The sequence below is a fragment of the Protopterus annectens genome, chromosome 12.part0 (genome assembly GCF_019279795.1).
Source record: "Protopterus annectens isolate FY-2018-M chromosome 12.part0, PAN1.0, whole genome shotgun sequence".
NCBI lineage: Eukaryota > Metazoa > Chordata > Ceratodontiformes > Protopteridae > Protopterus > Protopterus annectens.
Window position 1 is genome coordinate 794,593,454 of NC_056746.1, and position 144,179 is coordinate 794,737,632.

Genomic DNA, 144,179 nt, shown 5'->3' on the forward strand with positions numbered 1-144,179 from the left:
GACCCATGGTAGAATATTCAGAGCTGAGAACCCTGCTCCAAAGATATGTTAGGAGAAGCAGAAGACATCTTGAATCCGGAAAGCTTCAGATCCAGTCTAGATTTTTTCAAGGAGGCTCCAAAGATGATAAAGCAGAAGAACCCAACTTCTCTGGAGACTTTTTAGGATCATCCTTGGAAGATGTTTGGGGGGTGAGCCCCAGATATGGCTTCTGAACAGGAAGTTGCAAGCAATCCTTTTAAAATAAGCTTATTTCTCCTATCCACTAGCTCACGCAGATTGAAACTTTTACAAATGTCAGTCAGTATTAAGGTGATCAGGGCCCAAGCAATATGCGCAAAGGTCATGGGCATCAGAATAAGGCAGCTTATGGATGCATTTTTTACATTTTTTAAAAACCTTTTTCTGACATTTTGTAAATTAAATTGAAATGTATAAGAAAATAAAAATATTACATGTCTATTATTTTTTTTTATTTTTATTAGGGTAAGAAGGGAAAGGAAGAAATAGGAAAGGGAGTACCAACAATGGTACTAAGGAATACACAAATGTGTAAAGGAGTTAGAAAAACTTTAGATTAAGAAAGAAAAAACAAGTGTGCCATGCATTTTAGCATGCACAATCTTTCTTTTATGTTAACTCAAGTCTGTGAGTGTGGCTGTCAGTTTGGGACTTTTGTTCCTATTAGGTATAAAACTTCAGTATTTGAAGGTGTACATAGTTTTGTCTGTTAGTATTAAGTTAATAGGTTTGGGGGTATTGGGGTGGTGTTTGTTTTTTGTTTCAGGGCTTTCAATAAAACAAAAAATTTTGTAAGATGTGATATAGGCTTAAATGGATATGACAAGAAAGAACTGTTTAAAAGTTCAACCTGCCAGTTTATGCATGTAACATAAAAGCTGGAACTAGACATTTAACAAAAAAAGTGTGATACATGAAAGGTGAGAATAGAAACTTTTTAATGCAATGATGCTTTCTGTAATGTCTTTAAATGTCAACGGTCTCACAGATAAATACAAAAAAGAAAAAGTAGTGAACTATATTAAAAAATCTAAAGTGCAACTAGCTATGCTACGGGAGACACACAGAAAAAACTGAATATGTGAATTTGATAAAGAAAGATTTTCAGAATGGTTATTCAGTGGAATACCTGGGACAAAGGAAAAGAGGAGTACTTATATTAATTGCAAGAGGAGCTCCAATAGTGATAGAAGAGGATGAAAAAGATAATAATGGCAGATATGTAGTGATAAGGGGCCACTGGCAAGGGAGGAGGAATACACTGGCATATATTTATATTCCACCTAAAACTGCTATAGTGGAGCTAAAGAAAATTGTGGGAGAAATAATCTGTTTTCAGCAAGGAATAATACTGTCATGATATGAGGTAGTGCCATCTGTGCCAGGGGAGTAGGGCAGTGCATGTGTAACATATGCCAGCATAGCTAGCTGGAGTTTTTTTTTTTTCAATAATTTTTATTTTTCTTTTTACATTAATAAATGTTACAATTAAAAGCCATCTTACAACATGACTGTGTATAAATATAAATATATATATAGGGGTTCCTATCTATTCATCGAACTGTCATTACAGCGACACGCACTTCATCGACACGAAAACATCGACTCTTCAGATCATCGAAACTTCAGGTAAGCGATCCTCCCCCTCGCAGGACCCATGGTAGCACTTGTTTTTCTGGTACAACGCGTATGGTTCACATCACTACCTACAATTTCCCTACACAACGTTGTTATTTACTTCGCAATATAGCCACAAGTGCTACCATGGGTCCTGCGAGGGGGAGGATCGCTTACCTGAAATTTCGATGATCTGAAGAGTCGATGTTTTCGTGTCGATGAAGTGCGTGTCGCTGTAATGACAGTTCGATGAATAGATAGGAACCCATATATAGATATATAAATATATATATATATATATAAATATATATATATATATATATATATATATATATATATATATATATATATATATATGTGTTATACGTTGAAGTCAGTCGTACAACATATCTATTTACACTATGTACATATATGCTTTCACTGTTAATTCCAAAGGTATACAGACAGTATATACATTCGTAATATCCAATTTATTTAATATCTGAACTTGTATGTGTTCTTCGGTTCCATTAGAGTGTATTTCTAAGTTGCTGTGTGATGAATTATGCTAATATGATATTAAAGGTTTGTTCCCAAATTTCTCTGAATTTCATATTTTTGTTTCTTTTATATATTACTATTTTATGAGCTAAAAGGTGTTGTATAGCTACTTGTTTAAAACCCTCCCAAGAGATATTTATTGTATCTAGCCATTTAGAAGCTATATACAGTTTCATTAGTAGGAAGATTGTTAAAAGTGTATTTGCTTGTTTTCTTGGTATGTTGGGTGGGAGAATGTGTAATAGAGTGAATTCCCAAGTTAATGTTGATGTTTGATAACCCATTTTTTGTAACTGTACCTTGAGAGAGTTCCAGAGTTTATAGACACATTTACAGCTCCAAAATACATGGATTAAGTCAGCTATCTGGTCCTTACAGTGTGGGCAGAAAGGTGATTTTGATGTGTTAAATTTGTGTAGGATTGCAGGTGTAAAATATGCATTATTATTGATCATGAGCTGAGTGTATGCTAACTTTTTGAGGGGTATAATCTTCAGTGTTAGATTGATTGCCTGGCTTATTTTCTGATCATCTATGGATGGTTTAATTTTTCTCCACTAGTTAGAGAAGAGGAGGTCTTTCTGGTATTTGATTTCATTTATCATTTTATATGAATTAGTAATAGTTTTCTTTGTTGTGATAATAGTTTTCCAAAACCTGCTACAAGTTTTTATGTCACTATTGGTCATAGTAGCATTTTGGAGGTAACTGGAACACAGTTCTTTGATTTGTCTTAGGATTATTATGTGTGATTTAGGGAGGTTTAAGTTGGTCCTCATTTCTTGTATTGAGCAGTTAAGGTAAGGATAAATATCTTGGATTGTTTTATCTTTCAGTCTGGGAAAAGAGACTAGGTCCAGCATCTTATTGTTTATTTTTAAATCTGGATTTTTATGAAGGGGTTGCAGTACTCTCATGACTTGTCCAAGGTTCAAGAATTGAAAGAGTTTTTGCACTATGTTGATAGAATGTTTTAAGTGCTCTATAGTGTTATAAGTTTGTATTTCTTTCTGATTCAGGAATGGAAGTGCTTTGGGATTGAAATATAGAGCTTTAATATATCTGTAATAGATTGTCACCCAAAGAGGAGACCAATTTTCCATTGACGGGTTATGTTCAGCTATTCTTAATATTCTGTTAGCATTAATGATCGAGTAGTACATTTTAAAATCTGGCAAATTTAGTCCTCCTTTGTTTTTGGGGAGTGTTAATTTTGGATAGGAGATTCTGTTTTTTTTTTGGGTTCCCATATAAATTTTGCTAGGAAGGTATGAATTTGTTTGAAGAATTTATTATGTATTATTGTCTCTGATGTCATGAATATATACATTAGTCTAGGTAAAATGTTCATTTTGATTATTGATACTTTGTCCAAGAATGGTAGTTTTAGGTTGTTCCATCTTTTACAGTCTTGCATTATGTTTTGCTATTTAAGATTTACATTGTGTTGGTAGAAGTCTTTGTTATTCTGGAAAAATGTATTTAGTTTCTTCTTTTATTTTTATTGTGTTTAACAATGGTAATAGTGAGATGAGTTTGTGTGTTTTTAGGGGGAAAATTTTAGTTTTATTGAGGTTTAGTCTGTAGTTAGACATAGTCCAGAAATGTTTGATTGCAGCTATTATTTTGTTTATATCTGAATTTGGTGTAGTGCAGTATATATTCAGATCATCCGCAAATGCAGTGAGGTATATTTTAAAGTTGTGTGCTGATGGAAGATTTTGGTATGTGTTTTGTTTAATGTATAGAAAGAGTGGTTCTAGGTATAGGTTGAACAGGAAGGGTGATAATGGGCATCCTTGTCTTGTTCCATTTTTTATTAGAATCCTATTTGACCAAGTTTTATTTATATATAGAGATGTGTATGGGTTGCTATACAGAGTTTGGATGATCTGAATGAAGTTATTGGGTATATTAAAGTAGGATAGTGTTTGGAGTAAAAATTCTAGGTTAACCCTATCAAATGCCTTGTGGGCATCCACTACCATTGTGTAAATGTTGATATTGTATCGGTTAGCGTAAGATATTAGTGCATCTAATGTTAATGTATTGTCACTAGTCTGTCTGTGTGGCATAAAACCGGATTGTTCTGGGGAGATGATTTTCTCTTATCAGATTTTTCATTTTGTTTGCAAGTAGAGGTAAATATTTTAGTATCTATATTTAAGAGGGAGATGGGTCTGTAGCTGTCAGGGTTTTTGGGGTCTGTGTGTTCTTTTAATATAAAAATGTTTTTAGAGGCATTAAAGTGGATATCATTTATTTTATAGTTTAGTATGTAATTCAGTGTATAGTATAGTAGTTTGGCTATCAAGGTGGAAAATGCTTTGTAATATTCTGATGTGAGTCCATCCGGACCCGGAGCCTAATGCACTTTTAAGTGTTTGATTGTTGTAATAATTTCACTGATGGATATCGGTTCAGTTAGTTTTTTTTGTTGGTCTAAATTTAGTTTAGGTCATTTCAGTTTTTGAAGGAAAAGAGTTCTATCTTCTTTTGAGGTTTGTAGTATTTGTGCTCCATATATTTGAGAGTATATATTGTTCAAATGTTTTAATAATGTCTTCATTTTTTGTATCGTTTTTGTCTCTGTAGTTTATTTCTGATATATTGGAGGCATTTTTGAGTCGGGAGATAATTCTGGCCAGAGCTCTAGATGGTATTTGAGCTTCTTCTGCATAAGTGGCTAACATTTTGGCTTCATAAAAAGATAGGTTCCTGGTTTCTAACATATATAGATCCCTTTGTAGTTTTAGAAGTTCTGCTTCTGTTTGGTTCTTAGGGTTATTTATTAGTTCTTTTTCAGGATCCTCTATTTTCCCTTTCAGTGTATGCTCCTCTTTCAGTTGTATTTTTTATAGTATGCTGCTTTTTTGATAAGCAATCCTCTAATTTGTGCTTTGGTTGCAGCCCATACTATGTCAGTTGGTACTTGGGAGTTAGTGATATTTGTAAGAGCTATTTTTAGTATTGCTTCTGTTTCTTTATTACATCCATTTTGGAAAGTAAATTAGGGTTTAATGACCAATTATGACCCCTATTCTCTAAATATAACTTTTTGTCCCAGTTAATGTTCAGTGTGATTTTGGAGTGATCCGAAAATAACCTGATATGTATAGTTATAGTTGGGTCCATGTTAATGAATATGTCAGAAATTAAGAAGAAGTCTATCCTTGACCACAATTTGTGGCATTGCGAATAGAATGTGAATTTCCCTGTTTTATCTTCACTGTTCCCATATTTAAAAGGGTCATATAGTTTGAAATCTTGTTTGAGTTCATTAAAAGCTAATGTGGCTTGTTTATTATGTGATTTGGTCAGATTAGATTTATCCTTTTCTGGGTTTTGATATGTGTTCCAGTCACCTCCAATCACTAGGTAGTAATCTTTAAATTGGTTTAAAGTTGGGTATAATGACATAAAAAAAAGTGTTGTTGGTTATTACAAGGTGCGTAAACATTAAGTACCATTATAGGTTTTGGTATTGTAGGACTAGTAAATGTTACGTAACACCATCTCCCTCCTTGTCAGCTTTGGTTTTAAGTATTTTTTCCTTAAATTGTTTTTTAATTATTATGGCTGCCCCAGCACTGTTTGTTTTTCCCTCTGAAGCTATGATTTGACTTCTCCATTTCTTTCTGCTAATTTCTGCCCATTGCTCTGCAGTCAAGTGTGTTTCTTGTATTAGTATGAGGTTGGCTGTGGTTTTTAATGTAAGATATAAGAATAGTTTTCTTTTCTTCTTGTTTTGGAGCCCTTTAATGTTCCATGATTCTATTTCCCACATTTATTCATTAGGTATATTCCTTAGATATGTCATGTATATTAGTTTTGTTTTGTTATCTTTGTATGTGTTACTGTGTGATGGTTTAGGAAAGCATCTATTTATCCCAGTCCTTACTTTGTGCCTAACCTCTATATCCCTGGACCAGGAATAATTGGGGGGGGGGGATGAAGGTTTGTTATATGGTTTACCTTTATGTCTAATCTTGAAATGTGTTTTTTTTTAGATATAGATTTAACCCATAGTATCCCCCCTGTTTTACTATATACAATGCGGACAAAGCTGAACATACTAGTTCCCTCAACAAACACTGCTACTTAATGTCCAACATACTATTTATACAATTATGGTATTGCATTTAAGGTACAGCATGTATTGTTTTTGTCTTGTGACTAATTCTTTCTTAGTATTTTTTAAAACAGCATATTAATATACATTCCTCAGTAAATTATAGCAATATATGTACCATAGTAATATTGTTAAACAATCAATCTTGTCATTTTTACATTTTTCTTTCATTTGACTTCTTTTCCTCCCCTTTATTTATTCAGATTTCGGCCTTCTTTGGTGCCTGTAATGTTTTTCCACATCAATCTATGTGGGTTATAAAATATATACTTCACACCTATTTATCGGGGTAGGAAGTATATACAGAGAGGAAAAAAAACAGCTTAGCCAAACAGTCCTTCTGCTATAGTTAGCATATTAAGGCTATATTTACATTATCCCAAGATTGTTAGGTTATTTTACTATTTTCCTGAGATTACTTCTCTCCAGGATATTTTAACACATTTCTAGTATTTACATAAAATATTTAACCTTTTTTTTTCCTTTTTTCCCCAATATTAATCTATGAGCTAGCCTGTTTCTGACAAGTTATTTATTGCCTATTATTTAAGGTTGCATTTCCATTCACCTTCACAGTACTGGGTGTAATATTTTAGTGAATGGTTCAGTTCAACAGTACCTTATTTCTTCAAAGTTTTGCTTGCAGGTTGGTCGACATATATGGTGCACCTTTCTTCTTTTAGCTGGTGCAGATCAATTTTTGTTTTTCAGGCAGTAAAATCTTTTGGAGCTTGCTGAGATCCATTTTGTCTGACTGTTCTTTTTAATGGAGCCCTCAAAATCATATTGGGACTGATTTTTCAGATCAATGTCCCAGGAGGAGGTTCCTTCCTATATTTGCGCATCAGAAACAGCAGTTGATTTTTGGTTCCTACCCAGGCTGTACTTCCTTTTCCTGTGTTCTTCATGGTTCACATCATGGATTTAAGGGCCTAGACAGCAAGGGGAAGCTTTCAGAGCTGGATCCCAGCTAGAGTGCTCATGAATGGGGTCGTTTCTTCACCCAAGGGTTGTTTATAATTTTTTGTGGATTTATTTTGTTTCTGAAGGTGGAATTTGCTTAAAAACGGCCAGGAATGTCTCATTTGCCTCTTTGGGGTTAGCAACCATGTATTTAACTTCTTTGATGTAGAAGATTAACTGATTTGGATATTTCATCTGGAATTTGATTTTTTTTCCTATTAGGAACCTGCAGTATGGAGACAGTAGTTGTCTTGTTTGTCTTATTTGTATTGGAAGGTCTTGAGCAAAGGAGATTTTCTTATTATTCCAGGTGAGTGTGCCTTTTTTCTTTGCTGCCAGTATGACTTTATTTACATCTTGATAGTTTAATATTTTAATATAGACAGGTCTTGGTTTCAGTAGTGTTTGCATTTCCCTCAGGGCTCTGTGGGCTCTCTCTATTATTATTTGCTGTATTTCTTCAGGTTCCTCTAGCAGGGAATTTATTATTTGCTTGATTGTTGGTATTAGATTGTTATGAGGTACAGTTTCAGGTATTCCTCTGATGATGGTATTGTTCCTTCCAGATCTTGCTTCTAGGTCTGCTAGTTTTGCTTGTACGTTTTGTATTTCTTTTTCATGGGCATCAGTTTTTTGAAAAATAGAGTAGCTTTTTATTTCATTTTCTATTATTTTGGACTCAGATTTTCCATTCTGGATATTATTTAGCTGAATGAGTCACCAAAGGTTTGACATTGTAATGATAAGTCCTTTATTACTTGCTGGATAGGTAATAAGGCAGTTTTTTATGTCTTCAAGATTAGCTGGCAGGTCTGTCTTGGATTTATTTGCAGTTTTAGAGTTGTCAGTTTGTTTAGTTGTCTTTTGTCATTTTGAAGTTGGATCTTTCTCAGGTGAGGCTGGTGCTGAGAATTTGGTCTTAGTTGTTGTTGTTTCCATATTATTTTCCTCTTTTGACATCTTGCTGTATAGTGTTTTACCAATGTTGTAATCAGATGCAGGGCCTTAGTAGCACACGGCTTAAGCTGTTATTCAGAAATCTTAGTTAATCCTGCTGTTTCTGAGCTGAATATGTCACTTTTTCTTCCTCTTTTGCTTGCTGGATGATATCAGCAGTAAATATCTACAGTTATTTCTGTATTATTAATTCTACGTTGCCTTCTGGGTTTGTTTTAATCCAGGGTATATCAGAGAGCTAGGTGATAGCAGTGTTCACAGAACAGTGGCCATTTTGAACTCCAGTTGCTGGAGTTTTGTAAAGAATTTTATGTCATTTGACTACCACACTGATTTGCACAGACATTTGGGCTAAAATGTATTTGTAAAGTGTCTTGTGTTAAAAATGCATCAACAGTGGGTCCTGCTGGACAGAAAAGAGATATGCATGTATGTCAGACATTATTATTATAACTGATTAAATGTATGTGTTTTAACAGAGAATTATGGAAGGGAAGAGGTTAATCTCAGTCCAGCTAATTTTGAAAAAGAGGTTGAAAATTAAATGGATTGGTTTAGGCCATAAAGATTCTATCTTACAGCTCTGATTGCAGACAGAGACAAAAATGTCTGGGAAATCCAGGACTAGGAATCTTATTGCATTGTTCTTACGGGTGAACTAATTGCTACCCTATAAGGGTGGAAGTTTTTGAAATTATTTCATAGCTTTCAGATGCTGCAACAGATCTTAGCAAAGCTCTGGGTGTGTATTGTACCAGAGTCAGGTGACCAGACGTGATGTCATTCTATAACCAGCACTGAAATGATTTTTTAGATATTAGTGAGAGATATGATGGAACTCTCACAGCAGCACTTTGTTTTTCAGTACCTGACAGAAAAGATCTCTCACAGATATCTCACGCAATCACACACCTCATTTTGCCTTGCTTGCCTTGCTGTAGTAAGCAACTCGACACTCATCATCTTGCCTTGCTATAGTAAGTAACATAAGTAGGGAACAGTAATTCTTTAGTCAGTCAGGAAAATATACTGATATTAGTTAAGTATTGTTTTTCTGCATCTGTGTGACTCTATCCAGCTATGTTATTTTTTATATCTCCTGTGACTGAAACTCTGGTGTTTATTGTAACCAGATATTTAGTATGCTCATGTTTTCTATTTTATTATTTATTATTAAATATTTCTATACCTTTCATTGTGGCTGGTCTTTTAGAGAATACGTTTAACATCTTAAGAGTACTTATGCTTATTTTAGTGACACCGTGGCCGCTCCTGAAAGCCTTGCTGCATTAGTCAAACTCTTCCATTTGTACTGGTATTAATTATATGCAGTATAATCGGGTATCCTTGTAAGAGCCTTAGAGAAGCTGACTGGTGGCTGTGTAATTACCTTATAGTCCGTCAGCCTTTTCCAGGTGTGTGTGTGTGTGTGTGTGTGTGTGTGTGTGTGTGTGTGTGTGTGTGTGTGTGTGTGTGTGTGTGTGTGTCAGCTACTTGGAACAGGGACACAGAGCTCCAAAGTGGTCAGTGTGGAGTCTTTTTTTTTGAGGCCTGGAAATAGAGAGAGAGTCCAGCCCTAGGTCTAGAGTGTACTCCCTGTGTGGTCTTAAGGGAAATTGTGCTTGGTGCAGAGATCTGCATCTGAAAATACTGTGTATATCCATTTTTGTTCCTAGTGGCCATCTCTCACCAGTGTCAGTGGTGAGAATTGAGGGTCCTTGATTACAGGTCCAGAGCAGGGACTGTCACAATTACTTATAGGTGGATATTGGAATGTGATTTGCAGCAGTGAAGATATGTCTGGGGGGCTCAGAAGGGGAAGTATAACAAAGGATGGTAGATATTTGAAGAAATTCATGAAAATATTTGGCACTGAAGATGTGAATTCAGTAATAGGAGTTTGGAGTGAATTTACATATTATTCCCCAAGATATAAAAACTGGGCTAGGCTAGATAGAATTTACATTTCGCAAGAACATTGAAGGTCTTCATACTCACACAATAAGTATTTCAGATCATGTGCCAATAATAACTAAAATAAAAACACAGGGTAATGAAATAAAAATGAGACACTAGCGTTTTCCCACCTTTATGTTGAAAAGAGAGGAATTTAAGGAATGGGCACATTTCTTCTGAAAATATAGCTAGGGGGAGGGATAAATTAAGGTGGAATTTAAAAATAGGATGGAAATAAAAGAAAAGGAGCTATGGTTAAGGAGTAACAAGAATTATTTAGAGGAACTGAAAAATGTTAAAGTAATGCAGAATAGGGGGAATCATACAGAACAAGAAGAGGATCAACTGCAGAATGCTAAGCAGAAAATTAGGGATTACCTCAATAATATGCACGAGTTTAGAAAGACTGCTGTTAAGCAACTGTTTTTTGATAATAACACTAGAGCACAAAAACTTTTAGCACAATGACTCAGGCAACAGAAAGTAGAAAGGGCTGTCACCAAGCTTAGGGAGCCTATACCAAGGAAGGTAACAAGAGATCCTGTAGAGGTATTAGAAATATTTTGGAAATTCTATGAAAATCTGTATAAAGCAGAGAAATATGGACATCAAGAAAAGATACAAATGGAAATGTTTGTTGAAGAATTAAATATGCCAAGGTTAGAGGTAGACGAGACTCAGTTACTAATGGTTAGGATACAAGGAGATTAGATACAAATTGTGATGTATAACCATCTACAGGAAAGTCCCCAGGAATAGATGGTATTCCTGAGGAGGTTTGGAAGCTTGGAGGGAAAAACTGTAAAGATCTGGAAGGTTTTGCTTAACAGTATTTTAAGAGGAGGAGAAGTACCAACATCCTGGAAGAAAACAGTGGTAGCTGTAATACCTAAAGAGGGTAAAGATCCTTCAGACCCCGCTTCGTACAGGCCAATTTGAATACTAAACCATGATTACAGTGTTCATGTCTATAATGGCTAAAAGCATGACAAAAGTAATGCCAAAATTGATAGATATAGATCAATGTTGTTTTGTGGAGGGGAGGCAAATATTTGACAACATTAACAGAACACTGATGATCCAGAAGGAAGCAGAATGTAAGAAAATACCATTGTTGTTGGTGGGTCTTCATGCAGAGAAAGCTTTTGACAGAGTAAGCTGGGTCTTTAAGAGCAGGGCAATGGAAGCATTTGCATTTCCTGAAAAAATATAAGGTTGATTAGGAGGATATAAGAGGGATCGGAGGCAAAAATTAAAGTAGGTGTGGTCCTTTCTGATAATTTCTGCTTGTGCAGAGGAACTAGGCAGGGGTGTCCCTTTTCTCTTGTATTATTTGAATTACATTTGGAACCATTGGCAAAGTAAATAAGGGATTCAGAAATTCAAGGATATAATTGGTATGGTAGTGTAGAAAAGCTGGCTCTGTTTGCAGATGATATTATTTTATACATGATAAAACCAAAAGAGACATTACAGTGTTGTGGAATATTTTGAAACAGTTTCAAATCTTTTCGTGATACAAAATTAATGAAGCTAAAACAAAGGCAATAGTGGTAAATTACATACCCACACATGCATTGGTTCAGAAATATCCTTATTTATGGGGACATGATAAAATGAAGTATTTAGGAGTATGGATTAAAAATTATTCTAGTGTGGCAGCTAAGGATATGTGCAAAGAGACTAAACAAAATATAATACACAAACTGAGAAAGTGGAAGCTTTGTTACATAGATTTGGATAGTAAGATACAAGCAGTCAAAATGTTTTTAGTTCCTTTAGACTTATACACAGGTCAGGTATACTTCTATCAACCAGAGAAAAAGTTGTGAATAGCAATTAATAAAGAGCTGAAGGAAATTATCTGGGCAGGGAAGACAGCAAGAGTCAAGCGGGATAAGTTGATTCTTCCAGCAAAACAAGGCAGATTGGGATTACCCAATTTGAAGCGGTATTTCAGAGCTACACAGTTATGGCTCCTATACATAGCACAAGCAGAAAATTATAATTCAAAATGGAAAGGGATTATGTTGAAACAGGGAGAAGTTCAAGAAACAAGGAGAGACTGAGATTTTGGATGCAGGCCTTTAAGGAGAATAACAATAATCATGCATAATATTATATCCATAAAGTAGCAGAAAATATTCTAAGAACTAAGTCAATATGGGAATGGACAAATGAGATTCTGCTGATAGGGATGACTGCAACTAGGGATACAGACAATAGGTAACAGGGGGCTGGAATTTATTAAAGATAACTGGCAAAGTAATCAAGGTATTGGAAGCAAATAACTAGAGAGGGAAAGATGATAGAATGGGAAGATGCCAGGAATTTATTTGGACTGCAAATGAGAGAGTGCCTTCCCTATCAAGAACTGATATCAGAGTATAGTCAAACAGAAAGAAATAAGGGATCCTAAATGAAGAACAGCACTGGTAGAGTTTTTAGTAGAATCTAGAACAGAAGCTGCCATTAAAAAGGAATAATTAGTAGAGCATATAAAATATTGCATGATAGGTATAAGAATCAATCAGAGGAGGTTAGAAAGGATTGGGAAGAAAGATTGGATAAGCAGTTCACAAATAAATAATGGGAGGATATATGCATGTCTCCCAAATATGCAACAAAATCTACAACATTTAGGATTTTTGTTTGGAAATGTTTACATAGATATTTTATAACCCAAGTAGACTCCAGAGAATTTTTCCTCAGGTAGATAGCAAATGTTGGAAGTGTGGCAGGGAAGAAAGGTAATTGGGAACATATTTTCTGGAACTGCAGTCAGTTGGTGGACTTTAAGGATTCCCTGCAGGATGCATTGTCAGATACGCTGGGTGGGCAGATTGGTGTGATGAGGGAAATGTTTTTTTTGAGCTATGATACAGAATCAGAATTGCCTAGACATGGTAAGGTCTTGCTGTCTCTAATTATGGTGGCTGCCAAAAAAAGCAATTACTAGAAAATCAAAATCTAAACCAACTATATTAGAAGTAGTGAATATAGTAACAGAGATATCTGTAGTGTCTCAGCAATTGATTTAGTTGATATTCGCCGATCTGCCAAAATCAGGTCATGGACATAGTCAACAATTTCAGGAGGTGACACCGCTTGAGGCCTCCCAGACCTTGCTGCATCTTCAGTTTCAAAATCTCCATGCTGAAAGTTTGCACACCACTTCTTCATAGTTGAGTAAGAAGAGCAGTTGTCTCTCAATGTTTGCATCATACATTCATGGACTTCCTTTGGAGTTTTCTTCTGCAGGAATAGGGACTTCTTATCGGCTCAGAGTTCCACACTTTTCATTGACATGGTTCAATCAGTGATCTGAAACAATGTCAAAACATAGCACTATAATTCTGCAAATTGGCACTTTACAAGATAAAATAACCCTCTTTTCAGAGAGGCTAAATAACACTCAGAATATAAAACAAATTTAATAATAATAATAATAATAATACACTTATCTTAATCAAAACACTCAAGAGTAAAGCTGACCATGTCTAAATGCGAAAGTAGAAAATGAGATCTGAGGCATGTTAGGGGTTGGTGCATTATTGATAGGGAGGAGCATGAGGGTTTCAGTTGGCCATGAGCTATAGTATCAGCCATGTTTGATCTGAGTATCGGATCCAAACACAATGGTTGAAGAAAGAATGAAAACTGACAACATCAGATTCTTATATTTTAATGCTTTCAGTGTTGTTATTTCAGGTAACTGACCCTCAATATCCATAATCCAAATATTGTATTAAGTAAGATAAGTTGCAAGATAATGCCAGACAAGGTCAGAAAAGTTCATACATAATAGTCATGCACTCATCATATGTGATTATGTATGAGAAGACCATCTTCAGATAATAATTACTAGGATTTTATCTTATTATATCCACAACTCAGCACAGTTCTGAAATTTGTGTAGCTCCTGTGCTCAGCAGTATGTGCACTTCCAGTATGCACATGTCATAGAGTCACATACCAGGATGGGGAGGGGGTTGTTCAGTCCCTGCATTCCTCAGTTCAACTCAAAGATTTATACTGGGTTTGACCAATTTGTCAATGAGGCCAGAGGAAGGTATAGTGTCAAACTCCTTAGCTATATTGAGGTAAGCTGTGTTTATGGAGTGCACCACTGCTACCACTATTACTGCATATAATAAAATCTTGCAGAAGATGCAGTAAATTATATTAAGGAATGTTGCAAGGAATTACTTAGTGGAGGAGGTACTTTGAGTAGGAAAACAGACAAATGTTATATAATTATTAACCTTAATTGGGAAAATGGTTGACAGCACTCTGAGGGAGAAAGGAGGGGGTTGATACAAATATTTGAAGGCAACAGAGACATAATGCATATAATTTACAATGTGTACACATATTAAGACGATATACTTTAGGAAATATTCTTCAAGGTTTAAGACAGGTAATGTCATTTAAATGAATCTCAAACTATTGAAGTCCACCCTATAGAAAAAAAAGCCATTTGCACCAAAATGCATACAGAATGAACATCTTCCAGGTAAAACTCACTGTATACAGCATGATCACAGTACTAATACAAAAAAAATCTAAACCAAAAATGCAGTCTGACCTTGTTATTATTATTATTTTTGAAGGAAGCTATGTCCCATATAGGGAGCTTTACCCTACACTTCTTTACATTTATATACTAACTTCATGGTTGCACAGTCATAAAAAATTCAGAAAATCCAGCAACTGAGTTGCTTCATAATAATATACTTCATTTTCAACACAAGATTAAATGTTAAACCAAGGTCCTACCTGCCTGAGTTGTGGGTAATCCAGGTGGATGTAAAAGGTGTCATGACACCTATCAAAAAGAGTATAGGGAGTTCCTCGATGATCTGACTAAATTTCCCCTAGTAATATAAATAATTCCATGGGTGTCCCCTGAAAAGAGGTCACTAGCCTAGTGGGACTAATCTGGTCAGCAAAGGATAAATAAATAAAATAAATCAATGAATATTTAAAAAGCTAATAAAGTGTTCCGGTAAAACAGGTATTGTTATCATTTGTATCAGTCCCACAAACTTTGTTAAAAGTGCTCTTGTTGTATTTTCATGATGTCTTACTGAAAAACATCTACTTTAGCACTTATTTAGTACACGGATTAACCAGTAGCTGGAAAAGGGCATCAGCATGAAATAAGGGGAGGGGTGGGGGGATCGACCTTCAGTGAGCAACAATCTACTACCCATTAGGTAACCTCTGGACAAACCCATCTTTAGAAATTAGCTCAGACTCCACATTTTGTCAGACTGGTGATGTCCCCACATTCATGGCATCAAGTGACATGCCAGCAGTCCCTTCATCCTTTCCTGATTCTTCACCTCCAATCTCTGTCTCTGCTCTTAGGTATTGTAATGCACATAGTACTCTAGTCCGTCTTCAAACTCTACCACTATTTGCTACGTACCTCTGCCTTCTGTCTATTAGGTTTGTAATCAGTGGACTTTCTTCCTCTTGTTACAGTTTTTTGATATGACAATTCCTCCAAGTGGATTTAATTGTGAACTTACAATTGTACCTATGATGAATGGAAACAAATATTTCAATACAGCTCTTTAGGTAAGAGGAGAATTCACAGTCACATACAATGGCAAATTTATTGGGGTCATTCTGGTCAGAATCTCATTTGCACTTCCTCATATTGTCAGTAAATGACATGTGACTGCTCTGTAGTAGTATCTAAAGATATATATATATATATATATATATATATATATATATATATATATATATATATATATATATATATATATATATATATATATATATATATATATGGGATCTGTACAGGTGCTCGACTGCATCTTTCACCGAATCCCAATTTGGTGAGCATACTTACACGAAAGTGCTGTTCTCCGGTCATACGTAAGTATGCTTGTTATTCCGGTCGTACTACAGTGCGGTAAGGGAAAATTCCCTTTTCCCCACTGTAGTGTGACCTCGGAGTGAGAATATTAACGTATGCCCCCCACATTGGGGGGTGCAGGGGGGCTTGCTCCCCTGCATTCAAGTAGATTTTGTGTTTTTTAACATACTTTAACGAAAGTGCTTTTTCGATGAAAGTGCTTTCATTAAAGTGTGTTCTGTGGTAATGGATTCAGGCTTTTGATCTTTCAATCAAAAATCCTAGATCTATATATATATATATATATATATATATATATATATATATATATATATATATATACACACATGTTCTTCAGCTCACTGGTTCTAAGGGAGATGATGCCAATATGGTTGTCAGACGTCATCAAAGAGACAGAGATGTTTAGGGAAATACAGGCAACGGCTATATTGATAAGGATAATGTTGAAAACATTTGTACCTCTAGTGAAAAGGATGACTATTTGGTCCAGGCCATTGGCATTTCTGTGCATATTTAATATTAGTTGCATGTGTTGCCAGTTGATGGGTGTGTAGTTAAAGTTATCCATAGGTAACATGTTAGGTTTGATTGCTATTTCTATGGCCTGGCATAAGTATTTCTCATGCTCAGTAGGGGAGATGGTATAGGACCTGTAATTAGAAATTATATGGTATCCTATTTTTCTTAGTGACTCTAGGACCTCAAAACATGCCATATTAGCATCATGTGGGATATGACATGAGATGGGATTACAGACAAATACAGATACTTCCCCAGACCTAACAGAAGGCTTGAATGTATGATGGGCACCGAAATCTGGCATATTAAGAGGACTGTCAATAGACTTAGTCCATATTTTTGTGATTACACAAATATGGATGTTATTGTTCAGCATTCCAACATTATGCAGTGCTATCGTGATGTTGACTGACTTGGAATTTATTACACTGAGATGTCCAGGAGCTACACCTTGCCTAAAAAAATGTCACTGTGGGCAGCAGCAAATGATCAATGCATTATGTGAAACCCATGGGGGGACAGCTGCAGACCTTCCCTAGCAAAGCAGTTATGCCTGTTAACCATCATGTCTCACAGTGTCGCATACTGGTTCCCCCTGGGATGACACCAGCTGCCCAGTCAGCTGTCAAAGATAAGTGTCTTGTCCTTGAATGGAGACATAATTGGGGTTGCTGGAGTGAGACTGTAACTGTAAATGGAAGTTTGGGCCTTCAGTAGCGAGTTGAGCAAGGTGCAGAGTGCGGAATGCTGGATTCAGTCTCTTAGCTGCCAGGTTATGTTTTTGGAAGTCCGTGTTGGATTTTGCTGGGTCAGAAGGAGCTGGATTCAATCTAGAGCTGCTGATGACTGTCAGAGTTTTGGAGATGGAGCTGGTGAGATTTAAGAGAGGATGATTGAACTGGTGGGGCCATTCAGAGTGATCATGCTAGTTGCAGATGGCAGGGGTCTGTTTTTTGTCTGCCGTTTTTTGTTTCGTTTGATCGGATTTGGTTGCTGGTGCTGGAGATGACCTGGCATGACCTGACTGGGACTTGGGATGCTGCTGGTCTGGAGAGAATGAGGGTGGCAATGGGGGCATACTGGATTGCTGTAGTCCGTGGGATCAATGGTGAATGGTTGCTTCTGTGCCTACTGTTGGACTTGGTCACTGTTGTAAATGTTGTACTTTTTTTCTGTGTTGCTGCGTTTTGTTTTTGTTTGTTTTTTGCTCTTGAGCTGGAGAAATGAAATTTCGTTCAGCTGTACACTTGTGAATGGTCTGAATGACAATAAAGTTACTTTTGACTTTAATTGATTTGACATAATTTCTAGAGATAATATAATTAACTTAGGGTCTTGCCTGCCTCAGACACAAGTCTAGTAATGTTAGTGATATGGCTGGAGAAAGTGCCCTATTGTTTTTCTAATTTCTATTTCTATTGCTGTCCAAATGCTTGTATCAGTATTATGAGATATTAGATGAGGCCAAGAAGTCTGGACTGCAGGTTAGAGACTGTATTCCTAGTCAAGGATTGATATCAGTGTATAGGCAAAAAGAATGAGATACGGGCATCCTAAGTGAAAGACCTGCTGTGGTAGACACTTTATTTGAATCTAGAATAGAAGCTGCTATTAAAAGGGGAATAATTAGTAAGGTGTATAAAGTATTGCATGATAATAATAAGAATCAATTAGAAGAGGTTAGAAAAGATTGTGAAGAGAGACTGAAAAAGCAATTTGCAAGATAACAGTGAGAGGCCATATGTATGGTTCACAGGTATGCAACAAAATCAAGAAGGTTTAGGATTATTGCTTGGAAGTGTTTGCACAGATGTTTTTTACCCCATGCAAACTTCAAAGAAATATTTCTCAGGTAGATGTCAAATGTTGGAGGTGTGATAAAGAATAAAGAGGTAACTGGAAACTTGTTTTTGGGAATATAATGAGTTGGCAGATTAAAAAAAAATTCTTATAGAATACCCATGTCAGAAATATTGGGGGAGTAAATGGCTGCAACTAAGGAAATCATTCTTTTGAGCTGGGACACAGGATCTGAATTGTCTAGAAATAATAAGCCTTTATTAAGTTTAATTCTTTTGGCTGGCAAAAAAAGCTATTATTAGAAAAATGGAAATGGAAATCTAAATCTAAACCAACTATATTTGAAGTACTGAATACTGTAAAAGAGATAAAATAACTGGAAGTGGGATCTTTAGAAAAGGCATAGAGCTAATTACGTAGAAGTAAATGGAAACTGCAGGAAAATATATACAGAATAATGTTCAGAAGGAGGAGGAGTGAGTTTTAAGGGATGGCTGGAATTGAGTGATCTATGTAAGCTGGACTGAAAGACAGTTGTTATAAAGAAAGAAAACATGTAATGTATAATGTAAGTGGAAAATGTTAATACAGTTTGGTTTCTTTTCTATTATTGTATGTGTGTCTATGTCTTAAGTGATGTTTTAATAAAAGTATTTTAAATAAAGAATTATGAGATATTGAAGAAGAGGATGAGGAAGGACCCTTCCTTGTTTTTGCAACCTTCTCGGTCATGGCTAACAGCTATTTCGCTTCTAAGGTGTTTTTATGGTGTTGTTAAACTGCAGCAATGCAAAAATTCTTTAGTACAATGCTTCAGTTCCAAACAAATGAAGAAATAAGTGAGACTGTTGCTTAAAGATAAATATTCTCTTTTTGTCCTTGGCAAAGGCAATGTGGTGAAATATTTTACAGCTAATAAAAATAATTCCAGAGAAAAAAATCTTAAGGCAAATGCATCAAATATTTGCGGAAAATGATGCAGACAAAGTGAATTGTTATTAATGGCATGCACTACTGTGAGTGTTGGTATATTTAAGAAAAAATGGAGGTATGACCTTTTGTACTGCTGTGAGGGAACAGCTGTCTAGTTCCAATGGAAAAAGAGTGAATAAAAAAGTCTATTGTGGGTGGCTTAGGGCCTCTCATTGCAAGTCCCTTCTATGTCTAATCATTAAAAGAGTGTGTCACAGTAAAATCATCTCTGCATGATTTTCATTGTACCAGTTCTCAGTATGTACAACAAAGCATCAGTACAAACAGTTATGAGACTTTCTTCCTCAAAACTGTGGGTGTTTGTTCTCACTTCTCTCACTGTACTGCCATGTATATATATATATATATATATATATATCATACACCCATATGCTTTTCTTCTGCTATTGTCTTCCCCAAGTATTCACACAGATTGTTAAAGGAGGTACCCTTAAACTAATATTTAATAATGTCAGCATATTAATTGTGTAACGTGTATGCTAATAAGTAGTGCACCCGTCATGTGAGGGGAAGGCTGACATTCCCCTTTGTCCACATCTGCCTCCCAGCATGCATCACCACTGCTAGTACTATAACTGATTTGTCGTGAAGCAGTTAGCCGTGTCCATCTTTTCAGCATTAAACCATTTCTCTGCTTTCCTTTTCACCAGTGAAGCCAAATCCACAATCTGCACACCAGCTCTTCACGTACTCATTGAAGCATTATTTCAATGTTTCACAATTTACTTGTAATTTGTGGCCTCGGGCTCCTGTGAGCCAATTCAGAACACAGACTAAAGGTATTAGAACCAACCCAGGAATCTAAACCATCCTAAAGATCATTACAGGCTCAGTGTTTCTGGCATAAATTTGTCATGCATCTTGCTTTTTCTTGTCTTTTTCTATAGACTAGTAGCACTTATTGTGTTTCTGTTGTCAAAGGGTGCTGTCTAATATGCAACAGCCATTATATAGCGTATTTTATAAGAGCTGCGAAAACTGCAATCTTTCACCAATGACATTTGCAGTTTTGAGTGGGACAAACAGCTACATCCTTATAACAATATTTTTTTGAAAATCTAGTTCACTTCCACTTAGATATATATTTGCATTTGTTACCAAAATAGAAATATTTTTAGTATATTCCTTATTTGTTAAACAGACATTTAATTTACAAAATATGTTTTCTTCTCAAAAATGCCATTACCAGGCTTCCATTATGTCTTAATGTTAATAATACTATAAATCGCAACATTATGAAATAATAAAAAGCTAACAAATAACAAAACAGTAATACATGTCTAGCGACAGCATAAGGAGTTAATGATACAGGCAGCAATCTAATCAACTGAAGTCCACCCTGAAGCAGTACAAAGATGTAAAACAATCAAACTAAATAGATAGGGAAGAGAACATACATGATATAAAACATAGAAGATAAGCAGATCTGATTACTTCTGTCTATATATTTAAGATAACTATATCTGATTATTTCTAGATTTCTTTACAGTGTTTACAGACAGCTTGAAAGTGGTTTCCATCCATATGAAGGGAATTAATAAATCAATATGATAATGTTGCAGGTAACCAGTATCACTTTCTAAACCCAAGACTTCTACAAACGTGTACAACATGCTCAGTTTTAAAGACGATCATTAATTTTAACTTTTTTGCAAGACAAGAATTATACACAAAAAATACTGATACTAAAGAATTGTTATCATAGTAGCCTGGTTTAAAGAGTACATGCCTATATCATGATCTAGAAGCACTAATATTATCAGTTTACCATTGCAGGAAGTAGAAAAGCAGGTGTAAATTAAAAGCTTGTAGAGGACAAAGAGAAAAATATATTATTAGTCTTTTAATAACTTTTCCTCTGGAAAGTGGTGAGTAGTATAGTTGGGCATAATGCTTTCTCTGCAAAATGACATAGAATAGATCTACAGCTTGACTGAGAGCACTGTTAAAAATGCAGATGGAGCCTATACTATCAAAAACATTGCAATCACATGCACAGTGACACGCACCGACTAAATACATTGTACATGGAAGCATTGCTGCATTTGGTGATAGCGTAAACAAACAAGTTTGAAAAGGCCACCAGATCCCTGTAGATTTCATTTCTATGTGGTCAAATGAATGGATTGCAGCCAGTCAATCTAAATGAACAGCATTGATATTAAACACAGGAAAAGATGCTGTGAAGGAAATGTACTAGATATCCTGTCTAATACAAGATTTGGCAAAGTGCCATTTTCTTTGTTTCATGCGAGGTCATACAGCTTTAGTTTCTGTGAGGAAAGGAAACAGCTGATAAACATGCAGGCATTAAGAATTATGGTTAAATATAGAGCGAAATACCACTCAGCCAGATAGTATTCAGAGATAAAGCCAGGGAAGTCCCCCGCTACAAATACTGCAGCAAATTTTAAATTAAGTATTTCCCAAAGGTAATCCCTGCTAATCTTTCACTTCTGTGTCTGTCATATTGCAAGGGAAAGAAGTTCCAGCTGAGTTAGATATTTTATTTTGTTTACAAGTAAACAGGTAATGCAGGTATAATAATATAATTCTGAAAACTCATGTGCTGCTTTACCGCACTCGGCCTGCTTGCATAAATAAATGAACACAGAAGTCCATCAATGCCTATTCTCCCTATCATTTTGGTGAATCCTTTCTAAACATAATGAGATGTCAGACTATTGTCTCATTATTATCATGTTGAATATTTAATGTATTCTCTAATTTTAATTTAAATTTTCTAATTTTCTATCTTATGAATCAGTTCACTCCATTCCTATAATCATATTTCCTCACAGAATGTGGATAAATATTTTTTGGTCAATCTTCATGTTAAAACAATGAGTGAGAAGGTCACTGAAAAACTAATCAGTAAAAACAAAAACAAAACTCCAGCAAAGCTAGAACTTCCAGTGAGTGACCTCCCAAACCTCTTGTATCAGAGGCACATGGGATATATGCAAATGATCCTTATGAATATCAGATGTTTCAGCTAATTGGTGATTCTGAATGCCCATGACTTGTTTTGTCATTTTACTGGACAATTCCTTATGAACATCAGGTGTTTCAGTTTTTAGTTTGTTGTTTGGGATATTTTTGCAGTGACCCTAATGATAATGAACATCAGCTGGGTATAACAGCCATGTGTTTCTAATGCTTAGTCAAACACTCTGTTTGTGCTGTACTGATGAGGTCATAACAAGGCTGAAATATGCATATCCACAGCTAGTGGGGTTTGGCTTTATTGACCCAAAATTGTCTAGTAAAATGATGAAACAAGTCATGGGCATTCAGAATCACCAATTAGCTGAAACACCTGATGTTCATAAGGATCATTTGGGAGGTCACTCAGTGGAAGTTCTAGCTTTGCTGGAGTTTTTATTTTGTCAATCTTCATGTTGGAATTTCGTTTAATACATAAAAAGTGACTGTATTCTAGGGCTGCAGTAGCCACTTACCTTGAAACCCTGGTTCTGTAGTTGCTAGCAAAGGAGAAGAGCCAATATAGAAACTTGCATTATGCTTATAAAACTTTGTTGAAATAAACATACAATCAGAAGCTGAAATAAAGCATGCTACATTATTTGTGAAGTGGAAAAATATGAGTCACAACTAATGACAGAGAACCACAGCTATATGGATTAACAAAATTCCTTTTCCAGTGGCAATGAACTAGTCATAGTTCATGTTCACTCATATTTATTGCAGTGCTGAACAACTAGGAAAAATATCTAAACCAAAAAAGCCATGCCTTTTATTTGGTTATGCAGTTGTAAGGGCACTAAATCTTCTAACTTGCAATTATTGTATCCTTTGGGAAAGCCATCTACCCCAGGGAACAACCATACTGACAAAATGCCCCAAGAGCTGACCCAGTTGTTCAGGATTTGGGAACTTATGTGGACAGTGAGCTAACTTTTGACTAACGTGAGCCCATTGTTGTAAGAAAGTCCTTCTATATTTCACAGCTCATAAACAAAGGGATTGTGTCTAGATCTAGGGATGCCATTGTCCCCTGTTACTCAGCCCTCATTAGGCCAGTCATTGAGTATAATGCTCCTTTGGCATGTATCTGTCCAGACACATGCAGCAAATGGAACACCCAGAGTAATACCTTCCTAAAAGTATACAAGGCCTAAACAACACATCTTACATGGACCTAATCAAAGCCCTGTTGCTGTACTCAGTACCCTACAGACTGTGTCTAGCATATAAGGCATCTTCCAACCCACTACTGATAGATTTATTGAACATCAGTAAGTTAAATGGCATCAGAAATACTCGGTCTAGGGATCTAAACCTCTTCTGCAACATCAGCAGAATGGTTTGGATGGACAGATATATCTTTCAGAGGATAGCAGTGCTCTGTAACAGACTCTCCATCCACATAAAATAAAGTTCATCCCTGTCCATATGCAAGCTCATCTTGGATCTATGGATGGGAAACAGAAAATTTACCCCAGGACTGCCCCCAGTACTAATGGACAAAGTCAGTTCCTAAATGCTTTATCCCATGCATGGATCACCTCAAATTATCCATGGTATGATCACAGTTATTCTCATCAGGGGTAATATAAAGGTAATGTTAATATGATTAGGGCAATATTAGGGGTAAACAAATGGGATAAGTTTATTCGAGCACAGAAAGGGAAACTGGCTAGGCTTAAAATAGCCTGCAAGGGTAGCTAGCCTAGTACTTACTGAATGAACTTGTTTATATTCAGTAAGGTTTCTGGGTAATTCGTCATCTAGCATGATAGCACATACATTTAGTCTACTGGCAGACAAGGATAAATCTACTGTGCCAGTGAGTAAGGCTCAGTAACTCACAATCTGCTGTCCTACCTGCTGTTCTGCTTTATAAACTTTAATAATATGCTTTTTATGTTTATTTTTAGGCTACAGATCTACTGCTCTTACTGTACTGCATAGTTCAACTTTGAACTCTGTTAACTGAGAAGGGCTGATGAAAGGTTGGAGCAGCACAGTCTGCCTGAGGACAAACTTGCCCTGGACACTCATTTTTCAGTCTTTTAGGCTGAGATCTTATGGAAGAAGTCCAAGTGCTTGTCCAGGGAGATTTCTGCAGCAACAAACTGACCAGTTAGAGTCTTGTACTTGGTAATGAGGCTGAGCAGTCCACACTGCTTCATCATGTGAAAGGCTTTATCACAAGAAGAATGTGAACTGGCTGCTCTATATATTTTTTTGCCATACGTGGCCTCTTCAGACTGGTGTTCCACAAGTTGATAATTAGGACTTCTTCAGTAACCACAAGGAGTTGATTTTGCCTCTTGGTTGGTTTATGTTTTCAGTTCCTAATTATGATGGTTTTATTTCTCTGCTTTTCACTATGCATACTGTTACATGTCCACTGGATCCATATTTTACCAGACTTATTTTGGTTTATCTGGAGGTGATAGGCCCACCTCTTTATCAGATTTTCTTGACCTCCTTCAAAGGGAAGAACCTCACATCAGGAACATAACCCTTATCAAACACCTTATTTCACCTTCAGATGTGCCTACCTCTCAGTTTGATTACTGTAATATTTCAACTAAAGAAGACCTTTGTTACTCCTGATCTCAAAAGGACTGGATGGATTCCTGGACAATCTGGACTAATATCCTATCTTAAACCTTCCCTTTTATGCAAGATTCTTGAGATAGTAGTATACATTCAATTGGAATCTTATCGAGGAATGCTAACATCAATGATCCTTTGCATTCTGGTTTCTGAGATATGCGTAGTACTGAGATGGCTCTTACCAGGGTCTTTACTGATCTCCTTATAGCAAGATGTTACTGTTACTATTCTGCCTTGGTCCTACTAGCTCTCCCATCAGCATTTGATATGAATAACCATGCCATCTTACTTAACTGACTGCAACACTGCTGTGGGATCACTGGTGTGTGTTGCTCTTGATCTGTTTGCCTCCTAACCGTATGTCCACAGACAGAGAGTGATATCAGGGATCAGTTCCACTTTTTCCACTTTCCTTCATTATGGTATTTTGTAAGGTTCCATACCTGGTACTTTATTAGTCAGCATATATCTGCTATCACTGGGATATGTTATTCAGTCACGTCGTCTGCAATACCATTGCTGCATTGTTGACATGCAGTTGTACTTCTCACTCTCTTGTAAATCTCTGTCTGCTCTAAAACATCTAACTAAGGACCTGGAATGCATACTTTCTTGCATGTCCAAAAATCAGTTCAAACATGTATGTCTGGCATGGCAGAGCAATAGTTAACAGCATCTTTTGCCTTCCTGACTACAGAAGCGGAACAAACAGTCACAGAGGTCTGTAATTCATTATTTTATGAATATATTAAAGTGGAATTTTAATTCATTAAGCTAGTGCCTGTGCATATTTCCTGCAGTCGCTGTGAACAGTTGTTTCATCTTTTCATAATTCATCATGAACTTCACAATTTCCTACCTCAGATGTAGTTTTCATAAGTGCCAGGGTCTGAATTAAAAAATAACATTGAGGAATCTAATGCTGAAAAATAGAGAAAGCCTTCAAATGGTGGCATGACCATATGGCTTGGGAACAAGAGCAGCAACAGACCAGATACTTGCTAGGGGCTGTGGTGGGAACCCAGATAGAGACAAATTTAACAAATTGTATGCTGAGGTTTTCAAGATTAGTGGCACACTTGAGGAATATAGAAGAACAAATAATAAAAAATGAAAAGAGATGAGGGAAGCAGTGAACTGGCATTCAGACAAGATAACCCAGCTTTAGAGGGATACTGGAGTAGCCAAGGAGAAGCTCTGAGAGCATAAGGTAATCCAAGAGGAGATTTGTGCAAAACTACTGTAACTGAACTGGAATATAGATGCAGAAGAGACAATTTGATATTTAAAGCTATCCCAGAGAAGGCAGACAGCAATAATGGCAAAGGATTTCATCTCAACAAATTAGTACCTGAACTGGTTTGCCCTTACAATCTATGAAAGTCAAAAGAGACACAGAATATATCTTCCTCCCTCAGCAGCAAGAAAATTATGAAGACGAATTGTCGTAAAATGTTATTCCTATTAACAGGTCCTCTTAAAGCTTTGGCAAAGGGGGTTGATCTCGGAAGTGTGATACACCAGGTTGTTTGTGGACAATGATTATTCAACAGCCAGCAGCAAAAAAGTTTTCACTAGTGATCAAACTATGTAGACAGAAAGTCTTGAAATGTGAGATGCTTTACCTTGAAATCTTCTGCATATTCTCACTTATAAGAATGAGAACAAGCAAAACAGCCTATGTGGTTGCAGCAATGACAATGGAAGACTTACAAAAGGCAGTATGGGTCGTGAGAGAGAGCCTGAAGGGGAGCTGTAGATCAATGTGTGTGTGTATATATAACGTTAAGAAGCTATCCAAGGGCTTGCACAAGTTAACAAATACTGTGCACGTTCACCATCATATTGTTGTACCGGCTGAGTCAAGGGAGGACCCCAAGTGCTTAAAACGTAAATTTAGAGAAATGTGTAACCCCAAACAAATGTTACAATGGAAAGGCATTTATTTTATACAAGGGATCAAAAGCCTGGTGAAACTTTTGCAGCATATATAACTGACCTGGGAAACAAAACTAAAACATGCAGATTTGGTGATTTAAGGGATGAGTTGATAAAAGACAAACTTGTGTGTGGTATTAAAGATGATGTTGTGAGAAAGATTTTGCTTCATGACCATGATTTAACTTTGAATAAGGCCACTGAGATTTGTCAGATATATGAGCTCACAGAAAAGCATACAAATGTGCTTGCAGATGAGAACAGCTCTAGAAGGCACAGTGATAAAACTCATGTTGATAGTATGCAGCACATAGCTAAAAGAAACAGGCCCGAGAACATGGCAGCAACTGTAGCCCCTGCAGCACTCACTGGTAAACCCCAGAGTTTTCTAGCAAATTCCAGAGTTCACACAGTCTCAGTGAAGCATAAGAGTGAGTCAGCAAACTCAAAGCATGGGCCCCCACCTAGTCTCATTGCCAACTGTCGTAATTGTGATGGAAATCATGAATCTTCTTCTTCTTCTTTGGGCTTTTCTTGTTTAGGGGTTGCCACAGATTGGCAGTGGAGTTTTACAGTGTCAAGTTGCCAGCCGGGCGCCCAACCTTCCACAGAAGCCACACATATGCACTCATGCCTAGGGCCAGTTTAGAGTGTCCAATCCACATACAGCATGTTTTTGGGATGTTAGAGGAAATCCACACGACCACAGGGAGTACATGCAGACTCCACAAAGAAGGCACCCCAGCCGAGGATCGAACTGGAGAACCTCTTGCTCTGAGGCGGCAACGTGAACCGCTGCACCACCACGGCCACCCCGGTGGAAATCATGAATCTAAAAGAGAGAAATGTTTAGATTTTGGCCAACAATGCCATAAATGCAATAAATGGAATTATTTCAAAAGGTTTTTTTAAATCAAAAGGTCCACATTCTTTTATTAAGAGGGAACATTTTAAGAAACAAGTTGATCAATTAGAAAACAACCCTACTCTTTATGTTGATGGTGTGTCAGTGCTTCATGAAACTGTCAGTACAGTAGATTTAAGGGCAAAGAATGAAGTATTTTGTACTGTTCGGATAAATGGCAAACCCCTAGAGCTCAAAGGTGACACAGGTTCAAAGTGCAATGTTATGTCAGCAGAAACATTTGCTAGAGTATGTCATGGTGAAAGGCTTGATTTGGCAAAGAGTGTGAAGCTTGTTGCTTATGGAGGTGAAGAAATTCAGACTGAAGGCATAGTAGTGCTTTCATGTTGCTCTGCTGAAAGAAGCTACGACTTGTTATTTTATGTGGTCAAGAGGCACGTTTAGTCATTATTAGGGCTCAGAGACTGTTTGAAAATGGGACTGCTTTCATTTAATAAGGAAGTCCATCAAGTTAGCTTAAAAGACCACTACTCTAATTTCACCCAGTACATTTTTTCTACCTATGCTGATCTTTTTGAAAACAAATTAGGGAAGCTTCCAGTTGTGTACTCCATGAAGTTAGAGCCAGAGGTCAGTCCAGTTATCAGGCCAGAACATTAAGTTCCAGTACCCATGCAGGACAGAGTCAAAGCCAAGCTAGATAAAATGGTGTGACAAGGTGTGATTTGTCCGGTTGTAATTCAACTGAATGGATATCTTCCATGGTGGTAGCTCATAAAAAAGCTCAGATGACATCAGAATATGTATTGATCCATGAGATTTGAACAAGGCACTAAAAAGACCTATTCATCCAATGTGCACAGTTGAAGAAGTAGCAGTCTTGATGCTAAATGCCACTATTTTTCTGTCTTAGATGCAAAGAGTTCATTTTGGTAAATTCAGCTTGACAAGAAATTATCATTGCTCACTACTTTCAGTAGTCCGTTTGGCAGGCACAGATTTTTGAGAATGCCATTTGGGATAAATTCTGCGAGTGAAGTCTTTCAACGTGCAATGGAACAACTGTTTTCTGGGTATCCTTGTGCTATTATAGTAGACGGCATACTAGAAGGAGGTCATGGTGAAGCTGAGCATGACAGAAACCTCATAAAAGTTCTGGAAAGGGCACATTAAGTGAATCTTAAGCTCAAGCCACAGAAATGCAAATATAGGCTACAAGAGGTTACTTATGTTGGTCATTTATTTATGAGTACAGGCCTACGAGCAGACCCTTCAAAAAAAACAGCCATTCTTGAGATGCCAGCTCCAGACAATGTTCAAGCCCTGCAACATTTTCTTGGCCTGGTTAACCATCTAGGCAAGTTCATTCCAGACTTGAGCTAACTATCAGCACTACTCAGAGAACTAACATGTAAAGATGTATCATGGTCTTGGTTAGAGCAACGCCAAAGAGCATTTGATGTCCTGAAACAGAAAATTGCAAGTCCACCAGCTCTCAGATACAATGATGTTCACAAACCAGTTACTGTTTCATGTGGTGCTTCGAAATTTGGTCTTGGTACAGTCATTTTTCAAGAGGATCAACCTGTTGCCTATGCATCAAGAACTCTTACCCAAACTATAATGCAGTATGCTCAGATCGAGAAAGAGCTTTTGGCCATTGCGTTTGCATGTTCGAAGTTCCATGTTTATGTTATGTTTATGGTAGATCTATCCAAAGCAAAACAGACCACCAACCTTTAGTCACTATCTTGAGAAAGCCTATGCATTCAGCTCCAGCCAGACTGCAATGTATGAGATTGCAAAAGTATAATTTTAATCTTGTCTACAAGAAAGGCAAACTTCTTTATCTTGCTGCTACATTATCCATATCACCCAGAAACACCACAGAACAGCATGAGAATGAGATCCTTGATTTTGAATGGCATCATTATGAAGGGTCCAAAAGTAATTGTTCTAAAGTCCTTGCAACCAGAGTACATTACTCTCCTGCATCATGGTCACCCCGGAACCGACTATACCAAAAGAAGGGCAAGAGGACTAGTATTTTGGCCTTCTGTGTCACAAGATATTGAGAGACCACTTTCACTTAGTTCCATGTAGAAAGCCACATCAACAGAAGGAACCACTTCAGCTAAACCATATTCCTGAACTACCTCAGTCAACAGTAGCCACCGACATCTTCGAGTGGAATGGTCAGCATCATTTGGTGTTAGTAGACTTACTCCAGCTGGCTCCACATTGACCTGTTTCCTAATCTAGCATCCAGTACTGTCCTTTGTAAGATGAAGCATCATTTGGCAGTACACAGTAGTCTGCACAAAGTTATTTCAGACAATGGCACGCAGTTTACAAGCCAACAGTTCAAAAGATTTGCTAAAGAATGGAACTTTACTCATGTCACAAGTAGTCCTGAGTACCCATATTCAAATGGTTTGGCAGAACATGCAGTTCACAAACAATTATTAGAGAAGTCAAAACAAGGTAATAGTGATGTTTTCCTGAATCTCTTGAATCTCAGAAATGTTCCTCATGATAAACATCTTGGTTCACCTGCTCAGAATCTTCTGTCGAGACAAACCAAAAGCACATTACCTATCAGTAGTTAATTGCTGGTTCCATGTGTCAAGAGCAACAGGTCAGTGAAAGCCAATCTGTTGAAGAAGCATTTAACCCAGAAGTCCTACTATGATAAGACCAGCAAACTCCTCAAACCATTACAAGAATGAGAAGTGGTAAGGATGCAAATGTCCAGAGGTTATGATTGGATTGGTGTCATGAAGAGTATTTGCCCAGAGCTGAGATCATACATTGTGGAATCACAAGGAGCAAAGTTTAGGTGGAATCAGAAACATTTGAGACCAGTGTCTGAGCCTATACCACAGCACATAGCCTGTGAGTAAGACTCTTTATCTCAGAGTGAGTTGTTCCAATTCCAGTGGAAGTTCGGGAGAATATTCCCACTCCTGTGATGAATCCAGAAGTTCCTGACATGAGTTGTTCACCCAAGACAGTCCTTGTTGCTAAATTCAGTTCAGATTGTTATGTTACGAGATTTGGTCGTATCTCTAAACCATGCAGCAGATACACGGCAACTTGGACATGAACATTGTGTACTGTTTCTAATGTCTATAGTAATGCATGTCTAACTCTCATATTGTTTTACAAAGGGCAATCTTTTTAAGAGGGAAGATGTAGATCAATTATATGTATATACCTTAAGAAGCTATCCAAGGACTTGCATAGTGTATAAATACTGAGCACGTTCATAGGTTCATAGATTAGTATTAAGCTAATTGCCCTTGCGAGCCATTTTAAGCCTAGCCAATTATTCCTTGTGAGATTCAAACCCTGCACCTTGTGTTTGTAAGGCAAACACCTTAACCATTAGGCCACCCTCCCAACGTGCAAGCTAGATTGCCATTTTGTAGTAAGCCATTGAGATGTAAGCATGTATGTATGGAAGGTCTGTCTGTTAATCAGTTTGTTTATATTTTATGATGCTGTTATCCATCCTGATGTGTTTCTATGTATTAAAGCATCTAAACGAAATACCCCGCCTGCTTTTCATCTATGTTAAAGAGGGACGAGTGACAGAAACCGAAAGCAGATGTGCCACATAAGCTGTTGGAAGTGGCAAAGCCTATGGAAGACCCCCATAAAGCAATTCCCCATTTTTCAAAAAATAATATGGATACATATTAAAGATTGTCAGGAAAGGCCTGTGCTTCACGTGAATAGGAAACCTATTTCAGACAATGGGCAATCTTTGGGACACATATCTGCCTCTCCAGCCTGATCTATTCATGTCAGAGATCAGATTTAGATACTTGAAGCAGGTAACCCTCATGCAGTCAGTTTTGCGAATATGTAACATTTTCATCAGGGATGAGTGAGAGACAGAGACTGCCTTGTAGGCATAGATCACCCCACAGTAATTGGTATGAATACAGTGATAGGGCTTTTGATTGGTCTGCATATGACATGTTGGTTATACCCTGAATTATTTTGGTGAGAAACCTTTGAGGACACTCCAACTGTTGCAGGTGCCTGGTGAGATACACGACAAAGGGTGCATTATACTTGATTATTGCTCTGATGAGGGACAAGCACAGTGGTATCCTTAGATCTGGATGCCATGCCCTTGCTTATAAGTTGAGCCACATAGAGGGAATACCTCACCACCGTGGCACATGATTGTCAAAGTTCAGATTACCACCTGAGTACCCAGATCTCTCACAACTGGGTCCACTCTTAGCAAGCTTATTGTTTTTCTTTAGTGCACATGATAACGAACATTATTGTAACTGATGCATCAGTAGTTTGACTGGGCAAAATACAACATTGTTTGGCTATTTAAAAGTCAATACAATGTTTTGCACATATGGCTTTCCATTAGCACATTCAGACATAAACTTACCTGCTGATTGATGGGATCTGCTTCAGGTGTGACTTACCTGCTGATTGATGGGATCTGCTTCAGGTGTGAAAAGTGAATAAGCCAGTACAATGCAGTGCACTGTAAGTGTTTTGTTTTTTTTTTTCTTAAATTCCTCCATCCTTTTAAATTCATGTTTTTTTGTTCTTTTGTGCAGTTTATGGCTAAATCCCAAGTAAATGATGCTGACTTGGTGAGCCACAGTGAACAGGAGTGAGTGCTCTCCCTTTCACATCATCATCATCATCGGTCTGTGCTAGTAGTGCTGTAGTTGGCATTGTGAAGGGAAATTAAGGGAAGAGAACCAATGGCACAGATTTATGCTAGTATGTGTGCAATTCTATGTATATGTTACTGTATATATACATGTAATAAGTAATAGTATGTAGGCAGTGTTTTAAGGTTGCACTGTTGTATCTCACCTTCATAAGCTAATGGTGTAAGCATTCTGTGGTAGTATTAGACCGAAACTATATAGACAAGTTGGCATGACAGATTCATACTGCAATGTATATTCCACTTCTGGAAAAAAACTCTACATGCCCAGCCCTTGCCACCCTCAAGACAAACCTACATAATTGGATGGGAAGCCTCAGATTCTCCCCAGGTCTGTCATGTATTGCGTGTTTGAGGCTAGAGGAAATTGGTGAATATAATTTATTGGCTTGGCTTGTAATGGTCTACAGATTGCTTGCTTAGCCCTTACCTATGAGTCTAATAAGCTATAAAATTAGTAACACAACCTTAAGCATGCTGTATTAGTGAGTTGTATGCTGTTCTAGTACACGGAGTAGAATATCCCATGAAGTACTAAACTGACTCTCTTTAAAATCAGCCATTTGACCTATGCTATGTCATGCCAACAATACCACTATTAAAATTAATCCAACCTGCACTGGAGATGTACAAGCATAAAGCCCTGGCTACAGCCCAGCTGACCTGCATTCAGTTAGCAGCTCAAATGCTTAACAGGAAGGCTGAGAAGATGGGCATGTCTATCGTGGGGGAAGGAGATAGGTCCCAGGCATTCTAGGCCATCACTGCTGATGCGATCACTGCCAGAGAACAAAATCACTGTTAAAAGGACAGAGGCTATGCAAGGATGGCATGGGTGTGACCACTCAAGTAGGTGATGACAGCCCTTATTGGCTATGTGAATGAGCATGCATGAAGTGATAGAAGAACATACGTGGTCCCTGGAGTGACACAGGTGCCCACATAATCGCCCAAGGGGAGTGGTTAGGCCATTCATAAAAAAAGTGATTTTTCTTGCCAGGATGCTGATGACAGCACCAAACATTCTACTGTCTGCCTGTATGACAGCCACTCTGGATGGCTCTCATGCTAGGAGATATGAAGAGATCCCCAACCCCTCGGACTAAAATGGGCTCAAGAATTATAGTAAGTGGCATGGTGAACATTAAAGCTGATTGGGAAAAATGAAATAGAAAAAAGTATGAAAATGAATCTACTGCTTTTCAGCCATGCAAAATTCAGATTTAAAACACTATAAAATTAGCAACATAACTTAAAGCATGACAAGGCATATTGAAGTAAATCCCATGCTGTTTAGTCTTGTAGAATAAGGATCCTGTGGCAGTATTAAGCTGAGTGCTGAGCCCTACAAAATCATCTGAATAACCTAAGGATTCCATGCTCATACTAAAGTGAATCAAACAATATATACCATTCGATATCAATAAAACTGCATCAAATGTGATACAAAATCAACACTACAGACTACGTGATCCTCAGCTAAGCAATGCAGATCATTTTGTGGTAGCACTGAATCTAATCCAGTTTGTTGCAAAAACAGCCATACAAAAACTAGGACATCCTATTACACTATTCTAGCTGTCCATAACTGCACAGGGTATAGCATGATTCGGCAGTATTAAACTTAATCTAGTGCATGACAAATGTAGTGTTATAAAAGCAGGGCATAGTGTAACAATACAAAATTCAATGTAATCGTCTTCAACAGCACAAAGAAGGACATTATATTAGCAGTATCACTGAATTCAGTGCACTGCAGCCCTAGCTGTACAAATGAGCATGAAGGATTATTGCCTAAATTTCAGCTTGCCAACGGCCTCATGCTTTATCGCTTTATTAGCTATACATCTTTAAACACTACTGCAGTGTAGTTCCACTGTAAGCCAACATTAAACATTGATGAATGTTTGTTTTCTAGATGGTTCATTGAAATGGATTAAAGATAATAATGCTCAGTACACATTTGTTTACATTTTCCATTCAAAGGCTTAATTTCATGTATCACGTTAATTTGTGTAATTATTAAACATTCAGCTATTATGCCAACAAATTAAATAAACTTAAATATATTGTTTAAAAGTGAAGTTCTGTTTGTAGCTATTTTCCTTTTCCTCTTCATCTCTGTAACTCTTAATTTTTATAGGAGTCCTTTGCATACTCTTTGCATATTGCCTTTCCTGACAATTGATTTTATATCCTTGTTCTGCACATTCTCATATAATATTGAACATCAGACATGTTTCACAACATTTATGGCGATAAACCAGTTAGCCACTGTTACTAGAGTTCATTTATTAATATTGGTTTGTGCTTTCTTGTGGGATGTGTTATTCCCAGTGTAATTTATCTATAAATGTTACTTATGAGAACTTCACTAACATTCTAACTAAATCATTCTACCTATCATCATGACCACTAAAGCAACTGATTAGTAAGACTATAAGTGCGGCACTCTCACTGACATCTGCAGTGACAAGCTGCTGCAATTCGAACTAAACACCCAGCTAAGGTGTGCCTAATGCATGTCATCTAACTTCTACTGATGCCAACATGGGCAGTGAAAAAGAGATCCTCATGTCCACCTTTGAGTATGCCCATCCTGTTATGGCAATGCCTCTTGCAACAACAGGCACCAAACCATTTAGAACAGGATCCATAGCTTTATCCTGTGGTTCTAACTCATGAAGCATCATTACCCATTGCTTGAGATGTTAATATGGCTTCCTATGGCAAGAAGGCAAACCAGACACACCATCATTTCTGTAAAACTACACATCAATAAGCACTTCCAGTCACTAGAATCTGTCCCATCCTGCTGTGCTCCCACAAGCTCATGTAGCTCATTTAAAATCACCATGAATGTCTTCATCTCTAAAAAGCAAACTATAACGTGGCAGTGCAGCTTTTACTATTGTTTTTGCTCAAAAATCTGGAATAGCACTGACACTGAGTTAGTGGGTAGCCAACTCTTTCACAGTGGGATTGCTTAAGCACCTCAAGGCTGCCCACACTCACAGGTGCAGTAACAGGGTCACTTGATAGTAATACTAAATCACATAAAGTTTGCCTTTTACTCTGTTTAGTATAGATATTTCTTAGTGATATAACCCCGCAATGATTACAATTCATGTCTGTAGGAAACATTTCATCTCACTGTATCTTGCCACATTGAACTGACAGTTTTTTCCAGTTCTTTCCAGTCTCAGTCTTTTGTAAGTAGTGGTCATTAATATACATTCTTATTTTGAAACTGTGTCTGTGCCTCAGTACAATGAATTCTATTCCCATTTTACTGGATATTTATTGAGGTCTGTGAAAACTTAGTAGTCAGTACATTTGGTATCTGAAGTGTGTATTGCGTTAGAGAGAGTTTTGTTTATGAGCAGGTCTGTCATAATGAAATTAGGTCATATTTTACTGTTAATACTAGAGGTTACTGACTGACTGTACTTCCTATATACCATGTAAATGTTAAGTCACATGTAAGAGGCACACAAAAATATGGGGTTTTAATGTCAAATATTGTATTTTTTTCATTTGTTTGTAATGTTGCATCATGATAGCTATCTAACTTCACGATGATAATTCTGTTTCTCAGGCTTATTGGTGTAGGGACAGGGTGTGTTTGCTAATGTAAACCATTATTCTTATAATCTGTCAGTATCAGCTTAATTTACTTATAAATGTTATGTATGAGAACATAACTACTATGTAAAATTACTCCTTCCTCTCATCAACATGGCTACTAAACCAGTAGTTGCCAGTAATTTTCTGAACCATTTAAATAATTCAGTACTAAGCTACTGTAGTAAGTAATGTGGCCAGTATGGCTGCTTTGTCTCCAACTGGTTTCAGAAAAAATCATCAAGTCTTCTTCAAACTTTCAAATGATGTTATCTGGGGATGACACATTCACAGACAACCAACACTCATCGAACCAATTTTTAAACAACTTGTCTTGGAGAGGGTTGCAGTGTTTGCAAGCTATACAGGATAGGCAAGCATTCTGTATCCCTAGCAACAAGGTCCATCTCAACCTGTAGTATTCTCAGCTGTTCCCAGATAAGCTAAAGAATAGAATCCTTTTAATGTGCATTGGGTCTACTCCAGGCCATCAGGCTAATGGGATATGCTTAGTATACCTCCCATGGGAGGCATGCAGGAGGAATCCTCAACGGGTACTCAAATCACCTCAAATGGCTCCTCTGATCCTAGAGAAGCAATGGGTGTACTATGAGATCCTATTGGATTGCTGAGCTCCTCACTCTTTTATAAGGAGTGAGTCCAGCTGCCTTGTGAAGAGGTTTCATTTTGGCATTTATATTATTTATTTTTTCATTCAATTATTACCCATTGCTCATGACCATAGGTGAAGATAGTGACACAGACTGACCAGTAATCATCATCATCGTCTCCCTTTTCCCCATTTTCTGCATGGGGTCAGGGTGTTGTGTCACTGTCACCATCTCTCTCTTTCTCACTGTTCAGAGACACTCTCCTACTTTCCCCGACAGTCATACCTGACTGTCATAGAGCTTCTCCCACACAATCTATCAATCTATTTGCTGGATGTCTTTGTTTCCTTTTGCCTTATTCCTGTCTGTCCCAAATCTTCTTCACCAAATTGTCGTATGCTTTTCTGCACATTTGCCCCAACCACTGTAATGTGTTTTTTTTCTCTTTCTCTTTTTTACATAATCTTTTCTATATGACCGTTTCTGCAACTGGAGCTATTTTGGCTTCTACTCTTATGACCTCACTATGTCATCTGCCCCACAGTGTACATCTTACCACCCTTCTCAGGCACTTAATTTTGATAACCTCTAGCTTCCTCATCTGCTCTGCTTTTACTACCTAGGTTTCTGTACCATACAGCAGAGAGCAGTAATGGTTGCAAAACTGTTGTGCACCTTACTTTTCAGATTCTTTGGCATTCTTCTGTCATACAGTACACCTGACCCTCTGTGCCAGTTGGCTGCAGCCTCTCTGATATCTAGCTTTGACCTCCTCTCAGACTTTCCTTCTCCTCAATGAACCCTCCCAGATATTTGACACTGTTATCCTGTTTCACTATTTCCCTTCTATCTCAGTTCCCAGATTCTTCTGATTTCCTCTATTTGCTGCCATTACAACTGTCTTATCTGTCTTATCTGTACTGTTTCATTCCTTCAATTTTGCATTTCACTTCCCTCTCTTTTGCTGAAGTTCTTGCCCAGAGTCTGCCTGTATTGCCACGGCATTTGCATACAGCAACTTTTTTGGTATGTCCCCTCTGACCTGTTTGCTAATGTAGTCCATCACCAGTATGAACAGCAATGGGCTCATACTGGAACCCTGATGCACACCCACTCCCACTGGGAACTGGTCTGTGAGACTGAACACTGTTCATATTTGAGTCATTGTGTCCTTGTACACAGCTTGCACTAATTCTTAAAATGTTTCTGGAACTTCGAACCACCGCAGGACCACCCAAATCAGCTTTCTTGGGACCTTGTGATATGCTTTGTCCAAGTCTAGGAATGCCCAGATGAACTCTTTCCTCATGTATAGCTTCTTCTCAACTATCTCTCTTACTACAAACATCAGGTCCATTGTGCTGCATCCTGATGCAAATCTGAACTACTCATCTACCATCTTACCTTCTACTACTCTCTGTACTCATTTATCAATCACCCTCTGATACCTCTATACACCAGTTGTGAATGTCCCCCTTGGTCTTAAATACCAGCACTAGTGTGCTTATTTTCCAGTCATCTAGGCTACACCTTTCTCTCCATACTGTTATGAGTACCCTCAGGAGTCATTTCACTCCATCTCACCTAACATATCTCCTGTGGCCTCATCTGAACCTGCTGCTTTCCCTGACTTCATTTTCCTTAGTGCTCTTCTTGCTTCTTCTATGGTGGGTGCCTCCTCTTCTATCATTGTAGGCTGTGTCTGGGGCAGTACAGTTTCTGTGGAGTTTTCTTCAGTCAGAAGTTGCTGGAAGTACCCCTTCCATCTGCCTTTGATGTCCTGTGGACTGGTGAGCAGACTGTTGCTGGCATCCCTTATGAAGGGTATTGGACTGTCTTCTTTATCTTTTTGTCTTTGCCTTGCAACCTGATATAGTTTCTTTGTGACACCTACTGAGCATTTTCCAGAAAGATGGTAGAGTGCCTCTGATGCCTTGCTCCTTGGTATTGCAACTCTTCTCTTAGCCTCTTTGTTAACCAACCAGTATTTCCATCTGTTTTGTGTCACTCTTTTACCCGCACTCCTTCATACTTTTGATGACTTCCTGGACTCTGCATTTCACCACCAGCTTTCCTTATGTACCTTATTTCTATACTTGGCTAGGCTACATATCTGTTCTGTGGTCTTGACATATGCTGTTTTGATCCACTGCCAATCCTGTTCAACTCCACCTTTTCCTCTTCTTCTTCTAGGTGTGCTAGAGCCTGGATTAATTCCTTAAACTGTTGTTCTTTCTCTCCAATCAACTTCCAGGTCTTCACATTGGTCTCTGTTGACCTAACAGCCTTCTCTGACTACTACTAGCAGCTGATTGTTGCTACCAGTGGGATTATGCTGTGGGCCAATTGTTTCACTGGGGATAACTTTGCAGTCGCTGATTCTACCCCAGTGCCCTTTCCTTACTAGGAGGAAATCTGCCTGAGTTGCATGTTGGCCACTCTTGTATGTAATCTTGTGACTGTCTCTCTTGCTGAATCATGTATTCATCAACATAAATCCATTTGCTACACAGAAGTATAAAATGTCCTCTTCTTTTTTTTTTATTTTCCTGTTGGCCCACCCATGTGGACCCAGGCAGTCCTCATATCTCTTCATATCCTGTTCTAGTCTGTCCCAATATGTGCATTCAGGTTACCCATTATCAACACCAATTCATGTTGTCCTGCTTTATCTAGTAAGTCCTGTAACTGCTGGCTGAATGCACTCTTTTCCTCACTATCACGACCCTGCAGTGGGACATAGACTAAAATTATGAAAACTGCCCTATCACTACACTGGAGTCTGATTGCCATGAGTCTGTTACTAATTCTGATGACATATGTGACACCCCACCTCGGGCCCAGTAATCAAGGAGCCTCAGTTCTCACCACTAGCACCAGTGGGGGATGTACATTTGGAGGATAACAAGTACACACTCAGTATTTCCAGATGCAGCTCTCTGAATCAAGTGTAATTTCCCTTAAGAGCACACAGAGACCACAGTCAGTCCAGGGCTGGTTTCTCCCTCTTTCTCCAGATCCCCAATAAGACTTCCCACTGGCACAGCTATAGAGTTGAGATCTCAGCTGAGTGACCAAGCCAAGACCTCCAGCACCCTCTCTGTCCAACCAGTGCTTCATGTCCCTGTCCAAGTAGCTGACACACACATTATTTGAGGTTTGAATTATACACACACACACACACACACAAACACACACACACACACACACACACACACACACAGCCCTGGGAAAGGCTGGCACAGGTTTCCTAGCTATGCCTCCTTCTGCCCAGACTATAAGGTAGTTTCCCCTGCCACCAGTCACTCCTTATCAGCTACTTTAAGGCCCTTAACAAAGGGTGCCCAATCATACTGTATATTGTTGCTATCAATACAAATGGTAGTTTGACCAAGAGCAAGGCTATTAGGAGTGGCATATACAGTGTCACCAAATAAATATGCAAGTACTCATAGAACTCAAATATGTCTCACAAAGATCAGCCACAATGAAATGCTTAAATATATTTAATAATAAATAATAAAAGGACAAGACAATACTAAATATGTATGTACAGTGATAGAGTTTAAATTCACAGGAAATATTTAAAACAACATTGCAGGACAGTCTCAAATAAATAAAGAAAAAATATTTAAGCTAAGCTTTGCTATATTCCTGACTATATCTAAAAGAATTATACTGTACCCTAGTACACTTACTTCAGAGCAAGCAAAGCAGATGTGGTGAGTGGATCTTGAAGTTGTCAGGTCAAAGACAAATACAGAATACTGTCTCTCACCCAGAGACTTCCCAAATTAATATCTCAAATATTATTGTTGGGATTGCTTGCAGAATTACATAATTTCTTGTCAACTGAATCTATCCCAGGTGAAAAACAACCATTGATGCAGATGGTAGCATTTAGCATCTACCTGTGAAAATACACAAGGGGCCAGATTCAGGAAGGCTTACACGGAGTTCAAGAGTAGTGTAAGCCTCCGTGTAAGCCTCCCGATTCAGGTACAGCCCAAACCTCCGTGTAAGAGACAGCTAACACGTCTCTTACACGGACTGGGCGTGGAAATGCTCAATACCTCATTTGCAGCTCCAAGATATGCAAATGAGGTATTTGAGCGATCCACGAAGCAGAAACCAGTCCGTGTAACGGACGTGTTAGCTGCAGAAATGTACTCAGCTGACAACTGAGTACATTTCTGCAAAATCAAAAACGGAGCTATGTCAGCTCCAAATAAAGGGTGCATATGTGTCATTAAGCATGCCAATGGCCAAATATGTGGCCATTGGCATGAAAAAGTGTTGCAAAAATAAGTTATTTAACTTTTTTTTTTTCACGGGATTATTGTGTTTAACTGCAGCGCACACCCGCGCAAACGGGGTGCGCTACCTAAAACTGAAAACCGAAGCTTATAAGCCCACAATTGTGGGATTTATGTATTACATGGAATGTCAATGGAGGGACTTGCAGACTAAAAACAATATGGCCTCCGTTTAGTGGTTGTCAAGGGGGGGAAGCTCCGTGTAAGATATGTAACTAAGCATTACTAGGCAATCCTATGTAAATGAGGGTTACAATACTGAATCACACTGCCACATAGGTAATGAGCACTTTCTGAGTAGTGTAAGAGTTAGAGAAGGGGGAGGAACAGAGTAAGAGGTAGGTGACATCACGGAGGGGAAGGATAGAAAGAAATGTCCCAGATTGGAGGGCAATGTAAGGTAACAGATGACAGACAGACATCAGGGGGGGAGGTGTGTCCCAACAGAACACTAGGAAAGTCAAGAAATTGAGGGTATACGCTATCCCTACACTCCATGTTTCTTGATATACGTGCATCTTGGCGTGCTTGTGCGTGTAAGGCAGGTTCAACATGTGGGAGCGTGTTGCAAACTGTTTACAACGGTTTGCACGGGCGTGCATGTGTGTAAGGCAGTGTGCGCGCGTTTTAGCATGAATCAGCCTAGCTAACACCGTGTAAGGATGTGTGCGCACGTGTAACACTGTGTAGGGATGTGTGCGCGTTTAAGTGACTGTGAGCGTGTTTAAGCTGGTGTGCACATTGCTCCCCTTCAGGAAACAGAGAGGAAACAGGAAACAACCAAAATACAGGGAAACTGCCAGGGAATACTGCTGGAGTTAATTGGTGGAAACAATTACAAGCAGGCAATTACACAGGCAGACTAGAAGCCCAGCCCAGCACTTAAAACACAACAAAGAGCAGTGAAGGCTGTTTCTCACAAGAGATACTGCCAGAAGCTAAGCTATCAGAATTGAAAACTGAAATAAAGCTGAACTCAGAGCAGAAATGCTAGGGGCTGCCATGGCTATTATAATCAGGCATAGGCGAATTGCTGTGGGTGGTGACAATGCAGATGCTGACAGACAACCCAGAGTGAGGAGAAGGAGAAGAGTATACAGGCCCAGGGTCACCTACCATGGGTTACATGAGCTGGAGATAGTAGAGCGCTATAGAGTGGACAGAGAGCTCCTGCAGCAGATTGTTGAGCTGTGCAGGCCACACCTCACACACAGAACCAACAGAGGGGAACCCATCCCAGTGGAAACCAAGGTATGTGTTGGCCTAAGAATACTAGCAACAGGTACCTTCCAGAGACTAACTGGTGATATGATGGGGATATCACAGGCATCAGCCTCCAGGGTACTGCACCAGTTCCTGGATGCCATGTCACCACATGTCAGTGATCATATATATGTCCCTAATGACCGTGAAGTTGTGGCCAGCAATATGCGTCTCTTCCAGCAAATAGCGGGATACCCTGAGGTGCTGGGTGCAATAGACTGCACGCACATACGCATCAAAGCACCAGCCGGTGAGCGGGTAGAGTCTACATTAACCGCAAGGGATACCCCTCCATCAACTGCCAGGTCATGTGTGATGCCCAGGGCATAATAATGAATGTGTGTGCTGGCTGCCCTGGGAGCTACCACGATTCCCACATCTGGCATCTGGCGCAGCTGTACCAATCATTTGCCAATGGGGACTTCCCACACGGACACCTACTCGGGCATGCAGGTTATGCACTTGAGCCGTGGCTGATGACACCCATCAGAAATGCACACACACCTGAACAGGAACGCCATAATGAGGCACACGCACAAACACGTAATATCATAGAGCGTGTGTTTGGGCTGCTCAAGTCACGGTTCCGGTGTCTGGACACATCTGGTGGAGCTTTGCAGTACACACCAACTACATGTACCCAAATGATCATGATATGTGCTATGCTACATAATATGATCCTGTGGAAACAGCTGCAGCAGGACCAGCACAGGGCTGGGCCAAACATCCCCCAACCATTGCCAAGGCCACCACAGGCAGGGGGTGACTCGGAGGAGGAACAACCTGACCTTGTCCCAGTAGGCAGAAGGAGGCGTGCCCAGTATGCCCTGGCCTTGGCAAAGAGGCAACGCATAGCACATACGCTTGGTCAGTAGGAACACTGGGACTGATACCCACTCTGACTCACTCATACAGTAACAGGGATGCCTAACATGACACAACCTGCTTCCAAATGTACAGGGAGTGTAGTATGTGTATCCGACAGAGGTGGCCCTGCAGCACCACCTGAGGCATGAATGCCATGTGTTAAGTAATGTAATCTCATGTACAATATGCACACCTGAGGACCCCAACTAACAACCATATCCACGCATATGACCCTGTGGAAACAGCTGCACGTCATACAGTGATGTACATGTGCAAAAACATGGAACAAGATACAAAATGAGGGTGTCTAGCAATAAATAGCATGGATAACCACACACCCATGTTTGTACCACAACAAGAAGCAACATGGAATAGCCATGGTCAAAAAACAATGGCTAAAACCGACTACTACTATATAGCCTGCTGCAGACCACTGTCCTAATAGCAGGAACTGCCCCAGGCCTATGTCCATAGGTTCATACTAGGCTATCTGCCCTAGGGCATTAATAAGCCTAGGCCAGAGTTTTGTGGCGTCTGCCACCCCTGCAAGTTGATGGATATGCCCATTATTTTGCTGTGCCTCTGTCAAGCAGTGATACTGAGGTTATCCCTGGGGTATACCTGCAATCTCCCATCCATTGGTCAAGATCTCACTTGAACAAAGCCAGTGAGGTGCTCAGCCCCACATGTACCAGGATGTTGTTCCACAGCATATGGACTCTCTGGGTGATGAATCTGTCCCTTCAGCACATCCTATTAATATCTGTGTTGAGGTTTAGGTCTCCTGCCCTTGTAGTTCTGATGGATGTAGAGGTCTTGAGGTGAAGCATGTTCATAAAGTCTGGGTTGGACATAGCCTTGTATGTCAGGCACAGATCACCTCTGAGCAGTCAGTAAGTGACTGAATACAGCTGGAATTCCTTCAGTCGGGCAGCATAAGAAATATGTTTGAGACCCTTTCACCTCCTGTCGAGGAATTTGTGGGCCCATCCAATCTGAATGGGGCAGTGTATGCAATCATTGGTGTGATGAGTACAGGGGAACGATGACCTCCCTTGATCTAGATGTGAATCACTGCATGATGAGGTGGCCAATGTAGAAGGCCTTCCAAACTACCCTGGCAATGTGAGTGTCAAGCAAAAGGTCACTGTCAACCTGGGTGCCCAGGTCCCTGATAACCTACGTTGTGCTTAGAGGATTGCCACCTAGAATGGAAGTAGTGGTAACCTTGTTCTTCCTGAAGGGTATGGCTATGCATTGTTTAGTGTTTAATGTAAGGCCATGGCCGTGGCACCAGTTATCTGTGTCTATGAGACCCTTCTGAAGGATGTCTGTGTCAGATGGGTTTCCAGCTATGCTTCCCAGTTTGCAGTCATCTTCAAACTTTGTCAGCCATAATCCTCCTGTGTTTGCTCGTACTTCTGAAAAGTAGATACTGAACAAATGTGGGCCCAGGACTGAGCCCTGTGGGACACCACTTGTGACAGCTCTGGAGTGTGAACTGGCACCAGCAACTTTGACCCTGTGTGTTCCGTCACTTAGCTAATTTGCAACCCATGCTGTGATGTATGGGTTCACAATTAAGCTGGTGATGTTTTCAATGATACCTGTGTGGGGTATTGTGTCGAAAGCCTTTGCCAGGTCAAGGTAGGCTGTGTGGACTGCCTTGCCCACGTCAATGGCCTGGGTGAGTGTTTTGAAAAAGTCAACCAAGTTTAAAAGGCATGATCTGCCCTTGACAAAGCCAAACTGGATTGGATCCAATGTCTGCAAGTCCCCTATGTCTTCATTTAGAATTCCCATTATGATCCTCTCCATAGCTTAGCAGAACAGGCTTGTCAAGCTGATGGGATGGTAGTTTCTGGGGTTGGTGGAGGCACCTCCTTTGTGAAGTGGGTCCACCATTGCTGTATGCCACTCCTTGGGAACATATCCTGAGGTGAGGCTAAGATTAAACAGCTGCCCTAACTGCGGGTGTAATTACTCATTGAGTTCATGGAGCACACAACTGGGGACACCATCTGGTCCCATGGATAAAGTGTTTTCTGCCTTGGATTGAGCAGTTCCCACCCCAGCAGTGGAGATGTTTGGGGGCTACAATCCTCTGGTGTACATACCCCCCCAGTTGGGGGGGGAGAAATCTGCACTGAACCTGTCAGTCAGTATGTTGCCAATGTCTGTAGGTGCAGTGATATCAACATTATTCTGAACTAAGTCTGAGCATATCTGGGAGTTTCCTCCCAGGTTTCAAACATAGGTAAAAAAGGCCTCATGATTGTCCCTGGAGTCCTGAGTGGGTTTACTCTCAAAACATGTCTCGGATGATTGTATGGGGGAACCCAGTGTTTTACTCACAATGAGCAGGGTGCCTTCCCCACGGATTACGCTCTATCTTGTAGTAGCTCCTTCCTTGTGTTGTACAGCTTGTTTATGGCTAGGGTCCACCAGACTGGATGCTTGCCTGTGGTACAAAGAGTCACTATTATTTGGGATTGCCTGAACCATGCAGTCCTGGAGGTGCTGGTAGAAGGCATTTCTAAGTGATACAGTGGCTTGGGTAATGGTGTCTGCTGGCCTGGGGGCCTTGAAAGAGACCACACTAGTCCTCAGAAATGTGAAGTCGGCATTTGAGAAGGTCTTCACTGTTTCATTTCCCATCTGGGGTGTGGGTGGGATGTGGACTCCCACTGAGAATAGTCCATGATCTGATCTCACCAATGATGGGTATATGTCTGGTGTTGAACAGTGTGACCCCATGTTCGTGATGATGTGTTCTAGTATGTTGCCTCCACTTGAGGGGATTGGGACCAGTTGTTCCATGGCATTTCAGTGTATGAACTCTTGGAACCTTTGTGTTAGAGTGTTGTGGCATGATTAGTGATCCCAGTCTATATGTGGATAGTTGGAATCACCCAGTAGGATGGTGTTTTGAGATACATTTATCCCCTTCAGTGTTTGCAGGATAGCTGTGTGAGGTACCTGAGTTTGAGCGGGTGGCATGTAACATGCTACAAACTGCAGAGCAGTCTTGCCTACGGTCACTGGCACCTAGATGGTCTCTGATGCATCGTGTGTTGCCACCAACCATGAGGTGAGGGTGTCCTTGATGAATATGGACACCCACCATCCTTCTTGGTGTTGTCGGGATGCTGGTGCCAGAATGCATGATATGAGGTAACACCCGATAGTGCCGGGGTGCTGTCAGAAGCTGTGAACCAGGTTTCAGGCACAGCACAGACATCAATGTGCTACATACTGAGAAGGGCATAGAGTGTGTGCAGCTTGAGGTTGAGACCTTGGGCATTGAGCAGCATTACCCTTAGTGTCTTTCCTTTACTGTGTTCTAGGGTGGTAGGTGTAGAATCTGAGTCTTGCATAAAAAAGGCAGCATGGGGGGGGCAAGCGCATCATCCGAAGTCCGGAACCCCAGGGTGACAGGTGCAAGCCGTCCCTTGCAAATCACCGTGGCCTGTCCAGCATGTCATCCCAGGCAGACAGACATTGGACCCCTTAGAATGACACCATAGTCTAAGCAAAATACTACAGCTGATCATCTTGTCTCTGTTTATGTGGCATCATACTTGGTGAAGGTAGGATACTGCCGAAGGTCAGGGTCATACCTGCCCGGCCTACATAATCAGAGGGATCCTCTATGTCTCTTTCCATGTAGTCCAGGGAGGTACATCTCAGGTCATTCACACCAGCATGGATTATGACTGGGTCAGACCTGTACTTGCAGTTTAGTGACCTGAGTGCTTGCATTATGTGGTGGATTCCAGTGCCCGATAGGCAGCTTACTGTGACCTCCTCTGTACCTGATCTGGTGAGTGGGACATCAGTGTGTCTGACTATGGAGTCACCTATGACAAGTGTGTCCGGCATTGTGTTTGGCCTTAAGGCTGTGACTGTTTGGCACACCAACTCTGTGGTCAATGTGTTGCATGTGCTGTGCCCTGTGGAGGCAGTTGTGTGAGTGTCTGCTGTGGTGGCCACCGCCATTCTGGTAGACTTCTGATCAGAGCCTCCGAGAGTGTCTCTGTGTGTCTATGTGTATGATCTTAAGTTGTGACAGTGCCATGTGAGACTGGATTAAAGATGTGTGTGTGGTTACCTTCACCCTCTCTCTGGTCTTGCTAGCCCTATGTTGAGAGAGCTCAGCCTCCACTTTGGCTATATAGTTGCATCTCTCACATGTATGTGTGTTTTATGGCAGAAGGAGAGGGTTGTCAGTGTACATGAGGCAACTGTAACAGTGCCTCAATATTCCCAGGTTCACCAGCTGAGCAGGAGAGGACACTAGCAACTGATCCCTAGACATGCTAGAAGGAATAGACAAAACAATGTTGGAATACAGGGAGATATCAAGCCCCCAAGCCACATCATACTGTTTGATTGACAATAGCTACACATACACCGGTGTTTCATAGTGTCATAGTGTACTACTAGGCTATCTGCCCTAGTGCATGTATAAGCCTAGCCATAGTGATGTGGCTATTGCCACCCTTATAGTGGTAATAAGTGTACAGAATAGAATCTGAATATTGTGCCTCTGACTTAGTAGTGACACATTATGACCCCTTACGTAATTGAATAACATGACTGTGTCTCTGTCTAGTCTGTGCCTCTGTCTCATATGCAGTTGTCCAGATGTCTCCTGAAGAGAGTCAGTGAGGGACTCTGTCAAACATGAACTGGGATACTCTGCTAGAGTGTGAGATGCCTCTGAGTTATGACTCTGTCCCTCCAGCATGTCCTATACATGTATGTGCTGAGGTTCAAATACTCAGCTCTCATGGCTCTGGTGGATTTGGATTGCTTGCAGTGGAGTATGTCCACCAAATCCTGATTGGACATGGTCTTGTATGTCAGGCATAGGTCACCTGTAAGTATGCGGTATGACACTGAACAAAGCTGGACTTCCTCTATTCTGGAAGCATATGACATGTGTTGAAGAACCCTGATCTTCATGGTAGGTACTTTTCGGGTGCAAAGGTGCAAAAGGCAGGATCTGCCCTGTACAAAGCTGAACTAGGTGGGAACAAGGGTCCGTGGGTCAGTAATGTGTCTGTGTAAGAGCTCCATGACTCCTCCCATATCTTTGCAGACAAGGCTGGTTAAGCCTGTGTGGTGGTAGTTGCCATGGTCTGTGGAGGCATCCCCTTGTGGAGTGGGACCACTGTTGCCGTATGCCAGTGTTCAGGTACATATCCTGTAGCAAGACTAAGGTTAAATAGCAGTTGTATATATGGGTCCAGCCCTTCTGGAGTTCACATAGCATGCAACTGGAGATACCAGCAGGTCCCATGGATGCTGTGTACTTGTCTTTGCTGAGTGTGGCTCTCACATGGACATCCAAGATGACAGTGAGGTTACATACAGCAGTGATAACTATCTTGTTTTGGGGGTGAGGGAGGGGTAAATCGCACTGAAGCTGTCCGGAATGTTGCCAATATCTGTCAGGTCACTGGAATATATGTTGTTGTGTACCAACTCTGAGCATATCCGAGGGTTCACAACCAGGTGTCTGACATAACTGAAGAAAGCAGTGTGGTTACCTTCATTGTCTTTGGTGATTTATGTCCCCAAGTTGACCTTGCATGTCTTTATGAGATAATGTAGCTTTCTACTAGTGCTGATCACAGCTGTCTTCCCTTTTGGAGATGTAGCTCTGTCTTGCATTAGTAACCCTCATCTGTCATACAGTTTGTTTATGGCTGGGGTCCACCAGACAGGACACTTTCCCTTTGTGGAGAGGGTCCTGTTTTCAGTTGTGATTGTATGGTCCATGCTGTCTGACATCTAGCTAAGGGGAGGTCATTCTGGTTCTGCAGTTATCTTTCATCAGCATTAGAAATGACCACAACAGCCCCTGTGGGTGTACCTCATGCACACACATCCAGCACCTGTAAAGTCCACAACAGTACCTCACCAGGAGTATGACAGAGCTGGAACACATGTAATGTGTAGTCTGATTAAACAGAGTGCAGCTCCACACACTGCCATGCTGTCCACCCAGATGCAAGCTGTGCCTGATGTAGAAAGCCATGTCCAAGCTGGAATCAATGCACATGCTGCACCTTGTACAATCTGAATGGCAGGGAGCTATGCACATGAGGGACCTGAACCCCAGCACTGACATATATAGGACAGGCTGTACTGCATTATCCAAAACACAGAAGCCACCCCCACACATGAGTAAACTACCAGTACAGGTTGTCCATAGAGACACTGGTTGAGTCCCCTCAACAGGAATCTTAATGAGTGGATGGGAGATAGGAGGTTTACCCTGGGTATCAATGTTATGTCACAGGTAGACAGAGGCACAGTATACTAAACAAGACATATGACATGTCGAACTACGCTTACAATGTGTTGATGGACAAACACATTCTCCGACTAGCATTAGGTCAAGATACCTCTTGAACACAGCCAGCAAGGTGCTCTGCCTCAAATGGACCAGGATTGTATTCCACAGCATAGGGAGTCTCTGAGTGATAACTCCATCCCTCCAACATGTCCAACATACATCCCTGCTAAGGTGTAAGTCACCTGCACTAGTGGTTCAGGTGGATCTTCTGAGTCTGAGGTGGAGCATGCCCATTAATCTCTGTTTGGACATGGCCTCGCATGTCAGGCACATGTCACCTCTAAGCAGACGGTATGTGAGTGAATAGAGTGTGAGTGTCGTAAATCTGGCAGCATATGACAGCTGTTGGGGTTCCTTGATCCTTTAGGTGGGGGACAGTCAGGGTGTCTCCAATTGCTGCAGATGTTGTGTGAGATACAGCCAGAATAGGGCATTCGACTCGATCACCGGTCTGATAAGTGAAGAGTACAGGGAACAATGACCCACTAGATCTGGATGTGAATCCCAGCCTGATCAGGTGGGCAATGTAGAAGGTCTTCCTAGCCACTTTAGCAATGTGAGTCTCAGAAGAATGGCGACTGTTAACCTGGGTCCCCAGGTCCATGATAACCTCCTCTGTGCTTAGAGGATTGCCACCTATATGGTAGCTTGGGGTCACCTTGCTTTTCCTGAAGGGTATGTCTACACATGTTGTGCACTCTGACTTCAGGCCATGGCCCTGGCACCAGCTATCAGTTACTGTGAGTCCCTTCTGAAGGATATCTGTGTGTGATGCACTGTCCACTATGGTGCCCAGTGTGCAGTCATCTGCTAACATTGTCATCCAAAGTCCTCCCATGTTGGCCTGTACTTCTGGGAAGTACATGACAAACAATGGGGCCAAGGACTGAGCCCTGTGTGACACCACCTGTGACCAGCCTGGAGTCTAACATAGTGCCAGCAACTCTAACCCTGTGGGTCCCGTCCTTAAGCCAGTTTGCAACCCATCTTGTGACATATGGGTTTACATTTCAGTTGTTAGGGTTTTCCACAATACCTGAGTGGGGTATTGTGTTGAAAGTGTTTGCAAGGCCAAGGTAGGCTGTATGGACTGCCTTTCCCCAACAATGGCCTAAGTGACCAATTTGAAGATGTCAACCCAGTACAAAAGGCATGATCTGCCCCTGACCAAGCCAAAATGGGATGGGTACAATGTCTGCATGTCCCCTATATCTTTGTTTATGAGCTCAATTATGATCCTCTCCATAGATTTGCAGACTACACTTGTTAAGCTTATGGGGCAGCAATTAACAGGGTCTGTAGAGGCACTGCCTTTGTGCAGATGTGCACAACTGGACCCTAACCAGGCTGTTGTGCACACTATGGAAATGTAAAGCAGTGATAGGACTAAAGGCCAGGATACTGACCACCACAGTGAAAGTACTGAAACACTACACTAGACAGTGCTACAGTGTTAGGTCAGTATGAACGGATGTTGACAATTGTGTGCAAAGTATCCCATGCAAAACCTGCAGGCACAGTATACTCCCTGTTTTGTTCACACAAAAGCATTCGGACAGTAACTACACAACATGGCACAGAACACACAACCATAAACTTCAGGTATTTGTTGAAGGTCACACTCATCCACAAATGTGATGGGCTGCAGAGTTCAACATATGTAAAGCCCACACTGGGCATGCTCACACACTTAGATAAATGAGACATCTTTCACACAACATGCCACGGGAAGGCTGAACTGGGCATGCTCACACACTTGGTCCAAATGTTACCCCTAGCAAATGTGAAAACACACAGAGGATGCTCATCCCCCTTTCTAGACACTGATCATGTAAGCACCCTATAAGTATATTGGAGAAAAGGATTCTCTCAGTAATCCAAATAGCACGTGCTAATGCGTCCGTCTCTAGTGTCATAACATAGTTAGGTAGGGGTTTGAATCCAGCAGGTGGCAAGTGTGTGTGTAAGTGTGTATGAAAGAAACATCCCTTTTGGCAACTGGAAAAACACACCACAGGATGATCATTCCACTTTCTAGACTCTGATGATGTCAGCACCCTATAAGTATATTGGAGAAAAGGATTCTCTCAGTAATCCGAATAGCGCCGTGCTAATCGTCCGTCTCTAGTGTCATAACATAGTTAGGTAGGGGTTTGAATCCAGCAGGTGGCAAGTGTGTGTGAAGGGGGTAAGTGTGTGTGTAAGTGTGTATGGAAGAAACATCCCTTTTGGCAACTGGGAAAACACACCACAGGATGATCATTCCACTTTCTAGACTCTGATGATGTCAGCACCCTATAAGTATATTGGAGAAAAGGATTCTCTCAGTAATCCGAATAGCGCGCCGTGCTAATGCGTCCGTCTCTAATGTCATAACATAGTTAGGTAGGGGTTTGAATCCAGCAGGTGGCAAGTGTGTGTGAAGGGGGGTACGTGTGTGTGTATGAAAGAAACATCCCTTTTGGCAACTGGGAAAACACACCACAGGATGATCATTCCACTTTCTAGACTCTGATGATGTCAGCACCCTATAACTATATTGGAGAGAAGGATTCTCCCAGTAATCCGAATAGCGCGCCGTGCTAATGTGTCCGTCTCTAGTGTCATAACATAGTTAGGCAGGGGTTTGAATCCAGCAGGTGGCAAGTGTGTGTGAAGGGTGGGTAAGTGTGTGTGTATGAAAGAAACATCCCTTTTGGCAACTGGGAAAACACACCACAACTTTCTAGACTCTGATGATGTCAGCACCCTATAAGTATATCAGGGGAAAAGAAATCCCCCAGTAATGCGAATAGCTCGCTGTGCTAAGGTGTCCGTCTGTAGTGTCTTAACATAGCTAAGTAGGGAGTTGAATCCTGCAAAGGGAATGTATGTGTGTTAGTATGAGTGTGGTTTATGTGTGTGCACTATGCTGGGAGGGTTAACTGCCTTTTGCCAACTGGGAGAACACACTACAGGGTGCACATCCCTCCTCCTACACACAGATGATGTCAGCACCCTCTAAGTACAGCATTAGTAAGGATTTCTCCAACTACTGCAAATAGCACACTCTGCTAATGTGTCTGTTTCTACTGTCATTGCACAGTTAGGTATGGGTTTGAATCTTGCAAATGGAAAGTATGTGTTTTACTGTTGGTGGGGTTAGTGTGTGTGCACAATGATGGGGTGGGATGTGGCTTTTGCCACATGGGGCTATGCACTGCAGGGTGGTCATTACCCTTAACAAGCAGTGATGTTGATAGCACCCTATACAAACAAAACTACAAAACAGAAGGTGGTGGTACTGATAACACATGTAAGGTAACACTTCTTCAAGTAATGTCCACAAACGGAGTAGGATAATCAAACAATTCTTTTATTCTATACAGACAACATGACAACAGACAAGTAACTGCCAGTACTCAGTATAGTGTTACATGCTACTGTAACACGCACATGTACCGAATATACCTAGATAGTGTTCTGAAGCCTGAATGTGGCAAGTGTGTGGATGTGGGATGTGTCTGTGTGTGCATTTCCGTATGGGAAACATGTTTGCTGTGGCAATCAGGGTACTACAGTACCTGATGCACATTACATCTTCCAACTGATGAGGTTGCCTGAACCCTGTGAGTACAGGTAGAGAAGGGGATGCCAGTAGTAAACAACATAGTGCACTTCTGAAATGTGTACCTGTCATGTATCAACAGCTACTCATGTAGGGTGATAAATAATGGGAATGGCAGGTGAGTGTGTGCATCTGTGTGGGTAGCAGGGTGTGTATAGATGCATGTGTGACAGAACAGATACATGTAGCTGAATCTACATAACAGCACAATATGCATTGCCATAGTCAATGTTAGCATGTGATGGTGTGCAGCTGGTACACTTTGTTAAGTAGTATGGGTGCAGATAACAATTGAGGACATTCATACAGTTACTGCAGCAGGACTGCTGGGATATACACACATTTATACTGCAACAGTCAACAGTTACCAACATGTTACTACTTATACACATCTATGTAGTCACCCTGTGCATCAGCAACGTGTTTACCTTTACCTGCACCGATGTTGTAGTATGCAGGAGGTGGCACAGTGTCATCATATGCACAGGGTGTGGGTTAGGTATGCCCAAGCCGGCCACTGGTAACACCAATTGACATGTGTGTGTATGTGTGTTTGTGAGGGGCAGCAGTACAGGGTGGACCGTTGTTGGTGCAGTGTGTGTGTGTGTATGTGTTTGCCCTAGGTGTTAGGTTTCCAGGTTTCTGCATGTGTGTAAGCACGCACACAGTCCCACATAATGGCTGCCATGTACAGGGTTTTGTGGACAGCCACAGACTGCACCTGTCAGGTCATCCAGATCAGTGTCTGTGGGCACGGACACGGTACCTGTGCCTGGCAGGGTGCTACGGGTCGTATCCGTACTAACCCAGACTGGGTACTGTCATCGGAAGCAGGGGTGTGTTGACTGGACACAGTTCCCTGTTGGGACTGTCCAGAGCCACGTGCACGTGGTCTCCTGGGGTGTCTGGATGACAGCACAAACCCAGCATTGCTGGGGCTGGTGCTGGCACTTGAGGCGCGCGAGTGGGCCTGTTGTCGTCCATGGCCACTGCCAGCTGGTGCTCTTGCTGGCATACGGCCACGTTGACGTCGCAAACGCACACCATCGCCCTGGCCCATGGACATCTGGTTGTGGAGCAGCTGTTCTATGCCCCCACAACGTCTGTCAACGACATCTGTGAAGTTACGGATAGCATTCGCAACATCATGCATGCCGTCTGTCATGGCTATGCGACATGCTCTCAGCTCCCTCAGACCCTGTCTGGTGTACCTTTCCATACGTGCCTGTGCCTGCATGACAGTTCTAAACATAGTGGAGGTTGACATACCTCCTTGGGCAAGTCGGCCAGAGGCAGTACGGCCACGGATGCCCCCACGAGAACCCATGGGCGACTGTCTGCGTGGTACCATTGGAGGCCTCTGCACATGGCTGCCTTGTGAGGATGCATGTACCACAGGTACCACATTACTCTGATCTATGCCCACTGCTGACTGTCCATCACCTAGGGACAATGGTGACAAAGGATGTAACGGCAGGATGACTGTGCATTGACGGGGTTGAAAGCTGTGTACTGTCAATTGGCTGACCAATGGCGGACCCAGACACACCTTCCTGCACCATTACAGACATTTCATCATCATCAGTACCTGGGGCACAAGATTCAGGTTCCCTGCTGCAGGTCACCAGAGCAGCACCAGAACCTACGGGAGGAAAACATGGAACACAGATTACAGTCTCAATACATATTTCAAAGAGATGCACTTCAATACTAATGCACACATTCAGAAATGGACACATGCACTCATGGACACTAACACACATGCACACTTGGGCACAGGCACACTTGCACACATGCACACCCCACAGTAAACACACACATCAGTACCGTGTTACACTACTCAATTTACTACCTGTCAATTACAGTTATTGTGAACACAGTCACCAGCATGTCTACTACAGAGTTACACTACTCTTCCTAGTTTTATAAATTGTTTTACAGATACTGTTAAAAAGACTCACCAGCATGTATGGCCTGCCTCGTTGATACATGGGAGGGACCTGGAAGTGTGAAGAGAGTAATGTCAGTGGGCACATGTGTGCCATTTGTTTTGCACATGATACAGTACAGTAGTACACTAGTTCCCTTATACACATCAGCTGCACATCATGTCTGTATATATATCATGATGACAGATACATACTACATGCACACCTTATGCGTGCATGAAGTAACAGCGTACAGAACAGTCATATGTACATACCAGGAGTTAACTCTAATCTCACCCTTACCTCTCTTCAAACATCAACTCAAACTGTACTTCCAAACCCACTGGCTTTGTTCTTCTTGGAGTCCAGGCTAACGTCCCTCTCCCTACCCTCTCTTCACCTTTAACCCCTCATTGTGCATAGAAACTAGCTTCTACCCTGTTTCTTTCACCTTGATGTCCTTCTATGCTCTGACCTACTTCTCCCATCCCTCCCACCTCCTCTTGACTGTCTTCCTTCTTTTCCTCACTTCCCTTCTTGACTCCTGCCTCTTCCATATCATTGTATCTGTCATACTCCTTCTACTTCTCTACCCTTCTGAGCCCTAACTATTATGTATATGGCTTTTGCCTTATTGCATAACCATTATGCTTTAGGTAGGATTGCTTTGAAACCAACGGTACATTGTGTATGACTCTAAACTGTTTGACTTCCTTACATGTATGTTGATTTAATTAACAGGCTGGTGTACAATTCTATTATGTTGGCTGTCTGTAATGACAACTTGTCTGTCTGCCTTTATTACGTTATGTGTGGAGCTTTTCTCCACAGGCCTCTACTGAAAATGAACTTATATCCAGCTAGACTATCTGGGTCAACAAATGTAAAAGTAATAACAATAAATGAATATGGCATCTTACCTGCACGCCGCTGTCTTGCTGCTGTGTGGATCCAACCTCCATCAGGATGCATGATGGTTGCTGTTGTTCTGGGGCTGGATCCACAACACTTAGCAGTAGCCCCTCCTGTCTGGTGAGGGGGGGATGTGTGGCCACCCCCCCACCTGTGGCAGCCTGTTGCCTGCGGATATCTGCAGCACGCTGGTGGACATTTCTTATCAAATCACTGCAGTGATGTCTCACCTGCTCATATGTCCTATCATGCATGCCAACATCATTTATCCTGCTAACAAGGTTTTGCCACAGTGCAGACCTCTCCTGCTGATTCTGGGTGGTGCGTGAGAACAGGATGGCATAGTCACGCACCAGGCTCTGGTGGATCACGTCATCCTCTGCAGCAGAGTAGGCAGGATTCCATTTAGGTGCCATGTCTATCTGGAAAGGTACACAAACAGGTTATTAGCATAGTATCTCAACAATACATGGTACACATTCTATACAGGTAGTGTTAACTTCTACTTATTACTGATTGGTTAAAACCTGATTACAGTGTAGCTATCATTCTATGTCATTTGTACTAAGTACTTGGCCTTCAGACCAGTTGTTTTACATTAGGGAGGTTGGTGGCAAGCACTGTGGTGGCAGGACACATATCTTTCATCCATTGAAATTGGGAACTGCTGATTGTGGGCCCAGTGTACAAGTGTATTACTTCTGGTATGGGCAGTTGGCCTTCAGGCCAGTTATTTAACATTAACGAGGTTTGTGGTCTGCACCCATGTGTGACAATAGGCTGTACTCTGCCATTTATAGCTGGGGACATCTGGTTTCAGGTTTATAGTGCCTGCATATCTGAGCTGTATCTTACTGACATTGCTACACCTTGTTTGTTGTAGCAAACACTACATCCAGGCCTCCTGCATCTACCTTTGTTTATATGCTTGTTATCTGTTAGCTTGTTATTTCACTGGTATGCTACATTCACATAGTACACATCTTTGCAACACATCTGTGACTCACTACTGTTATCTGCATTGCTTACTGTACGTACTTCCATGTTACACATGACAGCAAGTGACTGCTTGTCATTGTTGCATTTACTTCATTGTGACACATTGCACTTAGGTTACCTGGCATTTGCTCACTGACGCTTTTATATCAGTCAGCAGTTGTAGGTAATGTCAGTACACCCTCACTCCCCACTGGACCTTGTTTTCAATCATTAGTGATTACAGAGTTCACAATAGTATTCTAGCATGTCCAGAGGTCAGTTGTCAGTTCCCTCCTCAGTCCAGCTGGTGAGTGTGGTACTCCAGAGACAATGTTAGAACAGATGCATGTACACAGACAACCCTCCTCCTAACAACAAATTCAAACTCATGTGAGTGATGCAACCATATACCAGACTGGAGGCTAGGCTCTGTCTAGTCAATACCGCCATAACCAGTCACGTGGCAAAGGGGATCACTCACTACACTTCCAGTCTCATGTAGACCTACCACAACAGCGGACCTAACACATGATCACACATGATCATACTTGTAGGCTCAGACCACAGCTCTGCCTATGCAGCAGAGACCTCCTAAGCAGACATCCAGGCAACCACTACCACATAAACGAACATGTGCAACACATATCACACAAAGCCAATGTGCTGAACACTCACAGCCATTAACAGTTAACAACACACCTCATACACCTGTACTAGGTGCCTCTATCATCAGGCACACTCACATCACATTCACCAGGCTTAACGAGGTGAGGGTCACGGTGTGCAGCCTGTCAGGCACTATGAACTTCTACATAACACAAACAGTCAGGTAACCCCAAGGCAGGTACAGGTATGACTCAGTCAATGTCCATGCTGCTGTGAATGGCCTGACACATTCCTCCCTGGACTACATGACATGAGACATTACAGAGCTCTCTGAGCACGTAGCCTGAGACAGTTTGACCCTGACCTTGAGTAGCATCCTACCCTCACCTAGAACAATGCCACAATATCAAGGCACGATGATCCCTTCCAACAATTGACTGACATACTGGTGTCATTCACAGGTGTGCCAATGCCTGCCATCTTGGGGTGGTATGCTTTGCTAGGGACAGCTTGCACCTGTCACCACAGTCCTATTGACATTTGGCGGAGCCTCCTGCTACACCCATAGTGCCTGTATTAGGCAAGGCTCATAAGGCAAACCCACATCCATTTGTATCACAAAGGATGAGGAAGTAAGAGTGATGCTACTCAACACTGGACGTCTAGACCCAAGGATGCACGCACCCAAAACCCTACCTAGCATTCTGGACATCGATATCTGTGCAGTAACATGAACCTGTTTCAGGTTTCACAGGAGCACACCAGTACTACCACGTTATAGCTGTTACCATTCTTGTCGGCCACAACACTTGAACAAGGGAGGGGAGTATCAGTATTCAATGCAGATTCCCACGCCGACATTGGTGGCACAGTACAACATAGGTGTTAGGCCATTGAGTACAGAAGACGAGTTGGGGACCTGGGAAGAAACATGGTAGCGGTCTGTCATTTGTCTACCACATGGCCAACGTGGATTGACAGACATGTTATATAGCCCAGCTAATCATGACTGATTCACATGTATGGCAGGGAGGTCATTGTGCCTCTGTACTCATCCATCATCAGGCCTATAATTGCGTACAATGCACCTTTTGGGATGTACCTAACCAGACACCTACAGCAACTGGTACAGGACAACAGTACATCATCAAGGGGATGCAATGGCTCACACAGATGTCATATGCTGCCCAGGTAAAGTGAATCCAGCTGGACTCAGTGGCATACTGCCTGTTCAGAGGCAATCTGTGCATGCCATATACAGCCATGTCCTACCTAGCAGTAATGAACGTGATGCACCTCAGGCAATCAGAGTCCCATACAGCCACATGCTCAGGAGAGCTGGACCTCAGCACTGACATACATGGACATGCTGGAGGGGCATATTCTTAACCGAGAGGCTCCCTTCACTCTGTAATGAGCTCACACTACTGGTTAGGCAGAGTCCCTCATTGACTCTATTCCATAGGAATCTGGATGAGTGGATGGAGATCATAGTTGTACCCCAGGTATCACTTCTATGTCGCTGTTAGACAGAGGCAAAGTATACTAAAGTCGGACAAGGGCATAGCAGCATAAGATGTGATTGGGTGGCAAAAGACAAACACATTCTACTAGGCTTACCAATGCCCTAGGGCAAATAGCCTAGTATGAACCTATGAACTGTTCATTCTCAACTGTTTGAGCTCATTACAGAGTGAAGGGAGCCTCTCAGTTAGGAATTTGCCCCTCCAGCATGTCCATGTATGTTCTATTCAGTCGCCACCGCTTGCTCAGAGGTGACCTTTGCCCAACATACAAGGCCATGTCACACCCAGATTTGATGAATATGCTTCACCTAAAAAACCTAGATCCATCAGAGCCACAAGGGCGGGAGACTTAAACCTCGACACGGCTATTAATAGGACATGCTGGAGGGATAGATTCATCACCCAAAGACTCCCTATGCTGTGGAACAAAATCACGGTATATGTGAGGCAGAGCACCTTGCTAGCCTTGTTCAAGAGAAATCTTGACCAATGGATGGGAGATCGCAGATATACCCCAGGGATTACCTCCGTGTCACTGCTCGACAGAGGCACAGCAAAATAATGGGTATGGTTCCCCATACTAAAGGGGTGGCGTAAGCCACAAAACGATGGGCTAGGCTTGTAAATGCCCTCGGGCAGATAGCCTAGTATGAACCTATGAACATGTGTGTACTGCTATAGTACATCTGCCATATGTTGCATGTGTGTGTGTTGTGGGGATGCACAGGTAATGGCCAGATACTTCTGCACAGGTGACACGTCTGACACATTCTGGGTGTTCATCCATACATACTGGATGTGTGCTGCCATCCAACCCTGTGATGTGGACACACATTACTCAGCCTGGATATACATATCTGAACAACACCACAAGCACAGTACACTACCTTGCTATGTATGCATGTTATTACACAGTTATTCAGTAGTTATGACAGTGATGCTATCCATGCAGCCCACTGGGCCAGTGGAAGCCACAACACACACCGCCAGCACCTTTGCATATGCGTACCACAGACATCCCACATACTGCATGTACTGTGCACACAGTTATCTAACCCAGAACAACTGCACACCACTTATTAATCCTGTCCAGTGGACTACAGATACAGGCATATTGTATAACAATAGTAGGAGGCTACTGCAGCACAGGGCAGATTCACATGACGGGAAGGCATCTGTTGTCTGCAGTGTTAAGATGCTTCACATTCACCAAATGCACAGATATTGCCAACATTGTTGCAGACAGTTTAGGTGCAGGTACCCCCATTGTCCTACACACGTGTTATTAGTTATCCCAGATGACTGTAACCTCCCTATCCTCTCACATGTCCAGGTGAGAGCCACCCTCATCATTGCAGAACACATATCATCACTGTTACGAAATGGTATCCCTGGATGTGTGCTACATTCACCCCTGGAGGACATAGCACCACATGACAGACTGATATTAATCCCTGGCCATACTACAGGATATGTACCTGAACAGTGCCATACATACACAGTGGTCCCACACCAATGAGGAGGAACCTCTACTGACCCTGGGAACTACTGCATCATATGCACAACTGGCCTTGTGTTCTAAGCTATGGAAGTGTTAGTTATGGCCCACATGTACAACAATATTACATATGTTTATATTTCATGACTATGTACACACAACCTATCTCATGGACATACCTATAGATAGTGAACTATGATACATTTGGAGGTGTCACAGTATACACAGGATTAACCTGATACTTTGCATTACCTGTGTTTGTGGCAGCTGTTGGTGTGTCACTGGTGCTGCTTGAAGTTTGCTGCTGCTGCTGCTGCTGGTTTTGCTGCTGGCTGTCTTTATTTCTGTTTTGTTCTGTTTTGTTCTCTCTCTGTCTCTCTCTCTCTTTCTCTGTCGGTTTTGTGCAATGAATGTATTGCATGAGTGTAGTGTGGGTACTCATTGCTTTTGTAGGTATCTGCATAGGTCCATGTGATGGCCTCTGCACCAATTGTAAGGCAGCATTTGCTAATTGCATGCAGCTGGGTGTGTACTGATTGCATGTCTCACTGTGATTTCAGGATACTGCTATAAAAGGGTATGTGAGATAGGCGTTGCCCTTTCAGATTGTAGGGCGTGGACCATGCTGGTATGCTGTTGACAGTGTTTTGTGAGTGTGAAGGTTAGTACATCTACCATGCTTCATGCTGTGTTGTAGATTCAGGTTGCTGCATTTATCTTGCCTGTTCCCTATAGTGAGTGTGTATGCATACTGACACCTACAACTATATGTCATATGTGTTGCTATATAAATATATATATATATATATATATATATCTGTGTACATATACATACTTTCATATATGTACATTAGTTGACATTATTGGGTACAAGCTAACAATTAGCAGGGCTGTTTCTGTTAACACTACACTAGTATGGGAACCCAGTAATTGGGACTATAAAAGTCTGCATGACATGCTTTGGGTAGTAGACATACTATATTGCCTTTATCTTCATTCATACTATTACGTGTTCCACTTATTTAGCACTATATTCCTGTATGAGAGTCATGGCTTAGTGGTAGGTCATACAGACTAATGTTACAATGGTCTTGTGGTAGGGCCTACTAGTATGCTCATATTCTGCTTTTGAGTTGAGTATAGGGCCTATCAATCAAAGTGCTGGAGGCACCTTTAAGCAGTTAAAGGGCTTAGTAGGTCTTACAGGAGCCAGGCTGTGTTGCAGATTCTGGTTGCTGCATATATCTTCACTATTTCCTGTAGTGAGTGTGTATGGCTACTGAGACCTACAACTATATTTCATATGTATTAATATATATTTATATATATGTATGTGTAGATCTACATACCTTCACATATGTACATTACCTTACATTATTATGTACAAGCTAACAGGTAGCAGGGCTGTTTCTGTTCACACTGAACTAGTATGGGAATCCAATAATTTGGCCATTAAAACTCTACCTGACATACTTTGGATAGTACATCTCCTATATTGCCTTTATACTGATTCCTACTATTACATGTTATATTTATTTTAGCACTGTGTTCTTGAAAAGCAGGCATGGCTTAGTGGTAGGTCATACAGACTACTGTTACCAAGGTCCTGGGTTTGAAACTGACAGTGGGAATTCTTTTTACTTTGCAAACTTTCAAACTGAGTACAGGACTTGTCAATCAAAGTGCTGAGGCCACCTTTAAGCAGTTAGAAGGGTAAGTAGGTCACACAGGGGTCAGGCTGTGTTGCAGATTCAGGTTGCTGCAATTATGTTCACTGTTTCCTGTAGTGAGTGTGTATGGCTACTGAGACCTACGACTATATTTCATATGTATTAATATATATTTATATATATGTATGTGTAGATATACATACCTTCACATATGTACATTACCTTACATTATTATGTACAAGCTAACAGGTAGCAGGGCTGTTTCTGTTCACACTGAACTAGTATGGGAATCCAGTAATTTGGCCATTAAAACCCTCCCTGACATGCTTTAGATAGTACATCTCCTATATTGCCTTTATACTGATTCCTACTATTACATGTTATATTTATTTTAGCAGTGTGTTCTTGTAAAGCAGGCATGGCTTAGTGGTAGGTCATACAGACTAATGTTACCAAGGTCCTGGGTTCGAGACTGACAGTGGGAATTTATTTTTCTTAGCAAACTTTCAAACTGAGTACAGGACCTGTCAATCAAAGTGCCATAAAGGCACTTTTAAGCACTTTAAACCAGGTCTGCGCTTGCTTGAGCTCACGGATGCGCACTGGCGGTGAGCTCCGCTAACACAAGCGCACACCCGCGCTAATTTCTTTGAAAGAAAAGAAAAAGGGGTGACAGGAAAGTGGTGAAAAAGGGGTCACAAAGAGGGTAAGACAGTAGGGAAACAAGCGTGGGATTTGCAGGAGGGATGTAGGTAAGGCCCATAGATGCCCATGTCTTTGGCAGCAACAGCTGTGCATTTCCATGTATTTTGGTGAGACATTAGAAACCTTTCACCCCTGAGAGAGGTGTCAGGACAACATTAATAGTTGTTGTAGAGCCAATTGTAATTAACTGTTTCAATGTCAAGCAGACATGTGTGCGACATGGACAGCTATGTATGGGGCGTAATTTTTGTGGGTACAGAGTGCCCTTTTTTTCAGGTGAGAGTGCTATGTCACGAGAAGGAAGAGAGTATAGCTGGTGAGGTAGGTTGTGTAGGATAACAGACAAGACAGACAAGACGATACAGGGGCGGTGTATGACACACGTGGGGGTTACACAATTGACGGGACGGAGGTTGGGATTTCCAAGATGCATGAGCCCACAGATGGCAACAGTGGAACTGATATCCCACCCATAGGCAGTTGCCACTGTTCCTTCACAGCCCAGGACGGGGCTGTGCTGGGGGCTGTGTAGGCGGGGCAACGGCCGGGGCCGTTAGCTGTGCCACACGAGCCTCGAGCTGGCGTAGGGGCCCAAGAACAGTGTCTTGGATCTCCCTTCGCACCACAGACCGGACACCACGGAGGGTGAGTGGACGAACCCCTCCGGCCACACTTGCAGAGGGGGGACGGGCCCCATCCCCTGCAGCGCTTCCACCCGAAGGTGGCACAGGGCCACCGGAGGGGGGTCCGGCCTGAGCACTAGTGCCAGGTGCAGTCACCAGCTGAGGTGGGAGAGGTGGGTCCGCTGGGACCTGCCTTCCCAAGCGTTCTAGGTTTGTGAGTAGTTATGTTAGTTTGGGTTAGTGGCATTGTATTCCATTCAGATTAGTTGTAACAGCATGCATTGGTATTCCCATCAAACAAACACCCAGATATTAACACCATTGAACAAGGGGCATATCAATATCACATGCATTATTTGAACAGAAATACACAGTCAAACAACATGCAGAGTTGATTAATGGCAACAGGCCATCAGATTTGCAGGTATGAACAGGGCACATGCACGAACAGACATGCATATATTTTTGAAACGGACAAATGTCCATGATTAATGAAATGTTCACATACCATTATTTAGTGGGTGTTGTTATATGGAATTATAGGGTTGGGCGGAGATAGAAAGTGATGACACATTCATATGTTACACATTGATTTACATTTATAATAGGTACACAATTAAGTTGAGGCTGATGTTTCAAAATAAATTTTATTTGACTGTCAAGCTACACCTGTTACAAATACATCACTATCCTACTTATTTTGAATCTGATCAGATACATCATCCTGCTACACTTTGATGACAGGACAGGGGACAACTATGGCTGTTTAGTCTGTCAGATAATCATTCATTCTATCTGCAAATTGTTTACTGTGATCACCATATACAGCATTTGGCTAGACATTCCAGATTCTGACACACTGAAATCAGTTTGGTATATTAAGTTGTACTTCCCACATGCATTTAGTTCTGTAGAAACACACTGGGGCTAATATATTCCGGGGTTATTACTACTTTATTTATTCATACATGACCCTTTCTGTCAGTCTCACACTTCCTGCAAATTCACAGTTCAGGCTGCTACTTCTAGGCTTTGTTCACATGTTAGACTAGTGGTGATTCAAACACTTTCCAACAGCCTCACTTCTGTCATGATTCAGCATTTCAACAGGGGATATATCTCACATGTGACTACCTCAGATTCTGAAGCTGTACTCTTGAGACTACTGCAGGTTACACTATATTTAATTAATGGTGGGACATCTGTATGACAGCACTGTTTAATTCTATCAATTATATTTCCAGTTACACTTGCATACTGATGAACTTGTTGCAGCCATACCTGCAGACTTTCAAATCTTGCTTGCACATTATATTACTTTTAATCAACACACTGCAGTGTTCTGATACATGATACAGTATAATATTTATTTACAAGTACTGGGTGGGGTTACTAACCTGCACGGTGGCGCATCCGCACCAGCCTACGGGCATGCATCTCGCGATTCGTAGAGCGGACACCTGCAGCTGTAATACAAAAGAAGTAATATTGGACTACACATCTCCATGGTATCAGCTAGTTGAAATCCTTACATACATAAGTAAAATGTAACTTACTCAGTAGTGGGGCGTTGGGCATATCCCGGGCCTCCTGGATCCATTCGGACAACTGGTCTTGCTTGCGTCGTTTCAAGTCCGCATGGTGGTGACGGACCTGCTCACCAGTGCGTGGAATGCCAGTAGCACTGGTCAGATCACGAGCCAACTGGTCCCATGCCTCTGCCCTATATGCTCCCCATGAGACCTGGCCCTGCATGAGTTGGGCCTCGTGATGGTGGACAAGGAGCCAGACCATGTATCTGGACTCCTCAACGTCCCTCACCTACTCCACTCATTCTGACTGCAGCTCTGATCTACAATCGTTTCTGCTGTGTATTCCCGCCTATGGGGCTTATATATGCCGATTTTCCCGCACATTTCTCTGATTGGCCGTTTTGGAATTGTATCTACTTCACTGAAAATGCTTTATCATGCTCCATTCTGGATTTTATCCCATATATATGCTATTTCTGCATTTCTAGGTATTGCTGTCATGGCTTAGTGGTTTAGTACCTTGACTCTAGTGCATGGTATCCTGGGTTCGAATCTGGCAACTGATTTTTGATTTTCCTGACAGAAATGAGTTGAGACCTATCAATCAAACATGCCAAAAGCACTTTTAAGCACTTAAAACCAGGTCTGCGCTCGTTTGCAGTTAGCTTGTGGGAGCGCCGCGCAAACGGTGTGCGCTGGGATAAACCTTAATTGGCTAGTGACACACATGTTCAGCTAAGCACAGCTAGTTGCAAACAGTTTCACTCTGTTAAACCGATGCCTAGCAACAGGCACGCAGTTTACAGCTTTTTAAACACTACTCAGCTACGGGCACTCCGTCTCACAGCAGCTTACCTATCAGTACATTTCTGACTATTTTTGTTATTGTGTTACTTCAGAATATATGCTCCGTTTCATTCCATTTTACAAAAGGGAATACATTTACATGTGTACAATACTGTCAGGGGGCTTTTTAGTGCTTATTTACAAAAAAAAAAAAAAAAAAAGGTTGTTGTGGGGGCTCGAACCCTGCCTGCCTACTCTTAGGCCGGCAACTCTACCGCTAAACTATTACTTCTTGGCTTACTTTGCATATTTAGTTCTTATATCCTTTTCCACTGATTGCTAACTGTGATTGCGCTAGTAGCACACCCGCGCACACGGGCGCACACAGTAGCAAACATTTACGGGGTTTAAAAAAAGGTTTTAATTTCATTTTATTACATCTCTTCACTTTATACAGTGATGGTCTATCGGGGCATGTGTTGTGTAGTGTGTTTATGCACATTTCCATGGCCTCTCGTGGCTGTTTACTTTCAGCCATTCTAGTCTTCCGGGGGCGTGTCCGCTTGCAGGGCTTAGCCTACAGACATGCCCCCTACTCTCTTACACGGACCGTGTAAGAGTTACTAGTGTGATTCAGCATGCCTTATGCACCTCATGCATATGCATGACATGCTGACATCACACAGTTTCACTGCAGCCTCCGTGTAAGAGTTATAACTCTTACACAGAGGCTTCCTGAATCTGGCCCAAGGGCTTTTCCTCAAATTTTGGTACTTGCTGGAAGCCATACAACATTAAAATACTTGCAAGACAATGCATAAAGTTCCCTAGTTTTAGACATTGTGTTTCCTTGCTGCCATAAAGTAATTTAATTTCAGCTATTTTTCTGAAGTTAACCTCTTGTGTTCCAGTTTCCATTGTTAAAATATATACATTCAAACAGTTACAATAGTGTATGCACATTTCTGTTCCCTTCCAAAAGGGCATGCTGTGGATCCATTTTTAAACAGCACTTTGTAAAATACATCCTCAGCACACATGTCTATACAAACCATCTTATATGACATACAGTTCTAATAAATTTGTAACACAAGCATATGAATCATGTTGATATTTACAAATGACATATAATTATTTACAAAATTCCATATAGCTGTGCTGGCAATATCTCCTTTCATGATGACAACATCCCTCACTATCTTCGGAAGCCTCTCCTTCACCACAATTCCAACACCATTTCTAGCAGGTGGCTTTGCTGCACTGCCCTTCCATCTTGCCTCCTAGATACCTAGGATTCCAGCCTTCTCCTTACCATCATGTCATCCATTCCGAAGCACTGTCCTGTCAATGAACTTACACTGAGTGTAGCAATTCTTAGCTCATGTTTGGCAATTTAATTGGCTTTACATCCAGCTTTTGCTTAACAGAGCTATGCAGATAACCCAAGCTGGGCGACTGAACACCAGCCAGCCATAGCTTATTTACCAAGGGTTGCTGGGCATTATAGCAGGGACACACTGGCCAATAGTGGTACCCACCATTAGCATGGATCCCTGGTGTAGGTTTGAGTAGGCTGGGACTTCAAACCACTTGTCATTGGCAAATATCCATGCCTATTGGGTAACATTAGTCAACATGACCAAGTCACCTAAAGTCATATTTTACTCCAAATGGCAAGCCCTGCCTCAGTGTGCAGTTTGTGATCAGTGTTCTTCTATTTTAAAGATACTGTGCACCACAGTAGATGCTCAAAGTGGTTGGTCTATACAACTCTTCCCACTATACTGCACCATCTAGAGCCTGCACTACTGCCCACAACTTCATTTTTAGATGAGTCTGAGATGGAAAAACTCAGCATCTTTTGGGGAGGTGGGAGGAACCTCACATAGACACGGGGAGAACATGCAAACTCCATACAGGCATTGGTCAGAGGTGAGGATCAAACCTTGTACCTTGTGCATGGAAGCAAAGACCTTAACCATTATGCCAAATGAACTAACCTGTAAATTGCCAGCTTTGATCTTGGACTCATTTCTCAATGTTTCCACAATATGATACATTGTCTATAGAATTTCCACCACTCCTCCCATCTGGTCAGTTCCTGACATATCTTTTACCTTCACTCACTGGCATTACCCTAAGGCATTTTATCTGTTCCCCATCCACAACAACTGGATAATCCACAGAAATAACTCACAAAGAGGATTACTGGCCTCAAACAGATGCCCTAAGCAGACCGTCTCAAAAAACTCCAGCTTTACTCTGTCACATATCACCTACTCAGAGGCGATCTCTGCCTAACATAAAAAGCTATGTCAAACCCAGAGCTGTTGGGTTGGGAGGATGGCCTAATGGTTAAGGTGTTTGCCTTGCAAACACAAGGTACAGAGTTTGAATCTCACAGGGGATATCTGGCTAGGCTTAAAATAGCTTGCAAGGGCAATTAGCCTAGTACTAACCTATGAACCTATGCTCCACGTAAAGAAATCCCAATCCCTCCGAGCTACATGCTCTAGGGACCTAAACCTTGTCACCACAATAAACAGAACATGTTGGAGGGATAGATTCCTGTCTCAGAGACTTCCCATACTCTGGAACAAACTACCTATCTATATCAAACAAAGCTCCTCATTAGCACTCTTCAAGAAAAATCTTGATGATTGGATGGGAGATAGGAAATTCACCCCAGGGATCACTTCTGTGGCTCTGCTTGACAGGGGCACAGGAAAATAAATTTTTGGGGTGGCAAAAGCCAGGGTACTGTTTGGCTAGGCTTATATAGGCCCTAGGGCCAAAAGCTTAGTGCCTACCTATGAACCTATTAGGTAGGTAGTGGATCTTTTTCACCAGCAAAGGGTAAGCTTTTGTTTTCTATGAAAAAAACATGATTTCTGATTTGGAGGTACTGATTTTTCACCCTAGCTACTCCATATTCAGCAGTGAACCATTTCACTGCATGATGTGGAATACACTGGCTTGATGCTTAGAGGACATCATCTATAAATGACAAAGATGTAATCTTCACATTCTCAAACTGTAAACTTGTAGGACCTTTGCTGCAATTTGATATCCTGTCCATGAAAATTACAAACAAGAAATCTCAGGAGACTTCATTGGTGAAGTACTCTTACTACAGTCTATACATTTAGATTAACACCAAAAAATGCAAATGCAACTCTCTACCTCCTCAAATGCAGGGAGTGAATTGCACTCAGCAATATCCCTGGGTTCTAGCACACCTCCAAAAGACATTCAAATGTATGCAGTTATATGCCTTCACCAGACCCAGAAACAGTGCAGTTATATGCCTTCACCAGGCCCAAGAAACAACTCAGACAATACTAACAAACTTTCAAGATCCCTCCAACATGTATTTAAGAACAAAGAACAAAGAATTACAGGACCATCTTCTTGGAAGTCTTATTTCCAGCAGCCTGAAACAGGCTTTCCCAGGGAAGCCAAGTAGTGTGATTCTTAAGTAACTGGAACACATCTTCTGCCTTCCTTAATGAAAATGGGTGCCTTCATTCTAGTCTGCCAGTCCAGAAGTGTCATTCATGCCTTCCACGTAACACTATGAAGGTACATTAATCAGGGTTCCTATTTTGTGATCGAAGTTTTGAAACTTTGAACACGACAATATTGAACTTGTCTGTTCGAAGTTTTAAAACTTTGAACATGGAAAAAAAAATAAAACACGCAACAGGAAACTAACTGTTGCAAGCAGGGGGCAAGCCCCCCTGCAAACCCCATGTGGAGGGCTGTGACCACCACACACCACCGCTCTTTAAATATACCAATTCTGAGATTGCACTACAGTGCAGTAAAGGGAAATATTCCCTTTCTGCACTATAGTGCGGTTTCGGAGTTGGCATATTTAAAGAGCGGGAAGGGTGTAGGGGGGCTTGCCCCTCTGCTTGCAACAGTTAGTTTACTGTTTCATGTTTTATTTTTTTTTCCACGTTTGAACTTCTCCAAGTTTGACTATATGGTTTTGACCATATAGGGTTCAAACTTGTTGAAGTTCGATCACGTAATAGGAACCCCATTAATCATAGCACCCCAACAATGTCCCCAATCAACTCCCACAACTATGTCATAGTAAAGCTATTTAAAAGCTACACTGTGGCTTCAGCTGCAAAATGAATCCAGTTCCATTAGCTGCTTTGGTCACTGCTTCATCAGAAGAGGGTATGTCATGTAGATTCAAGAGCTCCTCAAAGTGTTCCTTCCCACTGATTAAAATGTCAGCAGTTAAGGTCCATGTTTCACCACTTTTGAGAAAACTCAGGGTAAGGTTCTGCTTTCCTGAGCTGCTGAATGGCTTGCTAGAACCTCTTTAAAGCCATTTGAAATTGAATAATTTTACATGGTCCTGTCAAACTCCTCTAACATCCAGGACTATGCTTCAGTTATTACCATCACTGCTGCCTTCCTAACTTGTTAGTACCTATTACTCAAATTCAGAGATCCCTTTAATTTAATCTGATGGCTTTCCTCGCTGTTATGTCCAATGGCAGGTCCTACCTCATGACAAGAATAAAACATGTTTTAGCCACACCTCCTTGCTGACTCCTCAGCTAATGAGGTATTTGATAGGATCTGATTAGACATTACAGGGATTCCTTAAAGTCCACCTACTCACTGCACTCCCAGAAAATATGCTCCCAATTACCTCTTTCTTCCCCGTCCTCCAACATTAACTATCTACTTGAAGAAAAATTCTCTGGACTCTACTTAAACATTTCCAAGCAAAAATCCTAAATCTTCTAGATTTTGTTGCATATTTGGGAGACATACATATATCCTCCCATTGTTTCTTTGTGAGTTGCTTATCCAGTCTCTGTTCCCAATCCTTTCTAACGTCTTCTGATTGATTCTTATAGTTAGCATGCAATATTTTATATGGTCTACTAATTGTTAATTTTTAATGGCAGCTTCTGTTCTAGATTCTACTAAAAACTCTATTAGTGTTGGTTTTTCATTTAGGACCCCCCTATTTCTTTCTGTTTGCCTATACTCTGATATCAATCCTTGATAGGGAAAGCAATCTCTAACCTGCAGTCCAAATAAATTTGTGGCATCTTCCTATACTACCACCTTTCCCTCTCTAATTATTTGTTCCCAATGCCTTGGCTCCTTTGCCAATTTTCTCCAATAAATTCCAGCCCGCTCTTGCCCATTGTCTATATCTCTCATTGCAGTCATACATTTCGGCGGAATCTCCTTTTTTCATTCCCATTCTGGCTTAATTCTTAGAATACTTTCTGCTACTTTATGGATATAATATTATATATGATTACAGTTATACTCTATAAAAGGTCTTCATCCAAAATCTCAATCTTTCCTTGTTTCTTCAACCCCCCCCCCCCCCATTTCAACATCATCCATTTCCACATTGAATTATAGTTTTCTGCTTGTGCTATGTATAGGAGTCTTAACTGTGTAGCTCTGAAATACCACTTCAAATTGGGTAATCCCAATCTGCCCTATTCTTCTGGAAGAATCAGCTTATCCCACTTGACTCTTGTCATCTTCCTCTCCCAGATAAAGTCCTTCAGCTCCTTATTAATTGCTATCTGCAAATTCCCCTCTGGTTGATAAAAATATGCCTGACATGTGTAGAAGACTAAAGGGACTAAAACATTTTAATTGCTTGTATCTTACTATCGATATCCATATAACAAAGCTTCCATTTTCTCAGTTTTTTTATTATCTTTTTAGTCTCTTCCCACATATCCTTATCTGCCACACCATAATAATTTTTAATCCATACTCCTAAATACTTCATTTTATCATGTCCCCATAAATAGGTATATTGCTGAACCAGTTCTTGTGCTGGTACATAATTTACCGCTATTGCCATTGTTTTAGATTCATTAATTTTGTATCCCAAAAAGATATGAAGCTGTCTCAAAATGTTCCACAACACTGTAATGTCTCTTTCTGGTTTTGTCAGGTATAAAATAATATAATCTGCAAATACAGCCAACTTTTCTTGACTACTATACCAATTATATCCTTGAATTTCTGAGTCTCTTATTTTCTTTACCAATAAGTCTATATATAATGCAAATAACAAAGGGAAAAAAGAACACCCCTGCCTGGTTCCACTGCTCAAGCAGAAATTATCAGAAAGGACCACACCCACTTTAATTTTCGCCTCCAATCCCTCATATATTCTCCTAATCAACCTTACTATTTTTTCAGGAAATGGAAATGCTTCCATTGCTCCATTCATAAAATCCCAGCTTACTCTGTCAAATGCTTTTTCTTCATCAAGACCCACAAACAGTGGTATTTTCTTACATTCTGCTTCTGTTTGGATCATCAGTGTTCTGTTAATGTTGTCATATGTTTGCCTCCTCTCCACAAAACCACACTGATCCATATCTATCGAGTTTGGAATTACTTTTGTCATTCTTTTAGCCATTATAGATATGAACACTTTATAATCATGGTTTAGTATTGAAATGGGCCTATATGAAGCTGAGTCTGATGGATCTTTACCATCTTTAGGTATTACACCTACCACTGCTTTCTTCCAGGATGTTGGTACTTCTCCTCATCTTAAAATACTGTTAAATAAAGCTTTCCACATCATTATCAGTTTTTTTTCTTCCTAGCTTCCAGACTTCCACAGCCATACCATCTATTCTTGGGGGCTTTCCTGTAGATTGGTTATACATCACAAATTGTGTCTCATCTCCTCCTACCCTAACCGTTAGTAATTGAGTTCCATCTACCTCTAACTTTGGCATATTTAATTCTTCCATAAACATTTCCATTTGTATCTTTTCTTGATTTCCATATTTTTCTGTGACTTTCACAGAATTTCCAAAATATTTCTAATACCTCTACAGGATCTCTTGTTACCTTCCTTGTTATAGGCTTCCTAAGCTTGGTGACAGCCCTTTCTACTTCCTGTTGGTGAGTCATTGTATTAGAAGTTTTTGTGCTCTAGAGTTCTTATCAAAAAAACAGGTGCTTAACAACAATCTTTCTAAACTCATGCATATTATTGGGGTAATCCCTTATTTTCTGCTTGGCATTCTGCAGTTGATGTTCTCATTGTTCTCTGAGATCCCCTCTATTATGCAATACTTTAGCATTTGTCAGTCCCTCTAAATAATTCTTGTTACTTCTTAACCACTTCTCCTTTTCTTTTATTTCCACCCTAGTTATAAATTCCACCTTAATTTTATCCCAATCCCCAGCTATAATTTCAGAAGAAATTTGTACCCTCTATAATAGTTCATGAATAATTTTCACTTCCCATTCCTTAAATTCCTTTCTTTTCAACAACTAGGTGGGAAAGCGCCAGTGTCTCATTTGTATTTCACTCCCCTGGTGTTTTTATTTTAATTATTATTGGTGCATCTGAAATAGTTACTGGGTGCATATCAAGACCTTCAATTAAATGTACATGTTCTTATGAAATGCAAATTCTGTGTAGCCTACCCAGGTTTTTATATCTTGGGGAATAATATGTAAATTCACTCTGAACTCCTTTTACTGAATTCACATCTTCCATGCCAAATATTTGCATACATTTCTTCAAACATCTACCCTCCTTTGTTATACTTTCCTTTCTGGGTCCCCCAGACATATCTTCACTGCTGCAAATCACATTCTAGTCCTCACTTATAAGTAATATTCCTTGCTGAAAACTGATTAATTCTCCCAAATTTTTCTTAAGCTCCATTATATAAATATATGTTGGTGTAATCTTCCTCCTTTGCCAGTAGACCCATTGAACTACAAATTTGCCATTATTATCTTTTTATCACTTTTGGAGTTCATCTTGCAATTAATATAAATACTCCTCTTTTTCTTTGTCCCAGGTATTCAGCTGAATAAATCCTGAAAACCTTTCTTTATCAACTTCATAAGTTCAGTTCTTTCTAGGTGTCTCTCATTTAGTATCACTATTTGCACTCTACATTTTAAAAAGTTATTATTAACACCTTTTATGTATAACACCTTTTTTGTTAAACATGTAGTTTCAGCTTTTGTGTTGCATGCATACACTGTTTGGCAGGTTAAACATTTATAAAGTTGTTCCTTGTCATATCCATGTGATCCTATGTCACATCATACAAAATGTTTTGTTTTATTGAAAGCCCTCAAACAAACAAAAAATAAACACACCCCCAATACCCCCTAAAACCTATTAATGTAATACTAACAGACAAAACTATGTACATCTTCAAATATTGTTTTTTTACCCTACTAATAGGAACAAGTCCCAAACTGAGAGGCACACTCACTGACTTGAGTTAACCTAAAAGAAAGGTTATGCATGCTAAAATGCATGGTGCAGCCTGTACTTCTATTAAGTTCTAATTGGTTTTGTCTTAACTTTATAGCTCTCTCAGCTCTGAACGCTTTCAGTGAACATTATATTCTAGTCAATTTTGCTCTTATTTTTTTCCTCAGACAATCACTCTCCACCAGACTGTATCCAGTTTCTCTTTATCAGATTGTCTCCACAGAGACATGAGAACCAAACAGCCAGTTTCTCTTTATCAGATTGGCTCCACAGAGACATGAGAACCAAACAGTTTCTCTTTATCAGATTGTTTCCATGGAAACACGAAGACCAGCTGCAGAATTGCTACTAAGCAAAAATGTATTTGCTAGAAAAAATCCTCATAATATTCAATATTCTTTTTTATTTACTTGCTCTCTCTTAAAACTTGTTACCAAATAAATCTAAGTTCCTTAATCCAGTCATTCCCCTATGCTTTTTAACCAGGCTTTTTCTTTTACATTAGTGCCTACATTTCTTAAAACTGAACAAGAAGAAAGACAGAAGAAGGGAGAAATAAAAGAGAGAAAAAAGAACAGCAGCACATGTTTACAATCCCTATTACACTTGAAATAACTGAGAAAAACTTTATAGCATGTAAAGAAAACCACACACCATAAAAATAGTACTATTTAAGAAAAAAATCTTTACTTACAGTTAACTTTCTCCCTCCTCTTGCCCTCCCCAAAGCACTTTTTCCTAACATTAATGACATGAAGTAGGGTGCATGCTTTCGCGTTTCCTACAAGTCCAACAAATTCTGAAAAAGTCCAATATTTCCAGGTTTTCTTCTATCATATTTCACCAATATAATTATTGCATTGTAAACCCATATTAAGTTACTGGTTTTATTCCTATTCATCTCAACCTCCCAAATCCTGTCTCTGCTTCATTTCCAATGAACTCTTGATTCTTCTAGTCATCTCTCATGCTCCTTCCTTCTCTCCAACATTTTCAATTGAAACATTGGATAAGGTTCCACAGGTACAGTCTCTCTGTGGTCTTTATTACCAGAACAACAAGAAGCAGACTCTCCTTCTGTTTCACGGCTTACTTTTTGTTGGACAAACTTTTGTATTTCCTCCTTAGCATGTACTTTATCAAAAAATGAGTTGTCCCTCCAGGGAAGAATACCTTGAGGACAGTTGGGTACAGCAGTATGAATCTCGCATCTGCATCTCAACATTCCCTGAGTAGTGGAATAAATTTGCTCCTCTTCTGCCTGATGTACAATGAGTAATCATTCTCCAGAAATACTCTGCTGTCTCCCACTTTTAGTACTTTGTCCTTCTGCTATAGTTTTGTCAGAATGAACTCCTTCTACTGGTAGGATTGCATCTTTACTATTAAAGGTCTATGTGCTTTCTCATAGCCAGGTTTGGAGCATACACACAATGTATCCTTTCAACTCTCAATTCCTGCTTTGGAATACCAGTCCAGTTGATTATTTCTGCTTTCATAAAATTAATGCAGTCTGTTCCTTCCAGCTTTATTGGTATAGCTGAAAATCTCAATTTTTCCCTACATACTTCTGCCCCCTAATTCTATTATTTTTGAAACATCTCTTCTTGAGCAGTATGATATTCAGGCAGTCATTTCTTCATTTTGATCTCTGAGTTTTGCAGCTTTATCACTTCATCTGAATATCTGTTTAAAGCTTCTTCCATTTTCCAACCTTCTGTTGTTTGTGTTGATATATTCCATCAGTGTTTCATTTATTTTAACCAGGTCTGTGTGCAGTTGTCTTATATCTTCCTGCAGGTTACTGGAATTCATGTCTGGAGAGTGCTTTGTTTTTTGTTGAATAGCTACAGAACTTTCCCCAGTCAATGTTTCTTTCTCACTTTTTTGCAGCTGATTTTTTTCAGGTTCTCTGTATTTCTTTTTTCCTGGTATCTAGGCAGTGCACTTACTAGTCAGTTACTGAAATTTACTCATAAACACAAAGCTACTGGCCTTCCCTGCTGAGTTTCTGTTTTCACACTGCGAGAGCTAGAATTAAGCTGTTACTCAATGTACAGCCATCTTGGAAGTCAGAGGTAATATTTTCCATGTTAAAAAAGGAGGGGAACCTTTTTCATTCTACAATGTTTATTAATTTTTGCTTAACCAATCTTATAATGCTTTGCTTTATGCACATGATTAGATTTTTAATTCTCTGTATCTTAAATGAATGCATTTTGAATTACATTCATTATGTTATTTCTGTCTTTTACTATTATTCTACGTTACTTCTGTTCTGATGGAGCCTTTCTCCACAGGCCTCTGTTAAAAATTAGATCATTCCAGTTAGACTTTGCCTCTAACCAAATGTCAGTACATAACAAATAAATGAATAAAAGAATACACACATATTGGAACCATCAAAACAAATAACTCAAAGTAAAAAAAAAAAAACAGAAAACTTGGCAAAACAACTGTTTCTATACATTATTTTGAGTGATTTCATCTTGCACAACCAAAGACTTTATCAGAAAAATGTTACACCACATACAACTCAATTAAATAACATGACAAGTCAGACATGTAATAAAACTCAGCCAGTAAAAGGCAGTCCAAAAATTTATATTCATAAAACAGTAATTCAATGAAAAATAAAAATAATTAATAATAATGTCAAGTTGATAAATTAGAATAAAAAAATATCCTTACAAAATAATTATTGTAACATGCTCTTTTAAAGCATTGCTGCCAGTAACGTCAGTGTACTTGTGATTGAAATAAAATTGTTTTTCCTGGATACATGCATAGTGGAGCAATGCTAACATATGTATACAGTTCAATAAAATAGGTTCATAGAATATTATTAAGCTAACTGCCCTTGTGTGCCATTTTAAGCCTAGCCAGTTACCCCACATAAAAATCAGACTCTACACCTTGTGTCTGTAAGGTAAACAGCTTAACCATTATACCAACCTCCCTCCCAAAAGAGAGATTTGAACTCATGCCTCCATCTGGAGACCAGAATACCTATCATCCATAGAGCAGGTTTAATCCTACAGTTTGGTACCTTAGATCACTTGGCCATCCTGACAGTCAGAGTAAAATAAGAATGAAAACAAACAAAAATATATAAAAAGAGTAATAAAATGAGAACATCGTATAAAATATATACAATATTATACATAAATGCTAAAGATAACCAGTAAAAGGAAATATTTAAGGTATACAGAAAAAGTCACAACAGAATAGTAAAACAAAATAATTTCAGCATCGGTATGGAATTTCATTAAAATTGATGTGCAGTGCTCTACTGTTTAGGCTTGCTTGAAAGAGGAGATGGTGTGAGAAACAGCTATCTTAAGAAATATTAGTCCATAAGGCAGGATATAATTTATGGCAAGTTTACTCACACTAGCTTAGCATGACAGGATGACTTTGTACACAAGTAATATCATTGTCAGAGTTAAGCAGAGAGTACTGTGAGTTCAGCAGACAGACAGGAGGCGAGCTATATGTCATGAAAATTGAGGAAAACTAGTTCATAAATAGTTGTAGCAAGAAGAAAGGCGGCTGTAAGATTAATAGGAAAGGTGTTTGTGGAAAGAGGTAAGTCACAGTGATGTGTCTGAGGATGAGACAGGCTAATGAAGTGATACATTTTATTCAGGACCTTCTGTACAAGGTTGCTGTTTTTGGAATTACCTAAAGTAATGACAGGAAAGCAATATTCTAGCTTTGGAATGAGAGTGTTTTGGCCATACAGTACCTGGTATCAACTAAAAGGAGGTAAGCAATCCTATAAGAAAGTTTAAGTTGGAGAAGAACTTTAGAGATAAAGAATTCATTGTTCACATTAAATGTGAAGATAGGATCAAGAAGAACACATAGGTATTTATACATGTAAACTTAATAATTGTTGCTGTTGGGGACAGCAATGTCTAAGAACAACGCAGTTGCTTAGTCTATGGGTTACTAAATATGATTTATTTAGTTGTGGATATCTTTGCTATGAGTTTGGCTTGAGCAAAGCAGAGAAAAGCTTTATTAAAATCATCTTGACTATTAGCCTGAAGTGCTTTGAAATCCTCAGAGGCACTGATTTAAAGCAGATCATCAGTTTAAAGAGCCACATTAGTTTTATAAAGTTCTTACCTAACAAATAAAGGGAACAAAATAGGACCAAAAATTAAGCCATGAGGTTCACCAGAAATTAAGATAATTCTAAATACTTAGAAAATTTGACCTGCAAAGCTATGTTATGGAGAAAGTTTCTTAGTCAGGCCAAACACTTTTGAACCAAAGTGTATCTGAAATAGCTGTTAAAAGATCATGCTCAACAGAATGAATGGCTTTTTTAGGTCCATATTGACTCTAGTAGCAAAAATCATTTGTCAAAATCAGAAATGATAATGCTGGTTGCTAAAAGGAAAGGCACGAAGACAGTGTGTATATATATATATATATATATATATATATATATATGGGTCTACTACTAATGCCCGACACGACGATTCCCCGACAGAAAACTCACCGACGCCAGATGACCGACAACACACAAACCCGACACAAACCCGACAACGCAAAACACTGAACACCATTACACCGACACACGGAACGTAAACAACATGCGACACTACATAGCATACACACTAGCCCTGACCCAAACCCTAACCCTAAGGTCCGACACTATCGCACACTTCACCTACCTGCACCCTAACCCTAACTCACTTAACCCACCCCTAGCCCAAGCTCCGACACTAACGCACACTTCACCTACCTGCACCCTAACCCTAACTCACTTAACCCACCCCTAGCCCAAGCTCCGACACTAACGCACACTTCACCTACCTGCACCCTAACCCTAACTCACTTAACCCACCCCTAGCCCAAGCTCCGACACTAACGCACACATCACCTACCTGCACCCTAACCCTAACTCACTTAACCCGTCCCTAAACTACAGTCCCTCACTAGCACACACTTACCTTACCCGAACCATACCTCCGACACGAACACACACTCACCTTTCCCACAGCCTAACCCGACATCCCACAATCTCGAGCACTTACCTGACCGCTCCTAACTCCGTCACCATCGCACACTTACCGCGTCGCGATCGCACATTCCCTTGTCGGTCTTTCCGCTGTCGGCAAATCACCCTGTCGGTACACTTACCTGTCGGTCATCTGGCGTCGGTGAGTTTTCTGTCGGGGAATCGTCGTTTCGGGCATTAGTAGTAGACCCATATATATATATATATATATATATATATATATATATATATATATATTTGTCTAGGATAAACTGTAAATGTTGGTTACAGAGACTGTCATCCAGAATTTTAGTGATGGACAGAGTGTAACAATGGGTCAAAACAGGTCATGCTGAAAGGGTTTGAGATTTAGGAAGACATATGATAGTTCAAGCTTTCTATTCTAAGAGAATAATATCTTTAAAAATAGATAGACTGATATGAAAACCAATGGATCACAAATATAGATAGCAGACTTCTTTAGGAAATGAGTACATAGACGATTAAATACTGAAGAGGTTTTCATAAACAATCCAATTAAATGTTGTAAAATAACTGAATACATCTAGCTAAATTCAAAAGGAAGAAAAGGCACTTTGGTGTTAGCTAGACTATTCTACATAGAAAAAGATGATGGAGAGGTATAATTATGTTTGTGGGAAACAGATCTACAGAGCAATCTTTAAATCATATATTAAAGTGAGTGGAAACTTTGAAGTGTCAGAGTATTTTTTAACTCAAATCAATAGGTTTTTAGGGTGACCAAGACATAATTGGTGTTAATTTTGACAAGCAGATTGTTCTTTGATATTAATTTGAGTTTGTTTTCTACGATAAAAAAAATAACAGGAATGGCAGAAAGCAATATCAGATTGCCCAAAACTCCAGACCTTGTCTCTAGTGTGAATTTAATTTTGAAATTCTGCAGTGAGCCAAGGGTAATTTATTGCATGAATTCTATTAGATTTTACAGGGTACAGTGATCCTGAATAGGAAGAAGAAGTGAGGAGACTAGATTAGAAGGCTATTGATAGAATTTAGTGTGTGTGTTCAAATAAAATCACCACCATAATGGTTTCCTAGTTGAAAGGAAAAACTGATTTTGCAAGAAAAAAGGTACATAACTGTCCAGATACTCCTTTTTGATCCAGTGACAGTAACAACTACAAAGGGGTTCATGGGTTCAAACCCCAGACAAGAGTCAGTGTTTTCCTTTCCTGACGAGTTATTAATATAATATACTATGTTCACAGTTGCCCTGCATTAGATGCTTGTGTGTTCAAAAAATCACCATCATGGTGGCTTCCTAGCTGAAAGGAGAAACTGCTCTTGGAAGAAAGCAGGTACTTAACTGTACAGAGAATCCTCGTTGGTCCAATAGCAGTGACAACCGTACGGAAAGTGGTGGGTCCTGGGTTCATTCTCTAGACAAGAATCAGTGCTTTGCTTTCCTGTTAAGTCTGTTAATACAGTGCTAGGTTTATAGTTGTTCTGTATTGGATGTTGTTAAAATGTGTTTAAATAACGTCTGGTGTTTAACAGGAGCTAAAGCTATTGTTCTCACAAAATCAGTGAAGTAAATGTATAATTAGCTTAATGTAAAGGCAAAATTATAAAGATGTATACTTAATGCTGTATAATATATAGGTAATTTTTGATTTTTTTTTAGTTAAACTATTTGTTTAAAAATATGGCACTGATAGATATATGTATTAATATGTACAACCTTTAAGATGAGATGTTAAGCCAAGTTCCCATCTACCTGAGTTGGTGGTAGATTGGGGATGTAAAAGATCCCATGGCACTTATTGAAAAGAGTGCAGGAAGTTCCCCTATTCCCTTGCCAAATTTCCCCGGTTAGTATGAATGCCACCTTGGGTCTTCCCTGAAAAGGGACCATTGATGTAGTGGGACTAACCTGGTCAACAAAATGTAAGTAAATAAATAAATAAAGCTAAAGTTGCATTGACATGATGGTATTATATGCTCTCTTCCTGAGTTGTCTCCATATTCTCCCGCTGACCTTATTTAATATTAGACACTTTAAGTAACGAAGTGTAAAGGAACAAGCTGATGGTTTTGTTTAATATAAATCTAAACAACAAACCAGGTGTGAGTCTTGCAAAGTTTAGTAAGGTGGCAGTATGATTGTTTGCATACTGCTAAAGTGTAGCAAAGGGTTTTAAAAAACAATATATTTAAAACTACTGTCTGGCTTTGTACTTGTTCAAAAACTGTCTTCTTGTTTATTAGGTATATCTAACCACTGGGTAGAGTTATTTATGTAAGTTATTAGTAAAAGTGTGCCTTTGTTTATCCACAAAAAGTTTTGAAATATAATTATAATTAGATAAGTTGTAGTGAATAGGAACACTGACCTATGCAAAGTTTGGCATAGAGGTTTCTAAGCCTGAATGTAGGGTTAAAAAAACAGTACTAGCATATTTTGATTAGGATGAACGAGAGCAAGGCAATTTGTAAAAATGTTTATTATGTTGTCTTTGCTTTGGTGAATCCCCTTGATAGGCTGAGGGAGACTTTTTCAATAGGGTACGCTTTTTGCTTTGTGGCAAAGATGGATGTTTTCTGTCAAGGTGAGTTTATGTTGAATAGTGGTTGTATGATATGATGGAGAAGTTCCATTACTGCACTGAGATGCTTCCAAGCTTGTGTAAGAAGAGTGATTTATTTGTGGGTATTAAGCTATAATATTATGTTATTCTAATATTTTATTGAATAAGGAGTTTTTCTGACTACAGCTGTGCACTGGTTGCTGTCATCAAACAGCATTTCAGGAATAATACTTACATATATAAATACAGAGACAGGGAGAGATACACATTTGGAATGATAGTTTTTATTTACCTATTAATTATTTATGTTAGTTGGTTTTTGGTTTTGCTTTTGTTGTATCTGGAAGTACTGGGAATGAAAGTACCGCAAGGGATGATATTTTATAGTTTTGAAATGCTGACCTTGTGTAGGTAACTGATGGCCAGGCAACAGTAAATACTTGTAATAGCATTTGCATGGAAGATTTGAAGTTAAATATATTCTGCGATAAGAGCGGTGTATAAAGGTTAACACGTAGAGTTTGGATGGTGTGAACAGTGGTCATTAATGCAGAATGGTAAGCACCTTTGTTTAAGGTGAATTAGACCATGTATGACAAGTGACTGGTGTTACCTGACTATTGGGAAAGGTAAGAGAAAAAATGAGAAAACATTATCCAAATGTGAAAAAAAAACCCAACTATGAATATATAATAACTGATATAATGATATAGAGAATAATATAGTGTATAAAACAAGATGATGGGAAACAAACGTATGCAAGTGTAATTTTTATAGCAATGGCTGATGATAAGATCACACTGTCATACTTGTATGCAGTTAATTTTAATGTTGCTGTTTACTTATTACTTAATTTGCCTTTTTTTCCTGAAGATATGCTTGACTCAAGAAAAAGAAGGGTATGATTAGAAGAGTTTGGACTCCAGTGCTAGGTTCAACAATTAATTGTGAGAGACTGAACAGTCCTATACTGAGTTTATAATAAGTTTGTTGTGACCCTAACCAGATGAGATTAAAACCACCCAGGAGAATAAAGATATGTTATGGATCAAAACAGAAAACTTTTCCAATGTGTGGATAAGCATGGATAATGAAGAAGGTGGTGGGCTGTATTTAGAAATCAAGTAATTGTAGGTTACATTATCTAATGACAATTTGACTGTAATCCATGTAGGATTTCTTGGGATTGTGACTATGATTTTGATTACAGTTTGGGCACTGCGGTTCTTTTTAACAAGCACCATTACACCATTATACTAGAATTTTGTTTGAATCAGGCATGATTATTTGTATGAATGGAGCAGAGTCTGGCAGAAAAGGGGAAACTGCATTCTAACCGTTTCGCCAGGTTTCAGCTTGACAGACTGCAACGGTTGTGTTGCCTGATCTTTTTTCTTCATCATTACCTCATTTGTTTAAGATGCTGCAGACACTGAAAAGAGCAATGGATGGAGCTTTTTATGAACTGTAATGGAGGGGTTAAGAAAGACGAACAGTGAGGAGGGGGAATGTGAGCCAGGGCCTACTTTGATAAAATCATTAACAGCTGGAAAAAAGTAAGGAAGAGCATATGCAAGAACAAGAGCTGGAGTACAGGCCTATGCAACTGGTGGGTGATGAAAGCAAAAACTATTTTTGTTACAAAAACAGACAAAATATTTAAGTTTAAAAGAATTTATGTGGAGATAAGAGGTTTGAGAGAGAGAGAAAGATTTAAGAGTTTATTGGGGATAAAACAGAACCAAAATTTAGTCACAGCATTAATTGAACTGCATGTTTCTGTGATGCTTAAGGTAATGAATATGTGAATAGTATATGAGGAAAAGAAATGTGTAATAAAAGTATATAAAGATAAAAAAGAAATACGATACAAAAATAGATAAGGTAAGTGAGAACATATTGTTGTAAAAAGGAAAATAACAGAATATAAAGGTAAAGATTTAATGGAAGAAAGGGGTGTGCATTTTTTGTGCTTTCTAGTCACTCTGAAAGATTACAATAAGTGTACATATAGTCTACACTTTGCTGTAACTTTTATGAATCCCAAATATATTTAAGGCTTCATGAAAATCAGTAGGAAAACTAAAATTAGGAGAAAGAAGGTGTGAGTTATGTTTGTGTTGTCTGTTCACTCAGAACAGTGTATACTTAGTGTACGTGTTAATAAATCCCAAGGAAACTCTACATACAGACAAAATATATAAATAAAGATGATAAAATGGCATTAAAGGGCAGAGGATGTAAAACAATCTGAAATAACTCATTCACACATCCAGTCCAAAACTCAATAGTTGATACTTAATGCAATACGTTTTAAATTGTTTTCAGTTGCTTTCAGGTATTAATTAAAGGACCACTTTTGTAAGAAAATGAAAACAAATGTTTTCATCTTAATGTCAGGGTCTACTACAAGCACTTGCTTGCTAAATGCTTGCAATATAATTGCTTGCTCACTGCCACTAGCTTGAATAGGCAAGTGTTCACTCACTAACTCGATCTCCCGTAATTGCTTACCTCCCACAAATCTCCCCGTATCCTAACTCTTAACCCTAATTTCTCTCCCCACTCCCTAACCCTAAAACTCACTTCCTGCTTCCTAAACCTAAAACTCAAATCCCTGCCATAAACATAAATTTTTTGATTGTTCCCTAAACCTAAAACTCCCATCCCGCTCCCTAACCCTAAAACGCCCTTTTCTCTCCTTACACATAATACTCCCTTCCCATTTCCAAACAGTAAAATCTCCATCCCGCTCCCTAATCCTAAAACCCGTCCAACTCCTTTGCCATACTCATATTCAAGTTTGAGAAGGAATAGTCCTCCCTTCCCCACCTGCCCAAACTCGTATTCAAGTTCACACACTAGCAGCAGTAGCATAGAACAGCTTCAAGGCAATTGAGTTCCTAACTTTGAGACAGTGATTTTTGAGCACTTGGGAATCCAACATCTGTTGTAATAAACCTTTAATGTACTGTACAGACTTTACAGCATTATAGGTGGTGATTAATATCTAAGAAGGCTGAGTAGTACATTTTCTAGGGAGGAAATAAGCTCTGGGACAAGGAAATGTTGTGCTAAGTATAGTTGAGGAAGTCAAGCTAATCAAAATGGATCTGCTTCCTATCAGGCTACACAGACTTCTTTCTGCTCATTCTAAATTCACTCTCCAGGATACCATACTGAAGTGAAAACAAGCTCCATCTCTAGGGATGTTAATAATATGGAAATGTCCTGTAACAATAGTTGCAAGCATTCCATATACACCGCTTGTTTATTTTGGTACAAATTTATTTTCAGTGCTGGGAAAAACATTTAATATATATTTACATGTGTGCACACACTCACACAAGCAGGTAAACCACAAAGAATTTTCAGTGTCGATGTATGAAATTTGACCCGTTTAAAGTTTAGGTGCATCTTATTTGTTAGTCGGCTGTTTTAACTCATGTAGTTTTACTGTTTTTCTTCCACATCCCAGCATGTGATAACTTTAATTTTCATCTCCTAGTTTGTTTTAAGTCACATTTATGTGTATCTTATGGTTTTCTGAATTTCCTATAACTCAGACTAGCCTAGTCTGACACATAGCATATTGAAAAATTCTCCTAAATACTTCCAGCAAGTTTTTTTTAATGTGTTCTAATGTTGAGCATTACCCTGTTATCTGTCCTTGTCCCCCCTTTACTCATCATATCTCCAGTATCTTGTGCTCTCTGTTCTCCTATGTTGTGTCTTTGTCGTATCAATGCTGAAAAGCAGTGCATCGCTATATTTCCAAACAGTGTTCTCCCACATGCTGTCCGGTTTTTTTTTTTTTTCGTTTGCTACCTGTGTAAACCAGCTAAGCATAAGACTCTTTTCAGATGAGGAATTTCTCAGAGGATACACCAAGCAAATGGAGGTTACAGGAATCAAACTCTTGAGTACAAGGTGAAGTGCATTAGCAGCTCATACCTTTAATCCTCTGAGCTATGCGACATTTATTATTCTCACTCCTGCAGATCCACCCCCCTCTTGTTACATATGTTGTCAAGCTAAATTTCTTTCATATCTCTATGTACCTAAATTAGGGTTTTATTCAGTGGTGATGCTCCTTCTATAACCATTTAGGGTTTTTATTGTGTTTGAAAGCTCTTCCCCATCTAGCCAGTATTTCACTTCATTGTTTCTCTGAATATTTAGCTTTTAATTCATATAACATAATTTTTTTTTCTTTTTTAGGAACTGTCAACCTGAGTCACAAACAATAGTGAACAATGCATGCAAAGACAGTGACAGAATATGGAAACAAGGTCCCAAAATACTATACCCAGAGGAAAATAGTGTATACAGAAACTGATACACTGATGTAACTATAAATAGTGATCCATAGAAATAACAGCATAAAACTACCTGATGGTACAGGTGGGTGGGCATCAGTCTGCATCAACGGTGAGCAAAATTTGGGAATGTAGTAGAACTACCAGTAGGGTTGGCTGGGGGAATAGAACGAGGCAATGATGTGTAACTCTGCTATCCTGTAGGGAGGGTTTGGGAAAATCCAATGCCTGAGAGACTTCTACAGACTACTGTCAGCTGCTGTTTAGAAAATGTCTCTGGGCACCTCAACTACAACTACAGGTCCCCTTGAATTCCTCGCTCATTGGGAATAACCAACAGTCATTGAGAGGCTGAATGGAGTTGAGGATGAAGTTAATAAAAAAAGAAAGAAAATGTAGCATAAGGAAGCCAAAAGAGAGTGTTCCATCATCCAGCCCACATGCAAAGGCTGTTCCATCACCTAGCCCACATGCAAAGAGTGTTCCATCACAGAGCTCACATGCAAAGAGTGTTGCATCACCTAAATCACATGTGAAGAGTGTTCCATCATACAGCCCACATGCAAAGAGTATTCCATCATACAGCCCACATGCAAAGAGTGTTCCATCATACAGCCCACATGCACTACTACATACCCAATATAGTGTAACACACAGATAGGAAGAGACCACAGGTAAGAGACAACTGCTCAGGGACAAGCAGGTCCAGGGAGAGTCAGGGAATGCAAATGCACTGAAATGACAAATTCAACAGGGAGTAACCACAAACCAGAATGTGTAAACAAGCATAACAGGGTGCAAAATTAAGGCTAGAACTTAAAAAGGTTAGGGTCAACTGCCCTATTAAAGTGAAAAGCTTTAAACAGCATATAGGTTGCAGGCAGCAGACACATACTATAAATGTATGAAACATACATACATACACACACACACACACACACACACACACACACACACACACACACACACACACACACACACACACACACACACACACACACACACACACACACACACACACACACACACACACACACACACCCTATCCAAGTGATTCAAAAACAAGCTTTAGTAGTGCATAGAAACCCAGGATTTAGGGGTCAAGAAAGACGGGGGAGTGGAGTAATGTGTGGCCCTCCCCATGGAGTAGACAACACAGAGTCAATCACTTCTGCAGATGTTTTACTACCTAGATGTCCAAAATTCTTTGGGGGATCACCTGTCCCCTGGTCTGTATGTCCAATATGCACCAAATGATCACCAAATAGAGTTTTCCAAGGATCTCATGCAGAACACAACATCTCTCTTGCTTTATTGCAAATGAATGCATCCACATCAAGGGACTATCTACTGTCTAGGTCTCTGAAAGCAACTTTTTCACAGAGAGGGTTTTAAAGCCATATAATGGGTCACCACAATGGGGGACTGGGGAGGTAATCCACAGATAAATACAGAAGAGCATAGGACAAGTGGAAAAAGGCAGATGAAAATGATGGGACTGGAGGGTAGTTAGAAGGTTAACTATATTTAAAAGGGTAAATTAGACAAGCTTGTGGTCACCTTATGCCATTAAGCAAATGTAAAGTGATGTCACCTCTAAGTTCTTTTGAAGACTCATTAACCAAGTACTACAAATATGAGCCTGCTGGAACAGCTATGACAAGTAGTCCTTGAGAGGCTTTTTACTACATTGTGGCCTCCACCTTCTGCTGCATAGCTTTCACAGCCTTTTTATATGCCTCCTCTCACAACTCCTGTCATATGCCCTCCTGGTAATCTGAAAGAAACAAGCACAGGGAAATACTATCATTGGGTAGAGATAGTATGAGACAGGCACATAATATGCAGAGAACTACTAAAATCATCATAATCACACAACAGTTGTAGGCAGGACAAGCATAAGGGTACAATGCCATACTACAGAAGTGTTCTCAAAGGGCAGCTATTTTGGAGACATAAGAGGTAAACGAGTGTAGAAAAACACATAACCACATAATGCACATAAGTATATGTTTTAGCTTTATTCATGACAACAAAGTACTAATCACAAATATATATTTAGGAACAGCACTATCAAAGTACATGCATTCGAAAGAATAGCTAAGCAGCACAGAGAAAGAGAAAGACGATGGTCATATTCAAGAGAACCAGCCGGCTCCCACAGACAGCAAATGTGTAAAGGGATACAGAAACAATGTATAAAAATCAGTTGTTTATAGGCACGTGACATATATGTTATAGTATTATGAGACGTGGTACATCTTGTACATTGTGTACATCATGAATGTCAGTGGGGTTTTAACACACTGTAGAATGCTAGTTAACATAACACATATATGGCACTGGAAAGTGTATCCCACATGGCCACATCCTCAAAACAAGAAGTGATATATATCTAGACAGCACATCCAAATCAAGTCAAATGGCATCCCAAGCACAGTATTAAACACTGCGACCGCCCTTCTTCCAAGCACATGACAATGACAATGATCACAACATCATGGGTACATGGACACTAAGGTAGCGCTGTCATTAGTGTCTAAATCAATAGAATTCAGGCATCTTGGAAATGAACTGATGGGATATTGTCCATTATAGCTTTGTAGTATCTGGAGCCACTGGAATTTCCTATTTGATAGAATGGGGACTTCTGCGTTGACAATGATTTTTTGTGGGATAGGCCATCAAATTCTACAGTGCACTTCCATATCACTTAACATACAGCTGTCCAGCATGTATAGGCCCATTTGTATCTGCCAACTCATACAGTATACAGGAGCTGTGGCCTGAAGTGGCACTGTTGGCATCTGTTTAGCAGTGGCACTTTTGCTGGTGACTGCTGTGCTACTGCTGCCACCACATGCATATTTAAGTTGATGAGTTGACTGCATTATTTATTTCTATACATTGGATGTCTTTGCTTGTGTTGCTTGGAGCTTTTCTTGCACACTAGATTGCAGTTTGGCATGTATAACAAATCTTCTTTGAAATGAATTGCTGGTTTTAAGCATGCATCTCCAGTGCCTGGTTTAACATAATGATCATAGGATCATAGGAGGTTACTAAGCTAATGGCCCCAGGGCCTTTACAAGTCTAGCCAAGTTCAACCTATGTTCCCAAGGGTGTCTGGTTCAAGCAGATACTAAAATTGGTATCTAATGTCCCTGTCCAAGAGGGACCCAGGTTGAACCCCCGGGGTGAATTTCCAATTACCCATTCAATCATTCAAATTAAGCTTAAAGTGATGGGCTTTGTTTAACATAAATAGGAAGCTTGTTCCAAATGTGGGGCAGCCTCTGTGAGGCAAATCTGTCTCTCCAGCAAGTTCTGTTGATGTCACATACCAGTTTAGGGTCCACTGAGTGAGTGACCTGTGTGTCATTTGACTGGTGAATGTGCAGCACTTCCATTAAAGATAGGTCAGAGATCACTCTATATGCAAGGTACAGGTCACCTCAGAGCAGCTCATGTGACACAGAGTAAAATGACAATGATTTCAGTCTGTCCATATAAGAAAGATATTGAAGACCCTGAATTTCTTTGAAAGGAACCTTTGTGGCCTCTCCAATTGCTGCAGGTATTTGGAAAGGAACATACCAAAGGGATCATTGTACTCTATTATTGGCCTGATGAGGGATGAGTACAGGGAGGTTATAACCTCTTTTTTTCTGGAGGCAATGCCCTTACTTTTGAGATGAGCAATCTAAAATGCCCTTCTTACCACTGTGGAGACATAATGATCAAAGTTAAAGTTACAATCAACCTGTGTGCTTAGGGTATTGCTATTGATGTGGTAGTTTGCAGGAACATCACCCATGCTGAAGGGGATGATAATGCATTTTTTTCATTAAGTTTAAGAGTATGACTTTGACACCAATCATTAGTCTGCATAAGACCTTCTTGCAGGATGTTAACATTGCTGGTTACAGGTCTGCTGGAGGAGGTGGAATCCCCTATTTTGATCGTATGAATTCTATCAGTGAGCCAGTTTGCAACCCACATGACAATATATGGGTTGATACCTAGCTGGGTGAGTTTATCAATGATGCTTGAGTGGGAGATTGTGTCAAAGGCCTTGGCTAAGTCTAGGTATGCTGTATGCACAGATTTGTCCTCATCTAGGATTTTGGTGACTGTCTCAAATAAGTCCACCAAGTTTAACAGGCATGCTCTCTCCTTGACAAAGTCAAACTGGGTGGGACTGAGCATCTGGAGATTTCCTATATGTTTGTTAATAAGGTCCATTATGATTCGTTCCATGGCCTTGCAGATAAGGCTGGTCAGGCTAATGGGTCTATAGTTCCCAGGGCCTGTGGATACATCCCCTTTGTGCAAAGGGATGACAGTAGCTGTTTTCCTTTCTGCTTGGATGAAACTGTGATTGAAAAGTGTACCCAGTGGTGATGCTAATTCCTGTTTTAACCCATATAGAACACAGCCTGGGATGTTCTCTGGTTCCATAGAGGCTGTGTTTCTGGCCTTGAAGAGGGCATTTAAGACCTACTCCTAGGAGATACTAGGTGGGGGAACAGGTGTTAGGGATGCATTGTGGCATATGCAGCAAGGGACAAGGGAGTGAAGTTTTCACTGAACCTGTCAGCCAGCAGGTTGATTATGTGCTATATCCACAGGTTCTGTATATGTAGTACCATTAACTAAGAGTTCAGCGGAGATCTGGGCCTTACCTTTGAGGTTAGGGATGTAACTAAATAATGCCTTGTGGTTATCTTTAATTTGGATTCGTAGTTAGCTTTGGAGGATTTCACAAGGACTCCTATTTGCTTGTTTAAGTTGAGGAAAGAGTGTTTCCAGTTCTGAGACCGTTCCTTCCTACTCTTAGACAGCAATTTCTTTCTCCTATTGTATAGTCTGTTAATGGCAGTTGTCCATCAGGCAGGTTTGTTTTTCCGTGAAGATCTTGCTTTGGTTCTTTCAGGTACGGCAGAGTCAATACAATTGTACAGGTGCTTGCATAAAGCATTAGTGCATAGGTGTCATATATGCTGTTTTGGATGACTACATGCAGGTATTTTTGCATTCATGATCTTGTCTCCACACCATATTTTTCTGTTATGTCACTTTGTAAGTTCACAAGCCTTAGATATGTTGCACTCCCTTTGTGAATCTCACAGTGTAGTCCTATATCTAATGACTGTGTTCAGAGTTTCTGCATTTAATAGGACTGTACTAGATTTCTTTGCTACTTACATTTCATTAATTCTTTGTATAAATTGTCTGCTGACATATGGTTATAAATGAAGAACAGCTTTTCTTATTCTGTGTGAATTTGACAAACAAAAAGTTATGCTTTATTGAATGTAATTATAGTCCTTGATTCCAGTGAAAGAATTCTGCATTGCATGAATCCTCAAACATATCTGGGGTGATACATCTCTAGAAGCAAGGAAACAGAAACCCAGGCAGCTTACTTACTTTGCTCTTAAAAGAAGTGAGCATCTAGTGGGAAAGTAAACAGTCTTATGTGGCCAGATTTATATGTTTTGCTACATATTTCTGAATAAGAATGTGACTTTCAGTGCAAGCTTGTTCTTCTGGAGAAGTTTCTATTACCATCATTTTCTTGAAGGAAGTTTCAGTGGGAGACATTTGTGAAGTGGTTACCTGATCTTCCATTGGCACTTTTACTAAGAACTGAAAGACAGATCGGCATTCCAAAACAGCAGGAGGGTTTTCTACCACTAATATTCAGGATACAATGATGGGGGAATTCAGCTTTCATTTGAGTCATAGGAACAGTTGTATGAGGTACTTAACATAATGGAATATGCTTAACTTTTTCCTGTTTACTTGGTGACACCTCCCACGTTTCCTTCCACTTCCTTTTCAGTTGTTCCTTTCCCTGCTTCTTTTTTGTGATCATTGTGACATAATGACAGTGAAAGTGTGCCTGCTGAGATGAATTACAGCCACTGATCCTCAAAAAACGTGAGTCACGAACAGATGGGCTTGTCATGCAGGAAGTGCTATCAGAGCTTGGCTATTGTGACTTGTGGGATAAATAGTAAGATACTCACTTGTTCGGCATGTTTTAATTATTACATTGAAAGGCTGACTTCCTTGCATTATCTAGGGAAGGCAACTTCTGTATGCCCTCTCTTGTTTAGGCATGTTACTATGGAATAGCACTAGAAGTGATTTATATAATTTCTAGAACTTTATAAATGTTTAAGCTTCAAGGACTACAATTCTTATAACTGGAACTGTCAGTGTTACATAGCCAGCTGTCTAGGAAGAAAGTGATTATGTTAATGGCCATTCTGGATGCAACAGACAAGCAGCAAAATAGTAGATAAATCTTAGAGTGCATTTTTTTTTATAATAGAAAGGAGTTACCCATATGTAATGAAGTCCTAAGGAAACTGGAAAGAAGTCAGTCATTTAGTGTTAGAATGTTTCACACAACCATAACTTGATTCAGATCAGTCTCTGCTAAATACTAGCATTTCCAGAGATAAAAGCAAAAAAATAGGGGCTGCATTTCCCCTTGGCATACCTCTCAATTATCCAGATTTTCACAGAATGTCCAGATTTTTGTCTCATATTTTTGGTCTGTTCCTCATAAAATGGGTGATTTTCTTCAGAATCTCTGATGATTAAAGTCACTAAATAATGACAGAAGTTTGAATTTCAGACTTTATGCCCTTCAAAATGTGTGCTAATGCAAAAACAAAAAAACTGTTATCCTATCAATTTTTTAAGTCTACAAGAGCAATATGCAAAAAGTGTCCATATTATGGGGCCTTTGTCCCACCATTATTTTTGGCTTTGTCCAGATTTCTTGTGCTAAGAGATTGAGAGGCATGCCACTTGATATGATAAACACAGATCAATTTAGTTTTGTTTCTGGTAGAAGACTATGGGACTGTTGAAAGAATACTGTTTCTTATCAACTGTGCAAGAACAAATTATATTCCAGTGACAGGTTTATACATAGATGAAGGGAAAGTGTTTCAGAGAAAAAAGTTAGTAATGCATAAAAGTCCTGAAATATTTACAGTTCCATACTATGTTCCTTTCAATTAAACAAGACACCTATAAAGAACCTGTAACATATGGAAAATAAATGAAAAATAGCAGAAGCTTTCAAGCTTGGCAGGGGAACAAGCCAAAGGTACTTTTTGTCACCAATATTGCTTACTCTGCAAAATTAGGATCATGTGGAAAACAAGAGCAGAGGAGACAATCAAAATGTAGCGCTAACTGCATATGACATGGCGTTATATCTTAAGTTCTGTTCAGTCTTATCTGTTAAGTCTTTGGACCCAATAGAGAAAATGATTTACAAGATTTTGGAAAGAAACCTATAAAGTAGGTAGCATCACTTTGATACTAACAGTAAATAGTACAGGAAGTACCACAGAAAAATGCCTTACTTGAGAGGAACCCTTAAAGGCACGAAGAAATACATTTCAATGACATAATAGTTAAAAGCATTACAGGGTAGTAAACAATGCAATATCAACTCTGGAAAGAAGAATGTATAAAGACTACAAATCTAAACTGGGCCCTGCTGAAGAGTTAAAGTGACAGCACACCACTACAACCAAAAATAAATCATTTCATTGAGATGCAATGCTGACTTCATGACTGTTTTCTAACTGCAGCAATCAGTACTATGCCTGTTTTTACCAAGAAAGTGCATTTCTAGTGGACTATCTAAAGACAGCTGACAGACAGCAAAGCAGGAACGAAATCTTACAGCCAAACCTCTCTTTATCATTGTCAATGACTTAGGAGGTCAAACCAGATTCCACTGGACTAGCATTACTTGTATATTACAAATAATTTATAATGTAGAAAAGAACCACTCATATTTGTGGCATTTCTTCTCCATTGACAAAACCACTGTATCTGAGCTTGGTTCATTATTTAATGCAATATGTAGCTTGCAGAATTAATGCAAATTCACAGTAAAATGAATTCAGAAGCAGCAGAGGCGTGAAATGCATTAACCCAAAACCGTCTAAAGTAAATTGTGTTTTTGAAGGGGCTATGCTCCATCTACAACATCTACTTACCATTACAAAACGACTGATTCTCAGTCTTGCTTTGCCAGTAGTAATACCCATCATATCAGCTGGACAACTATCACCAAGCTTTGTTTAATATTCTTTACTGTGAAGTATAACCCTATAAGAAGACATCACTAAATTAATATCTTAAATATCTGTTTTGACAAACTATATATGGTAGTAGCGCTATTCTGTGTTACTTAGCTATCTATCATATAATACCTACTAAAAATCAGGGCTAGCCACCCATCGTTATAAACATTGGCACTAGGTGATTTGGTCACTATTGATGTGACCCCAACCCTATGTACACAGTGGAGAAAAAGAGGGTTGATGCTGATTTCTTATAGTACCAACTTCTTCGATTCTAATACCCATTCGGAACCTATCCGCTCACTTGCCTAAGTTGTTGACTTACAATGTGTCACATGACAACAACTATGTTAAATATATTATTGCTCTGTACAAATCTACTTTTAGTTTGAAACATGTATATTAGTGTCTGCATATTTAAGAATGCATTGATCTTGTAACACGTTCTACCCCAAATGGCCCAACCTGTGGTTGAAAAGGGGTATTGGACCAGTTCACTTACCTGGTTAACAAATGTTAATAAATAAATAAATGTGACCCTGCTTACTAAATGTGCAAACTCCAAGGATGCACTATTTTGGAGCTAGAGAAGATATTTGGTTTACCAGCAGACCTCTGAGGTCATGTAATCTTACTGTTGGCATATTTAGGGCTATAAAGGCACAGCCACTGTAACAGGTGTTTTTCTACACCTTTCTGCAGTAACATATTTATTAATTATACTTTAGAAAAATTAGGGTGAGGTTTTTTTTTTCATGTCTGCCTCGCACACATCCTATATATGGGCCGTGTTTTATTATAAATGACCTAACCCATCTCCTGATGATGATGATGATGATGATGATGATGATGATGATGATGATGATGCAAAGATCACTATGTCCATCTATCCATGCATGTCTGCTCCTTTACATGCACTAACAAGGGCTACCACTACCATCTTGGTTAGTTGCACCTATGTCTTCCCTATACCAACCCCCCCCATCCTAACATGCATCCAATCTGGTATAAGCCAGCTGGAACCACCATCCCTCCCCCTATGCCTGTCTCCTTGCCTGCTTCATGAAGTGCACTAGCCTCTTTAAAAGAGCTTGGATCGTCTGGGCCATAGTCAAGGCTTTGTTCCTTTACACAAGTGGCGTAGGCATTATGAAGGACTTTTTCATTATTACACCTCCATGTATTGTTTTTTAATATATTATTACTAACCAACAGCATATCACACTACTGTGACAATTAGAGTTGGGGAAGGGTAAATACAAAAAGACAAAGATAATGCTGTGGGGTTTAAACCAGTAGAGCATTTTGTGCTGTGGATCAAGGCTGTATTAGGAGACTATGACTAAACCAGGGAGCAAACAAGTTATGAAAATGGGTCAGGAGATAAAGCAAGTAAAACTATGGACAAGGGTGAGGGGGAGCAGCAAAATGATAAAACAAAACTCACAAATGTATCTACACATAAATGTGAGACTTGCAATTATAGCAAACGATGGGGCCTTCAAAAGTGAAAAGAAGGTAAAGGTAACAGGAAGGTGGAGGGATCCAGAATGAGAAAAGCATTGAGACAACAAAATCATGAAATCAGAAAAGCAAACTGACAGGGAACTAGCAGAATAGATCAAGAAGAGAAGGGACTATTTTATGCATGCTGCAAAAAGGAAGGGACTGAACAGGCCAGACTGAGCAAAGATGTGAGGAGATCACAGAAGACTAGTGAGATATACAGGTTCTGAATAAATAGTTTGCTTCAGTCTCCACAAAGGAAAGCAAGGAGAGACTTTCATAATGGGTCGGAGGCATGGCCGAATGGAGACAAAAGCAGACAGGCACCAGTATAGTCAGGGATAAGGTAGAAAGGAAAATGTATGTTCTTACAGAAGACAAAGCACAAGGACCAGTTTAGCTAACTCAGAAAACTGGCCATTGTGTTGGAAGATCCCTGAAAGAGATCTTCAACAGTTCATTAGATTGTACAAAAGTGCCAGGGGAATGGAAGACAGCAAGTAAGGTATGCTTTTATGGGCAGGAAAGATCTTTGAACTACTGTCCTAACAGTGACAGTGAAATTTGTGGAGAGAATCCTATGGAGATGGCTGTTAGCTTTTGCAGAGGATAATAATCTCCAGGATAGCAACCAGCATGGCTTAAAAACCAGATGGAAATGTCAGTCATATCTATATGACTGGATTATAAGTGAATTACAAGGGAATACCAGTAGACATAACCTACTTAGACATCAGCAAGGTCTTTAACTCACTCCTACTGAGGAAGCCATTTGGAAAGCTAGAGATTCTGGAGTAGAACCAAGACTGATGAACTTGATAGCTGCATAGCTGTGATGAGAGGGACAATGGAATTACAAAAATGACTGGTGGTTGACTACATTTGTTTTTCTTGGGTCCATTCTTCTTTGATGTGACTAGCTCAGACATATCTATGAGAAAATAGAATAGCGTCAACAGCTTTATTAATGACACAAAAGTACAGCAGTGGAGGATGGGAGTAGAGTACAAGGAAGGATTAGGAAAGGCTGAAAAAGTGGGCAGAAAAATAAGAGCTGAATTCAGTGCAGACAAATACAAATTATTGCACTTTGGTCACAACAACCCTGATATCAGTTCATAGGTTCATAGGTTCATACTAGGCTATCTGCCATAGGGCATTTATAAGCCTAGCCAGAGTGTGTTTGGCTTTTGCCACCCATTTTAAATTAATTTTGCTATGCCCTTTTTCGAGGTTAGTATACTGTGCCTCTGTCTAACAGTGATACAGAAGTGATACCTGGGGTAAACCTATGATCTCCCATCCACTCATCAAGATTCCTCTTGAAGAGAGTCAATGAGGGACTCTGCCTAACCTGGACTGGGATTTTATTCCAGAGTGAAGGGAGCCTCTGGGTTATGAATCTGTCCCTCCAGCATGTCCTATTGATTTCAGTGCTGAGGTTCAAGTCTCTCGAACACGTAGTTTGATGGGATTTGGATTTTCTGAGGTGCAGCATTTCCATTAATTCCGGGTTGGACATGACTTTATAAGTCAGGCACAGATCGCCTCTGAGCAGGCGGTTTGCCACTGAGTAGAGCTGGAGTTTCTTTAACCAGGCAGCATATGGCATCTGTTTGAGCCCTTTGATCCTCTTGGTGAGGTACTTTTGGAGTCTTTCCAGTTGCTGCAGGTGTCTGGTAAGGTACATCCCAAAAGGGGCATTGTACTCAATTATGGGCCTGATGAGGGATGAGTAAAGAGGCACGATGACCTCTCCTGATCTAGATGTGAATCCCTTCATGATTAGGTGGGCTATATAAAATGTTTTTCTAACCACTTTGGCCAAGTGATTGTCAAATGAGAGATTGCTATCAACTTGGGTACCCAGGTCCCAAATTACTTCTTCCGTACTTAATGGATTACCACCTATGTGGTAATTTGTGGGCATTTTGTTTTTGCCAAAGGGGATGACTATACACTTTTTGGCGTTTAGCTTGAGGCCATGGCTCTGGCACCAGTTGTCTGTTTCTGTGAGGCCCTTTTGGAGGATGCTTGTGTCGGCTGGAGAGTCGATTATGGTGCCCAGTTTGCAGTCATCTGCGAACTTGGTCAGCCACAGTCCTTCCCTGTTGGCCTGTACCTCCGAGAAATATATACCGAACAAGAGAGGTCCCAGGACTGAGCCTTGTGGGATGCCACTTGTAACTGGTTTGGAGTCTGACATGGCTCCAGCAATTCTAACCATGTGGGTTCTGTCCTTGAGCCAGTTTGCAACCCATCTAGTGACATAGGGGTTTATATTTAAGCTGGTGAGCTTATCTATAATGCTCGAGTGGGGTATTGTATTGAAAGCTTTTGCGAGGTCCAAGTAGGCTGTGTGGACCACCTTCCCCTCGTCAATGGCCTTGGTGACCATTTCAAAGAAATTGGCCAGGTTTAAGAGGCAGGATCTGCCCTTAACAAAGCCAAACTGGGTAGGATCCAGTGTCTGTAGGTTCCCAATATCTTTATTTATGAGGTCCATGATGATCCTTTCCATAGCTTTGCAGACCAAGCTAGTCAGGCTTATGGGGCGATAGTTTCCAGGATCCGTTGAGGCACCACCTTTGTGGAGAGGGACCACTGTCGCTGTACGCCACTCTTTGGGTACATATCCTGTAGTAAGGCTGAGATTGAACAGTAGTTTTATGATTGGGTTTAGCTCTTCTTGGAGTTCATGTAGGATGCAGCCCGGGACACCGTCTGGTCCCATTGATGCCGTGTTTTTTGCTTTGGAGAGGGCGGCTCTTACCTTAGCATCTGAGATGTCAGGGGAGCAGCACTCTGCTGGGATAGATATTTGCCCTTTTGGTGGGGGGGGGGAGAAGTTTGCGCTGAACCTGTCAGCTAGGATGTTGGCAATGTCTGTGGATTCAGTGTATTTTTTGTCATTTTGGACTAATTCTGAGCATATCTGGGAATCCCCACCCAGGTTCCTAACATAACTAAAGAAAGCCTTGTGATTATATAATATTTAAGAAGAGAATAGAACTGATGGCAACTGAGCAATAAATGATTTGGGGATGTAGATCTCACTTAGACTGAATCTCATGAGAACAGATAATGCTCCCAGTCTATTACAGTGTATTAGTCAGACCAAACCTTGAATACTCTGGACAGTTCTGGAGGCTGTATAAGAAAAGGAACAATGGTCAAAATAAAAATGAGCTCACCTTAGCTCATACAATTCTAGCTATTTACAGCTTCACTTGTGTACTTGTTAGCCCACTTTAAGGTCACTCAGTAGCATACAACGTTCCTTACAAACTAAAAACATGCTAATGTAGCCCTGGTCAAGCTGAGTTGCAGTTCCAACTGCATCAACAGTTATACTCCTGGTACTTCCTCTGCAAATCCACAGTTAGGCTCCTAGTATTCCTGGAGAAGATCCACAGGTTTTCCAATGATTCTCTTGGTATTTCCACACACCCCTCACACAGTCTCCACTCTCGGTCTTAAAATCCTTCTACGTTACAAGCAAACATTTCTAATCTTGTGGGCATTCAGCCCTTCTTTAAACTACAGCTTTTCAGGTGATTCACATTGGCTTCTGCTATTATAGATTTTATCAGAACTGTAACTAGGGTGGGGCGGCTGCCACAGGTACAACCTGTTAAGTGGGAGTGATTGTCAGGTGGTGATGATGCAGGAGTGGAGAACCAGAATTCACTTCTGAAGTCATCAAAATATTTTGGCTTCAAAAACAAATGATAAAACTGCATTTGTGGTTATGGCTGAAAATATGAAGACCTCTGTTTATAGCAAACAGACTGTAGCAAGTTTCTTGTTACATTTGTAGCAACCATCACGCTACAGTTTTAGAACAAGAAAGGAGAGTTTGCTTTTTTGTGTGTGTGTGTGTGCACTGATTATATGTGTGCCCATCAGTGTTTTAGTATAATGTATAGTATATACAGCACAGAGAATCCACAGAGACATTAAGAACAGTATGGAGCAGGTAGGAAAAAGGTAAGGGAGAAAGTGAGGAAGCCATGAGATAGAATGTTAAATGCATTTAAAAGGGCAGGCTAGACAGGCATGTTCTGTTCTTCCACATTCAAGCTAATGTAATGTAATGCAGTGCACTGCCTCCATTTTCAGTACTCTTAGTATTACTTTGTATATACTTTCATACTATTTACTAAAAACATGTATATGTTTAACAGCTACACAAATGATATAGCTTTCCATTCACAAACTGCAGTTTTTAAGATATATAACAACTGCTTAAATTTCAGGAACCATACATAGCATTACAGTCCCTAGGTCCTTACTGAATTCAGAACTGAATTTGTTTTTAATTAAAGTATCTCAAATTGAACTAAGGCTGTTTCATGCTAAAATACCTTTCATTGGAACAGTTTAATTTTAATATACATTGAGGTTATGATGTATCAAAGTGTGCTACTCATATTTCTGACATTTGATTAGAAAACACTGAAATGAGTATGTTCCTGTACACAATGACGTCAGTGCAGCAGCAAGTGTGAGCACAAAGGTACCAATTGTAGCATGGTGGCTGTTTAATGTAAATGGGCTTTACAGCATGATCCTAAGAGTACAGATAAATTCATCATTTTAAATAAAAGTTTACTAGCTAATGAAGCACTGTTTAAAACTGAGCAACCTAAGCCTTTAAATAAGAATGTGCAGATGTCGGTGAACACAAAGAAAATGTCATCAACTGAAATACTGTCTCATGTGTGGAAAGAAGGGGCATATTGCTAAATACTGTTTGTCTAGTAATAGAAATATTGTACCTAGCAAAAAATGTGGGTTATACCCAACATGCAAGATAATGAAAATGTAAATATTGTGCCTAGCAAAAACATGATTTCCAAACACTGTTCTGATAAAGAAGTTATACCAATGGAATGATATAAAGTGTCTGCTATAGTATTAGAAGCCATATATTGTCTTTGTCTACCCACTAAGTTAACCAACTGTACACTGCTGAAGGTTGAGAAGGAATGAAAGGAGTTACTAGATTCTGGGAGCATGGTCACACTTATTAAGTAGCGATATGTCTGCATATGTAAAACAAGGTATAAGTGGAAGGTGGAATTAATATGTATTTGAGGGGAAAGGAAATATTACCTTATTACTTATGAAAATTTAGGTATGTTGGGTAAAATTCCATACCCTGTATCTTTCATATATAGTTTAAAATATGACATCATAATTCATCAAAATTTCCATCTGTTCATAACACTGTCAAAATTATGGGGGTACAAATGGATATTCTGTAGCCTGAATATGCCTGTAGTAACAATAGGGGGGTAGAAACAGCAACTTGATACACTGTTAAGAATGTATGGACCTGAATATACCACTAGTAAAATGTGGGTGGTGGGGGTAAATGGCAGCCTGACACACTTAAAAATAATCCTCCACAAGGAGCTAAAATCTGGTTTTGGCTGGAAGGGATAAATGAACCTGTGCACTACAAGAAATATGTTACTGAGTCTTACCAGAAAACCCAAGCCATTAAGTTAATGAAAGCAGTCAGTATGGAAACTGAAAGGGAAGAACCCACAGTGCATGATACAGAGCCTTGTCAATAAATTCCAACCTTTGAAGTCATCAAACATGTTTGTAGAGACAGAGAGAAAGAAACTCACTAAGAAAAGAAAGTGACCCTGAAAAGAGTACTAGATTTTCCTCTGTATTATCAAGATAGAGTGTTAGTCAGAAGCATGACTCTTAGCAGCACAGAAATTACTGAGATAAAAGTAAAGCAATTGTTAAAAACAGCAGACGACAGTCACTGTCTCAAGTTTCCTTTTGTAGAAAAAGGAATAGGAGATGACGAAATCCCTATATCTATATTCATTAACAAAGCACTTATGCTCTCTACTCCACATCAGAGTACAGACAAAAGTGTAAATGTGCTGAACACTCTGCAAGAAAACTTCTTTCATCCTCAGCTTCAGGGTTTTTCTTGTTTTAGCCCTATGCCCCTTCCCCGGTGGCTGATGCATGTGGGCTTGCAGACATGACAATTTGTAAAACCTTTCTCCACTGGCATACACCCTCTATAGGCTATCATGTGAATACAGCTTGGAAGAGCTAATCACAAATCTTCTGTCCATATTTTACATGCTGAGCACCTCTCTTTTCAGCAGATAATTGACAAACGTGATGAAGTCATTATGTTTATGAAAATAATACAGGACAGTGTGAATGAATTCAGTTCATTCCATCTCATAAGTAAATATCTGTATAAAATATAATTAAACATTCTGAGCAGGTGCAAAATTTAAATAATGAAACATGAATGCTAAGAATCTGACACTACTCTTCTGGACAATAAAGTAAAACACTAGAACAGGATTTTCAGCAATTACATTTTTAAAAGTGTGGATCTAGAAGCCCATTAAATAAATTATAACTTTAAGATTCACTGAGAAGTTCAGCAGAAAATCAATATTAGTATTTACAAAGCCATGCTGAAGTTATTTAATTTTTATTTGACCTGGCTTTGCAGAATTGAAAGACTGACTAGGTTCAAAGAATGGAGTATGTTAAGCCAGGAATTAACAGGGCTACCTTTTCTAAATTTGTCTTTAACAGATGAAATTCAATTTTGTAGGCAGCTATACATAAAAGTCTTATCTGATCATGCATATGTCTTTGTTTTAGAGTACGTTATGCTGAAACTGTACAAAAGCATAAAGCGCTCACTAATATAAGATTTTTGGCAAAACCTCAGTTTAATCCAGATTAATTTTTCCAACTTCTTTGAAAGTGTGATAAAAACATTACTTTCACTTTTGAGTGCCTATCTATTGACTGTCCAAGGTGTCTGTGTGAACATTTACAATGCTGTTTATGCTGTTTTTTTTTTAGTTGTAAGTTTTCACTCTTTACATATGAGATGGGGAGAAAGTATTTCTTCCACCCCAAGATTAATGTTCATATGGTGTTCTTGTGTTTAAAGTCTACTCATTAAAATGGTATTAACCACCTCATAAAAAGAAAAAAGAAAATGGTTTGTTACAATCATCAGTCCCACAATGACTCACCCTTGATATTTCATATCAGTTGTTCTAGTTAAGTTTCATTTGGACACATGATGGTATCTCTTTCTTGAAACATTTCAAATTGAAAAACTGCCTTAGCATTGTTGAATACATTACTGGTAGGGACAGTTGCAATGGGGTAGGTGGAGTAAATACAGAGTTTAACTTTTTTGTAGGGGTGGGGGGCAACTGCATGTTTTGTTGGACTGAAACCAATAAAGAAGAAGAATCTAGAGCAGTGGTCTCAAATTCATGACCCTTAGGCATCAAGCAGCCCTCTAACCATCATAATTATTGATAAGTGAAGTGACTACACTACTTTTCCAGCTACACTGCCTTCATGTATTTTTGCCTTAGTGACCATAGCCCTTGCCCAACTTTGCTAGTCTCCTAAAACACCAGTGGTTATTTGAGTTTTGGATCCCTGATCTAGAAATGAGATTGCTTTAAGTTGTAACAATGAAAGACTGGCCAGAGCAAATGTTTAATGTAAAAAAAAATAAGTTTTTTGTGTACAGAAGAAATAAGCTGCATCCAAGATCCAATGTTCAATTTGGTTAAAATAATACTGCCTGCTCAGTTAAGCGAATAAATGTTTATATGAACATGTAAGTTACATTTAGAAATTCTAAGGTGCAGAAAAACAGATTGAGATATGCTGTACTGGCTAGACATGTCACTGCAACTTGAACAAGAGATTGGGGTGTCTAGTGTACAGTTTATATTATGATATAAATCATCCAAAATTAGATATCTTCTTTTCAGTGCTGGAAAGACCATGTAGTAAGTCAGGAACAGATTTGGTTTCAGTTTATGACTGTGTGTATCTGAAATATGTAAACTACTTTTCAAAGTTTCCTGAGGTTGTGGTACTAATGGAGCACTTATGCTGTACTGGCAAGACTTCACAATATCTGAATTTATGGTCTCAGCTAATGGTTCACAGTATGCATGTATGGGATTCAAGAGATTTTCAGAGCACTGGGAATTTCTGCATATGACCCCAAGTCCAAAGTATCCACAGTTCAGACTGGGAAAAAGCATAAAGAAAGCTCACAGCATAAAACACCACCTTCTGTGTAGCTGTATATCTTTGCTGGAATATATAAATACTCCCTTACAAGGTATGCATCTATCATCAGCTCAGGTATTGATGGTAAAGCCATAGTTAGCTCAAGTACCACCCAGTGCAGATTCCCAATCTGGCACCCCTTAACTGTAAGCTGAGAAGCAAAAAAAAAAAAAAAAAATTGCCTTATCTGGCTAGCGTTCCTAACCTCAGGAGCAAGCCAGGTCCCTCAACACCATGTTGAGAAGTAAGAAAGGTTCAGAGCTAATCTTTCTACTTTTCACACTGAAGCACTTCAGTCCTACAAAGACCTTACCAGAATTATTTTCTGTACTGCTATTCAGAAATGCTGGCATAGAAATGAATACTGATGCTTTACCAGAGATTGATTGTATTCTGACCATGTCATCTAACACCTTGCACCCAGGACATCTGTCTTCTTCTTCACCCCACCCTGCTTCTTTACTATAACATGAAGGTATTATTTCAGCTAGAGACTAAAAGAAAACCAGTCTAGACACAAGCATTGCTATGATAAAAGAGGAGTTAGATTAAGAGTGCCTGAAATGTCCAAAAAAGCAGCCAGGAGTAGTTGTGAAGAAGCATGAGTAGCTGCAATCTTTTGTTGTTTATACTGAGGATGAAACTTACAGAGAAGAAACCAGACACACTGTTTAAAATAAGTCTGCTGAATAGGATTGTCAAGTTGTGTTCAAAGGCTACAATGAGACTTTCCAGAGAGACATCCAGTGAAGGCACTATAGAAACACTTCCAGAAGCAGAAGAGGATAAGTAAAGAAGTATCCATCTGAGTCCAGGAGATCCTAGCAGACTGTTAGAAGGAAACACAGTGCAGCAGTTCGTGGTACACCGTCATCAGAAATGCAGACCACAGACTCCCCTAGCTATTAAGGGTGACACATTTACTTGCATTATGCCTAGAAAGTAACTAGGACAGAAACATTACTGATCTGCATTTTGATACATATGCTGCTTATTATTGTACTACTAATGTTTCAGATTTGTACAATAAAATAATGAAAGTGCAAAAAATGTTAATGTCTTTGTACTATGCACAGAAATATCAGTAGAGGTTGTAAGTGACATACTTGTGTATGCTTGTATGGCTTTCTTAAAGTAAAGGGTAATCTTTAACTTTTGGAAGATGGAATCGTAAGACACATATAGCTTCAAGAAATTAGTGGCTTTAACATGTGTTAGAGTTCATAATACTGTTCACATGGTCTGGCATCCTGTAACTCCTGTACAGTTTGAAATACAATGTGATAAAGCTGTTCCCATGCAACTTGTGTCCTCTTCTTTTTCTGCCATCATGATTATAATCAGATGTTACAGTCTCCAGAGCTACATCTCATCACCTCAATAGTCACGCAGCGCTGCATAGGTGACTGGCATCCACATTTGCCCAGTGCTGTATATTGTAGACAACCTTTACACAGTCTTCTTATTACTGCTTTAAATGACTTTCCATTTCTATTTGTTTCTCTCTCAAATAATGCTTGGGGGCTGTAATGACATAAGTACAGCTTCATACAGACCTCTTACTTCACATCTTAATTCACTACATATCAGAGGTAGACTACTGAATTCACCCTACAGAGATGACAGCTATTTTTTCTTCTGTGACTTGTAGTCTGCAGGCTCTCATGACTGGGCCTATCAACAAGGATAAAACATTAATTCAAATACAAATATGTAAATATTTAGTTTAACAAAATCAAATTTATACACATCTGTTTTATTAACATTTTCATAGATGATTGACATTAAAATGTGTCTGCTTCTGCAGGGTATTTTACAGTCTGGCCTTGGCTGTGGCTAAAAGAGATCCAAAGTGGATCAGCCTACTTTCCCACAACAAACAAATGAATAAAAAAAGACTCATAGTGCAAATAAAGCACTGAGTATTCATAATCATATGGCAAACAGCAGAAGAACAGCGGTTTAAGCCTTTCAGCTGGAGTAAAAAAACACTCCTTCTCTTTCTCATTTTCATAGTTAGCAAAGTACAGTTGTTTAAGTAAACTTACCATAACAGTAGATGTTCAAGTGAACATGGCTGTGCTAGCCTAAGCTATATGGGTTATACCCTGCTAAGGATAGAACAGCCTGCCAGCTTCCAGAGCTTCTGAGCACCTTTCACATCCCACACCATTAGACAACTCATGCTGAGCTGACTAAAACATAGGCTTGGGCACCAAGCCCTTCAGAGCTTTCATGTCAACTGAGAGGGGAAGGCTTAGTCCTGAGAGGACATTGCTAGGAACAAAAAAAAAAAAAAGAGATGCCCACACACTGGCATAAAAAACATACCAAAAAAGCGGGGTGGAAGTAGGGAGCGGCTAATGCAGCAGTGATCATTAAAACATCTACTGCTATGCTAAGTTTACTTATGCTAAGTTTACTTACACAGCTGTGTTATATTCATCATATTGATCACTGTTGCAGCCTAAGCTATATGGGTAGATTATTATAGCATAGAACATATGGGAGGTGGAAGAGGAAGGGTCCAGGAGTGCCTGCAGAATGTCTGGGTGAAAACCTGACCTAGATCTGAAAAAGGAATCTAGCTTGTAGTACTTTGTAATATGTGTAAAGGGCCAATTTGCTGATTCTAGAATACTTCCAGTGTCTTAACCCTTTCCAAAAAGACACACATGAAGCCATGTCTCTGGTAGAGTGTGCCTTTACCATACCAGGAATAATTTTGTTGTGGTGAGAATAACAAAAAAGTAACGGCTTGAGACAACCACTTCTAAATAGTCTGCTTCTTACCTTCACAAGAAATGAAAAAGTGATCAGAAGTTCTGAAAGATTTTGTTCTGCCAAGATAGTACCCGAGTTGTCTGTGGGCATCCATGGTATGAAGTAACCTCATTTCTGGGGTCAGGAAAGAACACAGGAAGATGAATAGTTTGGCTTAAAGTAAATCTTGATACCACTTTAGGAAAAAAAGTAGCATTAGTTCTCAAATAAACCCTGTCTCTGTGGAAAGTGAGATAAGGAGGACCCATAATAAAAGTTTGAGACTCGGATATTCTTCTTGCAGAAGACAGAGCAATCAGTAAAATTGTTTTCCATGTTAAGAACCTTGAGTCAGCCAGATGAGCTGGTTCAAATGCAGCAGGTGTTGGCTTCTCTAACACAAAATTAAGATCTCAAGGAGGAGCCACCAGTTTTCTTAGAGGTCTCTTATGCAATATCCCTTTCAAAAGCATTTTGATATGAGAATGCTTTGAAAGATGGTGGTCCATGGGCAGACATGATGAAGTGCCACTTAAATACATCTTGATAGAAGAGTGAGATAGGCCATAGGAAAGTAAGTCACACAAATACTGAAAACCAATGAAACATTAGGCATGAACAGGTGCATGGCAATATTGTTAGCACCAACTAAAACCCTTTTCTATTTGCTTATATATGATTTTCCAATGGCAGGCTTTCTTGCTTCCATTAGTACCTGCTGCACATCCTCAGTAAACAGGTGCCTAAAAGGTACTAAGACCTTATCATCCAGGCAGTCAGCTGAAGTTGTTCAGGGCCGAGATGTATCAAACACCCTTGCTCTTCTATCAGTAGATCCAGTCTGTCAGGAAGCTTGTGGCAATTGTCCCCAGGAGCGGCCATAGGTCAACTGGTTCTCAAGGCAAAAGGGCTCCACATTGCCCCGCACCACACTACACAGTGCCCCCATCCTGGTCTACCTACACCAAATAAATACTGGAAAAATGCCCCTGCTAGAGCTGCGCCCTAGGCGGCCGCCTATTTGGCCTATGCCTAAAGCCGGCTATGATTGTCCCTGGCCTATTCCAAAAAAGGGAGAACCACTGTTGTCTAGACCAAAAGGAAGTCACCACAATAATTTTGGAGGATTCCTTCTGAATCTTAAAAAGTACGCTGGATATCATTGGAAAAGGTGGAAAAGCATGCAAGAACATTCCTGACCAAGAAAAAAAAAATGCACCTGTCTTGCTGGCCTTCTTGCATGGAGTCCTATAGCAGAACATTGCCAGCTATTATTCAGACAGGAGGCAAATGGGTCTATGTGAGGAATTCCTTGCAGACTGATCAAATCTTGGAAGACTACCTCATCTAGTTTCCATTCGTGAGGGTTTGCCTTTGTCCTGCTCAGGTTGTCTGCCACACAGTTTACTCTGATGGAATATAACATTTGTCTAGACTGAGACTGCGCTGAAAATCAATATCCCATGCCAACATGGCTAGTCTGCATATGGTGTAAAATCTGGTTCCTCCTTTGCTTGTTTACATACCATATCACTGTGGTATTGTCTGAAGCAACTTGATGACATCCTGAAGACCAAAGGTGATTCTGACAGATGAGTACATTGATAAGAATAAACACCTCTTTAATGTTTAGGAGTTTTGATCCATCTTTGATATCTCAGATACCTTGTACTTTTATTCCCCTTGATACTGCACCCCAAGCAAAGTCCGAGATATCTATGATGACTGACTGCTTTGGAGCAGAAGAGGAGAAGGTGAGAGCTAATTTAGGGATATTTGATGTCTCCACCAAGTGATTTCTCCGCTCACAAATCCCAGAACTGGAATTTGAAAAGATAATGAATGTTGTTGCTGGGAACAAAAAGACTTTGGATACCACTGTATGTTTCTCATGTGGAGTCTTGCAAGAGGTATCATGAGAATCATAAATGCCATGTGACCTAGAATCCTTCCTGTGGAAGAAAAAAACTCTTTGTACTGAGGTGCATAGCATACAACCCAAGGACTCAATTCTGTGTGATGGTGCCATTTGTTTTCCCTTGGTCAGCCTGTGTAGGAGAGCTCTCACCCAAGTGAGAGATTCTTGACAGTTTGAAAAAGACTCTGCAACGATAAGCAAGTCATTTAAATATGGAAAATGTGGATCCTCTGTAGCCTGCAGTGGACAATGACAGAAGTTAGAAAATTTGTGAACACTTCTGAAGCAGTAGATTGTCCAAAGTATGAGGTAGATAACTGATAAGGTTTTATGTGTCTGGATAACATTAAGAAACACCTAAAATCTGGACAAACAGGAATGGGCTGATAATTATCTTTTAAATCTGAGGCTACTAAAAAACTCATATGAGAAGAAGGGGTAACAGGTTGTGAAGTGAAAGCATTTTGAGCGTGGATACTATCACACACTGGTTTAAGAAAGAAAGATAGAGAGATACAGAACCAGTCTGCTGGCATTTTCTTAATTTGGCACTAAAAACATTCTTGAAGAAAATACTTTTCCCAAATGAAAAGGAGGAACTGCTTCTATTATCCTCTGTAACAACATGTTTTCTTTGACAGGAGGAAACAGAAGGATTTGGTCTGGAGGGTGTGGAAGAATTCCCTGGAAAGGAGGAATTTCTTCCCACTGCTATTAGTAGCCTTGCTGGATCAGTCTCAGAAGTCATTTGTCTGAAACACTCTGTTGTCAAAGAGAGAAATAGAAATTCAGACTTTCTGAAAGGGAAAAGGGATTGTCAGGGTGGGAAGCAGGGACAAAATCCCTTATACAGTTACTCTGCCTTACTTGTCTGTTCTTTGTGTTGTGGGGTTCCTGCTTTCTTTTTTGGACCCTACTTGAAATTGCTTTTTAAACATCTACCTATCAGGATTCTGTCAAGACTGTTTATTTAGTTTCTTGTCAAAACTGGATGGAGCAGAAAATCTGCTGGAAAATTTGGAGAAGGGGGGGCTAAAAAATCTGAGAGATTCTCTGAATCAGCTTACCTCTTTCATCACACTTTTTTATAACCTCGGCAGCAGAGGAAACTTGATCTTTTACCATAGTAGGTTCTAAAGTTTAATGGTACATGTCTGATACGATGCAAGCAAAATCCTTCCTTGTCTAGCATTGTTCTTAGCCATGGTGGTGCTCATTCTTCTTTTGGCAAATCCTTCAGTGACCATGGGTCAGTGCTGCATATCCTGGGACTGAAGGCAAACTTTGCCACCTTTCCTTTGGCCAGGTTGCATATTAGTGGAACCAAACTACAAAGAATGTGTCAGACATTGTTCATATTTCTCAGAACTGTAGGTCTTCTTTTTAAGAGTATCTGGATCTTTTTCATCTTCAAGAGGCATTTCCTTTTTCTCAATGCATCCAGATTAGATGGTTATGAAATCCCAAAAGGGGTGTGGTCCCAATTTCTTCAACAAGCTGCTCATCATCTTGTTCCTGTCATGACAAGAAGTTATATACACCATAAGGACTGTTGTTGTGTGATTCACATATCTGTACTGGGATGAGCCACGGTTGGAAGTAAGCTTTTGTGTACATTTTTTTAGCATTTAGACATCTCCAAGTGTGTACTATTACAGTTTTTGACATTTGGCCACTACTCAACAGGCCAGCAGTTAAGGAAAATAGCATGCATTTCTCAGTTTTCTGTTACTGCTCTTTTATTGTTCAGCAAAAAAGCAGTGCAAGCTCCATAGGTTCATAGTTTCATAGGTTGGTACTAGGCTATCAGCCCTAGGGCCTATACAAGCCTAGCCATAACAATTCCCTGGCTATTTCTTCCCACATTATTTACTTCCCTGGACCCTTGTCTAGCAGGGCGACTGACGTGATCTCCGGAGTGAATTTCCTTTCTCCCATCCAATCGTCAAGGTTCCTTTTGAAGAGGGTCAAAGAGGCACTCTGCTTGACATGTACAAGCAATCTATTCCAGAGTCTGGGGAGTCTCTGGGTCAGGAACCTATCCCTCCAGCATGTTTTGTTTATTGTGATGACAAGGTTTAGATCCCTGGAGCATGTGGCTCTGAGGGATTGGGATTTCTTTAAGTGTAGCATGTCCAACAGCTCTGGGTTTGACATGGCCTTGTATGTTAAGCAGAGATCGCCTCTGAGTAGACGATATGCAACAGAGTATAGCTGGAGGTTTTTAAGGTGGTCAGCGTAGGGCATCTGCGTTAGGCCTGTGATTCTTTTAGTGAGGTATTTCTGTGGCCTTTCCAGTTGTTGCAGATGTCTTGAGAGGTATATACCAAACGGGGCGTTGTATTCTATAATGGGTCTAATGAGGGATGAGTACAGTGGGACAATGACCTCCTTTTTTCTGGATGAAAAGCCCTTAGTGATGAGGTGTGCCACATAGAAGGATTTCCTGACTGTTGTGGCAATGTGGTTATCGAAGGTGAGACCACTGTCCACCTATGTCCCTAAGTCTCTTATCACACTTTCGGTGTTTAGTGTACTGCCACCTATATGGTAATTCATGGATACATGTTTTTTCCCAAAGGGAATAACTATACATTTCTTGGCATTGAACTTGAGCCCATGGCTCTGACACCAAGCATCTGTTTCTGTAAGACCCTTTTGTAGAGTATCCACATAATTTGGGGATTCAATAATGGCTCCCAGTTTGCAGTCATCTGTGAACTTTGTTAGCCAGAGTCCCTTAGTGATGGCCTGTACTTCAGAGAAGTAGATTCCAAACAAGAGCAGTCCCAGGACTGAACCCTGAGGTACTCCACTTGTCACTTGTCTGGAGCTGGATTTGGAGTCAGCTACTTTTACAGTGTGAGTTCTATCAGTAAGCCAGTTAGCAACCCATTGGGTGATGTAGGGATTAATGCCCAGCTTAGTAAGTTTATCTATGATTCCAGAGTGGGGGATGGTGTCAAAGGCCTTGGCAAGGTCTAGATAGGCTGTGTGGACCACCTTACCCTTATCCATGGCTCTGGAGACTGATTCGAAGAAGTCAATCAGGTTCAGGAGACAAAATTGGCCCTTCACGAACCCAAACTGGGTGGGGTCCAGTGTTTGAAGGTTGCCAATGTCTTTGTTTATAAGTTCCATGATAATACGCTCCATGGCCTTGCAGATAAGGCTTGTCAGACTGATGGGATGGTAGTTTCCGGGATCCAAGGTGGCTCCCCCTTCTGGAGTGGGATAACTGTAGTTCTGCGCCACTCAGTGGGCATGAAACCTGAGGTGAGGCTATGATTAAACATGACACTTGGGTGAGGTGCCAGTTAATATTGTAGTTCATGTAGTATACAGCCCGGGATGTCATCTGGTCCCATGGATGCTGTATTCTTAGCTTTGGAGAGTGCGTTTTTTACCTGTGTGGCTGTTATTACCGGAATTTGGCAATCTTCCGGTATTGAGATGGGCCATTCAGGGGGTGAGAGGGGGGTGAAGTTGGCACTGAATCGATCTGCCAGGATATTGGCAATATCCTTGGGATCAGTATATTTAATGCCATTCTGTTTTAGCTCAGCGCAGATCTGAGCATTGCCATTTAGATTCTTGACATAGTTACAGAATGCCTTGTGGATGTCTTTGGAATCTTTGGCAATTTTATTTTCGTAACTAGCTTTGGAGGATTTTATGAGGGATCTCAGTTTCTTACTGAGGCTGGTAAGGGAGTTTTTTGCATCCTGGGAATTTCCTCTTTTCTTCAACAGTTTCTTCGTTTTGTTGTAAAGTTTGTTTATGGCAGGGGACCACCAGATTGGCATCCTTTTTTTGGATGAGAACATCTTGGTTCTATTTGGGATGGCACTATTCATGCATGAGTGGATGTGCTCGTACAGTGCCTTAGTGTAGGATTCAGCAGTTGTACTTTCAGTTCCCATCTGCATGGGTGTCATGAAGTTTGTCACTTCTGACTTGAGTAGCATGAAGTTGGCTTTGGAGAAGTTTTTTATGGAAGTTTCTTTACTGGGGGGTGGGGGTGGGATGTGGATGTTAAGGGTGATTAGCTTATGGTCAGACCTGACTAACGAGAGGGTGACCATAGGTGTGGAGCATCGATTTCCCATGTTGGTAATGACCAGGTCTAGGATATTGGAGCCCCTGGTGGGACTATGGATTAGTTGATCCAGGGCATTGGAATTTATGAATTCCAAGAACCGTTGGGCAAAGGTGTTGGTACATGAGTAGTTTTCCCAGTTAATGGCAGGGTAGTTAAAATCACCCAGTATTAGGGTGTTTGGTTCTATCTTAATATTTTCCAGTATGTTTAGAAAGGTGTAGTGAGAATCTTGGGGTATGGTGGGGGATCTGTAGCAAGTTACAATTTGGATTGCAGCCTTACCTAGTGTTAGTTGCACCTGGAGAATTTCAGACGCATTGTGTTGGGCAACTAGCCTGGTGGTGTGAATATCCTTGGTGAATATTGACACTCCTCCACCTTTAGTCTTTCGGTCCTGGTTTGGTGGCCGAAAAGTATGGTAAGAGTTGTAGCCTGGTATTGCAGGGGTGCTCTCTGGAGCCTTGAACCAGGTCTCAGTTACTGCACAGATATTGATGTTCTCCATTTTTAGGAGTGCCTCGAGAGAGTGCATTTTGAGGTTTAGACTTCTAGCATTGAGTAGCATTATCTTCAGATTTTGCATGCTTGTACCTGTTAAGGTGGTGGTTTTGTCCTTTGAACTTTGCCTAAAAAAGGTACTATAAGGGTGGCAAGAGCCTTAGCCAGTAACCTGCATCCCAGGGGCGACATGACTTTCAGTAACCTAGAGGAAAGTATAAGGCAACTGCACACAAAGCTTAATAAAATAAAATAAATACTGATGGAGTACATTAACTCAAACAATAAAAGGCTGGAAAAATGGAAGATATTCAGATTAGGTGATAAAACTGCAAAAATCAGAGGTCGATACGAAGAAAAGGCTGGCTGAATATGAGACTGTACAAGAAGAGATGTTTCAAAAAATAATAGAATTAGAGGATGGTGCACACAGGGAAAACCTGAGATTTTCTGCTATACCCAAGAAGCTGGAAGGAATAGACTTTATTCATTTTATGAAAGCACAAGTAATCAATTGGACTGGTATTCCACAAGAGGAATTGTTAACTGAAGGGGCACATTGTGTGTATGCTCCAAACCTGGCTATGAGAAAACAACCTAGACCTTTAAGAGTAAAGATGCAATCTTACCAGCAGAAGGAGTTGATTCTGACAAAACTATGGCAGAAGGACGAAATACTAAAAGTGCGAGTCAGCAAAGTATTTGTGGAGAATGACTACTCATTGTACACCAGACAGAAGAGTAAATTTATCCCATTATTCAGGGAAAGTCAAGAAGCAGGCATGAGATTCAAACTGCTGTACCCAGCTATCTTCAAAATATTTTTTTTCCCTGGAGAAACAAAAATTATCTTTTGATGAAATACATGCTAAAGATGAAATACAAAAGTTTGTCTAACAAAAAGTGAGCTGTGAAACACAGAAGGAGATTCTGCTTCTTGTTCTTATGGTAATAAAGACCACAGAGAGACTGTACCAGTGAAATATTTTCCAGTGTTTCAACAGAAAATGCTTCAGAGAGAGAGAGGGAAAAAAGCACAAGAGTTGACTAGAAGAATCGAGAGTATGCTGGAAATAAAGCAGAGATATGGTTTGGGAGAAAGAGATTAACATAAATATAACAAGAAAATCTGGAAAAATTGCACTTTCTTGGACTTTGTCAAACTTGTAGGGGACTAACGCATATGCCCTGCTTCATATCATTAATGTTTGGAGAATAAAATCAGCAACTTGGACAATGACAAATGTGGGATAACAAAGCAATAACTATATTTGTGAAATGACACAAAAAGAAAATATGGAAATATTGGACTTTGTTGGACTTTGTTAAACTTGTAGGGAACTCTAATAAAGCATATGCCCTTCTTTATTTCATTAATGTTTGGAAAATATTCAGGAGGGGGAGGGAGAAAGTTAACTGTAAGTAAAACATTTTTTTTCTTAATAGCATTATTTAGATAGTGCATGATTGTCTTTGCATGTTATAAAGTAAAGTTTTTTCAGTTTTATTTAAGTGTAATGGGGATACTTATGTAAACAGGTGCTCCTGCTTTTTCTTATTTTGTTTTGTTTCTTTCTCCCTTCCCTCTTTCTCCTTGTTCAGTTTTAAGAAATGTAGGTATTGTAATATAAAAAAAAGATCTGGTTAAAAGGGCATGTAAAAATAAAAATTAGTGTGCTTTTTCTCATTCCTACAAAGGTGAATGACAGGGTTAAGGCCATTAGCTAATCTTGTAACAAGTTTTAAGAGAAAGCAAGTAAATGAAAAAGAATATTGAATATTATGAGTTTTTTTTCTAGTAAACAGTTTTGTGTCTGGTTGTCATGTCTCTAGCAGACAACCTGATAAAGAGAAATGGAAAATAAAATACTCCAAACTACCATGACTGAAAACCATGAAAAATATATATTTATTGATGAGCGCTTTCAAGGTGGGCAAACACTGCTTCTTCAGACCAAAGACATACAAGCATACTGCATATATTTAAAATAAAAAACAGAACAATTAAAGTTCCAAAACTTAATCACATGTTCAAACTCTAATTTAAAATGATAATTATGGATTTTAGAAAACACCTATAGAAATAAAGAACAATGTAAAAATCTAATCTCTTACAGCAGTGTAGGAACATCCAATCAAAAGTAGGTTAAATTAAACAAAGTGTACACTAGCTCTGTAATAACAGATGGCCTAAAAGCTTTAACAGCAATCAACCAGAAGGGTTCTACACTAAGATGCTTCACATTGGATAAAAAAGTAAGATAAGGGTAGCTATTGGTTGAAGACAACCCACTAACCAAATGCTTCCCAAACCAGACATTAAAAATACTAAGGTTGTGTCCAAAAATGTTAAAACAGGTCTATATTCAATAGCAATCCTTAGCAAATAATGTTAAAATGCTCATAAATGTCAGTGAAATATAACTTGCGGCTGATATTTCAAAGGATCTGGAAACCCTATTCAAAACACCACGGGGATATTCAGCTATAATAGTAACATATAACTACATCAATTCTTAATATAGAACAGAGGCAGTATTCGAGGTGATCATCTTAAATCAAGCTACAAATGCAATACAACAGGTGGCAATTTCACACTGATAAGACAGTACACTAATAAAAGATGATACCAAAAAAAAAATAATATGTCTAAAACAGATGCACCACTGTAAAGTTAACTTGTATTTGGACAATCAAACAGATGTATAAGCCATACTCATAGAATCATCAGATAAGGGGAAAAACTAGTAGACTCAATGTTCTAGTCCCAAAAAACAATGTCAGTAACAGTAAAGCTGTAAGCGATCTCAAAATATTAACAAAAAAAGGAAACGATCAACTTAAGACTATGTTGCATAGTTGCCCATTCTTAATACGGCAATACTGCCAATAAGGGCCAATCAGAGGTTGAATCCAGGTGCAAAAGCCAATGATATGATAAAAAGTAGAAAGAGACCCAGTCAAGAAATAGGTGGATTTTCAGAGACCAAACACAAAAGCAACACCCGTGTCAGATGAATACTAGTGCTCAAATTGGGAGGGTGGCCTAATGGTTAAGGTGTTTGCCTAACAAACACAAGGTGCAGGGTTTGATTCTCACAAGGGATGACTGGCTAGGCTTAAAATGGCTCACAAGGGCAATTAGCCTGGTATGAACCTATGACTATGACTGAAACATAAAAGAACAGAGTCAACCTATCAAAGTGCACATCTGAGCATGTAAGCCAATAAAGAAGTAGGTAAAAAACACAAACCAAAAAAATGATGATTGTTCATGAATGGCCTGCACAGCCTAATAACGCAGAAAATATGAAAGCCAATACATGTGGAAAATACATATAATATGTAATGTAAATAAAACAACTCTAAGAATAAAATAGTAGTATCTCTGAATACATTGAGAGCTATGATAATACATCTAACACTCATAACTAAGACTAGGAAAATAAAGACCTAGACTAGTGAAAACAATGAAAACAAAAGAGTGAAAAAGGCCAAAGACACTCAAAAGGAACACTAAGGAACAAAAATAAAATATATTATAAATATCAACCCAGGTATGATCAATCAAACAACAACAACAACAAAAAAAAAAAGAACAGCCAATAAAGCGTAAGGACTCAGGAAAAAAATAAAGTGGAACAAAATATAAATGCAGACTAAAGTACACCAACAAACCAGCAACCTCTAAGGATGGCTAATCAAAACAGAAATGGCTTGGAGAAAATGTTTTTGAAAGTGTTTTCCCAGCTGAGAGAGCTATAAAGATAAGATAAAACCAGACAGCACTTAATAGAACCACAGGCTATATCATGTGTCTTAGCATGGATAAACTTTCTTTTAGGTTGGCTCAAGTCTATATGTGTGGCTGTCAGTTTGGAACATTTGTTCATATTAGGGGGTAAAAGTTTAATATTTGAAGATGCACATAGTTTTGTGTGATATTAAGTTAATAGGTTTTAGGGGAATATTGTGTGTGTGTGTGTGTGTGTGTGTGTGTGTGTGTGTGTGTGTGTGTGTGTGTGTGTGTGTGTGTGTGTGTGTGTGTATGTGTGTGTGTTTGAGGGTTTTCAATAAAACAAAATGGTTCTGTAAGATGTGATGCAGGTTCAAGTGGAGATGACAAGAAACAACTGTATAAAAGATTAACCTGCCAAACAGTACATGCATGTAACACAAAAGCTGAAATTAGACATTTAACAAAAAGCTGTTATACATAAAAGGTGGGAATAATAATCTCTCAAGAATATGATGCTTTTTATAATGTCTGAAAACATTAATGGTCTCAGATAAATACAACAAAGAAAGAATTGTGAACTATATTACAAATGTAGAGTGTAAATAGCTATGCTACAGAAGACACACTTGGAAAGAACTGAACATGTGAATTTGATAAAGTTTTTCAAGATGGTTATTCAGTGGAATACCTGGGGCAAAGGAAGAAAGAAGTATTTATATTATTTGCAAGATGAGCTCCAATAGTAATAGAAGAGCATAAAAACAATAATGGTAGATTTGTATTACTAAGGGGCTACTGGCAAGAAAGGAGGATTACACTGACATGTATTTATATTCCACTGAAAGCTGCTATAATGGAGCTTAAGAAAATTCTGGGAAAAATAATAATCGTTCAGCAAAGAATATTACTTATAGGTGGGAACTGGAACTTGATTTGCAATAGTGAATATGTGTCTATGGAGCCCAGAAGGGAAAATATAACAAAGAAGGGTAGATTTTTAAATAAATTTATGAATTTTTTTGGGATGACAGATGTAAATTCAGTAATAGGAGTTTGGAGTGAATTTACATATTATTCCCCAAGATACAAAAACTGGGCTAGGCTAGACAGGATTTACATTTCACAGGAACATGTACATTTAATTGAAGGTCTTGATATGCACCCAATAAATATTTCAGATCATGTTCCAATAATAACTAAAATAAAAACACAGGGCAATGAAATAAAAATGAGACGCTGGTGCTTTCCCACCTATCTCACCTATGTTGAAAAAAGATGAATTTAAGGAGTGGGTAGTGGAAATTTTTCAGGAGCTGATAGAGAAGATGATTTTTTTTCTGGAAATATAACTAGATAGTGGGATAAAATTAAAATAGAGTTTAAAATATATAGTGGAAATAAAAGAAATGGAGATATAATTAAAAAGTGTTAAGAATTATTTAGCGGGACTGACAAATGTTAAAGTATTGCAAAATAGAGGGAATCTCACAGAACAAGAAGAGGAGCAACTGCAGAATGTTAAACAGAAAATAAGGGATTATCTTGATAATATGCATGAGTTTATAAAGATTGCTGTTAAGCAACTGTTTTTGATAACTCTAGAGCACAAAAACTTTTAGCACAATGACTCAGGCAACAAAACATAGAAAGAGCTGTCACCAAGCTTAGGGAGCCTATAACAAGAAAGATTACAAGGGATCCTGTATAAGTATTAGAAATATTTTAGAAATTCTATGAAAGGCTGCATAAAGCAGAGAAATGTGGGTATGAAAAAAGATACAAATGTAGCTGTCTATGGAATAATTAAATATGCCAAGGTTAAAGTAGAGGAGGCTCAATTACTAACACTTTTAGGATAGGAAGAGATGAGATAAAAAATGGTTATGTATAACCAATCTAGAGAAATGTCCCCTGGAATAGATGGTTCCTGTAGAAGCTTGGAAGCTAGGAGGGAAAAACCTGGTAAAGATCTAGAAGGTTTTGTTTACCCATGTTTTAAGAGGAGGAGAAGTACCAACATCCTGGAAGAAAGCAGTGGTAGCTATAATTCCTAAAGAGAGTAAAGATCCATTAGATCCAGCTTCATACAGGCCCATTTCGATACTAAGCCATGATTATAAAGTGTTTATGTCTATAATAGCTAAAAGAATGGGAAAATGGCAAACGTGATGCCAAAATTGATAGATATGGATCAATTTGGTTTTGTGAATGGGAAGCAAATATTTGACAACATTAACAGAGCGGGCATGATCCAGAGGGAAGGAGAATGTAAGAAAACACCACTGTTGTTGGTGGGTCTTGATGCAGAGAAAGCATTTGACAGAGTACGCAGGGACTCTAAGAGCAGACCAATGGAAGCATTTGCATTTCCTGATAAAATTATAAAGTTGATTAGGAGGATAGATGAGGTATCAGAGGTGAAAATTAAAGTAGGTGGGGTCCTTTCTGATAATTTTTGTTTCAGCAGAAGAACCAGACAGGGGTGCACTCTCTCCCCTTTATCATCTGCATTATATTTAGAACCACTGGCAAAGAAAATAAGGGACTCAGAAATTCAAGGATATAATTGGTATGGTAGTCATAAAAAGCTGGCACTATTTGTAGATGACATTATTTTATGCCTGACAAAACCAGAACAGGACAGGACATTACAGTGCTCTGGAACATATTGAGACAGTTTCAAATCTTTTTGGGATATGAAACTAATAAAGCTAAAACAAAGACAATAGCAGTAAATTATGTACCCACATATAAATTGGTTCAGCAATTTCCATACTTATGGGGACATGATAAAATGAAGTATTTAGAAGTATAGTTTACAAATGATTCTGGTGTGGCAGCTAAGGATATGTGGGAAGAGTCTAAACAAAAGATAATGCAAAAACTGAGAAAAGGGAAGTTCTGTTATATGGATAATGATAGTAAGATACAAGCAGTTAAAAGGTTTTTAGTGCCTTTAGTCTTATACACAGGTCAGACATATTTTTATCAACCAGAAGAGAAGTTGTGGTTAGCAATTAATAAAGAGCTGAAGGATTTTATCTGGGAGGGGACGATGGCAAGAGTTAAGTGGGATAAGCTTATTCTTGCAATAGAACAGGGCAGTTTGTGATAACCTAATTTGAATTTCAAAGTGGAATGAGATGATAATGAAATAGGGGAGAAGCTCAAGAATCAAGGAGAGTGTGAGATTTTGGATGTAGATGCTTAAGGAGAATAACAATAATCATACAGAATATTATATTCATAAAGTAGCAGAAGGTATTCTAAGAACAAGGCAACATGGGAATGTGACTTCCAGGATGGCTGCACATTAACAGCTTGTTTCTAGCTCTCCCAGTATGAAAACAGAAACTCAGCAGAGAAGGCCAGTAGACTTGTGATTATGGGTAAATTTCAGTAACTGTCTAGTAAGTGCACAGCCTGGATGCAAGGAATAAATAAATAAAAAAGACTGAAAAAAACACTGACTGGGGAAAGTTCTGCAGCTGATCAGCAAAAAGCAATGCAACCTTCAGACATGACTTCCATTAACCTACAGGAAGATATAAGACAACTGCATACAGACCTGGTTAAAATAAACAAAACACTGATGGAGTATATCAACACAAAAGGGCTGTCACTAAAGGCTGGAAAAAATGGAAGAAGCTTTAAACAGATATTCAGATGAGATGATAAAGCTGCAAATATCAGAGGTCAAAATGAAGAAAAGGCTGGCAGAATATGAAACTGCTCAAAAAGAGATGTTTAAAAATAATAATAGAATTAGAGGACATGGCATGTAGGGAAAACCTGAGAGTTTCAGCTATACAAGAGAAGCTGGAATGAACAGACTGCATTTATTTTATGAAAGCACAAATAAGCAACTGGATTGGTACTCCAGAACAGGAGTAGTTAGTTGGAAGAGCACATCATGTGTATGCTCCAAACCTGGCTATAAAAAAGCAACCTAGACCTTTAATAGTAGAAAATGCAAACCTGCCCGCAGAAGAAGTTGATTCTGACAAAACTGTGGCAGAAGGACAAAATACTAAAAGTGGGAGGCAGCAGAGTCTTTCTGGAGAATGGTTACTCATTGCACACCAGGCAGAAGAGAAGTAAATTCATTCCACTATTCAGAGCATATCGAGATGCAGGTGAGAAATTCAAACTGCTGTATCCAGTTGTCTTTAAGGTATTCTTCTCTGGAGGGACAACATCACTTTTTTGATGACATGCATGCTAAGCAGAAAATACAATAGTTTGTCCAACAAAAAGTCAGCTGTGAAACAGAAGCAGATTCTGCTTGTTGTTCTTCTGGTAATAAAGACCACAGAGAGACTGTACCTGTGAAACCTTTTCCTGTATTTCAACAGAAAATGTTGGAGAGAAGGAAGGGAGCATGAGAGCTGACTAAAAGAACTGAGAGTATGTTGGAAATTAAGCAAAGACAGGGTTTGGGTGATGGAGAAGAACAGTAATAAAACCAGCAACCTACTGTAGGATTACAATGCAATAATTATATTTGTGAAATATGACAAGACAAGAAAATCTGGAAATATTGTACTTTTTCAAAATTTGTTGGACTTGTGGGGGACTCTAAAATATATGCTCTACTTTATGTCATTAATGTTCAAAAAATGCTTTGGGAGGGGAATATAGGGGAGAAAGCTAACTAAGTAAAGAAAACATGCTCTTTTCTTAATACTACTGCATTTTTGGTGTATGGTTTTCTTTGGATGCTATTTTTAAGTATAATGGGGATTGTGAATAGGTGATTTTTTCCTCCACTCTTCTCTCTTTCTACTTGTGCAGTTTTGAGAAATATAAAACCCACATGTCCAGCTTTGAATCACCTAATGTCCTTCTCTCTTGCACGCCTCTGGAATTCTCTACCATCTCCAAGCTGCATCACCAGCAGTCTCTCCTCATTTAAAACCTTGCTGCACTCACACCTAACTTCACAATGGAAGTGCTCCTGTTCCCATCCTACCTAATTCTTCTAATACCACTTCCTGCTCTCCTAGAACTAAATATGCCATCACTGACTCCTATAGTTCCACAGCTGTGTTGAACTATTTGACTGACTACTTAACAGTTACCCTATGCTGCTACTTTTGTAAATAAAAGTGTTTTTTTATTGCTGTTGAATGAACTATATGAATGTATTCTATTATTGTTAACCTTTTCTTATCATATTTACTTTGTATTCCTATGAGATAATCTGTAACGTATATGTGCAATGTGTACTATGTATTTTTTATTTTTCTGGAGCTTTTCTCCCCAGGACTCCATTAAAAATGGGCTCTTTGTGGCCCAATGGACTATTCTGGCAAACAAACTGCAAATAAAATAAATAAATAATATAGGCAATGCAGTGTAAAAGAAATGCCTGGTTAAAAGGGCATGACAGAGTTAAAATGTATGTGCTTTTTCCCATTCTTGCATGGGGAAATGACTGGATTAAAGACCTTAGATTGATTAGTTTTAAGAGACAGCAAATAAAGGAAAAGGAATATTGGATATCGTGTGCCTTTTTTTCAAGAAAATGCATGTGTACTTAGTAGCAATTCTGCAGCTGGTCTTCATGTTTCCATGGAAACAATCTGACAAAGAGAAATTGGTTGTCTGGTTTTCATGATTCTGTGGAGACAATCTGATAAAGAGAAACTGGAGACAGTCTGGTGAAAGGGGTTTGACTGAGGGAAAAAGAAGAGAGAAATTGGCTAGAACATAATGTTCTCTGAAAACAATCAGGAGTTTTCCCAGCTGGGAGAGCTTTAAAGATGAGACAAAACCAATTAAACTTGAAGTAAAGTTTTCTCATTTTATTTAAAAAACAGGTGCTTTTGTTTTTTTTTTCTTTTTCTCCCTTCTCTCTTTCTTTGTTCAGCTTTAAGAAATGTAAGCACTGTAATATGAGAAAAAAAGAAGGGAAAAAGAAGGGGGAGAGAGGAAGGGTCTGGTTAAGAGAGTATAACAACAGAAAAAAATCAGTGTGTTTTTTTCCCATGATTGCATAGGAAAATGACTGGGTTAAGACTCTAGCTATTATCCAGTAACAACTGTATTACAAAGCATGTAAATAAAAAAGAATATTGAATATTATAAGATTTTTTTTTCTGGTAAACAATGTATCCTTAGCAGTTTTGTGTTTGGTTGCATGTCACTAGAAGGCAATTTGATAAAGAAAAATGTCTTGGAGAAAGTGTTCACTGAAAGCATCTATGTGTTTTCTCAATTGTGAGAGCTATATAGATAGACAAAACCAAATAGCACTAATAGCACAGGTTGTACCATGCATCTTGGCATGACTAACCTTTCATTTTGGTTAACTCTAGGCTATCTGTGTGGCTATCAACTTGGAACTTTTTTTCTTATTAGGAAGCAAAAACTTCAATGTTTGAAGATGTACAAAGTTTTGTGTGTTATTATTAATTGATAGGTTTTGGGGGGTTGGCGGAGTTTGTTCTGTTTAAGGGCTTTCAAAAAAAAGTTATGTAAGATGTGGCATAGGCTCAAATGGATATGACAAGAAACAACTGCATAAAAGACCAACCTGCCAAACAGTACATGCATGTAGCATAAAAGGTGGAACTAGACATTTAACAAAAAAGCAGTTATACATAAAAGGTGGTAATAACTATATAAAAAAATAATGCTTTCTATAATGTCTTTGAATCTGAATTGTCTAACAGATAAATAAAAAAAAGACTACTGAACTATATTGAAAAATGTAGCGTTCAAATAGCTATGCTAGGAAGGTTTTCAGGATGGTAATTCAGTGGAATACCTGGGGCAAAGGACAACAGGAGTACTTATATTAATTGCAAGAGCAGCTCTAATAGTGATAGAAGAGAGAGAAAATGAGATAATAATGGAAGATATATAGTACTAACCGGCTAGTGGCAAGGGAGGAGGATTACACTGGCATGCATTTACATTCCACATTAAACTGCTATAATGGAGCTTAAGAAAAGTCTGGGAAAAATAATCAGCTTTCAGCAATGAATATTACTTATAGGTGGAAATTGGAATTTGGTTTGCAACAGTGAATATGTATCTGGGGGGCCTAGAAGGGAAAATATAACAAAGGAGTGCATCTTTTTGAAGAAATTTCTGAAAATGTTTGGCTTGAAGATGTGCATTCAGTACTAGGAGTTTGGAGTGAATTTACATATTATTCTCCAAGATACAAAAACTGGGCTAAGCTAGACAGAATTTATATCTCCCAGGAACACATGTATTTAATTGAAGGTCTTGAAATGCACCCAATAACTATTTCATATCATGCGTCAATAATAACTAAAATAAAAATGCAATGTAATGAAATAAAAATGAGACACTGGTGCTTTCCCACCTATTGGTTGAAAAGAGAGGAATTTTAGGAATGGGTTTTAGAATTAATTCAGGCGCTACTACAGAAGATAGAAATTTCTTCTTAAAATATAGCTAGGGAGTGGAATAAAATTAAAGTGGAGTTTAAAACTAGGGTGGAAATAAAGGAAAGGGAGATATGGTTAAGAAGTAACAAGAATTAATTAGAGGGACTGATAAATGTTAAAATATTGCAAATAGGGGGAATCTCTCAGAACAATAAAATGAACAACTACAGAATGCTAAACAGGAAATAAGGGATTGCCTTGATAATATACATGAGTTTAGAAAGATTGTTGTTAAGTAACTGTTTTTTGATCATTCTAGACCACAAAATCTTTTAGCATAATGACTCAGACAACAGAAAGTGGAAAGGGCTGTCACCAAGCTTAGGGAGCCTATAACAAGAAAGATAAGAGAACCAGTGGAAGTACTAGAAATATTTCGGACATTTTATGAAAGTTTGTATAAAGCAGAGACATATGAAAATCAAGAAAAAGGTACAAATGGAAATGTTTATGGAAAATTAAATATGCCAAGGTTAGAGGTAGATGAGGCTTAATTACTAACAGTTTGGTTAGGAAGAGATGAGCTAAAAATAGCTATGTATAACCAATCTGCAGGAAAGTCCACAGAACTAGATGGTATTCATGTGGAAGTTTGGAAGCTAGGAGGGAAAAAATGATAAAGATCTGGAAGGTTTTGTTTAACAGTATTTTAAGAGGAGAAGAAGTACCACATCCAGGAAGAAAGCGGTGGTAATGATAATACCTAAAGAGTGTAAAGATCCATCGGCTCCATCTTCATACAGGGCCATTTCAATACTAAATCAGTATTATAAAGTCTTTATGTCTATAATGACTAAAAGACTGGCAAAAGTGATACCAAAATTGATAGCTATGGATCAGTGAGGTTTTGGGCAGGGGAGGCAAACATTTGACAATATTAACAGAACATTGGTGTTCCAGAGGGAAGCAGAATGTAAGAAAATACCACTGTTATTGGTGGGTCTTGATGCAGAAAAAGCATTTTACAGAGTAGACTGGGACTTCATGAGCAGGGCAATGGAAGCATTTGCTTTCCCTGATACAATTCTAAGGCTGATATATGTGGGATCTGAGGCAAATATTAAAGTGGATGGAGTCCTCTCTGATAACTTATGCTTGAGTAGTAGACCTAGGCAGGGTTCACCACTTTCTCCTTTGTTGTTTACATTATATTTAGAACCACCAGCAAAGAAAATAAGGGATTCAGAAATTCAAGGATATAATTGGTATAGTAGTCAGGAAAAACTGGCTCTATTTGCAGATATTATTTTATACATGACAAAACCAGAAAGGGAGATTATAGTGTTGTGAAATATTTTAAGACAGTTTCAGATCTTCTCGGCATACAAAATTAATGAAGATAAAGCAAAGGCAATAGCGATAAATTATGTACCCAGACACAAATTGGTCCAACAATATCCATATTTATGGGGACATGATAAAATGAAGTATTTCAGGACTATGGATTAGAAATTACTCTGTTGTGGCAGCCAAGCATAACAGAAAACAATACAAACATTGAGAAACAGGACATTTTGTTATATGGATATGGATACTATGATACAAGCAATTAAAATGTTTTTAGTCCCTTTAGTCTTAAACACAGGTCAGACATATTCTATCAACCAGAGAAAAAGCTGTGGATAGCAGCAAAAAAACAGTTGAAAGATTTTACCTGGGTTGGCAACTCGACACCGTAAAAAAAATCCACTGCCAATCATGAGCGGACCAGAGTTCCGCTATGGCGACCCCTAACCGGGAAAAGCCGAAAGACTTTTTATAATGTTTGCAACTACAGTTATTTCAATGGTGTCTGTGACGTATAATGTTTGAAACTAAAGTGGTGTCAATGTTTCTTTTTAATTTATATAAATGTAAGATTGTCTATGTCATATGTGATAATTTAATAAAGATGTTTATTGAAAAAAAATAAAAAAGGCAACATGGGAATGGAGAAAGGAGATTCTGCCAATAGGGATGACTGCAATTAGGGATACAGACAATAGTCAAAAGGGGCTGGAATTTATTGGAGAAAACTGCAAAGAAACCAAGGTGTTGGAAGCAAATAACTAGAGATGGAACATTAATAGAATGGGAAGACACTAAGAACGTATTTGGACTGCAGGTTAGAGACTGCCTTCCTTCCCTAGCAAGGATTGATATCAGAGTATAGGCAAAGAGTAAGAAATAGGGGGGTCCTAAATGAAAGACCAGCACTGGTAGAATTTTTAGTAGAATCTAGAACAGAAGTTGCCATTAAGAAAGGAATAATTAGTACAGCATATAAAATATTGCATAACTATAAGAATCAATCAGAGGAGATTAGAAAGGAGTGGGAAGAGTGATTGGATAAACAATTTGACAAAGAAACATTGGTGGTATGTATATATATATATATATATATATATATATATATATATATATATATATATATGTGTGTGTGTGTGTGTGTATGTCTCTCAAATATGCAGCAAAGTCTAGAAGATTTAGGATCTTTGGAAGTGTTTACATAGGTAATTGTATAACCCAAGTAGACTCCAAAGAATTTTTCCTCCTCAGGTAGACAGCAAAAATTGGAGGTGTGATGGGGAAGAAAGCGGTAACTGGGAACATATTTTTGGGAGTGTAATGAGTTGGCAAACTTTAAAGATTCCCTGCAGACTGCTCTGTTGGAGATTCTGGGTGAGCAAATTCGTGTAAATAATAAAATTATTTTTTGAGCTATGAAGCAGAATCAGAATTTCCTAGACATTGTAAGGCCTTACTGTGTCTAATTATGATGGGTGCCAAAAAAAGCAATTACTACAAAATGGAAATCAAAGTCTGAACCAACTTTACTAGAAGTAGAGAAGATAGTAACAAAGATAAAACTGGAATTGGGATCTTTAGAAAAGGATAGGAGGAAATTGCATAGGAAAAAATGGGAACTGTGGGATCAATACATGCAGAGGAGTAAGGTTTTAGGAATTGCAAGAAAGGCAAGAATTGAATGAGCTAAGTAATGGTTGACTGACAATGACTGGATATAGTATAAGTGATGTATAATGTTTGCAGTTACAGATGTGTCAGCATGGTTTGTAATTTATGTTTGCAACTGAGATTGTGTCAGTATGGCTTATTTTCATTTTAACTGTAAGTTTGCCTATGTCATACAGATGTTCCTTGTTTTAAAAAAAAATTTAAAAGATGGAAGATGGAGCCACTTGAAACTTCTCAGGGTCAGACAATAGGTTCTCCTGAGACTATTTGTTTGAATGGTGTCACACAATCATCATTTATTAGTTATCCAAGAGATAAAGATCATGTGATTTCTCATATTTTACAGACTAGCCATATTTATTATAAGGATTTAAAGGGAGAAGAAATGGTATAGAGAAGGAATCTGCCTTGGCTGAACCACACACATTACAAAAGAATCAAACAGAAGAAACTTCTAGTTTGAAAAAAAAGAAAGAAAGAAAAAAAGAAAATTCCCTAGTTCAAACACTAATTAAGGGATGCTCAGGTGGAGCATTGAATCTACCAGTATCTTAGCTGTAGGGAGTATTGATATTTACCCCACTTCTTTAGAGACTACAGTTTCTACAATTATGATGAGCACATTTCTGAGTGGGATATTGTAGAAGCAGATACCAGAAAAAGAATCGATTTTTTCCAGAAAAAGACAACCTGTTTCTGGACATCAGTACTGCAGATGTCTAGCTCTTGGACACCAGGTGCCCAGATGTCAGTCTTCTAAGTTTATAGATACCAGTAAGACGTTTGGGAATATTTTGACCTTGTACAAAAGGCTATAGCTAGTTTCTGGAATGAAACGGAACCATCTATCCCAGAGAAACTTTATCAGACTCTGGTGGTGAGGAGTAGGATGATGACAAATTAGCCTTCTTAGATCAGATAATTTCAAAGGCTTATGATAATAAGGAGTTTTTTCATCTTAGGATTTTCCTTCAGATAATATATTGCTTGGTGATACTATTAATCTGAAAATAACACTTTAAGCGATTGTTTAAATCAACTTTCATCTCTTAAATAGAAATGCGTTAGAATCTTGAAAATGTACCGCCCTAAGCATTTAACAACTTCACCACCCACTGACTCATATCATGACACCCTCAGAACATTTTATCACAAGTACTGTACTAATGGATTATTTATCCAAAAGAAGCAAATTTATAATAATCCTAAAATTAACCCAGATGTGACATGACTTCGTTAGCAAGCTATCTCAGTTCCCTCCCCCTCACGTAGTATCAAACCCTATCTAGCTAGTCCATAAACCTTTACTACATGAACTCATTGATGATACTGGCTGCGTACATGCAACTGATATTAACGTTTATGGTTAAAGTCTCTTCAGTTAGTGACAGACTGCTATGGGGAAGATAATGCACATGTTTCAGGGCAGTTTTCAATTGCAGACTACCTTTAAAAAAATAAAGAAGGTAGACCACCAGACAAAAACTCTGGTAGCATTAACAAGAGAAACTGTTCACACTAACTCTCCATTATTCTTTTTTTTTTTCCCATTTCAGCAGTGATTGGTGAGGAGATTATTTACAATGAGCATCAAAGGATACTCCTGGCTAATGACCAGATAATGGGTAGAATCAAACTTCACATTAGAAGCAAATCAAAACTAGTTATTTTGGGAGTAGGGAGGTAGACTGTATATGAAAGCAAACGAACAGCCTTTAAATAAATTGACTTTTTTTTTTTATTTCAAAGGTCATCAGGGATGGCATCTAAAAAAGATTAGCAGAAAATACTACTCCTGGCAGGAGGGCGGATAATGATTACAAAAAGTATCAGAGGTATGTCAAGTCAAAAAGGATTGTTTTCAGTGTGGAGAGACAGAATGCGTATAAAAACAAATCAACACTCTTTAAATAAAACGTTATTTTTTTATTTCAAAACTGATCATAGTTGGGGATTGCATATAATAAGCATCAAATGCTGCTCCTGACAGAAGACCATATAATCCTTACAAATGAACATTAGAGAAGTAATGTGACAGCATTCATTTTGGGAGGTGGAGAGACAGGCTGTGTATGAAAATAAAAAACTGTCAGTATGGTGTGCATGTATGTATGCGTGTGAGTGTCTATGTTTGTGTGAGACAAGCAAGCTAAAATTCATTGTTCTGGTAATTATTTCTTTCACATAATCATAATAAAGTATGAAAGGTACACTCTCTCAAAGTAGCTATTTATGAAAGGAACCGATTTTCAATTTGGCTTGGCAAGACAGAAGTTGTATATGTGTGTGTTCACAAGCAAACTTGTATGGAAGAAAAAAAGACATCATACATTACCATGGCCAACATTTCTTTCACCCAAAGTCAGGCATCAGAGATGAACCTATGCAAAAAATGGTTCATCTTTTGAATATATGGTTCTTTTTGCTGGCCTTTATTCCATTTCTCTTGCTTTACCCCCCCCCCCCATTTTTTTTCCTGCCTGACAAACTTAGCAGATTCTTATCATTATATCATTAGTCAGTCCTTGTAAAATTAGCATTAAATAAAAATTTTACTCAGATAATGTTATAGATTCTGACATTTATAATGGTATAGTAAAAAACACATACTTAGTAAAGGCAGACATGCCCATATTTGAGACTATGTTGTCTCATTACCTTTAGTGCTACTAGCTCATATAATTTCCAGTGCAAGTTTAAGTATCCAAGTGCCTTTTCCTGAAACTTTATAAAAACATCTGAAAGAATTGCATAGATATTGGATAAGGACAGACTGGTCGTTAGAACTTGACTCACTGCAAAACTTGAAAAACGTTCTGTTCAAAACAGAATTATTAACAGTTATCCTCAGAATAAGAAATATAAAAGCTATCAAAAGCATAATTATTTAGACTGCCTTTGTGGTGTAAAGGGACAATGCTGTGAGTATAATCAAGACAGCCCAAGTTCAACTAGCATCTCAGACACTGGAACAGCTAGGCAGGGGGTGATGGGAATGGTTGGCCAAACTGCTCATGTGCAGCTTATTTATTTATCTCTCCTTTGTTGACCAAGCTAGTATTCTCTTTTCAGGGGCTACCTGAGGTGGTATTTATAGTACTAGGGGAAATTTGACCAGGGTATCAGGGAACCTTCCCTACTTGTGATCTGTATTTGCACTGTTGTTGGAATGTGAATACGTGTACACCTCTTGCTCCTAGCAAGGAGGCAGCTGGGAGAACAGTATGCAAGATGGAATAGTAGCAGGGAGTGAAGGCAAATGCTAGCTCACATGTAGCATGCAACATTTTGAGGATTCAGTGGATGTATTCCAGAAGGGGCTGTTTGAGCAAACCAATGAGACAGCAGTGTATGGTTACAGTCCTCTAGCTGGGAGGGTTGCATGATGATATATTGCAAGATCTAATAATTCTGAGTGAGGCAGAGAACAAGATTTCCTGTGATGACATAATGGAGAAGATAAATGAAGGACATGGAAAGGAGACATTAGAGAAAAATAGTGGAAAGCGGACATATACAAAGGCAGCAGCAGCTACAGGGGAAGGAGGGAGAAAGATTTTTTTGGTATCAGAAGGAATATGTATAATGGAATAAGAAACTATTATGACAGTTTTATTGGATCATTTGGCAATATGGATATAAATATATTATAATGCAGAGTATATAAAGATACGAAATGTATAAAAAGAATAAATGAAAAGGAATGGAATGAAAAAGGAAATAAAAAGATTAAGCAATTATGGAAGGATCATATCAATATGAGAGTATTTTACTTCAATTGTTTGGAGTGGGATTTCTTTTAAAAGAAAATATAAAATAGTTATTTGTTGTGGAAAAAATAAAGAAAAAAAGAAAAACAGGAATATGCTAAAATATAAAGTAGAGATTATGAGAAAGAAAGAGATTTGTATGAAAAGTATATGACAATTAGAGAACTATTGTACAAACAAAATATTTATCTTCTACAAGGGAGAAAAGATGTTTCCGCTTATTTAAGTAAACTAGAAGAGGATTGTAGTATAATGAGAGCAATGAAAGACACAGAAGGCAATAAAAGAAAAGTCAGCAACAAATTAGGGAAATTGTAAGATTTGTAGAAGTGTTCGATGAAAAGAGAGACAGGGTATAAAGGACTGGTAAGTTAAAAAACATTTCTGAGCAAAAGAATACAGAACTTGATAAATATATTACTTTATATAAATCAGAAAAGGTATTTAAGCAGTTAACTATAAAATCAGTATCAGCTTCAGATGGTATTGGGTTTTAAATGTATAAAATCTAGAAGGATGGCAGACAAAATTGTTTAATATGTGTATTTAATGAATGGTTGAATGATGGATTGAAATATGTGTAGTGGAATATTAAAATTTATATGGAAAAAAGGAGAACGAAGATATAAAAATTGGAGATAACTAGTTTTAAATAATACAGATAAGCTATTTATGAAAATAATACAAAAGAAATTTGAAAGTAAGATGCAGTATATCAGGTAGAAAAGTGTATAAGGTATTAGAGGGAAAGGGATGTCAGGAATTATTGATTATAGTGAGAAAATGTATAGTTATTAATGGGAAGAACCGGTCTAAAACTTATGGTAGGTGATATTAATAAAGCATTTGATTGTATACAACATGATATTTTCTGGAAAATAATAGACATGTACAATATTAACAATAAGGTCAAGCAAGTGTATATAACAGCTCATGAGAACAATAAAAAATGTTTTACTTAATGGATGGACAACTAAAGAAATGGATATGAGTAATGGTATAAGCAAGGGCAGTCCATGAGCAGCATTTTATTTGCTTTGGTTATGTATACAGTAGCCAGAGATATAAATCAGAAAATGAAGAATGCAAGTTATAAAGTCCAAACAGAAGTTGGAATTCCACTTATAATATTATCATCTGCATAAGACATCATAACAACTAAATACAAAGAGTGGATAAGAGAAATTATTTATTTAGTTGAAAGTTTAATAGAAAGAGTTATGATACTTCATAAAAAAGTAAGCAGATATTCAATTTTCTACAAAGGAAGTATTTGTTTCAGGGATAAATTTTGATGAAGAGCATACGAAAGGATGAAATCCAATAATAATAAAGGAAATAAAGGATATTTATATATTATGGAAAATGTATAGATTAATGTATAAGAAAAAAGTGCATGTCATTAATTCGGTGTCATTGGGAAAGATAGCACATTTGTCTAGTGACATCATGATTACTAGAGGATACGAAAAACTGTTTTTAGAAAAAAAATTATTTTCTATGTGGATCAAGACTAATCTTGTTAAAGGGGTATTTTATATATGGATAAGGAAAATGCAGGATTAGGTATGATAAATCCAATAGTGTATGCTACTTCATTTATCTTATATAATGCACTGAAATTGTTAAGTGAAAAGAATGAGAAATTAGTGAAAATTATACTGAAGTACAATGAATTTTGTAAAAATATAAGAAATAAAAGAATAAAAGCATATTTAAATTAAGAAATAGAGAACTATCAATAAAAGATAAGAATGTGGAAAATAAAAATTGAAGAAATTGAAGATAGAAAAGTGTGGTATAATAATATTACAAAGAAATATTGTACAAATCTATGGACAACATTTCAGTAGCAAAGCTTAAAGCAATTAAAGGAAGAAATAGGCAGTGCAAATACAATTTTAATGTCAAGATTTTTTTGTGGAGGTTGGGAATAAAAAAAATTACCTGCTAAGGCAAATACTCATTATAAAAAAGAAAAATGAAAGGATATGCTAATATTGTGGGGAAGAAGAAATAGCAAAATATGTTTTCAAAAAATTGTGGAATAAATTATGTATAGAACACTTTTTCAAAAGTATTACAAAGTATGTAGATATAAAGATATACATGACTGAATATAGATATGAAGATATAAGTAAAAAAACTAAAAACAGATTTAGTTAAGAAATTATTCTATGTAATTTGGGTAATATGGAATGAAAGAATTAATGAAATTATGTTCCATGGAAAATAAGTGTTGTCACATAATAAAGAAGATTAGATTATGGTTACGGAAAAAGGAGTGAGGGGGTCAATTTAAAATGGCACGTTTTGATGTATAAAGCATGAAAAAGTATCAAAACAATTGTATAACTATGTAAATGTGTGGAAGCTAGGAAAGGGAAAAACTGATAAAGTTCTTGAAAGTTTTAACAGTATTTTAAGAGGAGGAGAAGCACCAACATCCTGGAAGAAAGCAGTTATTTGTGTAATACCTAAAAGATGGTAAAGACTCATCAGATCTAATTTCATATAGTCCCATTTCAATTCTAAACGATGATTATAAATTGTTTATGTCTATAATGCCAAGGGAAGCATTTGCATTCCATGATAAAATGACAAGGTTGATTAGGAGTATATATATATGAGGGATCGGAGGTGAAAATTAAAGGGGGTGGGTTATTCTTCAATAATTTCTGTTTGTGCAGAGGAACCAGGCAGGAGTGTCCTCTTTCCCCTTTGTTATTTACATTATATTTAGAACCACTGGCAAAGAAAATAACGGACTCAGAAATTCAAGGATATAATTGGTATGGTATGGATTTGCAAATGATCTTATTTTATACCTGATAAACCCAGAAAAGAAGATTTCAGTGCTGTGAAACATTTTGAGACAGTTTCAAGTCTATTTGGGATACAAAATGAATGAAGCTAAAACAAAGGCAATAGCTATAAACTATCTACACACATGAATTAGTTTAGAAATATCCATATTTATTGGGACATGATAAAATTAAGTACTTAGGAGTATGGATGAAAAGGGATTCTGTTGTGGCAGCTAAGGATATGTAGGAAGAGACTAAACAAAAGATAATACAAAAACTGAGAAACTGGAAGTTCTGTTTTATGGATATGGATTGCACAATATAAGCAGTTAAATGTTTTTAGTCCCATTAGTTTTATAGACAGGACAGGAATATTTTATCAACCAGAGGAGAAGTTGTGGATAGCAATTAATAAAGAGATGAAGGATCTTACCTGGGAGGGGCAGATGGCAAGAGTCAAGTGAGATAAACTGATTCTTAAACACACCCAGTGGGATAGTGTTGCACTCCTTTAATTCAACAACAACAAATTGCATTAACTTTGGGCTTTTGTCTAGAATACATGGACATCTTCAGCGTTAAATCTGATGAAGTCCATGTATTCCGGATGAAAGCATAAAGTTAATGCAATTTGTTGTTGTCGAATTAAAGGAGTGTGACACTACCCCACTGGGCATTTTCTTGTATTTTTAGTCTTTTGTGCTTGAAATGGTTCCTGATAAACTGATTCGTCTAACTGAACAATGTGGTTTGGGATTACCTGATTTGAAGAGGTATTTCAGAGCTATACAGTTAAGACTCCTATAGATAGCACAATCAGAAAGCTACAATTCAAAGTGGAAAGAGATGATGGCAAAACAGGGGGGAAACTCAAGAAACAAGGGAAGACTGGGATTTTAGATGCAGATCCTCAAGGAGAATAACAATAACCATACAGAATATTATATTCATAAAGTAGCAGAAAATATTCTAAGAAATAAGCCAACACAGGAATAGAGAAAGTTGATTCTGCAGATAGGGGTGACTGCAATTAGAGATAGAGACAATAAGCAAGAGGGGGTTGGAATTTATTGGAGAAAACTGGAAAAGGAACCAAGGTATTAGGAGCAAATAATTAGAGAGGAAACGGTAATATAATTGGAAGAGGCCAAGAATTTATTTTGACTGCAGGCTAGAGATTGCCTTCCCTATCAAGGATTGATATTGTAGTATAGGCAAACAGAAAGACTAGGGGATTCTAAGCAAAATACCAGCACTGGTATAGTTTTTAGCAGTATCTAATAAAGAATCTGCTGTTAAAAAGGAATAATTAGTGCAGCATTTAAATATTGCATGATAACTATAAGAAATCAGTCAGAGGAGGTTAAAAAGGATTGCTGTATAAGCAATTCACAATGAAACAATGGGGAGATATATGTATGTCTCCCAAATATGCAATGAAGTCTAGAAGATTTAGGATCATTACATGGAAGTGTTTACATAGGTATTTTATATCCCAAGTAGACTCCGAAGAATTTTGCCTCAGGTGTGGTGAGGAAAAAAAGAAGTAATTGGGAACATATTTTTTGAGAGTGCAATGAGTTGCCAAAATTCACTACAGAATATTATATCAGAAATACTGGGTGAGCAAATTGGTATAACTAAGGAAATTATATTTTTGAGCTATGATACAGAATCAGAATTGCCTCGATATAGTACGGTCTTGCTGAGTCTAATTATGGTGGCTGCCAAAAAAGCAATTACTAAAAAATGGAAATCAAGGTCTAAACCAACTGTGCTAGATGTAGTGAATATAGTGCAACTGGAAATGGGATCTTTAGAAAAGGGCAGGAGCAAATTTCATACATAAAAATGGGAATTGAGGGGAAAATACATGCAGAATAATGTTTTGTTGGGGGTGAGGTTTAAAGGAAGACAGGATTTGAATGCACTATGTAATGTTTGATTGACAATGACTGGACAGATTACAAGTGATGTATAATGTTTGCAACTAAAATATGTCAATATTATTTTTCATTTATATTAATGCATGATTGCATATGTCATAAGTGATAATTTAATAAAGATGTTCCTTGTTTAAAAAAAAATGTGTGTGTGTGTGTGTGTGTGTGTGTGTGTGTGTGTGTGTGTGTGTGTGTGTGTGTGTGTGTGTGTGTGTGTGTGTGAGTGTGTGTGTGTGCATTAAAAGACCCTTACTCTTTTCGATAGGTGCCATGGAATCTTTTTCATCCACCTGAGCTGCCACCAATTCAAACAGATGTGGCCTTAGTTTATTATCTCACCTAAAGATGACACACTCAAGAGTGCAGCACCCTCGCACCTATTCTGCACTGCATTGTAAGTAATCGATCTACCTGGTGTGGGAATAGAACATACAGCCTTCAACACCAAAGGTGGGTGTACTACCAGTTTCACCATGACACTGCTGATAAAGCTTAATTAATTAATTAAATAATTATAATAATTACGTAATAATAAAATAAGTAAGGCTGTTATTAAGACTTGCATGATAATAATGGCTAGGGGATTGGTGGTATAAACTTGGCATTCTAAGCTGGTGAGAAGGCATTGTATGGGTGTGTGGACCATTACATTCTAGTAGAGAGCATATAATGCCCCTTCACTAATGCAGATATTCATGTCAGCCACTGGGAGGGGGTGTGGCATTACAGACCTAACCGCAAAACCCTGATGGCTTCCTGTATAATATCTCCTACTCAGGAGGGTTAATAGCAGATAGTGGAAATGCACAAATAAATATAAGTGTATAGCAATATTACTTCAGACATGAAAAGAATATGTATGTCTGTATAAAAGTAACAAGGTTTATTGTTTTAAATGTTGTGACATAAAAAATACATTAAAATTATTTTTTCATTAAAATTTCAAGATGCAACTGTTTCTTTACCTTTGAATCCAGAAGCGTAATTGAATGACACTTTATAGGCAATTGTTCAAGGATAATTATTTTAAAACCATATGAATATGTCAAACTATTTTGATGGTTCATAAGTAGGTACTAGGCTATCGGTCCTGGGGCCTATACAAGCCCAGCCAAAAAGGTACCCTGGCTTTTGCCACCCATGAAAATTATTTTCCTGTGTCACTGTCAAGCAGAGCCACAGAGGTGATCCCCAGGGTGAATTTCCTATTTCCCATCCAATCATCAAGATTTTTCTTGAAGAGTGCTAATGAGGAGCTTTGTTTGATATAGATAGGTAGTTTATTCCAGAGTATGGGAAGTCTCTGGGACAGGAATATATCCCTCCAGCATGTTCTGTTTATTGTGGTGACAAGGTTTAGGTCCCTAGAGCGTGTAGCTCAGAGGGATTGGGATTTCTTTAAATGGAGCATGTCCAACAGCTCTGGGTTTGACATAGCTTTGTATGTTAGGCAGAGATCACCTCTGAGTAGGCGATATGCGACTGAGTAAAGCTGGAGTTTTTTGAGACGGTCTGCGTACGGCATCTGTTTGAGGCTGGTAATCCTCTTTGTGAGGTATTTCTCCGGCCTTTCCAGTTGTTGTAGATGTCTTGTGAGGTACATGCCAAAAGGGGCATTGTACTCTATAATGAGTCTAATGAGTGATGAGTAGAGGGAAACAATGACCTCTTTTTTCTGGATGAGAAACCTTTTGTGATGAGGTGTGCCACATAGAAGGATTTCCTGACTACTGTGGCGATGTGATTACCAAAGGAGAGACTACTGTCCACCTGTGTCCCAAGGTCTCTTATCATACTTTCGGTGTTAAGTATACTACCGCCTATGTTGTAGTTCATGGGTACAGAGTTTTTACCAAAGGGGATGAAAATGCACTTTTTGGCATTGAGCTTGAGGCCATGGCTTTGACACCAGGCATCTGTCTCAGTGAGGCATGTGCACATCATTAGGAGTTTCAATTATGGCTCCTAGTTTGCAGTCATTTGCGAACTTCATTAGCCAAAGACCTTCTGTGTTAGCCTGTACTTCAGAGAAGTGGATACCAAACAGGAGAGGACCCATGACTGAACCCTGTGGTACTCCACTTGTCACTGGTCTGAAGTCATAAAATTTAAAAAAAAAACACACTTTTTGGCACCCCTTCTCAAAAAGTTCTGAAACAGAATAAAAGACCAAAACTATGCAAAGAATTAAACAAATGAGTCATATTCTAGTGCCAAAATGTTACAAAAAATTCCTGATTAAATATAAAAATACCAATTTTACAGGAAAAATAACAAAGTAGCAGCTTAAAAATAACAAAAAGCTTCTAAGCAATCATCAGGTCTGGAGTGGATGACATATACAGAAACATCAGCAAGGAGCTCCTTCACAAAGGGATAGCTCTTTCTCCTGCTAGTTATGAGCTTCCGATCCACTATCGCCTGTTGTTTCTACTTCACTATACAGTGTAGTGGACACAAGAGACATATTTTCTTCTTTTAAAATTCATTGTGAGCAGAAAAAATGATATCTCTAGTTCAGAGAGAGAGAGTGTCATGGAATCACACTACAGAATTTTGTAACAGTACAGTCCCAAGACATATCACACTCATAAGTATAGCTGGCCTTAGGCACAGGCCAACTAGGCGGACGTCTAGGGCGCCGCTCTAGCAGGGGCACTTTTTCAGTGTTTATTTGGTGTAGGTAGACCAGGATGGGGGCACTGGGTGGTGTAGTGGGGGGCACCGTGAATCCCTTTTGCCTAAGCCACCATTTGACCTAAGGCCGCTCCTGCTCATAAGTGGTCACATTGCAACTTTTTCCCCATAAATCTGTTATGGACCCTACTTTCTTTGACTTATGGAACAATTCCTAAACTTATTAGTTTACACATTCTACACCAAAACACTTCTGAAAAATTTTCTGGATGCTCAGGCAATAAAGCAGATTCCATAAACAGAAAGACAGACAGGATTTTATTGAAAATTCTTTTTTGTTACAAGGAAATCAAATCAGTCAAGACCTGTCAGATTTGACAAGCTTACAAAAACAAAGTACAAGGTGTTAACCCTGCAGGCTCGCTTACCTGTCCTGCAGGAGGCTGCCTTTCAGGTTATTCTTAACATGTAGGATGTGTACCTTCACCTTGTCTTGAAGTCCTTCTGAAGATTTGTGGCTCTGGATATGAAACTTCCATCTTCATTTCACTGCCTTGTCTTGTCTTTGTTTGCAAGTTTTCACAAAATGTTTAGCCCTGGTATTTGAACCCTTACTTGGATGGCTGCTTGATTCAAGCAGAATCCTTAGAGACCTTGCACTCTGCTTTTCAACATATTGTCCTGTTTTCAGCTGGTCTATATCACTTTAATCAAAGGTTCATTGCTGCAAAACACTGTTCATTGAACCAAATGCAGTGAACATTCACTTTAGAGAACATTCAATTCAAACAATAACTTACACAGGGAAAGGAACAAGTTGGCCATCATCAGAAATTTGCCCTTTCCCCACTGCAGTGCGATCTCAGAGTTGGTATATATAGTTAAGGGGGGTGTGAGGTGTGCAGTCCCCCACCTGGGTTGGTTTGAAATGCTGTGCTGTGTGTTATGGTCAGAATGCCGGGCAACTTGTTCCTTTCCCTGGGTAAGACATTTGTTGAAGTGAATGTTCACTGTACTTGGTTTGATGAACAATGGTTTGTGATAGTGAACCTTCAATAAAGTGATACAGACCCATTTTCAGCACCTCAGCAGATTTCCAGACACAAATAATTCATTTATAATGCCCTCATAAACAAAGATTGTAGGTGAAATTCAAAACACAATACTTGCATTCTCTCACATGGCATAGTTCAAATTATATTTGTTTTCAGATAAGAAAATGAAAGAAACCCATTTAACACTAAACACTCCTGAAGATATTGGACAGCATGTACTCTCCTCTGTCCTGATGACTCCTTATGCAAGTCTCTACATGAGAAAATGTAGTAATACGATATTTAAATTACAGCATCAGAAATATCAGCCACTAGAGTTCAGTCTTCTTCTGCCCTCACTGACAAAGGAATTACAATTCTGGATCCAGCTGCTTTCCTTCTATCCAAGTTTCACACTTCTACCTCATCTCCCAAACCATTTGCAAGAGTTACAAATTCAAGGCACCTGCATCATCCCAAAAGAAGGTATCCACAATTCAGACTTTGATTTGTTTTTTAGCCAGGGTGGGTCCAGATAGTCATAGACAATATATACTTTTTTGTTACTCTCAGTTGACCATCTGCTACTCCCAGGCCTCTACTCATCCGCTGGCTCTACTAGACATGCTTTTCCTTCCATGGACTTACTCTGACCCATGCTCAGGGCTGGTGAACAGATTGAATTTCCTGGTGCAGTGTCATATTGCTTGACAATGAGTTTTTTTTTTTTTTTTTTTTATGCCCTAGTTTCCCTCCCTGCACATACCATGTCCAGGAGTGGGTATGCAGTGGGGATATGCTGATGTATTTTCCTGACTCAGTGGAGACTCAGACAATGTCCTCCTTGTATTTACCTGGTTGACAATGTCCCCAAAGTGACCAGCCTTTACCAGGGATTGGCTGCAGGGTGTGTTTAAGTGCTCACCCTCCTGCCCAGAATAGGCACTACTATCCTTCCCTGCTGGCCCCTTCAGATGCTCACACCACTAATCAAACATAAGTCCATCTAGGCTGCAGTCAACACTTTATCCTTCTATGCCACAGGACTGTCTAGATCACTATATACAATATTAAAATGATGTGATACCTAAAAGAGGCAAGTGAAATGTCAAACAATTAGTTGGGTAGGCTGTCAATGATAATTTGGGAACAGGCAGTTAAGTCAAAAGTAAGTAAAATACATCTCAATCCAGCAAAAACAGGACAGCAGACACTAAGCAGGACATTTCATTTTCTCATGAACAGTCTCTGGCCAGATGTGCACACTGGACATTATCAAGGCATGGAGCTGTTCAGAGATAGTTCAGTTTCCATCACAGCTGAAACACAAGCTACCCACATTTTACCCCAGGTTACCTCACCCACTAGCAATAGCAACAATATTTTTTTTCAATTAAGTGGAATAAGGGCCTTCTTTATGCATTCTTTCCAATATTTCTAATGCCATCTGATACCAAATGTGATTCTTGGGCAAGATGAGAAAAAGCAAATTTTATTCTAGTTGATCTGTTCTGGCCAAGGCAGTCATATTTCACTCTGTTAATGCAGATGTCAGTAGCAAGGCCATTTTTACCACCTCTCAACAACAAGCTGCTCTCTCTGTAGGGAGGTAGAAAGCTTCATCTCAGTCTCAAAGTTCTCAGTATAACAATCTGGAAGATCTCAGTCATTCTAGTTATTAATTAGCCTTGCCCATTTTAATGGCGGTTAAAAGACCAAATACAAGAAAAAACACCTTACTAAATGGAATAGATTTTCATTTTAATGGCTGAGTAGGTCTTTAATGAAGACAGTATGTTACTTCCCTAAATATTATAGTATCTGGTGCCTCTGTTCATAATAGGTTTGTTGTATTCACCAACTGAAGTAGACATTTGAGTCATTTTGACCTGTTTGCCTACAGAATGAACCTGCTTTAACTACAAACCAGTGATTGTGCAATTTCTAGAAAGCTGTCCTCTTATAGCCATAGCTTGAGGTTGCAAGTCTGACAACTACCTGTAGCATATTCGACTACAGATGTACGAATGCTTCTAGCACTGACCCCTATTATTCATACTGTTAGAGTGAGTTACCACACAACTGTACTTTATATATCAATGTGTTGGAAATGACAAATGTGCAGCTAGCCATAGCCATTTTTAGTTCTTGTCTGAAGAAAGATCATACCAGAATTCAGATAGACAACATAACCACTCTCTTGTAAGTAAAAAGCAAGTAGGAATGAAATCTTGCTTCATTTCACAAGACTTACTTTGCAGGACTAAGTATTGAAAATAAATGTGTATCAAGAGTTCTTACACCAGGGGAATCCATATTTTGAGATTTATCTACTCAATAGATAATGAAGTCAGTGCCAAAAGTGGAAGTTCAGACCTCAGTCTGCAATGAATATTTAGCCAATGCATTTTTCTGATTTTCTGAAAAGTATACATACACTCACATAAAATGGTGCCAAAGAGCTGACAGTGTACTGATGTAAATGCTATCACAGCTGAAACATGTAGCTACTTACACTATTCCCTCAGAGTTGCAGTTCAATATTTGAATAACATTCTTGATAGAACTGTGGGTGGGATTTTTAATTGAAGTGCTGTCTTTTTTTTTAACAAGATAAACAGGAGACAATTATGGAGCTCAGACTCTTCAAATACAAGTTAAGTTTGAGATTTTAATGAGGGATTTGAAAACTAGTTAGAATATTAATGTGGCTGAAGTCTCAGTTCAAGCACAGATACAAAAATGCTTAATGTAATAAAATATGTCTTACTTTCTCTGACACAGATAATAGCATTTCTTTTTCAGATTTTAAATATAAATAAAACCAACTCTTTTGCTCAACGTTTTCTGGAATTCATAAATTCCAACACCTTGGATCAACTTATCCACACCCCCACCAGGGGCAGCAATATCCTAGACCTGGTCATTACCAACATGGGCAACCGGTGTTCCACACCAGAGGTCAATTCCTCATTGGTCAGATCTGACCACAAGCTAACCACTCTAGACATCCACATCCCGCCACCACCACCCATTAGGGAAACCACAGTAAAAAATGTCTCCAAAGCCAACTTCACGCTTCTTAAGACAGAAGTGGCAAACTTCACGACACGCATGCAGATGGACAATAGAGGTACAACTGCTGAATCCTACACAAATGCACTTTATAAGCACTTACAAGAGTCCATGGATTGTGCAATCCCTAACAGAATCAAGATGCTATCCTCCAAAAAAAGGAAGCCAATCTGGTGGTCCCCTGCCATAAACAAACTCTACAACAGAAGAAAGAAACTGTTGCAAAAAAGAGTACAATCCCATGATTGGAGGAACTCCCTGGTCAGCCTCAGTAAGAAGCTGAGAGCCCTCATAAAATCCTCCAAAGCTAGTTACGAAAACAAAATCGCCACTGATTCTAAAGACTAAAGACAGCCACAAAACATTCTATAGCTATGTCAAGAATCTCAATGGCAACACTCAGATCGGCTCTGAGTTACAGCACAATGGCATTATATATACAGAACCAACTGATATTGCCAACATCCTGGCAGACAGGTTCAGTGCTAACTTTACCCCCCTCTCACCCCCTAAAATACCCATCTCTATACCGGAAGAATGCAAAGTTCCTGTAATTACGGCTGCACCGGTAAAAACCACACTCTCCAAATCCAAGAACACAGCATCCATGGGACCTGACAACATCCCAGGCTGCGTTCTACATGAACTACAGAATGAACTGGCACCCCACTTAAGTACCATGTTCAATCATAGCCTTAGCTCAGGCTTTGTGCCCACTGAATGGCGCACAGCGACGGTTATCCCACTCTGCCCCATTAGCCTGACGAGCCTGGCCTGCAAGGCTATGGAACGTATTATCATGGAACTTATAAACAATGACATTGGTAATCTCCAAGTTCTGGACCCCACCCAGTTTGGGTTTGTAAAAGGCAGATCATGTCTCCTAAACCTGATAGACTTCTTTGAAGCAGTCACCAAAGCCATAGATGAGGATAAGGTGGTTCACACAGTCTATCTAGATCTCACCAAGGCTTTCAACACCATCCCCCCACTCTGGAATTATAGATAAACTCACTAAACTAGGTATAAATCTCTATGTCACAAGATGGGTTGCCAACTGGCTCACTGAAAGAACCCACACTGTGAAAGTAGCAGACTCCAAATCTGGACTTCAGACCAGTGACAAATGGAGTACCACAGGCTTCAGTCCTGGGTTTTCTCCTGCTTGCTATCTACTTCTCTGAAGTACAGGCTAACACAGAAGGTCTTTGGCTAATGAAGTTTGCAGATGACTGCCATAATTGAAACTCCTAACAATGTGGACATTCTACAAAAGGGCCTCACTGAGACAGATGCCTGTTGTCAAAGCCATGGCCTCAAGCTCAATGCCAAAAAGTGCATTATCATCCCTTTTGATAAAAACTCTGTACCCATGAACTACCACATAGGCTTTAGTCTACTTAACACCGAAAGTGTGATAAGAGACCTTGGGACACAGGTGGACAGTAGTCTCGCCTTTGATAATCACTTTGACACAGTAGTCAGGAAATCCTTCTACTTGGCACACCTCATCACAAAATGTTTCTCATCCAGGGAAAAAGAGGTCATTGTTCCCCTCTACTCATCACTCATCAGACCCATTATAGAATACAGCACCCCTTTTGGTATGTACCTCACAAGACATATACAACAACTGGAAAGGCCGCAGAAATACCTCACAAAGAGGATTA